General features: G+C 42.6%; 9 protein-coding genes and 1 pseudogene across 20 annotated transcripts; 7 read left to right on the top strand and 3 right to left on the bottom strand.

Moving 5' to 3' along the window:
• Positions 1-2,177: 2,177 nt before the first annotated feature.
• LOC106567698 (protein yippee-like 1) lies at positions 2,178-31,541 on the bottom strand. Its single transcript, XM_014137290.3, has 5 exons — positions 30,716-31,541; positions 16,399-16,678; positions 4,996-5,039; positions 4,753-4,861; positions 2,178-4,122 (listed from the first exon to the last, which is right to left on the bottom strand). The coding sequence occupies exons 2-5, from the start codon at positions 16,504-16,506 to the stop codon at positions 4,033-4,035; spliced, it is 351 nt and encodes a 116-aa protein (XP_013992765.1). The 5' UTR covers positions 16,507-16,678; positions 30,716-31,541; the 3' UTR covers positions 2,178-4,032.
• Positions 31,542-31,682: 141 nt separating this feature from the next.
• LOC106567695 (protein SMG8-like) lies at positions 31,683-36,021 on the bottom strand. The gene is made up of 4 exons (XM_014137285.3): positions 34,441-36,021; positions 33,623-33,768; positions 32,569-33,498; positions 31,683-32,298 (listed from the first exon to the last, which is right to left on the bottom strand). The coding sequence occupies exons 1-4, from the start codon at positions 35,957-35,959 to the stop codon at positions 32,083-32,085; spliced, it is 2,811 nt and encodes a 936-aa protein (XP_013992760.1). The 5' UTR covers positions 35,960-36,021; the 3' UTR covers positions 31,683-32,082.
• A 71-nt stretch (positions 36,022-36,092) lies between these two features.
• LOC106567696 (proline-rich protein 11-like) lies at positions 36,093-43,526 on the bottom strand. Of its 4 annotated transcripts, none has more exons than XM_014137288.3 (10): positions 43,374-43,526; positions 41,425-41,543; positions 38,825-38,981; positions 38,536-38,674; positions 38,229-38,356; positions 37,887-37,976; positions 37,598-37,716; positions 37,270-37,329; positions 37,050-37,146; positions 36,093-36,953 (listed from the first exon to the last, which is right to left on the bottom strand). In XM_014137288.3, exons 1-10 carry the CDS (start codon positions 43,386-43,388, stop codon positions 36,888-36,890), a joined length of 990 nt encoding a protein of 329 aa, XP_013992763.1. In that variant the 5' UTR covers positions 43,389-43,526; the 3' UTR covers positions 36,093-36,887. The 4 variants fall into 4 exon arrangements, with proteins under 4 accessions (XP_013992763.1, XP_013992761.1, XP_013992762.1 ...); XM_014137286.3 differs by having other exon boundaries at positions 38,229-38,444; positions 38,552-38,674; XM_014137287.3 differs by having other exon boundaries at positions 38,229-38,441; positions 38,552-38,674.
• Positions 43,527-43,909: 383 nt separating this feature from the next.
• On the top strand, positions 43,910-47,775 carry LOC106567742 (serine/threonine/tyrosine interacting-like 1). Of its 2 annotated transcripts, XM_014137405.3 has the most exons (9): positions 43,910-44,067; positions 45,149-45,269; positions 45,430-45,491; positions 45,645-45,744; positions 46,479-46,612; positions 46,759-46,904; positions 47,009-47,106; positions 47,221-47,333; positions 47,551-47,775. In XM_014137405.3, the coding sequence occupies exons 2-9, from the start codon at positions 45,167-45,169 to the stop codon at positions 47,680-47,682; spliced, it is 888 nt and encodes a 295-aa protein (XP_013992880.1). In that variant the 5' UTR covers positions 43,910-44,067; positions 45,149-45,166; the 3' UTR covers positions 47,683-47,775. The 2 variants fall into 2 exon arrangements, with proteins under 2 accessions (XP_013992880.1, XP_013992881.1); XM_014137406.3 differs by lacking the exons at positions 45,430-45,491; positions 45,645-45,744.
• Positions 47,776-50,430: 2,655 nt separating this feature from the next.
• LOC145860007 (transmembrane protein 120A-A-like) lies at positions 50,431-55,279 on the top strand (annotated as a pseudogene).
• Positions 55,280-56,913: 1,634 nt separating this feature from the next.
• On the top strand, positions 56,914-74,648 carry LOC106567699 (NADPH--cytochrome P450 reductase). Of its 3 annotated transcripts, XM_014137291.3 has the most exons (16): positions 56,914-57,015; positions 59,737-59,981; positions 63,056-63,104; positions 63,295-63,423; positions 63,658-63,807; positions 65,482-65,606; positions 65,736-65,825; positions 66,505-66,603; positions 67,094-67,210; positions 67,482-67,600; positions 67,910-68,091; positions 68,257-68,406; positions 68,617-68,887; positions 69,145-69,290; positions 72,058-72,143; positions 72,261-74,648. In XM_014137291.3, the coding sequence occupies exons 2-16, from the start codon at positions 59,794-59,796 to the stop codon at positions 72,403-72,405; spliced, it is 2,046 nt and encodes a 681-aa protein (XP_013992766.2). In that variant the 5' UTR covers positions 56,914-57,015; positions 59,737-59,793; the 3' UTR covers positions 72,406-74,648. The 3 variants fall into 3 exon arrangements, with proteins under 3 accessions (XP_013992766.2, XP_082816458.1, XP_082816457.1); XM_082960332.1 differs by lacking the exons at positions 56,914-57,015; positions 59,737-59,981 and adding an exon at positions 61,073-61,504; XM_082960331.1 differs by lacking the exons at positions 56,914-57,015; positions 59,737-59,981 and adding an exon at positions 62,065-62,285.
• Positions 74,649-78,121: 3,473 nt separating this feature from the next.
• LOC106596780 (uncharacterized) lies at positions 78,122-81,432 on the top strand. The gene is made up of 9 exons (XM_082959706.1): positions 78,122-78,413; positions 78,583-78,644; positions 78,722-78,796; positions 78,929-78,967; positions 79,079-79,563; positions 79,654-79,788; positions 80,005-80,292; positions 80,449-80,591; positions 81,307-81,432. The coding sequence occupies exons 5-9, from the start codon at positions 79,408-79,410 to the stop codon at positions 81,350-81,352; spliced, it is 768 nt and encodes a 255-aa protein (XP_082815832.1). The 5' UTR covers positions 78,122-78,413; positions 78,583-78,644; positions 78,722-78,796; positions 78,929-78,967; positions 79,079-79,407; the 3' UTR covers positions 81,353-81,432.
• Positions 81,433-82,270: 838 nt separating this feature from the next.
• Positions 82,271-84,915, top strand: LOC106584501 (tectonic-like complex member MKS1). Its single transcript, XM_082959737.1, has 8 exons — positions 82,271-82,572; positions 82,782-82,903; positions 83,037-83,092; positions 83,255-83,404; positions 83,821-83,918; positions 84,078-84,206; positions 84,335-84,506; positions 84,865-84,915. Exons 5-8 carry the CDS (start codon positions 83,833-83,835, stop codon positions 84,913-84,915), a joined length of 438 nt encoding a protein of 145 aa, XP_082815863.1. The 5' UTR covers positions 82,271-82,572; positions 82,782-82,903; positions 83,037-83,092; positions 83,255-83,404; positions 83,821-83,832.
• LOC106596533 (uncharacterized) lies at positions 84,540-95,969 on the top strand. 2 transcript variants are annotated; one of them, XM_082960329.1, is made up of 10 exons: positions 84,540-84,629; positions 84,865-84,919; positions 92,490-92,551; positions 92,629-92,703; positions 92,836-92,874; positions 92,983-93,467; positions 93,558-93,692; positions 93,905-94,192; positions 94,349-94,491; positions 95,207-95,969. In XM_082960329.1, exons 6-10 carry the CDS (start codon positions 93,312-93,314, stop codon positions 95,250-95,252), a joined length of 768 nt encoding a protein of 255 aa, XP_082816455.1. In that variant the 5' UTR covers positions 84,540-84,629; positions 84,865-84,919; positions 92,490-92,551; positions 92,629-92,703; positions 92,836-92,874; positions 92,983-93,311; the 3' UTR covers positions 95,253-95,969. The 2 variants fall into 2 exon arrangements, with proteins under 2 accessions (XP_082816455.1, XP_082816456.1); XM_082960330.1 differs by lacking the exons at positions 84,540-84,629; positions 84,865-84,919 and adding an exon at positions 91,819-92,346.
• A 223-nt stretch (positions 95,970-96,192) lies between these two features.
• LOC106599790 (tectonic-like complex member MKS1) lies at positions 96,193-98,241 on the top strand. Of its 5 annotated transcripts, none has more exons than XM_082960327.1 (7): positions 96,195-96,418; positions 96,628-96,749; positions 96,883-96,938; positions 97,119-97,254; positions 97,660-97,757; positions 97,917-98,045; positions 98,174-98,241. In XM_082960327.1, the coding sequence occupies exons 5-7, from the start codon at positions 97,672-97,674 to the stop codon at positions 98,223-98,225; spliced, it is 267 nt and encodes an 88-aa protein (XP_082816453.1). In that variant the 5' UTR covers positions 96,195-96,418; positions 96,628-96,749; positions 96,883-96,938; positions 97,119-97,254; positions 97,660-97,671; the 3' UTR covers positions 98,226-98,241. The 5 variants fall into 5 exon arrangements, 3 of the variants coding, with proteins under 3 accessions (XP_082816454.1, XP_082816453.1, XP_082816452.1); XM_082960326.1 differs by having other exon boundaries at positions 96,198-96,418; positions 97,105-97,254; XR_014380154.1 differs by having other exon boundaries at positions 96,201-96,418; positions 97,105-97,254; positions 97,660-97,761.
• The last annotated feature ends 12,213 nt before the right edge of the window (positions 98,242-110,454 follow it).

The raw sequence follows: 110,454 nt of genomic DNA, 5'->3' as shown, positions 1-110,454 counted from the left end.
AATTGTGATACAGTGAAATATAGGTGAAATAATCTGTGTGTAAACAATTGTTGGAAAAATGTATTGTGTCATGCACAAAAGTAGATGTCCTAACCGACTTGCCAAAACTATAGTTTGTTAACAAGAAATGTGTGGAGTGGTTGAAAAGCGAGCTTTAATGACTCCAACCTAAGTGTATGTAAACTTCCAACTTCAACTGTATATATAATAATGGTGTGTATAGACAGTATGAACCATATATGAATAGAAAAGGCGTGTACAGTAGTAGTTGTATAGAATGAGCCATTACTAGAATATATATAAAGTGGGTAAAACAGAATGTAAACATTATTAAAGCGACTAGTGTTCAATTACTCTATAGTGCACAGCAGTCTCTAAGGTGCTGGGTACAGTATCGGGTGGTAGGCGGCTAGTTACAGTGACTAAGGTTCAGGGCAGGGTACTGAGAGGAGACCGGCTAGTGGTGACTCTTTAACAGTCTGATGACCAGGAGATAGAAGCTGTTTATCAACCTCTTGGTCCCAGCTTTGATGTACCTGTATTGTCTCCTCTTTCTAGATGGTAGGGGTGAACAGGCCGTGGCTAGGTTGGATGAGGTCCTTGGTGATCTTCTTGGTCTTCCTGTGAAACCAGGTGCTTTAGATGTTCCCCCCATAATGCGTTGGGCTGACCGCACCACCCTCTGGACAGCCCTGCTACCAGGCGGTGATACAGCCCGACAGGATGCTCTCAATGATGCATTTGAAGAAGTTTGTGAGGGTCTTAGGGGCTAATATTAATTTATTCAGCCTCCTGAGGTTAAAGAGGCGCTGTTGCACCTTCTTCACCACACTGTCTGTGTGAAGAGACGATTTCATGTCGTCAGTGACGTGCACACACAGACACAATGTCAAGACCACTCACCATTGCTAATTCAAGATCACACACACCTCTAAACCTCTACTGGGCTGTACTACTGAATTAAAAATATATCCCACTTAACCCCCATCCCCCAAGCAAATCCCTTTCATACATACGTTCACTCTTTCCAACAAAAAAAAACACTCCACACCAATTGGCCCCGCAGACTGGAAAGAGCATGTGGTTTCTGAGGACCAAAAAATAGAGCAGCAGCAGCAAGAGAGAGGTAACTCCGCTCTCAATGTTCATGAAGGGCTCTCATAGAGGAGTACAGTATGTGACAAAGTCAGCACTGTGCATTCATAGGGCCATTGTACATGACTATCTATAGCACATAATGTTATGGCTTTGGGAGTAAGAGACTGAAAATGGATCTCAAACTAAATTAAATGTTTGTTGAGGTAGTGGTTAGCAGGTGGGGTCCGACGTTTTAGTAACCCAGTTCCACTGCTGCATAGCTTAACGTTAAATACTGTATCAGATAAGTTATATTTTAAGTTGTTCAAGGGATTGTGTATGATTCTAACATTACGGCAACATAATTCATTCCCTCTAATGGGGTATTCACATGCAACTCAAACTTTCATGCTTACCTTCCACTGCTTTCAATGCTCTAATCTTGGCTCAAGAACAAGCCATGCATACATATCCCAACTAAGCATTTCTGTCCCTAATAAAACCACTCAAATGAATATTTTTGGGAGACAACAACCCACAATTTTTCTGTGACATTGTGGCATGATGCTGAGTACCAGTCAGGGATGACAGGTAACACTAATGCCAACCATTCAACCATTCACACTATTTCCCCTGGAACCCAGTTGCTAGGAGACCCTGTCCCACCATCTGCTGCTATGGAGATAGAGTGGGAGGCCCGGGAACAATGGAGAGCCCGGTGATGAGAACCAGCTGAGGCTAATATCCTCTTCAGACATCCAATGTTCAAAATGTCTATCCGTATCTACTTTTACACATTATGTACCAGCCTTTAGAGTCAGGCAGATGTGGGAACAAATGCTTTTGCCTCATGGGATAATACATATATGCATGAACAGTTATCGGTTATGCAAGTTTCTCTGAAATCCATAGTGGTATTATCCTAACAGCTGGAAAGTCAAAACATATGTACGATACAATTAGCCTGGTTGCCAGATCTGTTTCTGTTTAAGCCAGCTCATTTCTGGTTGTTGTTCATCTCAAAAGCCAAATTTGGCTCAAGTACAAAACAAGACTGGCAACCAGGTGAGTATAAAACGTACTTTGGCCTTTGCTTCAGATCAGTCAAATAAGAATCTTTATTGAGTCCCATATATTGCCATCAACTTTCCTTCCTTTACAAAAGACACACAAAAAATACATTTTCAAATAGTAAAAAAGTAGGAAATCTAACTGTCCCACAAGGTGCCCCAAGACAGACAGCAGAGCATACATAATCATCAATTGAATAAATGAATAAATAAATAAAACATTGAATATGGCTATTTATATGGTGTAATACAGTTTATCATTATATAATAATAATGCTTATGTTCATAGTGAATATACAGGCATTAACATAGTAATTGTCTCAACCAAACAATGCATTATCTCACAGAGAAAGCCCAGGGTTCGACAGTGGCTCTGGGCCAATCACAATCTTTCATTCTGCAACTTCCTGATACAAGCAATCTAGGCAGGTCCATTGTTTGGTCAATTTATTGTTGATGGGAGAGTCTTTGGTTGTTGTGCTGGGATGTGTGACACCCTCTGATTGGGTATTTCCACTGTCAGTCACATTCTGTTGATTTCAATTGGTTCTCCTGTTCCAGACTGTAGAAAGTTAATTTTAACTGTTGGTATTTTCTCTAATCTCGTAAAATCAGCAAAACAAATAAGCGAGGAGGCAGTGGAGGAGGCCGAACCAGGTAAACAGAGAACTACCAGTTCACAAACATCAATCTGTGAAGCTCCAGAATTAGCTGTAGAAATAGATCTAGAATCAGGTAACCCTCTCCATATCCTCACCTCAACCACTAGGGGGGAAACACAACACTAACTTTAGATCAGTGTCTAGGCACAAGGCACTCCACTTGCCTCATTTCATCATCAGTTTGCATCACCATTATAATGTCAGCTTTGAGCATTATTTTGAAACCGAAAAGAGCTAAGGGTGCTACCTAACTTTTTTTGTTCTGTCTCTTTACCAAGGTGACATGAAAACCTCTTGCACTCTGCCACTGTTCATTGTACACACCACCATTACTGAAACATTTACAGAGGGTGGTAACAGCACACTCAGAAAGGCAAAAGGACGACAACTTGAGTGACACCTTATTTTTAAGATTGCTACCATTGATTGGAATTGAGGTGTGAGGAAGGAACTAAAAAGCTGCTACCTTTGAACAAAGGGAGTAGAAGGGGAGATTGTCCCCAAACAAGACCAAATAAATTCATAAATAAATCAATACCTTAAACTCATGCTCGAATAAATAAAAAAATAAAGAACAGCAAAATATATGTCTTTTTCCAGATGAACAGTCAAGCAGTTTTCTGACAATCAGTTTCAATCCCTCAAAGGGAGTTTTGGACGATTTCAGGCTACAAGAAGTCTGGTGATTCTGGTTGATTGGTTGGGTGGTTTGTGTCTTCCATGTGTGTGTGAAGAGGGAAGGATCCACATAGGGTAGTGAGGGTGATCGTAGGTAAAAAAATAAAAATAGAACATTTTCACCTCATTGTAGTGTTGGTGGGTCTTGGGGGTACATCCTTGTCTGTCCAGTACTATGTTCATTGTCCATCTCATTCACCCCCCAGATAGACCATTACCTATGACCTATAACCCTTAACCTGTGGTCTCCTGTCCACCCTGAAGCCTGGGACAAGCATCAACATGCAGTGTGAATACAAACATGTCTCTGAGCCACTGTGTGTGTGCATTTCTGTATATTCTGTAGACTGGAAATGATTTATCATTCTTGTAAACACACAAGCACACACACACGCTTACACCTATGTATTGTGGGGGTACATGAACTGCATGTCAGGTGGATAGGGTCACGTGGATGAGCTAGCGGTAAACCTTATTGGTGAGTCCAACACTGAGCTGTGCCCTACAGCTAAGCCACGCCTCTCCAACACTCTAGGTCTGCCCACTCAGTCCCAGCCATTGTCCTTGATCATGTGGGCCAGCTCGATAATGAATTTCCCCTCCTTGTACTTCTGACTGCTCTCAAAGGCATGCTCCTGCGGAGATTGGGGGGTGGGGGGGATAGAAAGAGAGAAAGAGAAAGACAGGGACCGAGAACGGGAAAGAGGGGAGAGAGAGAGACAGTCACAAACATTAGTGAACGGATGAAACAAGCATTTTCATGAATGTAAACAGTGCCTTGCTGTTTTCTATCTGGGGTCATCTCTCTTGTTGTTCTATATGTAATCTCAGTGTGAGTGATTGTGTATGTGTGCGTGCGTGAGTTAGTAAGTGAAAGTGAATTGTGTGTGTGTGTGAGTGATTGTGTGTGGGAGAGAGTAATAGTGTGTTTGTGTGCTTATTATCCCCCCATTGATAAGTGTACTAGGTCAGCAGCAGCACCTTTGGCAGTGTGACAGTGCAGGAACATCAGGCCTCGTGGAGGATATTAATAATAATATCACACAGATGGCAGCGCCATAAAACACCACAAGGCCGCGTACCGTCCGGGTCTCTCTCGCTGACCTCCACGCACGCACGCACGCACACACCTTAACCAACATAGTTAGCCACAAAGCGGAGCCAGGGACCCCAGCAATGTGGAGCATTTATGTCTATAGATGTGTTATACACCTGTATGTCTACAGAACTGTTTGTCGGGGATTCCTATGTAATTAGCTACTCACGTATTTCCAGCCCAGTGTGGTTTTACAGTTTTCACAGTAGATATCAGCAACCGCATGAAGCCCTGTCAACAGAACCCTCTCTTCTGCTAGTCCACACCCCACGTTCACCCTGAGAGGGGGGGAGAGAGAGGAATAATGTTATAAAGGGAGAGAAAGGCGAATAAAAGAAAGAGTGAGAAAGAGAGAGAGGGGGTGTCAGAGGAGAGAGGGATGAAGTGATAAAATGGGGGCTCAGGTACTTACACTGAGTTGAACAGGTACGCTCGGCCTTGACTTCCTTGGAAAGACTGAATGAGAAAGAGAGAGAACGGGATGAGAAAAGCCATACATTAATATCACAGGAGTAGACATTTAGAATGGTCGGTTGTTTTTTTCATTTGTCTTACACAGCTTCAAAGCAGACAGATGGCATAGCTGTTCCTAAAGCAAAGGTATTCCATTCTCTATCCCATTCAGAAAAGATGATTTATATGTTCATTATTGTTAGCTCAGAGACAGATAAGTGACTATTTTCAAATTTGGCACACAGAAACATGAGGCCATGAGTAACTTGGTCAAAAAGAATGGCGCCGATTGGCGCTGTCATAAGTAGTCTCACTTAAACCCTAATCAAATTAAATCAAATTGGTCGCATACACATATTTAGCAGATGTTATTGTGGGTGTAGCGAAATGCTTGTGTTCCTAGTTCCAACAGTGCAGTAATATCTAACAATAGACAACAATACACGCACATCTAAAAGTAAAAGAATGGATTAAAGAAATAAATAAATATTACGATGAGCAATGTCGGAGTCCGGAGTATATAGTGCATTCACTTTTTCCACATTTTGTTACGTTACAGCCTTATTCTAAAATGGATTAAATCATTTTTTTCTTTATCAATCTACACACAATAACCCATAATGATGAGGCGAAGAAAGGTTTTCAGATTTTTTTGCAAATGTATAAAAAAAAAAAATGAAATATCTTATTTACATAAGCATTCAGACCCTTTGCTATGAGACTCGATTTTGAGCTCAGGTGCGTCCTGTTTCCATTGATCATGCTTGAGATGTTTCTACAACTTGATTGGAGTCCACCTGTGGTAAATGTAATTGATTGGACATGATATGGAAAGGCACACACCTGTCTATATAAGGTCCCACAGTTGACAGTGCTCGTTAGAGCAAAAACCAAGCCATGAGGTCGAAGGAATTGTCCGTAGAGCTCCGAAACAGGATTGCATCGAGGCACAGATCTGGGAAGGGCACCAAAACATTTCTGCAGCCTTGAAGGTCCCCAAGAACACAGTGTCCTCCATCATTCTTAAATGGAAGAAGTTTGGAACCACCAAGACTCTTCCTAGAGCTGGCCGCCCTGCCAAACTGAGCAATCGGGGAGAACCGCCTTTGTCCGGGAGGTGACCAAGAAGTAGTGGCCAGACTGAAGCCACTCCTCAGTAAAAGGCACGACAGCCCGCTTGGAGTTTGCCAAAAGGCATTTAAAGGACTCTCCGACCATGAGAAACAAGATTCGCTGGTCTGATGAAGCCAAGATTGATCTCTTTGGCCTGAATGCCAAGTGTCAGGCCTGGAGGAAACCAGGCACCGTTCATCACCTGGCCAATACCATCCCTACGGTGAAGCATGCTGGTGGAAGCATCATGCTGTGGGGATGTTTTTCAGCAGCAGGGACTGGGAGACTAGTCAGGATCGAGGGAAAGATGACTGGAGAAAAGTACAGAGAGATCCTTGATGAAAACCCGCTCCACAGATCTCAGGACCTGAGGCTGGGGAGAAGGTTCACCTTCCAACAGGACAACGACCCTAAGCACACAGCCAAAACAACACAGGAGTCGCTTAGGGACAAGTCTCAGAATGTCCTTGAGTGGCCTAGCCAGAGCCCGGACTTGAACCCGATCGAACATCTCTGGAGAGACCTGAAAATAGCTGTGCAGCGATGCTCCACATCCAACCTGACAGAGCTTGAGAGGATCTGCAGAGAATAATGGGAGAAACTCCCCAAATACAAATGTGCCAAGCTTGTAGCGTCATACCCAAGCAGCTACGTCTGGTAAGACGTGTGTCTATTTGTCAATAACTACTGGCGCGCGATGTCTAATATTAAAGAAGTCTCGAGGAATTGCTCGCCTGAGGTAGAATACCTCATGATAAGCTGTAGACCACACTTCTACAAAGAGAGTTCTCATCTATATTATTCTATATTATTCGTAGCAAACTTAAATCCGTTATACATCATATCTACCAGAGGAAAAACAACTCTAGATCACCTTTACTCAACACACAGAGACGCATACAAAGCTCTCCCTCGCCCTCCATTTGTCAAATCTGAGCATAATTCTATCCTCCTGATTCCGGCTTACAAGCTAAAAATAAAGCAGGAACAACAGTGACTCGCTCAAAACGTAAGTGGTCAGATGACGCAGATGCTACGCTACAGGACTGTTATCACAGACTGGAATATGTTCAGGGATTCGTCCAATTGCATTGATGTGTATACCACCTCAGTCATCAATAAGTGCATCGACGACATCACCCCCACAGTGACTGTATGTACATTTTCCGAACAGAAGCCATGGATTACAGGCAACATCCGCACCGAATACTTGAGCTGTCTCTTTTCACCTTTCCGGACGCTTATAAGAAATCCCACTATGCCCTCAGATGAACCATCAAACAGGCAAAGCGTCAAAACAGGACTAAGATGGAATCTTACTACCCCGGCTCTGATGCTCGTCGGATGTGGCAGGGCTTGAAAAATATTACGGACTACAAAGGGAAACCCAGCCGCGAGCTGCCCAGTGACGCGAGCCTACCAGAAGAGCTAAATGCCTTTTATGCTCACTTCGAGTCAAACACTGAAGCATGCATGAGAGCACCAGCTGTTCAGGACGACTGTGTGATCACGCTCTCTGTAGCCGATGTGAGCAAGACCTTTAAACAGCTCAACATTCACGAAGCCGCGGGGCCAGACGGATTACCAGGACGGATACTCAAAGCATGCGCGGTCCAACTTGCAAGTGTCGTCACTGACATTTTCAACCTCTCCCTGACCGAGTCTGTAATACCTACGTTTCAAACAGACCACCATAGTCCCTGTGCCCAAGAAAGTGAAGGTAACCTGCCTAAATTATTACCACCCCATAGCACTCACGTCAGTAGCCATGAAGTGCAATGAAAGGCTGGTCATGGCTCACATCAACACCATCATGCCAGAAACCCTAGACCCACTCCAATTTGCATACCACTCCAACAGATCCACAGATGACACAATCTCAATCACACTCCACACTGCGCTTTCCCACCTGGACAAAAGGAACACCTATGTGAGAATGCCATTCATTGACTACAGCTCAGCGTTCAACACCATAGTTCCCACAAAGCTCATCACTAAGCTAAGGACCCTGGGACTAAACACCTCCCTCTGCAACTGGATCCTGACGGGCTGCCCCCAGGTGGTAAGGGTAGGCAGCAACACATCTGCCATGCTGATCCTCAACACTGGGGCCCCTCAGGGGTGCATGCTTAGTCCACTCCTGTACTGTCTGTTCAACCACGAGTGTGTGGCCAAGCACGACTCCAACACCATCATTAAGTTTGCTGTCAACACAACAGTGGTAGGCCTGATCACCGACCATGATGAGATCGCCAATAGGGAGGAGGTCAGAGACCTGGCAGTGTGGTGCCAGGACAACAACCTCTCCCTCAGTGTGAGCAAGACAAAAGAGCTGATCATGGACTACAGGAAAAGGAGGGCCGAACAGGCCCCAATTAATATTGATGAACTGAAGTGGAGAGGGTTGAGAATTTTAAGTTCCTTAGAGTTTTAAGTTCCCACATCACCAACGAACTATCATGATCCAAACACACCAAGACAGTTGTGAAGAGGGCACGACAACACATTTTCCCCCTCATGAGACTGAAAAGATTTGTCATGGGTCCCCAGATCCTCAAAAAGTTATACAGCTGCACCATCGACAGCATCCTGACAAGTTCTATCACCGCCTGGTATGGCAACTGCTCGGGTCTGACCGTAAGGAACTACAGAGGGTAGTGCATATGGCCCAGTACATCACTGTGGCCAAGCTTCCTGACATCCAGGACCTATATACTAGGCGGTTTTAGATGAAGGCCCAAAGAATTGTCAAAGACTCCAGTCACCCAAGTCATAGACTGTTCTCTCTGCTACTGCACAGCAAGCGGAGCGCCACGTCTAGGACCAAAATGCTCCTCAAAAGCTTCTACCCTCAAGCCATAAGACTGCTGAACAATTAATCAAATGGCCACCCAGACTATTTACATTGATGACCCCCCCCCCTTTGTTTTTACGCTTCTGCTACTCGGTGTTTATTATCTATGCACAGTCACTTTACAAATTATCTCGACTAACCTGTACCCCCGCACATTGACTCGATACCAGTACCACCTTTATATAGCCTCGTTATTGTTATGTCATTTTCTTGTGTTACATTTTTTCTTAATATTTTTTTCAATTTAGTTTATTTAGTAAATATTTCCGTAACCTCTTAAGGATCCGCCCCTTTATTCCAATTTTCGCCTAAAATGACATACCCAAATCTAGCTCAGGCAGTTAGTACCATTGGTACCATTTGAAAGGAAACACTTTGAAGTTTGTGGAAATGTGAAAGGAATGTAAGAGAATATAACACAATAGATCTGGTAAAAGATAATACAAAGAAAAAAAACAACCGTTCTTTTGTACCATCATCTTTGAAAGTCAAGATAAAGGCCATAATGTATTTTTCCAGCACAGGTGCAATTTAGATTTTGGCCACTGGACGGCAGCAATGTATGTGCAAAGTTTAAGACTGATCCAATAAACCATTTGCATTTCTGTTCAAAATTTTGTATCAAGACTGCCCAAATGCGCAAACATGTGCCTACTTTGTTTATTAATAACTTTTCATGTTCAAAATTGTGCACACTCCTCAAACAATAGCATGGTATACTTTCACTGTAATGGCTACTGTAAATTGGACAGTGCAGTTAGATTAACAAGAATTTAAGCTTTCTGCCAATATCAGATATGTCTATGTCCTGGGAAATGTTCTTGTTACTTACTCCCTCATGCTCACCTTAGCCTAAGTTAGCTCAACCGTCGCGTGGACGGGATACCGATGAACTGCATTGTTGGTTAAGGGCTTATAAGTAAGCGTTTCACGGTAAGTTCTACACCTGTTGTATTCGGCGCTTCAACAAAGTACTGAGTAAAGGGTCTATATATATTTTTTTTTAATAAATTTGCAAGCATTTCTAAAAAACAGTTTTTGCTTTGTCATTATGGGGTATTGTGTGTAGATTGATGAAGGGAAAAAATAATTTAATCCATTTTAGAATAAGGCTAAAACGTCATTTTTTGGGGGGGAAAGTCAAGGGGTCTGAATACTTTCTGAATGCACTGTATATATTATATTTTATATTATGTGATGGGATGTATAGACATTATGGACAGTATGTGGATAGAAGAATACGTGGACAGAATAGTATATGTACAGAAATTGTTGAATAGGATGGCCTTGACTAGAATACAGTATATACATAAGAAATGGGAAAAACACAATGTAAACATTATTAAAATGACCAGTGTTCCATGTCTACAGTATGTACATAGAGCAGCAGCCTCTAAGATGCAGGGATGAGTAACCGGATGGTAGCCGGCTAGTGACAGTGACTAAGTTCAGGGCAGGGTACTGGGTGGAGGCCTGCTAGTGATGGCTATTTAATAGCCTGATGGCCTTGCAATCGAAGCAGTTTTTCGGTCCCAGCTTTGATGCACTTGTAATGACCTGGTAATGACCACTTGTAATGCACAATTGAGAGCATCCTGCGGGCTGTATCACCGCCTGGTACGCCAACTGCACCGCCCTCAACCGCAAGGCTCTCCAGAGGGTGGTGAGGTCTGCACAACGCATCACCGGATGCAAACTACCTACTCTCCAGGACACCTACAGTACCCGATGTCACAGGAAGGCCAACAAGATCATCAAGGACAACAACCACCCGAGCCACTGCCTGTTCACCCCGCTACCATCCAGAAGGAGAGGTCAGTACAGGCGCATCAAAGCTGGGAACGAGAGACTGAGCAACAGCTTCTCTCTCAAGGCTATCAGACTGTTAAACAGCCATCACTAACACAGAGAGGCTGCTGCCTACATACAGACTCGAATCATTGGCCACTTTAATAAATGGATCACTAGTCACTTTAAATAATGCCACTTTAATAATGTTTACATATCTTACATTACTCTCATATGTATATACTGTATTTTATACCATCTATTGCATCTTGCCTATGCCGCTCGGTCAGCGCTCATCCATATATTTCTATGCATATATTCTTATTCCATCCCTTTAGATTCGTGTGGATTAGGTAGTTGCTGTGGAATTGTTAGATTTACATTTACATTTTTTACATTTTAGCCATTTAGCAGACGCTCTTATCCAGAGCGACTTACAAATTGGTGCATTCACCTATAATATCCAGTGGAACAACCACTTTACAATAGTGATTTACTTGTTAGATATTACTGCACTCTCAGAACTAGAAGCACAAGCATTTCGCTACACTCGCATTAACATCTGCTAACCATGTGTATGTGACCATTACAATTTGATTTGAGCTATTCTTCCACAAATTAACTTTTAACAAGGCACACCTGTTAATTGAAATGCATTCCAGGTAACTACCTCATGAAGCTGGTTGAGAGAATGCCAAGAGTGTGCAAAGCTTTCATCAAGACAAAGGGTGGCTACTTTGAAGAATCTGAAATCTGAAATATATTTTGATTTGTTTAACACTTTTTTGGTTACTACATGATTCCATACGTGTTATTTCATAGTTTGATGTCTTCACTATGTAGAAAATAGTCAAAATAAAGAAAAACCCTGGAATGAGTTGGTGTGTCCAAACTTTTGAGTGGTACTGTACCTTTAACCTATATCAACTCAAGCTTTTGTGTGTATTTTCTACAACTACAAGGGAACTCCCAGGAGGCACATAAAATACAAGCCTCTTTTTGACTGGATGAGCCAGAGCTCTGCCCTACAATATAGCCATAGTGAAAACAGCCTTGAGGGAGGAGGCTTTATGACTGGCTGTTTTTCCCGGGGGTAGTGTGCTCGCACCGTGACATGTGGGTAGCTTCGTAGCCACCAGGCACCATTCATGCGGGTGATATACACAGAACAGGTCTGCACTGGGCAACTGCCACATCATAGTCATAGTCAAAGGGACGGACGGCTGTGCTCCACACCAGAAACTGAACACTAGCCAATCAGGACAGGGCTAGAGGTTAGAGCCCAGACAAAGGAAGTGGGTTGACCTCTGAATGAGACCTAGTGGTGTCTTTAATACCTGCTGGGACAGAGGTTATGATGAGAAACTGGAGTTGAGAAGTGGCTATGTTCCATGCAATCTAATATACTGCAGACAAACATAAAGCCTCTATGGTTTAAAAAGCGGCTGCCTTTAAAAAGTAACAAATCCATGTGAAAACAGCCTATGTGGCATCGATATGAGTCAGAAACAGTTATTCTGGTGTCAAACTTGACTACCAAGTCTAAATAGGATAATGTTGGTCATAAAGTCAGTCTCGTCTAAAACGGAGTTTGGAACAACTTTGCATCACAACAGGTAAATAATGAAAGTTGGGTTTTGATTTGACTATGTCCATTTGCCCAGTAACATGGGATGAACCGCTGTGGCGATTGCCCTTGATCCAATGAAATCAAATTGTATTTGTCACATGCGCCAAATACAACAGGTGTAGACCTTAACATGAAATGCTTACAAGCCCTTAACCAAAAATGCAGTTCAAGAAATAGAGTTAAAAAAATATTTACCAAAGTAGAAAATTAAATAAAAAGTAACAATAAAATAACGAGGCCATAATAATACAGGGGGTACTGGTACCGAGTCAATGTGCGGTGGTACAGTGGAGGTAATTTGCACATGTAGGTAGGGATAAAGTGACTGTGCATAGATAACAAACAGCGAGTAGCAGCAGTGTAAAATTAAAGGGGGAGTTCAATGTAAATAGTCCGGGTGGCCATTTGATTAATTGTTCAGCAGTCTTATGGCTTGGGGGTAGAAGCTGTTGAGAAGCCTTTCGGACCTAGACTTGGCGCTCCGGTACCGCTTTCCGTGTGGTAGCAGAGAGAACAGTCTATGACTTGGGTGACTGGAGTCTTTGACAATTTTTTGGCCTTCCACTGACACAGCCTAGTATATAGGTCCTGGATGGCAGGAAGCCTGGCCCCAGTGATGTACTGGGCCGTACACACTACCCTCTGTGGCGCCTTACTTTTTGAGAATCTGGTGACCCATGACAAATCTTTTCAGTCTCATGAGGGGGGAAAGGTGTTGTCGTGCCCTCTTCACGACTGTCTTGGTGTGTTTGGACCATGATAGTTTGTTGGTGATGTGGACACCAAGGAACTTGAAACTCTCGACCCGCTCCACTACAGCCCAGTTGATGTGAATAGGGGCGTGTTCAGCCCTGCTTTTCCTGTAGTCCACAATCAGCTCCTTTGTCTTGCTCACATTGAGGGAGAGGTTGTTGTCCTGGCACCACACTGCCGGGTCTCTGAGCTCCTCCCTATAGGCTGTCTCATCGTTGTCGGTGATCAGGCACTGTTGTGTCGTCAGCAAACTTAATGATGGTTGGAGTCGTGCTTGGCCACGCAGTCGTGGGTGAATAGGGAGTACATGAGTGGACTAAGCACGCACCCCTGAGGGGCCCCCAATAGCATAGACAGTGAGACAGACCTGCCCAGCAGCTCCAACTTTCTTTACATAAGACAACACGTCGCACCAAACACCTTAGTTAGATGTAAAATTGCGCAACAAAAACATCCTTGGGAAAAACGTCTAAATTAATTACAGATTTCTTGAGTTATATTAGATTCATTCTGGGGATTTTGAGGAAGTGAAATAGGCTTCCGCATCTACAGTGTCTCATGGGGGACAAACATCATTAACCAAACGTGGAATCGGTCAGGAAACACACTTCCAAGACTAAAATTATTTTTTTCTAATGAGCAACAGAATAACACGTGTGCCAATTGGCTTGTTCAGTGGCTCTTTAACACACACAAACACACACACACGCAAATCCACTTTTTCTCCTACATACACTAACTCTCATTGTTTCCTTCTTTCTTTCCCTCACTCTCTTCCTCTTTCTCTCTGATTCTCACACACACACACATACACAAAATCATCCATCCACACATACAGCTGAAGTCGGAAGTTTACATAGACTTAGGTTGGAGTCATTAAAACCAGTCCAAAAATTTCTTGTTAACAAGCTATAATTTTGACAAGTCGGTTAGGACATCTACTTTGTGCATGACACAAGTAATTTTTCCAACATTTGTTCACATATTATTTCACTTATAACTCACTGTATCACAATTCCAGTGGGTCAGAAGTTTACATACACTAAGTTGACTGTGCCTTTAAACAGCTTGGAAAATTCCAGAAAATTATGTCATGGATTTAGAAGCTTCTGATAGGCTAATTGACATAATTTGAGTCAATTGGAGGTGTACCTGTGGATGTATTTCAAGGCCTACCTTCAAACTCAGTACCTCTTTGCTTGACATCATGGGAAAATCAAAAGAGATCAGCCAAGATCTCAGAAAAAAAACATTGTAGTCCTCCACAAGTCTGGTTCATCCTTGGGAGCAATTTCCAAACGCCTGAAGGTACCACGTTCGTCTGTACAAGCAATAGTATGCAAGTATAAACATCATGGGACCACGCAGCCATCATACCGCTCAGGAAGGAGACGCGTTCTGTCTCCTAGAGATGAACGTACTTTGGTGTGAAAAGTGCAAATCAATCCCAGAACAACAGCAAAGGACCTTGTGAAGACGCCGGAGGAAACGGGTACAAAAATATCTATATCCACAGTAAAACGAGTCCTGTATCAATATAACCTGAAAGACCGCAACCACTGCTGCAAAACCACCATAAAAACGCCAGACTACGGTTTGCAACTGCACATGGGGACAAAGATTGTACTTTTTGAGAAATTTCCTCTGGTTTGATGAAACAAAAATAGAACTGTTTGGCCATAATGACCATCGTTATGTTTGGAGGAAAAAGGGGGAAGCTTGCAAGCTGAAGAACACCATCTCAACCGTGAATCACGGGGGTGGCAGCATCATATTGTGGGGGTGCTTTGCTGCAGGAGGGACTGGTGCACTTCACAAAATAGTTTGCATTATGAGGAAGGAAAAGTGTGAATATATTGAATCAACATCTCAAGACATCAGTCAGGAAGTTAAAGCTTGGTCGCAAATGGGTCTTCCAAATGGACAGTGACCCCAAGCATACTTCCAAAGTTGTGGCAAAATGGCATAAGGACAACAAAATCAAGGTATTGGAGTGGCCATCACAAAGCCCTGACCTCAATCCTATAGAAAATTTGGGGGCAGAACTGAAAAAGTGTGTGCGAGCAAGGAGGCCTACAAACATGACTCAGTTACACCAGCTCTGTCAGGAGGAATGGGCCAAAATTCACCCAACTTATTGTGGGAAGCTTGTGGAAGGCTACACAAACGTTTGACCCAAGTTAAACAATTTAAAGGCAATGCTACCAAATACTAATTGAGTGTATGTAAACTTCTGACCCACTGGGAATGTGATGAAAGATATAAAAGCTGAAATAAGTCATTCTCTCTACTATCATTCTGACATTTCACATTCTTAAAATAAAGTGGTGATCCTAACTGACCTAGGACAGGGAATTTTTGCTAGGATTAAATGTCAGCAATTGTGAAAAACTGAGTTTAAATGTATTTGGCTAAGGTGTATGTAAACTTCCGACTTCAACTGTATGCTATCATTGCCCTCTTTATTTTAGTCTGACACAAACATGCTGCTTCCATGGAAACTGTGTGTTTGCAGAGTGAATCCAGTCAATCTGATTTGATGTGCTGCTGGCTTACACTAAAAGCCTACTAGTGTCTATGAAAAGCCGGGAGAGGCCGTGTGTGTGTGTGTGCGTGTGTGTGTGCGTGTGTGTGTGTGTGTATTAGGGAGCTTTGTAGCTGGGGATATTACCCGGGATGCTCTAGTCTAGAGAGTTCCAGGAGGGGACAGTGCTGATCTCTCTCGCCCCTCTCTTTCATGGTTTCTTTTTCCTTCTTAATTTCTCTCATAGTTGCACACAAAGCTAAATGGACTAAGGGCTATCCCTTGATCCCGCCATGTGGGTTAATTAAGTCAGGGCTATATACTGTGTTTATGACCCACAGTTTCTGTGCCCTCATACTCACAATTGGACATAACAACTGGTGGAATAAAGTGAACCCTGATCAACCTGGTGCAACATGAATAACATCTGATGTTATCGCAAGCAAAGGAGCAAATGGAAGCAATCACGTTGCGGCAGAATCTACTCTCGATTGCAACCGCACACACACAAACGCACTGAGGATCTGCAGTAGATGCTAGGCAGCGTGCCATCAGTAGGATTTACAGCCGTGAAAATATGGAGTATAACTACCACTGGCCTGCAGCTTCATACACATGACATAAAGCTTCATACACATGACATAGTTTCCATATTCATAGTTGTATTTCAACTTTTTTTGTCCTTGCAGAAAAAGCCTACCTTGGAGATGAGCTCGTCATGGTTGGCCAGGTGTGCTCGACAGTGGATGCAGCTGTAGGTGCGGTGGCAGTTGGGCAGGTAAGCCTGGAAGGTCTTGGAGCGCGTCATGATGATAGTTGCCTGGGAGACGGTGACGGTTGCAGGGGCAACGGCGTTGCTGTTGCTGGGTGGGGTGGGGGGGCGGTGCAAGAAAGGGCTTCCAGCCCAGGACGGTTCGCAGGGGAAGCACCGCAACACACAGGTGAGGGCCGTGGTGGGGCGTGGGGCGGGAGGCACACACCTGGGACACACACACACACACACTTTAATATGGATCCATGATGACGGATCATGTTTGTCATGAAGGTGCAAAAATAGTTTGTGTATGTTGAGTCTACCAAATATTAATATTTAATGTTGAACTTACCATTTTTGTTATTTAGCATACGCTCTTATCCAGAGCGACTTACCGGAGCAATTAGGGTTAAGTGCCTTGCTCAAGAGCACAGACAGATTTTTCACCTAGTCGGGATTGAAACCACGGACATTTCGGTTACAAACATAACGCTCTTAACCACTAGCCTACCTGCCTCACACGCATTAACGTATGTACCCGTCTGCGCACACAGACACGACACAGACATACACACGCGTTAGAAACCCCTACTACTTTAAGATATGGTCTCAAAGGAATTTGAGTGAAACTCCCATGGAGCAGGAAAATCCCCTCAGGCAAAATTGCTGTGAAAATTGCTGGTTCATTAGCTCAATCTTTCCACAAGTCTTAAATGAGGTTCTCTCTCTCTCTCTCATATACATCAAAGCATGGTGGAAGGCGTTTATGTGAATCATGACACAATTCAATACAATGCTCTCTATCGTATCATGGTACAACTATGATAGACTCTATGGCAGCAACACACACAACACAGACAATAAAACGCACACACACACACACACACACACACACACACACACACACACACACACACAAGGTCAGTGGGCCAGAATTGGACTATCAGAAGTCTGGAACCCTGCCAACCGCGTGGGCTCCACTAGAAAGACACTACTGACTGACTCAATGTAGCCACACACATCTGTGTTTTCGTGAAATGTCAGGAATCTTTGAAGTGTCAAATGTTTTCACCATTAAAAATCATGTTTTCCATAACCCCTAACCCTAAAACCTAACCCTTAAGCATAAAATAGCATTTTAACAAATTCAGGACCTGCAAAAAGTCCACTTTTCAAAAAATGTTTTGTTTTCCTAACTTTTCAGGACATTAAGGTGAAATGTTAGGACATTGGGGTCCTGATCATGAAGGAAAACAAGTGTACACACACACAAAGAGTATGAGGGAAGGAAAGGTGTGTAGGACAGGATGTGTACGGCAGTAGAGAGTGAGCTAGTAAATGCTACTGGCCTCAGTGGCCTGCTACTGAGCCAGCACCAAAATGGTAAACATTGACGTACATTATCATGGTTTTTACGATACCAGTACTGCAATTTTTCATGGCAAAATGCTACTGGCCTCACGAAGCAGACCCAACTCTTTGGTCCTTTAAAAACATATGTGTAAAATATTGTGAGCTATAGCTTGGAAAATAAATAAAATGTGACTCTGGATGCAACATTAGGGCTGTTTTCCTACAGAAATTCAATCCGCTATGTGTTTTGTTTCCTTGCCACGATACTAACGAGTATCGCGATACTGGTATCGTCCTGTCTCTAGTTTTTATGTTCACAGTCTCATAACCTAGTTTTTCTTAAATTCTTTTAAATCTTTCGTAGGTGTTGCACTTTTTCATAGCTCTGGAATGATATCCAGCTGTATAATGTTGGCAGTGTAAGTGCCTTTAAATTCTTCAACAGGCCTAATTAAAACATAACAGGCTGCACAAAAGACTATGCTAACATTTGCCAAAACAGGATATGGCAAGCTATGAAGGCCCAATTACATTGTCCAATTACATTCACTATTCTGTCATGTGACACTGAATGCTCTGAAATTAGGCTACGCTCGCTGTCAGCTGTCATGAACTGCCAAACAGTTATGAAAAGTGTTCATGTCGATCCATCCTTATATGGAGTGTACAGTGGGCAATATACCAAGCATACAAAACTGTCGGTGAAGTGAAAAGAACATAATAATGAAGCAGAAACAAACTCATGTATGGTTCCAGATTTGTAACATTTTGGGGATGACTTTGGATGATTCCATCTTGTGAAGAAGGGCTACCTCATTTGCACCTCTGGCCACATAAACAATGGCCGTGCCCATATATTGTCCTATGAGTTCCCTCTACAGGGGCCTATACTGTTAACACACTAGCCATACACAAGGCTGCCAGAATGTGCACTCCTGTATCCCCACTCAGCAGTTCACGCTAGGTAAGCGGCTCATGCCATGTAAGCTTGCTGTAAAGCCTGCTGACTAAGGACCCAGGGGCCTGGCACAATATGGAGGGGCAACCCACCACCCTCTGAGAGAAGAATGGAAGTGCTGAGCGCTCTCTCTCCCTCTCTCTCTGGGCAAGGCGTGTGGGCAAGGTGTGTGTGTGCACGCGTGCACATGTACCATTCCAAATGGCCAATCAAACAGACCAGCACAATCTCAAATTATTAGAGGCGCTAGCTGGATCAGTCAAGCCTTTTCAAATAAACAGACATCCCCTCTTGATGCAATAAAGCTTGGGATGACAAATTATAATTTACTTTGAGGTTAGCTGGGCTGTATAAGCCATTCATTGTCAGATTTGTCTGTGGGCAACAGCTGCAGCACCTCACATAGCCGGCAGGTGTGTGTATGTGTGTGTGCCCACCAGTGACACAATGGGCAGGCATCACTAGCTATTCTCTACCCTACCACATGCAAAACCAATGAAAACAAAAAGCAAGCCTCTACACTATTCATTAAACAGAGCCTTAATAACAACTGCCTTCACCCCAGCACAAAGGTTAAAAAGAAAGGCAAATATCAATATACAAAAGATTAAACACAGAAACAACAGCCAGCTCATAAATATAAGAGGTGACAAGCTATCATGGTGGGGTCATTTCAAATAGGCCTAAAAGCCAACTATTTAAATAGATCTTAAAGCCATGAAATGACTGCCTGGCTACCAATGAGCCACAGTAAATCAACCATGCCATGTAGAGAAAGATAGTTAGCTTCCTTTGAACTTCATGTGGCTCAAATAAGTGTCTCAGCCCATCAAAGGAAATTGGAGAGTTCTATCGAAGTATCTGGATTAATCTACTATAGGCATAGGAGTCACATTTCAATTAGCTTCCATAGCAACTGCGCATAACTCCAGTGGGAAAAGTGTCACCCTCGAAACATGCATCTGCATCTCAATTAACCTGGTATGAACTAGTGTTATGTTAGATAAGACCCTCGGATAGTGTCCTTGTGTTGTCCTTTTCGATATTGGCAGAGAGGAGTCTGAAATTATTTTGAGGGAGTGAGACTGTTGAAACAGCATCATTTATTGGCGATATAGCGTTCACCACCGTGCTTGTGCAGGAGCTCACTGGAGCTGAGTACCGGCACCTCAAATGTTCTACTGCTTGAGCTCCTGTTCCTCTTATAGAATATTAGCTCAAAGTATTGTGGAGCTCCTGCACATAAATATAAACAGTAGCAGCACCCAAAATGAGTACCGGCACCTATTTCAGTCCAAGTCAAGACCTTTCACAGCTTTTTGGTCTATGTTGTCATTAGCTAGCTGACAACGAGTTCAGTTAAGAATAGATCTGTTAGTGTTTGTGATGTTTTGTTCAGCCAACTAGCTAGAACAACACAGGCATCTGTGCCATGGGGATGGAGATGAGGCTGGCATCAGTGATGGGCATGAGACAGAGAAAACACAGGGGTCAGAGATACTGGAAGAATGAAAGTGGAAGAGAGAGAGAGAGAGAGAGAGAGATCGAGAGAAAGAGAGAATCTAAAAAAGGGCAGGCAAAATGAGGACAGAGATGGAAAGAGAAATGGCAGCAAGTGCAGGAGGAAGAGAAAGAGAATAACAGAAGGAAAAGAGAGAGAATGAATTAAAGAGAATGAAAGATAGCAGTAATATGAGAGAGAGAGAGAGAGAGAGAGAGAGAGAGAGAGAGAGAGAGAGAGAGAGAGAGAGAGAGAGAGAGATTATAAAAAATGATAAATAAAGGACAGCGGGAGAACCAGGTCAGTGGTAGCAGCAGCAGCAGTACTGGTGTCAGGCGCATGTGAGTGTGACAGTATACGTCGATATGACCAGACTAGGATAGGCTGCTAGTACATTTGTATTTATTAGGATGCCCATTAGGGCATTAGGGCCAAGGCAGAAGCTAACTTCTTCAGGTCCAAACAGGATTAAAACAATTACATCACAACAAAATGTAACAGCCTGCATTGTACAATATATTATTATAATATTATTACAAATGTACAATATAAAATTGACAACACTACAATACAACAATATTACAATATGTAGGCCAGGGACGTCGCCAGATTTCACAAATAGCTCCACTAACTCAGCACCACTTTGCTAACTAGCTACAGTGACGTGTGGTGAGGTCAGTGGCTGGGTAAGCACTGGTTATTATCAAAGCCAGATTTACTCACAAATAAACCTTGATGAAGCCCAAGTTCACCATACAACAGATATCTCCAACACCCAGTGTGACATACGCTATTAACCTAAATTAACAAATCATTTTCACCAAATGTAAATACCAATGTAGCCAAGATACACATGCTATAGCCTCGGATGGCGGCATATTTCATATCATCCGACAAAATGACACACTGCTCAGCTCAGCCATAGAACGATGTAGCATCTACACTAAAATACCAAAATATGGACACATATTCGTGTTTCGGAGGGTCGTGTTTTGGAGGATGCATGGCTCTCGACCTTTGCCTCTCCTGAGTCCGTACGGGAGTTGCAGCGATGGGACAAGACTAACTAAATTGGGGAGAAAAGGGGGGAGAAAAAATGTAAATAAAAAAAGGATTTACAATTCTTCGGATTTGAGGCGCGCACAAAACACACAATTATATTACGTGAAATATTATTAAACAAGTGGCAAAAAAAGGAAACACCAACAAAGTGTCTTAATAGGGCGTTGGGCCAGAACAGCTTCAATGTGCTTTTGCATTGATTCTACAAGTGTCTGGAACTCTACTGGAGGGATGCGACACCGTTCATCCACAAGAAATTCCATAATTTGTTGATGGAAAACACTGTCTCAGGCACAGCTCCAGAATCTTCCATAAGTGTTCAATTGGGTTGAGATCTGGTGACAGACAGATATACACATCCTTTAAACCCCCATGCTCCTTTGAGACCCCTCTTTCAAAGGCACGGAGATCTTGTCTTCTAGCAAACGTAGCCCAAATAATGGGCAACTGGGCATTTTTATACATGACCCTAAGCATGATGGGATGTTGATTGCTTAACTCAGGAACCACACCTGTGTGGAAGCACCTGCTATCAACATACAGTGTAACCCTTGTTTAAAGTTTAAAGTTTTAAAATGTCACATGCACAAGTATGATCAACCAGACAAAAACACAGATAGTGCATTTTAGAAAGAGAAGTGGGTACAAAGAGAAGTGCTTTTCAGTTTTGTTAAAGAAATTCTTGAGTTTACTAGCATCTAAAAATATTTACCTTCTAAGTGGTAAATGGCACGTGTGTACATACAGTTGATGTCGGAAGTTTACATACACTTAGGTTGGAGTCATTAAAACTCGCTTTTCAACCACTCCACAAATTTCTTGTTAACAAACTAGAGTTTTGGCAAGTCGGTTAGGACATCCGCTTTTGTGCATGACACAAGTAATTTTTCCAACATTTGTTTACAGACAGATTATTTCACTTATAATTCACTGTATCACAATTCCAGTGGGTCAGAAGTTTACATACACTAAGTTGACTATGCCTTTAAACAACTTGGAAAATTCCAGAAAATTGTCATGGCTTTAGAAGCTTGTGATAGGCTAATTGACATCATTTGAGTCAATTGGAGGTGTACCTGTGGATGTATTTCAAGGCCTACCTTCAAACTCAGTGCCTCTTTGCTTGACATCATGGTAAAATCAAAAGAAAATCAGCCAAGACCTCAGAATAAAACATTGTAGTACTCCACAAGTCTGGTTCATCCTTGGGAGCAATTTCCAAATGCCTGGAGGTACCACATTAATCTGTACAAACAATAGTACGCAAGTATAAACACCATGGGACCACGCAGCCATCATACCGCTCAGGAAGGAGACGTGTTCTGTCTCCTAGAGATGAACGTACTTTAGTGCGAAAAGTGCAAATAAATCCCAGAACAACAGCAAAGGACCTTGTGAAGATGCTGGAGAAAACAGGTACAAAAGTATCTATATCCACAGTAAAACGAGTCCAATATCGACATAACCTGATAGGCCGCTCAGCAAGGAAGAAGCCACTGCTCCAAAACCGCCATAAAAAAGCCAGACTACGGTTTGCAACTGTACATGGGGACAAAGATCGTACTTTTTGGAGAAATGTCCTCTGGTCTGATGAAACAAAAATAGAACTGTTTGGCCATAATGACCATCGTTATGTTTGGAAGGCCATCGTTATGTTTGGAGGAAAAGGGGGGAGGATTGCAAGCCGAAGAACACCATCCCAACCGTGAAGCACAGGGTGGTAGCATCATGTTGTGGGGGTGCTTTGCTGCAGGAAGGACTGGTGCACTTCACAAAATAGATGGCATCATGAGAGAGGAAAATTATGTTGCTTCAATATATCCGCATTTCAAGACATCAGTCAGGAAGTTAAAGCTTGGTCGCAAATGGGTCTTCCAAATGGACAATGACCCCAAGCATACTTCCAAAGTTGTGGCAAAATGGCTTAAGGACAACAAACTCAAGGTATTGGAGTGGCCATCACAAAGCCCTGACCTCAATCCTATAGAAAATTTGTGGGGAGAACTGAAAAAGGGCGTGCGAGCAAGGAGGCCTACAAACCTGACTCAGTTACACTAGCTCTCTCAGGAGGAATGGGCCAAAATTCACCCAACTTATTGTGGGAGGCTTGTGGAAGGCTACACAAAACGTTTGACCCAAGTTAAACAATTTAAAGGCAATGCTACCAAATACTAATTGAGTGTATGTAAACGTCTGACCCACTGGGAATGTGATGAAAGAAATAAAAGCTGAAATAAATAATTCTCTCTACTATTATTCTGACATTTCACATTCTTAAAATAAAGTGGTGATCCTAACTGACCTAAGACAGGGAATTTTTGATAGGATTAAAAGTCAGGAATTGTGAAAAACTGAGTTTAAATCTATTTGGCTAAGGTGTATGTAAACTTCCGATTTCAACTGTATATGTATGTATGCGTACATATATGTATGTATATTTGTTTTACTGCTCTAGGGATATAGTTATTGATTGGATAACTTTATTTACGATTATGTATTGATTTACTCTGATGTTTTCACTCTTTATGCGATGCGCACTGCAGAGAACACCGGAAGAAGAATTATAACTGAATTATCACAGTGAATTATTGTAATGTTTGTTAATGTGTCAATTAATCCCATAGGGGATGGGTTGCCAACTGGTGATTTGACACGAAAATAAAATGCAATTCATTCATTCATTCATTCATTCAGTGAAATGCCGTTTTTGCAAACTCTATTCCCAACAACTAAGTAATCAATAACAATGTAATTAAAAAAATAACAAGGTAGAACAAACCAAAAAAACTAGAAATAAAAATAAGAACACGATAAAGTAAGAAAGCATACTATATACTATATACAGGGTCAGTTCCAGTACCATATTTACAATGTTCTTCGCCTGCCCAACAGCGAGCAGTGAGGGAGATGATGGTTGCCATGCCTTTCATGAATAAAGTCACATCTTGTATGTTGCCTTTGCCTTGTCTTAGCCTTCCCTGTAGCTCAGTTGGTAGAGCATGGTGTTTGCAATGCCAGGGTTGTGGGTTCGATTCCCACGGGGGGCCAGCACAGAAAAAAATGTATGAAATTGTATGAAATGTATGCATTCACTACTGTAAGTCGCTCTGGATAAGAGCATCTGCTAAATGACTAAAATGTTAAAAAAATGTGTAGGAATACTGGATTGATAGAGGTGCGTATGTACAGACTCCTGAGTGGCGCAGCGGTCTAAGGTACTGCATTTCATTGCTAGAGGCGTCACTACAGACACCCTGGTTTGATTCCAGGCTGTATCACAACCAGCCTTGATTGGCGGTGCACAATTGGCCCAGCGTTGTCCGGGTTTGGCCGGTGTAGGCCGTCATTGTAAAAGGAATTTGTTGTTAACTGACTTGCCTAGTTAAATAAAAGGTTAAATAAAAATGTGTAGGGGTAAGGTGACTAGGCATCAGGATTTATGATTAACAGAGTAGCAGCAGCGTATATGTTGATTGTATATGAGTGGGTGTGTGTGGAGTTAGTATAAATGTATGAGAAAGTGAGTGTTTGCATGTGTGTTGGAGTGTCAGTGTGTGTAGGGCCCTGTGAGTGTGCATAGAGAAGACTAAAATACAAGGGTCAACTCAGATAGCTAACAAAATGGCTACACATACTATTTAGCAGCCTTATGACATGAGGATAGAAGTTGTTCAGGAGCTGTTGGTGTCTGTTTTGAAGCACCGGTATCGCTTGCCATGTGGAAGCAGAGAGAACAGTATATGGCTTGGGTGGTTGGAGTCTTTAACGATTTTCCGAGCCTTCCTTTCATGCCATCTGATAAAGAGGTCCTGGATGGCAGGGAGCTCGGCCCCAGTGATATGTTGGGCGGCCTGCACCACCCTCTGTAGCGCCACACACTGTTTCCTTTATTTTGGCAGTTTCCTGTATATAATAAAAAAGGTTCTGGGCTTCCCGAGTGGCACAGTGGTCTAAGGCACTGCATCACAGTGCTAGAGACGTTACTACAGACCCGGGTTTGATCCCAGGCTGTGTTGCAGCCGGTCGTGACCGGGAGACCCATGAGGCGGCGCACAAATGGCCCAGCGTTGTCCAGGTTAGGGCAGGGTTTGGCCGGTGGGATGTCCTTGTCCCATCACGCTCTAGCGACTTCTTGTGGTGGGCCGGGTGCATGAATGCTGACTTTGGTCACCGTTGTACAGCGTTTCCTCTGACACATTGGTGCCGCTGGCTTCCGGATTAAGCGAGCAGTGTGTCAAGAAGCAGTACAGCTTGGCAGGGTCCTGTTTCGGAGGACGCATGGCTCTTGACCTTCTCCTCTCCTGAGTCTGTACAGGAGTTGCAGCGATGGGACAAGACTGTAACTACCAATTGGATATCATGAAAAAGGGGTAAACATTTTTTTATAATAATTTAAAAAAAAGATTCTAACAAAATGTCCATTTCAATAATCGAAATGACTGAAACATGCTGTTCAAAACATCAAAAAGAGTCTCATGAAATTGTAGCTTGATAAATCAAATGCATTCAAAGGGACGTTGTCTATTCTCATGATTAAACAGTGGCCTAACCTGCAAATTTCAAAGGAAAATGCATTAAGGCCTACCTTTACTTGTAAATTAAGTACATTCGTCTGGTGAACCTCTGCGTGACAGTGTTGTAGAAGTCTCAGCAGAACCCCATTTCCATCATTTTATTCTGCATGCACACAGCAGGACCCACAGTCATGAGGGACTGGAGACGCATCCCCAAGGCCTCATTCGTTTTTATTTTCACACTGACACAAAAAGTCACACACAAACAGTAGCTGGTAGCACAGTTCTTCTCCCACGCAGCACACAGGCCGCTCCATCCATTAGGGCATCCAGCCCATCAGAGAGCAGAATCCTCCCGTGCGTGTGAGTTTCCATGCATGTAGAATGGTTGAAGTGTAGTGAGTTGCATCCATCTTGTAGAAGCCAAGGCTCTGGCCCGCATTAAGTGGTGGGAGAAGCTCCATTCCCAATACGTCCACAAAGCAAAAGTAAATGTCCAAGAGGTGTAAAACCCAGCCAAAAGGTATTAATTGGTAATGACATTTCCAGGTGTTTGATGCCATTCTGTTTGCTCTGTTTCGGCCATTATTATGGCTGGAATGGCGCCGCCTGTGGTGGACAGTCCAGTTCTCTTCGCCTGCCCAACAGCGAGCAGTGAGGGAGATGGTGGTTGCCATGCCTTTCATGAATAAAGTCACATCTTGTATGCTGCCTTTGCCTTGTCTTAACTTTCATTATAGTTGACTTCCACTCTTCGAACCCTCCAAAATGGTGCGTTACATTATTCCAACTTCGAAAATAGTTTGTACAGTATAGTAACGTTAGTGTCCATTTGTCAGGTTGTTTTTGCTAGCTAGCCTTGTTAATTTTAAGAGATCTGAGAGCCAAAATATATAGACACGCACAAATGTGCCCAGCTTACTCCAGGCAATACCCACACAACATGTTTAGGCAATACGCATGCGCAAAATATGAAAATCGGTTCAATGCAACAAATAAAGCTACTTCAAGCTAGGCAAGGCAGCAATGCCAATATAGTGACCCTGTCCATTAACAGTGACTGGAGTCAGGAAATGCTGCACTCTAAGGATTTTAATGGCATTGAATGGATGGAAAGAAAGGCATGAATACCCTGGCGCCTTTTCTGAGGTTGTGATGCACTTTTAGCAAATGTACAGTTGTGGCCAAAAGTTTTGAGAATGACATATATTAATTTTCACAAAGTCTGCCGCCTCAGTTTGTATGATGGCAATTTGCATATACTCCAGAATGTTATGAAGAGTGATCAGATGAATTGCATTTAATTGCCAAGTCCCTCTTTGCCATGCAAATGAACTGAATCCCCCAAAAACATTTCCACTGCATTTCAGCCCTGCCACAAAAGGACCAGCTGACATCATGTCAGTGATTCTCTCGTTAACACAGGTGTAAGTGTTGACGAGGACAAGGCTGGAGACCACTCTGTCATGCTGATTGAGTTCGAAAAACAGACCGGAAGCTTCAAAAGTAGGGTGGTGCTTGGAATCATTGTTCTTCCTCTGTCAATCATGGTTACCTGCAAGGAAACACGTGCCTCATTGCTTTGCACAAAAAGGGCTTCACAGGCAAGGATATTGCTGCCAGTAAGATTGCACCTAAATCAACCATCTATCGGATCATAAAGAACTTCAAGGAGAGCGGTTCAATTGTTGTGAAGAAGGCTTCAGGGCGCCCAAGAAAGTCCAGCAAGTGCCAGGACTGTCTCCTAAAGTTGATTCAGCTGCGGGATCGGGGCACCACCAGTACAGAGCTTGTTCAGGAATGGCAGCAGGCAGGTGTGAGTGCATCTGCACGTACAGTGAGGCGAAGACTTTTGGAGGATGGCCTGGTGTCAAGAAGGGCAGCAAAGAAGCGACTTCTCTCCAGGAAAAACATCAGGGACAGACTGATATTCTGCAAAGGGTACAGGGATTGGACTGCTGAGGACTGGGGTAAAGTCATTTTCTCTGATGAATCCCCTTTCCGATTGTTTGGGGCATCAGGAAAAAAGCTTGACTGCCTTGCTCCTGTGTCATGCCAACTGCTTCTCAGCCAAGGGAGTGAGCTCACTCACAATTTTGCCTAAGAACACAACCATGAATAAAGAATGGTACCAAAACATCCTCCAAGAGCAACTTCTCCCAACCATCCAGGAACAGTTTGGTGACACACAATGCCTTTTCCAGCACAATGAAGCACCTTGCCATAAGGCAAAAGTGATAACTAAGTGGCTCGGGGAACAAAACATCAATATTTTGGGTCCATGGCCAGGAAACTCCCCAGACCTTAATCCCATTGAGAACTTGTGGTCAATCCTCAAGAGGCGGGTGGACAAACAAAAACCAAAATTCTGACGAACTCCAAGCACTGATTATGCAAGAATGGGCTGCGATCAGTCAGGATGTGGCCCAGAAGTTAATTGACAGCATGCCAGGGCAGATTGCAGAGGTCTTGAAAAAGAAGGGTCAACACTGCAAATATGTAATTTCAATGTAATTGTCAATAAAAGCCTTTGACACTTATGAAATGCTTGTACTTATACTTCAGTGTTCCATAGTAACATCTGACAAAAATATCTAAAGACACTGAAGCAGCAAACTTTGTGGAAATTAATATTTGTGTCATTCTCAAAACTTTTGGCCACGACTGTATATATTGAGCATAAAAGCCACCAGAATCATTGAGATTTTTTTCTATTATTTTGCTTTTCATTAACAGCTGTTTTTAGTAGATTATCACAGGGTAAGCATTGCCTCCCTCTCTTCCCTGATGGGACTATAATTAATTTTTATTCTACAATGTAGAAAATAGTAAAAATCAAGAAAAAACCCTGGGATGAGTAGGTGTTCAAATTTTTTGACTGGTACTGTATATATGCACACATACACATAGACGTATATTGACCTACACGCATTGACAAAAATACACTACATACACATGGAAACACTCACTTAAATGCATGCACTGTCTCCAGGCTTTTCATCTCAATCAGATCCTGCTTAAAACATAGACATAGAATGTGCCACATCCTTCACAACACAGGGCAGTCTCCTGGATGCGAGGAGGCCAGGGGGTGTAGAACTTCTGCTAATGTCCCAGCTGGTGTGAATGACTGGCAGGAAATAGGTGTGACCAGTTGGATAGAGGTGTAAACATCCCTGCCATGCTCCCTCCCTCTGTTTATTAGCATTGGATGAATGAAAGAGCCAACACAGAGAGCTGGTCTCTGAATTGATTTACTGTCAAATGAGCACCCAGCAATGACCTTTGAATAGCACTCTTTTTGCCCACACAAGATGATAGGAAGCAGTGAACACACGCTAATATTAGATCCATTTGGGGACTGTCTTGTAGTGTTGTGTTGCATTATCTGATGTGCATTAGGGAACGTATACCATAGTTACTTCACAAAGTGCCAAAACATTTTTTTGGAGTAAATACTGAATAAATAAAACCGTACACTCTTCAGGGGAAATGAAAGTTGAATTTTAAGACATTCCTGACTATGAGTATCACCAGGTTTACTATACATTGTATTGTACCTGTCCTGGCTATGCGTGTAGGGACATAATGCCCAGGTTTTTTCCTCCCAGCATCTATGATGGCAATTGATTCCAAAGTGTGCTACCATACTAACCTCAGTCTAGCAATACGTAGCCATTTGTATGCCGACTGACAGAGAAAGCCTCCTACTCAGGCCTTACAGGAGCAATTAGGGTTAAGTGCCTTGCTCAAAGGCACATCAGATATTTCACCTCGTCTGCCCGGGGATTCGAACCAGCGACCTTTCAGTTACTGGCCCACACAACACTCCCACACAGCTATATCTCTGTTGCACTGATTGACATATTGGCACTGATTTCATGCTTACGCTGGAATTTTGTGCTTACGCTTACAATGATTTAAAAGGCTGTGTTGGTCATGGTACTGAGTGGCTAAGAAAGGGGTGACAAACATTGAGCTCTTGACCATATCAAGTGATGCATCTGCTGTGATGTGTTCCATAGGTAGCTTCCTTTGGGTGGTTTTAAAACGACCTGTTAAGTGGTTGAATTATGTATATGCCAGTTAAGGTCATTATGACTAAATAGGAAACCAAGTTAGATATCAATGAAAATGTCAAAATGAACAGAGATGTTACTGTGGGTAAAAATAGCTCCCCTTTTGCTCTCTGCCAACTTTGTCGAGATTTACAGTAGACTAGTCAAGGGGAACCAGCTGTCATCCGTTTATGTGGCCCGACCTTAAAAACTGGATTCACTATTTTGGTATGGTCTTCTAGCAAAAACTATAGCAAGATAGTGAGGCGCCTCTATCAGGTCACTGAGAGTCATTTAGGAAAGATTGTTAAAGGTTCAAAATACTGATGACAATAACAGATGTTACATTTATTACAGCATATTGTTACAACCACTAAACGATGGTAACATTTTGAATGACTTAACAACCAATACAAGCATGTCAATTATATTAATATGGCATAAGTAATGAAAAATGATTGTCAACAAAAACATGTCAGAACCAAAACAATTTCATAACGGTTTCCTCTTTGCAACTTCTTCTTCCATTGTCCGCATGCACCAAAAGCAATGTTTGGATTCGGTGGTGCAGAATACGACACTGCCAACTTTGTGTAATCTAAAACCAGCGCATGTAGTGCCACCGCGTATATTTTACACCAATCCTACTCGCATCATAAACTATACCTGTAGGTTATACAGAATCGTATTATCGTTTAATTGTTATCAAATAGTTATAATCTAGTCTCAGGCCCCATTATGAACTTTCGGACAAGATGCAGTCCGTTCTAAACATGTACCGTTACAGTTGCGCAATAACAATAAGCACTGACTTTACCTTTGGATAGAGAAAATTCAATCGTCGCCTCTAGTCCTTTGCCGATCACAACTTTATGTGGCAAATCCTTCTCATTCCGTTTAGAGGGTTAAGGTTTTCTTCTACGCGTTGACTTCAACGCTCAAGAAGTAACGAAGGAGGTCCATCCGATACTGAGCGTACCGCTTGAGTTGATGTTATTGCGCATAGACAGTACCCAGTCTGAGGCAGACTGACAGTCAAGGAAACCAATCAATGTAACATTACAGCATAGCAACATTGTTCCCATTGGCTACAGATGGTAATGGCTGACCAATCGTTGCGCGGAGAAAAATAAGTGCCTACTGCCCGTTTCGCATACGTGTGGGGGACCGCAATAGCGGAGTTCATAAACAGAAACGCTTTGCACACTTTGTGTCTCAGTAAGCCTACCAATTACATTTACCAGACAACACAGACAAATTGCAAGATAGTTTTTTTTTTATGTCATGATGGACAAAAAGGCTACATACATCACGGGTAGACAGCTCAACAGCAAACGTTGTACCTGCAGAACAATATATTTATTTAAGCATTGTAATACACGTTGGAGGCATGCATGATCATGCAATCCATACATACCAGGCCTGAAGGACAAAAGGAAATGAAAAAAGATACACATGCCAAGCATTTTAAATGACAGGATTATTCATCCTTCTGCAAGGTAAATAACTACTTTTTGTTAGGGGCCCATGTAGAGAACTTTCTCATGACGCCACACTCAATAACTTGGTTAATAGCGACATCTAGTGCTGTGCATTGATCTAAGAATTCTGTGGCTAGGCTTCACAAACGTTGCATGCCATTTTATTTATTGATGACTAACTGTAATGATGTGTGATCTCACCTTTATTTGGTGGTCTGAACAATGATCCTAGCTCAAAATAAGCCTCTATACAGGCTGTATTGAGTGTGCACAATAACCGTGAATAAAGCCAACAAACAAGGATCGGAAAAATGTCATTTATTCTCTCCTTAAAGGCCCAGTGCAGTCAAAAACGTGATTTTCCAGTGTTTTATATAGATTGCCCTTTTAGTGTAAGAGCTGAAAATACCGCCTGACAATCCTGTTAGTAAGACACCATGAACAACTAAAGATCAAAGAACAAGATCTTCATTTTGAATATATCCAAGTGGAGACGCAGTTCTATGCAGATCAACACCTTTTTCCTTTTGAGATTGCCATTCATAATCAACTAACCCAGCACAATTCCATTTAACTCAAAATCCTATTTTAGGGGATGAAACAACACTAGGCAAGAGAACACGGTCCAACTGACAAAGTCATTTTTAAACTAACCTTGCAAATAAGTGCGAGAGTCACATTGCGGTGCTATGGTGAGTAGGGGTTACTGTGGTGGAAGAGGGCTCGCAGTGTTGGCACGCAGGATGCCTCTGAGGACCTTGTAGCTGGCCAGGGGCTGGTTCTCTTTAGGTGGGTAGCATGGGCCTCGGTCTGTGACATAGGAATAGGGGAAACGTAGGACCCACAGACCATCGGGGGGCAGCACCAGCTCTGTCTGCTCGGGATGGAATACTGGACATGGAGGGGGGCCGGGTTGGACCTAAGAACAAAAAGAAGAGGGGCAGCGTTTTATAGTCAACATTAATCAAGCATTACACCTCTCATTAATCAACAAAGGGACTATTTGCCAACACAAAACGCATCTCTACACAGCATATTGCTACACTAAGAACTGACAATGAGTTCAATTGTAATTGTAATGACAGTTTAGCATAATAGCTTGTCTATCAAGATAGGTAAGTCAATTCCTCTCATGGTTTCCTGGTGACAAACACCAGTTGATAGGGAAATGTATGCCAGGCAAGTGTACCTGTGGGTTGAGTGTTATCTCCAGGGGAGCGTCTGGGACCACAATGTAGAGGCGCGCCAGCTGGGCGTAGTGGGTCTTTAGGCCACGCCCCTGGGCTGGAGAGGGAATGTACAGGGGCATGTCTGTGTTCAGGGCCCTGGTGGCTGGCTCTTTGGCCCCTCCAGGCCCCAGCACTTTCACCACTTTATCAGGTCCTGAGCTGAGGAAACGCCGGCCCCTACTGTCCTCATACTCAAAGCCCACAAAGGCCCGGGCCACGTCATCCCGCCTGCGTCCCCGGCCAAGGCCCCCTGCACTCCCCCGCTTCCCCGCCACGGTTTTGTTGGGGGCCGGCCAGGAGGAGGGTCCCCCATCCAAGGGCTCAGTTAAGCCCACCTCCTCTTCGGAGCGGGAGCGAATCACCACGTCCCAGGGCAGGAGGAAGGAGGAGCCAGGCAGGAAGCCTGGCTGCTCCAGGCCAGTGTGGGGGTTGTAGGTCTTAGCAGGGCCAAGCTTGACCAGCGACCAGCTGGAGAACTTGGGCAGCAGACCTTTGGAGCAGCCTGAGTGGAGCATGCCTGGAAGGTACTCCACAGTGGAGGCCTGGCGATCCACCAGGCTGGGCCTCTTCTCCTGGCCCTCACCGCCACCTCCGTCTCCATAAGGCCCTAGGCTGTCAGTGGACTGACCCAGGCTGAGGGCCAGGCTGAGGCTGGTGCTCTCTCCGGGGGTGTGGGACACTGGGTGGGACACTGGGATGCTCTCCTTTAGCCTCTCCCCCTCTGATGGCCCTGACCCAGGCTCTGACCCTGACGGTGGGACTGGAACTGGGGCAGCCACCTCAGTGGGTGTGGGTGCTTCTTCACAGGCCGGGGCTGGGTCTGGGGTGCTTGGCTGGAAAACAGGAAAGTCGATCCTCTCCAGCTTCCCGCAACATTTCTCCTCAAACATCTACAAGGCAACAGAGTGAGACAAAGTGTAAACAAGACTAAAGTACAATTGAATAGATTTTTAAAAAGAGATCATGGGGTTATGCTGGTGTCCTCTGCAGAGATCTGTTAAAGTGGATACTAACTTGGTAGAAGTCGTAGTTGGCAGCTTGGATGTCAAAGGGGTCCTCACGAGGGGCTTGCTTCCGGCCACAGTTACACGAGCTAGTGGAACGCCCCCTGCTGTTGTGGTTGAGGATGGGCGGGTTGCGGTCCATCTCTGGCTTCTCATCTGCAGATGACAATGGCTTTTTATCAATTGATTTGCTCACCTCCTGCATACTCTCTCGCCTCTTTTTGAAAAAGGTCAAAGTTAATCGAGGAGTGAACGTGGATGGAAATGTGCTTGCTTGAAATGAGACGGTCCTTCTCCACTCGTGAGTCATTAGGCAAATGACGTTTACAAGGTGGAACCCAAAATAAATGTGTAACGTCATCAAAACAAATTAAGTTGTGCAAGACATTATATAGATAACAATAAGTAGCATATGCTTTTTTTTTTTATGTGTGCATGTTTTTCTCCTCTGACAAAACAAAAGCTGATTGAAAGGGGGTGTGCAGATTTCAAAACCCTTCCGCAGTAAGATACATGACTATCCCCGATGAAAGGTGGATAGAGGAGAGGACGACACTTCCGTTTGCCTACTAACAAATTCGACACACTCCTCGACCACCAATCAGTTTCCGTGACAGAGGACAGCCTTTTTTCCACAAACGAGAAAACCCCATAGAAGACAGTTTGCCATAATAAACACCACAATTCAACATTGATATTCTGAGGTACACTGACCACCAACTCTGTTGATACCTGTTATGATACCTTTCATTTGTGTTATAAATAAGACATTTTTTTAAAGAAATTATAGTAACAGTAGTATGTTCTGTACAGTGATTAAGGCTTTACCTGGCTGAGGCAGTAGGTGAAACTTGTGCACACAGTGTTGGTCCGTTAGACTGCGCTCTTCACACAACTGATGCCCATTACTCCAGAACTTGTAGCAGTCCTCGTGCAACTGCAAGGCGTAGCGCTGAAAAGCTACGCCGCGTGCATGCTGGCTGTAGACCCGAAGTGCTTGTGTCAGTTGGTTTTTGTGCACCGTGGTGGTATAGTTATGGGGAAGGTTAGACTGGTAGGCGCTATGTGCCAGTGGCAGGGCTTTCTGGCAGCGGTTCTCAGAGAACTTGGCATCTGCGTCCAGGAAACCTTCCAAAAACTTAAGCTGACTCTGCACTTTGACGGCCAGCTCTGCAGTTTCCTCCTCTGTGTTGGCTATCATGACCTGATGCAGCCTGTAGGCCACTTGGGCCCATTTGGAGTAGGTTGGCAGCTCAAAATGAGAAGGCTGCGGATTGCGACCAACGCTGTCGTCAAAGCCTTTCTTGGTCAACACCAGTTCTACATGCTGCCAAAGGAACTCCTTCAGACTACAGTCTACTAGTTGCCCCCCTGAGAGGCTGCTGCTTTCTACATTGAAGGATGGTTGTCTTGCAGAGTGACGCATTTGTTGATAGCGCCTGGGTCCAGGCACCGAGGTGCTGGTGTCATTTTCCCTCAGGGCACAGTTGGAGCGCAGCTGCCCTAGCACGGCTGCCACTGGGTCCTCCTCTGGCCCAGGCACCACGTAAACAAACGCTTGGTTGGCAGGGACAGTGAATAAGCAATTACTGCTCTGGTTGGTGAGGACCCGACTTTTCCGGAAAATGCGATATATCTGGTCTTCCAATGCATGCTGGAGGCGTCTCCTTGGCGAGTGTTTCTTGGGCTTATCAGCATTTCCCCCAGAAGGGTCTGAACCATTTCCACCATAGCTTCGCAGGGCTCCATTCATCTGGAATACGAATAGCAGGCGAGGGGGACAGGGGCGGCAGTTCACCTTCCATTCTTTTGATATGATGGAATCTTTGATTGCAGCACGTAGAAGTGGCAGAACTTTCTGGCGAAGTGCATCCAGAGCACGGAACAATCTGTCATAGGTGACATCAAAACAGCATGTTGGGTGGACCAGTAGCAGGACATGGCACAACGAGAATAGGTAAAGCAATGCTAAGCAATGCTGTTTATCCGCTCCTTTCCAGAATTCGTGCGCCTCCGAATGTCCGACGCCCGTACTCAAAGACTCACACGCCCACAAAAGCTGTCGGTTATCACAAACAGAAGTAAGCACCAGATACAATACGCGGTTTTCTTGGCTGTAGTACGCCTGAATCAAACTTCCACTGTTATGATTGTCTGTCTCATCCAGTCCAAATAGTGGATATATGTGCTTGTCCGCGAGCGTGTTGATTAGAAACTCTTTCGGTGATCCGGGTAGCATTGCAGTCTTACCGAATATACCAAGTACACAGAGACCTTCATCTTTGTATAATGGATCCTCTATTACTTCTGATTCTAGAAGCGCTCCCACACTCACGGGCAACGCCATTTCTTCCAACCATATCACAGGGAAGAAACGGCTGCGCACAAGTCCACTTTCCGTGAACACAAGTATAATGTTCCGTGTAGAAACAAGATACATTTTGTGTGTCACTTTTTACCGTTCCAGCAACCAAAACAGGTACATTTTGTTTTGTTTTTATTTATTTGGTGTTTCCTAAACATGTCTAGGAAATCACAAATGAAATTGTATTCTTATAAACACAAGAATGGTTAAAATACGTTTAAAAACAGTGTGTTCAAAATGTTAACATTTTTGGAAAATCAAAAGATAATACAATAAGCTTTTTGGAGAAAAGTAACAAATAACGTGAAATAGCTCAAACATAGGGTCCCCAGTCAATGTGCAATTTCCAAACATAGACCCTCAGATACATTTAGAACAGTTAAAATTGACTTCCTCGTAGAAAAGATTAAACTGAAACCACATTCAAACCAAGTGATGCTTCTCACTCATTCCAAGTAACATATCATCAATTGTTTCCACAACATGTTCAGAGTATCTCAACTACTGCCTTTTAAATCTCAGTATCGCTCACTTAACATCCTCCTTGGTGTCACTGTTCCAAGAAGCATGCAGTTTTGAGGCAGTGTTGGGATTGACCAATCCTATGTTTGATACAGTGGGGCGGTCAAGCTTTTACAGAAACTGCTTGCCTTTAGAACTTTTATGTCCGTTTTAAAATTGTGGTCCAAGACAAGTGTTTCCTCTTTTCATCCTCAATCTACCTAGCACTTAGTAACTCATTCAGCAATAGAAAGCAGAAAGTGCTAGAGAATGTGCATTGGGCCAATAGTTACATCTATAGCTTGCATACCGTCCTCATACAACACTGGAACTTTTTATCATGGCAGCTGCCTTTCCGTTACATTTGAACTAGTCTCGATCGACATCTGCGTATACATCAACAAATGTCTCAGTTTTGATCAAAGCTTTCGTTGAGATTCTTTGCCTTTGGAGACAGTCCTCGTGGTAAGGCACTCTGAGGGGATAAAGAACAATATAAGTGGTGACAAAGGGGACACACCTTTAAACCACACATGCATAAGCCACACAGGATCTGTAAAGAGTGACCTACCTGGAACTTGCGTCGCAGGGCCTGAGTTATGATGGGGGTGAGGCCAGTGCCTGTCTCCATATTCTCCTTATCAAACAGAGGAGTCCCACCTGGACTCCTAAAGAGTAGAGAGAAACACTTATAGTCAGACTCAGCTCTCACTTGATGATAGTCCTTTGACTTCCTGTTTTCAGGTAACACAAGAACCCCAGAATAAAGCACTTGTGTTGAAATGCATTACCTATTGATTTGAACCCTTTTCAGCTGTGTACGCAGATTCATAGGGCTTTTGGTAGGTGTTCTAGAGTGGGAAATAACATTTGATAATCTCCACAATAACACAACATAAATCCAATTGAGAAAACAAATGTTTGAAAAACTTTCCTTCAATCCTGGTGTGCAGGGTTTTGTTCCAGGCCTGATAAACATTATTAAATTATTATCATAACTGGCCCGGGAAAAAAGCCTGGACAACATGTGGTGGGTCCCCAGGACCATGATGGAGAACACTGTGATATCTCCTGGTCACAAAACAAATGGCAGCCGATTAAGAAATGGGATAGGTTTACCTGCCAAAGCTAAGGCGTTTGAGAAGTTTAGGGGGCAGTTGGCAGTGGGATCGTTTCAGATGGACATTCTGCAGGTCTGCCACAGTGACCAGAGGGGCGTGCATCTTCTCTGGAGTCCTCTAAAATAAAAGACAGACCCATTTTTCAGACAATGGCCTTGTTGTACATTCTTATGCTGGAAATGCAAGAAAGAGTCAGGCACATTACTGCATGCTATGTGGGAGTGTCCTGTGGAGCCTCCATTTTGGACAGGTGGAAGCAGAAATTCCTTTGAGTATGCATTGCTTACCTTTGACTTCACACTGCTGACAATAACCTTTCTCAGTTTAACAGCCTGTAAATCCCTGAGGGTCACGGCCACCAGTATGTCCTGCTTCTCCTTAGTGACAGAGAGGTCAGATCATAGGAGAGAATACATTTTACATTTGAGTAATTTAGGAGACACTCTTATACAGAACGACTTACGGTAGTGAGTGCATACAGTACATTTTCGTACTCGTCCACCGTGGGAATTGAACCCAGAACCCTGGCGATGCAAGCACCATGGTCTACCAACTGAACCACACGGGACAGAAATCGATCTATGACCACCAAATAAAAAATAATGAAAGATGAGTTATTACATTCTTACCTGTTGAGTATTGGAAGCCACTCTTTTTTTAGGGATGTAGGGTTGCAGGAAAGTGGTGGATGGAGGAGGAAGAGGAGGTGGTGGTGGTGGTGTGAGAGCAGGGAGAGGGTCCACACTGGAGCCACAGCCTAATGGAAGAAGGGTAGGAGGAAACATTGGACAGACTGAACTACCAGCCACAGTCCCATGGCAGTGGCATCCAGTCTTACCACCCTGCTGAAACAAGATAGGCTTTGGTGACGTAGTACTGCATGTGGCTTTTTGTCACATGATCATACCATGAGGTATGTTCAGATGAGTGTCTCACCTGAAGAGTGTCTCACCTGAAGAGCAGAATGCAAGGCACCCATCTCACTCTGCATCTCAGCCATTTGATTCTTGAGGGTCTCTATTTGTTTGGCATACCCCCGCCAGACGGAAAATGTTTTCAAAAATCCTGCAAATGACTGCAATAGACAGATGGAAGTAGAAATTGGGTCAATGTAACTGACATAGAGCAAATCATATAGGCAAATGTTTGGGAATTAAATCTAACATAACATTTCCCTCAACCAAAACAGCCCTGTTAGAAACATAGCCTTGCTGTAGAAACTTACCTGGCTCAGGCTGTTCCTCCAGATTTGGCATATCTTGCCAAATGCCAGCAGCAACACTCTGACACCCAGTAAAGGAAGCCATTTCTTCACATTCTTTACAGTGGGGTCTTCTAGTTGCGCTGGACTGGTTTGGGTGATTGGGTCACCATTTCCAAGTCTAAAGAAAATACACACAAAATGATAAGGGTTGATAGGGTTGTCCACCCTCTTGTGCATGATCATTCAGCCAGCCATAGATTCATGTTGACATTGTAGATAACCAGTGTTTCCCCTAGGATTTTTTTCCAGCAGTGGTGGGGTAGCGGGGGTGCTTTGCTACTAGTGTAAGCACAATGACATGCTAGCTGTTCCCACAGACTTCCAGTCATTGAGTTAACAACTATCTATTTAAAAGCATGTGTCTGCAGGAATACATTATATATACAGTACCAGTCAAACGTTTGGACACCTACTCATTCAAGGGTTTTTCTTTTTTTTACTGTTTTCTACATTGTACAATAATAGTTTAGACATCAAAACTATGAAATAATACATATGGTATCATGTAGTAACCACCAAAAAAAGCATGTTACACATTCTTCGGAGTAGTCACCCTTTGCCTTGACAGCTTTGCACACTCTTAGCATTCTCTCAACCAGCGTCATGAGGTAGTTACCTGGAATGCATTTCAATTAACATGTGTGCCTTGTTAAAAGTTAAACACGAGCAATAGACATTAGACAGGTGGAAATCTGTCTTTTTGTCTGATGAGTCCAAATTTAAGATTTTTGGTTCCAACCGCTGTGTCTTTGTGAGACACAGCGGTAACTACATGATTTGGTAACTACATGATTCCATGTGTGTTATTTCATAGTTTTGATGTCTTCACTATTATTGTGCAATGTAGAAAATAGTAAAAATAAAGAAACTCTGGAATGAGTAGGTACAGTTCAAGTCAGAAGTTTACATACACCTTGGCCAACTACATTTAAACTCAGTTTTTCACAATTCCTGACATTTAATCCTAGTAAAAATTCCCTGTCTTAGGTCAGTCAGGATCACCACTTTATTTTAAGAATGTGAAATGTCAGAATAATAGTAGAGAGAATGATTTATTTCAGCTTTTATTTCATCACATTCCCAGTGGGTCAGAAGTGTACATACACTCAATAAGTATTTGGTAGCATTGCCTTTAAATTGTTTAACTTGGGCCAAACGTTTTGGGTAGCCTTCCACAAGCTTCCCACAATAAGTTGGGTGAATTTTGGCCCTTCCTCCTGACAGAGCTGGTGTAACTGAGTCAGGTTTGTAGGCCTCCTTGCTCGCACACACTTTTTCAGTTCTGCCCACAAATTCTGTATAGGAATGAGATCAGGGCTTTGTGATGGCTACTCCAATACCTTGACTTTGTTGTCCTTAGGCCATTTTGCCACAACTTTGGAAGTATGCTTGGGGTCACTGTCCATTTGGAAGACCCATTTGCGACCAAGCTTTAACTTCCTGACTGATGTCTTGAGATGTTGATTCAATATATCCACATAATTTTCCTTCCTCATAATGCCAACTATTTCCTGAAGTGCACCAGTCCCTCCTGCAGCAAAGCACCCCACACAACATGATGCTGCCACCCCCGTGATTCACGGTTGGGATGGTGTTCTTCGGCTTGCAAGCATCCCCTTTTTCCTCCAAACATAACGATGGTCATTATGGCCAAACAGTTCCATTTTTGTTTCATCAGACAAGACATTTCTCCAAAAAGTACGATCTTTGTCCCCATGTGCAGTTGCAAACCGTAGTCTGGATTTTTATGGCGGTTTTGGAGCAGTGGCTTCTTCCTTGCCGAGCGGCCTTTCAGGTTACGTCGATATAGGACTTGTTTTACTGTGTCGATATAGGACTCGTTTTACTGCACCAAAGTACGTTCATCTCTAGGAGACAGAACGCGTCTCCTTCCTGAGCGGTATGATGACTGCGTGGTCCCATGGTGTTTATACTTGCGTACTATTGTTTGTACAGATGAACGTTGTACTTTCAGGCGTTTGGAAATTGCTCCCAAGGATGAACCAGACTTGTGGAGGTCTTGGCTGATTTCTTTTGATTTTCCCATTATGTCAAGCAAAGAGGCACTGAGTTTGAAGGTAAGCCTTGAAATACAGCCACAGGTACACCTCCAATTGACTCAAATTATGTCAATTAGCCTATCAGAATCTTCTAAAGCCATGACAATTTTCTGGAATTTTCCAAGCTGTTTAAAGGCACAGTCAACTTAGTGTATGTAAACTTCTGACCCACTGGAATTGTGATACAGTGAATTATAAGTGAAATAATCTGTCTGTTAACAATTGTTGGAAAAATAACTTGTGTCATGCACAAAGTAGATGTTCTAACCGACTTGCCAAAACTATAGTTTGTTAACAAGAAATGTATTGAGTGGTTGAAAAACAAGTTTTAAATTACTCCAACCTAAGTGTATGTAAACTTCAACTGTATGTATGTATGTATGTATGTATGTATGTATGTATGTATGTATGTATGTATGTATGTATGTATGTATGTATGTATAAACATAATTTATGTATGAACTAAAATGTTGCAGTGATGACAGTCATAGATTGACTCACTGTGTCGTTACAGGTGTGATGATGGGCTCTTGTGTTTCCTGAAGCCTTTTACTCATAACAGCCCAGCGTCTGCTGCTAGCCCTCTTCTTTCTTCGTCGTAGGAAGGCTTTGCTTGGTCCCTAAAGGCACAGTGAAGAGAGTTGGATTCAGTTACATTTCAAAATATATATGGGTTAGTGCACAAGTTACTTATTTATACTGAACATAAATATAAATGCAACATGTAAGTGTTGGTCCCATGTTTCATGAGCTGAAAAAACATGATCATTATGTAACAGTTTTACTTCCGTCCCTCTCCTCGCCCCTACCTGAGCTTGAACCAGGGACCCTCTGCACACACCCTCGAAGCATCTTTACTCATCGCTCCATAAAAGTCGTGGCCCTTGCAGAACAAGGGAAACAACTACTTCAAGGTCTTAGAGCAAGTGACATCACCGACTTGAAACGCTATTACTGCGCACCCCGCTAACTGGCTAACCATTTCACACCGGTTACACTTACACATGTGCACTTTGTGCTGGGGACAATAGAAGGCCACTCAAAATGTGCAGTTTTGTCACAACACAATGCCACAGATGTCTGAAGTTTTGAAAGAGCGGGCAAATGGCATGCTGACTGCAGGAATATCCACCAGAGCTGTTGCCAGAGAATTTAATGTTAATTTCTCTACCATAAGCCACCAACATCGTTTTAGAGAACTTGACAGTACGTCCAACCGGCCTCACAACTGCAGACCACGTGTGACCACCCAGCCCAGGACCTCCACATTCTTCAGGACCAACGGTATCATCTGAAACCAGCCACCCGGACATCTGATGAAACTGAGGAGTATTTATGTTTGTAATAAAGCCCTTTTGTGGGGGGAAAAACGAATTCTGATTGGCTGGGCCTGGCTCTCAAGTGGGTGGGCCTATGCCCTCCCAGGCCTACCCATGGCTGTGCCCCTGCCCAGTCATGTGAAATCCATAGATTAGGGCCTAATGAATTAACTTAAATTGACAGATTTCCTTATATGAACTGTAACTCGGTAAAATCGTTAATTGTTGCATTTATATTTTGTTCAGTATATTTTACACACCAAAGTTAAATTCATTCACACTTGTAATGTGAGTGCAACACACACACTTTTAATGTTTTGGCTGCCATGATATTTGGGCAAGATCCAATTTTACAAACTAACGTTAGCCAGCCATGTTTTCTTTAGGCAGCCTATGATCTAGGTCCAATAATTGAGTATCTTAATTGTAACCATAACTCGCTAACCTAACTACAAACTGACTTGCCTAGTTAAATGAAAGGGTTAAACACATACATACACTACATACATACATACATACTATATATATACACACATACACACACACACACACACACACACACACACACACACACACACACACACACACACACACACACAATATATATATATACTATTACCTATACAGGCTAGCCGGTTAAACTCAACTCCACGATTTGCGATGAAGTTGATTGGCGACTAGTGTGGACAGATTATAGCTCCGACGTCACATACAATTCCGTTTTTATTAAAAACGACATGGTTCAGCACCCAAAGAATAGCCCGCAATTACACACAACATTGTTGATTTTATGTGACGTCGGCGGTCCAGTGCGCCCACACTAGTCACAGCTCAACTCCATCGTAAATCGTGGAGTTTAGTCGGTTACAAGCAGGCTGGACTTACTGCTTTTTTATACCTACATCTACAAACTGTTTTAAATAATCAATATAAGCTGTCAACACATTCTGCTTCATCAGCCAAACGAATGCATAGCTATAGAAATTAATTGTTGCTGCCAGCAACGCTTTTGCAACACATCATGCTAGCTAGCTAACGTTATTCGTGGCGGTAGTTTAATCCAGATGTCTCTTATTTTTTGCCTATTCACGCAAGTTAACGTTAGTGAAATGTATAACTGACGTTACATACCCATGATCCAGCCATAAAGCCGTATTCAAACTAGAGAATACAAAATATATTTGTACAATTTTTGCTCATAAACAACAAGCAAAGATTTTCAAAATGTAGTAATAAATTCGCTTCAACAAATCAGGAAACGTTTTACAAACAGCTGGATGAAGACGTACGTGGATAGGCTACTGAATACGGTGCGTTCGTAAATTCGCTCTGGCAATCTGCTCCGATTACAGAGCACTCTCGTCTGAGTGTGCCAGAGTGCAGAATAGAATAACTGATGAATTTACGAACGCTCAACACCCGTTGAATACGGCCGGTCAGCAAATAGGGTAATTAAATTGTTGCCAACAGCATGGTTACAGCCACCAACGCTCTGGATAACATGAAAACACCCTAACCAGCTCTGCTATGGCGAGTAAAATGGTCATAGTGAGATTTTTCTGAAATAGTAAAGATAGCCAGAGGGAATTTACGAACGCACCCGAACACAACCGAATAAAGTAGATAGAATGTCCAATCACAGATTAGTATTGTACAGCCAACCGCAATGCCCGTTATTGTGTTACCGAGCAACAAAACCTAAACAAACCTTTCCTTCATATTAAGTGTGTTTTGCTCAGATATGTTTCAGAAATGTTGTAGCTAAGCGCCTTTGGTTAGTTACCTTGAGTGGAAAAAGTCATTTTGTCATTTTCATTTTAACCAGGTAAGATTTTGTCCTAACCCTAACCACCTGCAGGTTTTTACTAGCAACATCCGTGAATTAGTTAGCCAAGCTAACTGTGCTGTTAGCAGAAACCATACGATATCCTATGAAATTACTAGATGGGCTATGTCATAAACCCTCAAATTTCCAGAATGGGGTACAAATGGGAGTCATATTGCGATGGTCAGGAAAAATCCCAAAGTTGTCAGTTGGAATGCTTGGCCGTAGAGACATAATCCTGATTATACTTATACAGGAAAATAAAAGTAAGGTATGTGATACATCATAAATTGTCAACCTAAAATATTGTTATATAACTATAAATACAGTTTATAGGGCTTTATACCAATTTTATTTATAAATAGCATCTAAAATATATGTAAACATACCATAAATGTCTTCACTTTTGTTTTCTTGGAAATCTGTGAGTTCATTGTCATGGGTTGCATGTTTAGTCACAATATTGTTTCGAACGTTCGTTTTGAAAAAATATGTATTGGAAAGCTGTGAGTGCTATTTTTTGATACAATATCAGTACTTGTTGCATATACAACTTGTCTCAAAGTCCTATCATCAACTGATTTCAGCCAGTGAATGGCTGTGTGGCTGCATTATTTGATTGGAATGTTGGCATATTGGCAGTTCATTTGAAAAATGTATTGAATCATTAATCCCTCTAAAACTGTCTGGCTAGCTAGCTAACAAACATACAGTGCAGATCAATCATTCAAATTCATTATTTTACACAATATCTTATCACAGCACTAGTTGACCAACTCCCTGACCAAAATGGATGACCTTCATCCTGTCAAAGATGTTTCATGGCCATTCTAGTATTCTAATTCCTAATTAATATATGGCAGAGACAAACATTAGGCTCAGTATTTTTTGTGCTAACTAGGGTTCTCTACGATTTCTGATGTTAACTCGAGAAATATGTTGATATACGGCGAAAACAAATATTTGTATTCTTCACAAGTTAGTATTTGAAGCATGACGTGAACAAGCTAATGTTAGCTAACTAGCTAGTAACTATGTAGTCCAATGCAGGGTTTTCAAAACACTGACTTTTTATTTTCAGGTTCTCAGGTGTCTTACAATGGCTGGAACAACCTTTTGTGAGGCGTCTGCGCTTTACAACATTCTCAACCAATACACTCGCCTGTCCAGACTGGCAGAGTTCAACTTTCTCTGTTTGATTGGTAAGAGCCAGGTAGGGGCAGACAGTCATATCAGTTCAACACGATTAAAACAAATCCATTGTGTTGATAAACGTTACTTATTTCTAAGATTCAGTCCAATATAATACACTCAAAGTTGCCTATTATGAAAAGTGGACAAATGGTTATACTGTTTCCTCAGATGCCCGTGCTAAAGGACAGTACAATGCCAGCCATATCATTACTGCCAGAAATGCAAAATGGGTATGCGTGTCAAATCAGTTATTAACACATTACAACACTAGCTCATCCCACCTTAGGATGAAAATACTGTGCTTCAATTATTTTGCCATTTTGAAATACACTTTGCAATGTTCGGCAGTGTAATAAGTAAGATGTCATTGTTTTACTCTACAGGACTCTAAAGGCAAACTCATTATGCCTGTAGGGGTGGAGGTGGAGAGTATGAGGTATATTGTGGTTTATGACAGCAGCACCAGTTCTTTACAAGGTTCAGGTGAGCTGAACATCACCAGCCTGGTCACTGACAATTTTTTATTTAACCTTTATTTAACTAGGAAAGTCAGTTAAAAACACATTCTTATTTACAATGAAGGCCTAACCTGGCCAAACCCTAACCTGGATGACGCTGGACCAATTGTGCGCCACCCTATGGGACTCCGAATCAAGGCCAGTTGTGATACAGCCTGGAATCGAACCAGGGTCTTTAGTGACGCCTCTAGCACTGAGATGCAGTGCCACTCGGGAGTCACATTATGAGGGATCAATTTTAATAAAATAATTGTACGAAAAATATGACTTTTTTTAATGTGTTTGATTAGTTTTAATTAAGCTCTGTGAGGCTAAAGTAAATTAACCTAAACTATTTTTGATTGAATCAAACCACCTTGTCAATGATTGAATGAACCAGTCAATAATACTCGATTCACGATATCCCGTTACGGAGATTTAAAAAAACAAAAACATTTATTTAACTAGGCAAGTCAGTTAAGAACAAATTCTTATTTACAATGACGGCCTAACCTGGCCAAACCCTAACCACGCTGGGCCAATTGTGTGCTGCCCTATGGAACTCCCAATCAAGGCCAGTTGTGATACAGCCTGGAATCAAACCAGGGTCTGTAGTGACGCCTCTAGCACTGAGATGCAGTGCCTTAGACCGCTGCGCCACTCGGGAGCCTGAGATGGGTAAGAATGGTTTGTAGTTATTCTGTGTGTGTGTGTTTGTAGGTGAGGCTATTGAGTGCGCTGAGGCCCTGACAAAATCAAGCCGCTATCCTGTCCAGATTCTGAAAGGAGGCTATCAGAGGTTCTCAGCCTTTTATCCTTTCTTTAGGACACAGAAAATCCTTTACACCATAAAGGTAACGCCTCCATTGCATCAAACCTTTGATAAATATTGTTAGAGCCTGTTGAGAAAAATAATAACATACTCAGGTGATAAGAGTCTTTCAAAGTGCTGATTTACATAGATTGTGCTGCTGTCTGTTTCATTATTGTGACTTTGTAGGAATTGGAGAGCTTGAGGCCTTATCCAGTGGAGCTCTTGCCAGGTCAACTCTACTTGGGCAATTACAAGCAGGCCATCAATCCCTATGTCCTAAAAGATCTGAAACTGAGCGCCCTTGTCAATGTCTCTGAAGACAGTTGTCACATGTGCGTGAGGACTCATATTTACATGTCAAAGGAGCAGGTACAATGGATGATTGTTCATAAAAAATTATTATGTTTGAATACAACTTTTTTCTTTTTGAAATTAGGTTTGAAAAAGGAAACCACACCATCCTTCACATCAATGTGTCAGATTCAGTGGAGGCTGATCTGTACTCCAGTTTTGAGAGGATTTGTGTTTTTATTGGTGAGCTGAATGTTTTTTGTTCCACTTTTTTAGATCTTACTTGTTATTACTTGTTGTTACTATTTGTTTATTAATATTATGTTTATTATCGTGTTGCAAATGTTTCCTTTTTAGCCTCTCGTCTCAACACTGGATCTGCAGTTTTGATCTTTTCAAGTCATGGAATAAGCCGCTGTAGTGCTGCGGCCATGGCTTTTCTTTTGCACCACTTGAAATATACACTGGGGGCAAGTTATGTTTATGTACTTTACAGTCTCCTTTGGAATGTGTAATAGAAATAGAAGAAGTTCAGGCTGTTCCAGGTCCTGTTTTTGGAATCTGAATGAAAATGAAAATACTGTGTATTTACTGTATAAGATTTTGTTGCTGAATTTGGTGAGCTGCTAATTTTTCTGTTATTCCTCCCACTCCATTATGATATCGATGGCACTTTTTTCACTGCAGGAGGCCTGGGAGCATGTCCTGCAATGTAAAACCAACATGAGGCCAAACCGAGGGTTTGTACAACAGCTGTCCGACTGGGAGCTGCACACACTGGGTAGAAGAATGACTGATATTGCAGAGCCCCGCTATTGAGATGATGGATAATAGTTCATTTCAATGAGTCTAGAAGAGCCCTGTAATTCACTGAGACTATATTTACCCAATGCAAATAAAAAAATACATGGATATTTTTGTCATGAAGTTTTCTCCCTTCTTTATATGGGCCTTCTTGGGTGGTTGATAACATTTGCATGCACTGAGCACCAACTTCTTCTGACAAACATTTGAGTATGCTCATACACACACACACACCGCTTATGTGGTACTAAGAACCAGCATCCAAGCATCGCTTGTCAGGCATTAGCTGGTGAGGCTTACTGATCACAATTTCATTGTAAGATATTCACTTTCCGTATGTATTGTAATACCATGCTTTCTGACGACTCAGGGATCATCTAAAAACACATACACATTGATACGTTTGTCCTGATGATATTCTGGAATGATAGGTCCTGAGAATTTAAATAAATGGTGAATGACAGAGGGACACCGTTTCTTCTTGCAAGTGTCAATTATTCAGGATTATGCAATCAATGTAATAAAAGAACGGGACAGTGGCACACCATGATCTTGCTCTAAAAATACATACACTATATATATATATATATATATATACAAAAGTATGTGGACACCCCTTCAAGTTAGTGGATTCGGCTATTTCAGCCACACTTGTTGCTGACAGGTGTATAAAATTGAGCACACAGCCATGCAATCGCCATAAACAAACAATGGCAGGAGAATGGCCTTACTGAAGAGCTCAGTGACTTTCAAAGTTGCACCGTCCAAAAAAAATCAGCGGTCCCGTTTTGTGAGCTTGTGTGGCCTACCACTTTGCGGCTGAGCCGATGTTGCTCCTATAAGTTTTCACTTCACTATAACAGCACTTACAGTTGACTGGGGCTGCTCTAGCAGGGCAGAATTTTTTGAATATGTTTATTATTTTCCAATAGAAAAAGACAGAGAAACAAACATTGACATTCATTGTAGTGTTGAATGGGATGGCAAATGTAGGACAAAACAAAACTTAACTCACATATACAAAAATAAAAAATAAAAATCCTATTAGGTGGTACATATAAGAAGACAGCATAGTCATTACATGCAGTTGTAACGGCTGTCTATGGAAGAAGTGGACCAAAATGCGGCGGAGTTAGGGTTCGTCATATTTAATGTCACGAACACTATGCATTTACAAAAACAACAAAAACTGACAGCCAACACAGTCCTGTCAGGTGCAACCACATTGACAAGCACAATTACCCACGAAACACAAAGGAAACGTAGGCAACTTATGTGTGACTCCCAATCAACCACAACCCTCTACAGCTGTGCTTGATTGGAAGTCACACGGCCAAAATCAATGAAACAATAAAAAACACACACTCCCTTCTGCCACGTCCTGACCCAACTACACCCTCTACTGGTCAGGACGTGACAGCAGTGTAGTTAAACCAAAAATACATTTTGAGTGGAGCACAGCACAGAGTAGCAGCAGATCATCAACCCAGTTATGAAGGGGGAATAGACAATTTATCTAGTATCGGCTGCCATATTTTGTCCAATGTCATACTTGAGCAAAAGTAAAGACACCTTAATAGAAAATGTGAAAAGTGAAAGTCACCCAGTAAAATCCAACTTGAGAAAAAGTCTAAAAGTATTTGGTTTTAAATAGTGATGCACCGATATGACATTTTTGGCCGATACTGATATCCGATATTTTCCTTGCCAAAAAAACCCAATACTGATAACCGATATTTAAAATTTTTGCGGCCTTTTAAGCATTCTAGTACAGTTAAATAGTTAACACACACACATGGACGCAGTGGTCTAAGGCACTGCATCTCAGTGCAAGAGGTGTCACTACAGTCCTGAAGTTCAATTTCAATAGGCGAACAACAAGTGGCAACCTTGCTAATACTTACTGACAAGGATTCCGAAATCATTGCTAAGAATAATGAAAATGACAGCAGTTTCTACTAGTCATTGTTTTCAAGCTGGTGGTATTGGTGTATTGGTGCTAGCTAGGTACCAAGCTACCCCAGAAGTTACGGAATAACAAATTATGCTTTATTACCTTCGCGGTATTGTAAACACATCGTTTGTGGCCGGTGTTTGCTTGTTTGCAGACTGTTTTGTACAGCTTTGACAGTGCTACTGTATATTTTTTGACACGCAAAGACCCAAACGGCATTCCATAGGATGTATGTCGTGAAGCTAATAGCAGTGACACTATTACTGTGTAACTCCAGTAGGGCAACATCTGAAAAATAGCGCACTTGGTAGTGTGTACCAGACAACGGTTGATTGTCAGGGGCAATGAATTCCATTATCTTGGCTTTAATGGATTTTGCCTTTGAGTTGTCTTGCTGAAATGTTCTTACTCTTTCAAATGACTGCTCCACTTGTTGACAGCTTGACCCACACAGCAGACATTGTGGGCTAGGTTATGAATGCTGTGTTGCACATGTAGCGCAAAGTTTTACGTGGCGTCATTACGTCATGTAACTACAGTTGAAGTCGGAAGTTTACATACACCTTAGCCAAATACATTTAAACTCAGTTTTTCACAATTCCTGACATTTAATCCTAGTAAAAATTCCCTGTCATAGGTCAGTTAGGATCACCACTTTATTTTAAGAATATGAAATGTCAGAATAATAGTAGAGAGAATGATTTATTTCAGCTTTTATTTCTTTCATCACATTCCCAGTGGATCAGAAGTTTACATACTGTCATGGCTGTGGGTAACTGGTGAAAGGAGTCAGGCGCTGGAGAGCTGAGATGCATGGACAAGGTAATTAATACAAGAAAACACCAGTATAAACACAATACTATGGTGCTGGAAAAATACCGGTACCATGAAATAAACGGGCGTAATAACAAAACCCGGTAACAATATACCAGCCGTCAGATACAGTCTTACAATAAAACAAACGCACACAAACATGGGGGAAACCAGAGGGTTAAATAATGAACATGTAATGGGGGAATTGAAACCAGGTGTGTAAAAAACAAATGACAAAACAAATGGAAAATGAAAAGTGGATCGGTGATGGCTAGAAGGTCGGTGACGTCGACCGCCGAACGCCGCTCGAACAAGGAGAGGGACCGACTCCGGTGGAAGTCGTGACACATACACTTAATTAGTATTTGGTGGCATTGCCTTTAAATCGTTTAACTTGGGTCAAACGTTTCAGGTAGCCTTCCACAAGCTTCCCACAATAAGTTGGGTGAATTTTGGCCCTTCCTCCTGACAGAGCTGGTGTAACTGAGTCAGGTTTGTAGGCCTCCTTGCTCACACACACTTTCTCAGTTCTACCCACAAATTTTCTATAGGATTGAGGTCATGTCTTTTTGATGGCCACTCCAATATCTTGACTTTGTTGTCCTTAAGCCATTTTGCCACAACTTTGGAAGTATGCTTGGGGTCATTGTCCATTTGGAAGACCCATTTACGACCAAGTATTAACTTCCTGACTGATGTCTTGAGATGTTGCTTCAATATATCCACATAATTTTCCTTCCTCATGAAGCCATCTATTTTGTGAAGTGCACCGGTCCCTCCTGCAGCAAAGCACCCCCACAACATGATGCTGCCACCCCCGTGATTCACGATTGGGATGGTGTTCTTCGGCTTGCAAGCATCCCCTTTTTCCTCCAAACATAACGATGGTCGTTATGGCCAAACAGTGTATTTTTGTTTCATCAGACCAGAGGACATTCTCCAAAAAGTACGATCTTTGTCCCCATGTGCAGTTGCAAACCATAGTCTGGCTTTTTTTATGGCGGTTTTGGAGCAGTGGCTTCTTCCTTGCTGAGTGGCCTTTCAGGTTCTGTCGATATAGGACTCGTTTTACTGTGGATATAGATACTTTTGTACCTGTTTCCTCCAGCATCTTCACAAGGTCCTTTGCTGTTGTTCTGGGATTGATTTGCATATTTCGCACCAAAGTACGTTCATCTCTAGGAGACAGAACGTGTCTCCTTCCTGAGCGGTATGACGGCTGCGTGGTCCCATGGTGTTTATACTTGCGTACTATTGTTTGTACAGATGAACGTGGTACCTTCAGGCATTTGGAAATTGCTCCCAAGGATGAACCAGACTTGTGGAGGTCTACAATTTTGTTTCTGAGGTCTTGGCTAATTTCTTTTGATTTTCCCATAATGTCAAGCGAAGAGGCACTGAGTTTGTACACCTCCAATTGACTAAAAAAATGTCTATTAGCCTTTCAGAAGCTTCTAATGCCATGGCATCATTTTCTGGAATTTTCCAAGTTGTTTAAAGGCACAGTCAATTTAGTGTATGTAAACTTCTGACCCACTGGAATTGTGATACAGTGAATTATAAGTGAAATAATCTGTCTGTAAACAATTGTTGGAAAAATGACCTGTGTCATGCACAAAGTAGATGTCCTAACCGACTTTCCAAAACTATAGTTTATTAACAAGAAATTTGTGGAGTGGTTGAAAAACGAGTTTTAATGACTCCAACCTAAGTGTATGTAAACTTCCGACTTCAACTGTATGTTATATAGGTGTGCATGGTAGACATCGGCCCATATCAATGCTGACATTTTTAGCTAATATCGGCCGATCCCGATATGTTCACATATTACTGAAGTTGCCGCTCGTAAATCGTAAAGTTGAGTTTAATCGGCTACAATGCAAATTGACATGAAAACAATTGTGAAGTTATAACATTGGAGGACATACAGAAAGTTCAGTCTTCTTGTCTTCTTTTTTAAATAAATATTGTTGGTTGAGCCTCACAAGCAAGCTGTACAACTAGCTAGACCAACATTTTGAAATGAGTTTCCCTAATTGAGCCCTATACTGAGTCTGTTCTGTAACATTACAAATGTCAAAGTAGATTGTGAAACTTAGCCTAAACAAAATGAATAGGCTCAGCACAAGCAAGCTGATGATATAGCTTTATGGTCACACGGAAGTTACAAGCAATGAGAATAAGTGTCAGGTTACAGTGAAATATCCCATCATGTAGGCTATATCCAGGCCAACCACATTGCAGAGTGATTGAGATGGTACAAAGTGTGCTGCATATGCGCTATAGAGAAGCTAAATTGTTCTTACCATCTCTCTTTTCCTTTAGGAGACTCACACCGTCTGTATGAACAGAAGCTTGAGGAGGTCTCCACGCTACAAGACAGCTGCTCCAATGCCATAGCACGACAGAGGAAGACATTTAAAAAGCTCACAGTGTCTGGGAGAGTGTGTAGCAAACACAGTTGATGTATTCTGACATGGAACCTCACCTTTTTCAATGTTATTTAGTAATAACAGTGTAATAGACTTCACTGTTGTCATAATTCTGGTTATTCTGTTGGTCAGCTTTGTACTTATTGCTAAATCACAGTAATCTTTTCCTCTTTAGATGCAAAGAAACAATGAGTTCAGAAGAAAGTAATGTGCTAGATGGGATCCAGGAATCTATCAAGGACAGTTCAGCTTGGTACTGCTTGGCTCTCTACTAGACAAAAGAGAGTTTGTTTCTTTTTTAGAGAAGATTTGTAGATAACTATTTTCTTGATGAAATTCACGTTTGTTATTCACTAAAACAACTGCCCAATAACACGTTTAATTAAAAATGTTCTTCTCTCTCTCCTTTGCTTTTCAGGTTATACCTCAGTCTCGTGCTTGGGAATGTGAATGTAACAATGCTCAACAAACACTCCAAGTAAGCTCTTTTCAGTCTTTTAACAAATGTATTGCAATATAATAATAATAATATCATGACATGACAACGAGAACTCATACTCTGTGTGAGCTTCTTGGTGAACATAACAGATTCTTTCTCTCTTCTCTCGCCACCAGATTTACCTAAAGATGAATATGAGAAATTCTGATTGGTCCTCACTGTCCTACTCCTCTTCTTCTCATTCACATGTTGCTTTGTATTTAGTTACAAGTGAGTAACCTCACATATGTAGAGCCTGACCGATACTGTATATGTTTTTTGGGGTCCGATACAGATTTTATTTTTTTAGGGGACAACACTTACCAATACAAATATATCTCCCGATATACTGGTTTACAGCAGGGAAATGAAAAAGTGTAATTTTTCCACACTCAATTCTCAAAAATTGCCATCCAAAAGAGCAAATGTTGAAGAAATATGCTTCAAATGTTGACTTGTTACATTGTGACAATAATGACACCATGAGAATGACCACAAGTGTTCAGATAAGTATGAGATTCCCTTTTTTAATATTTTTTATTGAATATCGGTTATTGTGGATTTATCGTCCAATACCGATATAGCGTTAAAAGGCCAATATCGGCTGATAATATCATCTCCCGAGTGGTGCAGCGGTCTAAAGCACTGCATCTCAGTGCAAGAGGCATCACTGCAGTCCCTGGTTTGAATCCAGGCTGCATCACATCCGGCGGTGATTGGGAGTCCCATAGGGCGGCACACAATTGTCCCAGCGTTGTCCTGGTTTGGCCGCAGTAGGCCGTCATTGTAAATAAGAATTTGTTCTTAACTGACTTGCCTGGTAAAATATCGGTTGGGCTCTACTCATGCCATTTTACTCACTCACAATCCATATCAGGAGTATTGCATAAAATGTTAACGTATTAAAATCCCACTATTGTATTATTAGCTGTAATATATATTGTTATTATGCACTAATACCGATAAATTCAATTTTTTTCCTGTTTGTTTTTGACTTTGAACTGTTTGTGGTTGTGTCCGTCTTTGTTTGGTAGAGCCTTATATGCTCTCTTCAACTTCCTGCTGGTGTGGCACTGCTGCACACTGTTCGTCCAGGAGACTATCCTCATTAGCAACGGCTCCAGGTCAGTAATCAACCTCAGGGTCTGTAGCCAACCTTCAGGCCATTATCCACTTCATACTGTGTGTATTTGCATTCAGCTGAAGAGACTACACCACTGTGTGTGTGCCCTACACGTGGTCCAATGAAACAGCACACTAGTGTCTGTGTCAGCCTCATTACATGGAGGCATGTTGATGCTGCTTTAACTCCCGAGCATATGCCGTCTCTTGTGTGACACACAAGGATCCTTTGTCTCCACAATAAATTGACTTCTATACGATACTATTTTGCTTTGTCGTCTGCCGTATACCTGCACTGTGTGATGTAAAAATCTCTCACAGTGTAAAAATCCTCACAATTCAAATTTGTGAGTATTTTTACGCTTTAAGGATTTTTACCTCACACACTGCAGTCCTGAATTGATACTAACTTCTGTATTTGTGCAATCCTGCATTGATAATACACTTAGATGTATAACTCATACGTACTGTCCGTTATGGCTATTTATTCGCTTTGACTCGTTTGTTTGTTGTTTCAGGATCAAGGGTTGGTGGGTGTTTCATCACTATGTGTTCTGCTTCCTGTCTATGTGTTCTGCTTCCTGTCTGGAGTGATGCTGTCTGGAGTGATGCTGACTTGACCTCATCCCCTCAGTAGGGGATGCCTGATTGCTCTTCAAAAAGTCAAAAAGAGAGAAGTCACACATCGTTGTGTGTCATCATGACTACTCACTGATCATGTGTTTCAGAGGAACATGACCAAAATGACAAAAAACGCGTCCTCCTCCATCACTCCTCACTGACCTGATATCAGGGGCGTCATCAACACATAGATTGCAGCTGTATACATAGTACATATTTACTGGAATAGCATAGTACATGTTTATTATATATGTATTACATATATGTAGTGATGTAAACAAACATTCCTCCACCTCAGAGGGTTTCCTGTTGTGGATGTGGCGAGGCCTGACCTTCCTTCTGCCCTTCCTGTTCTTTGTTCATGTGAGTATCGGACACATCTTCCCACTGGTAGTGCTCAGTGAACACCTTTTGTCTACAGTAAATGTGTCTTCTCGCTGGGCACGGACGTCAGTTCAACATCTAGATTTGATTTACATTTGGTTGAGTTGTCAACTAACGTGAATTCAACATGAAATCAAGAAATCATTTCACAATGTAATTGGATTTATATTAAAAGTTGGGTGAAAAAAAAGTCTAAATTCCCTTACGTTGGTTACTTTTTTTGAAATCCAATCAGTTTTCCACATTGATTCAACGTCATCACATTGTTTTGAATTTTTTGGTTGAAATGACGTGGAAACAATGTTGGTTCAACCGGGGGGAGGGGGGGTCGTAAGTCCATCCTTTTCTCAGCAATTTAGGGTATTGAAAGTACCAAAGTTATTTCTGGATATTGATGTCACTGCACTTGTATGCCTTGCGCAAGAGGGAGGTCGACACCACTGTGTTCTATGTGTTTGTAGTTCTGGCAGCTCTACAATGGCCTAACACTGTTCAGGATGGCCCAGCTCCCAGAGTGTAGAGAGTGACAAGTCAGTGCATTTCACAGATGCTCTTTTCATTTTACAGATAAAATCAATGAAACTTGACAACTTCCTTTATTGACAATGCCAATATTAATGTGTCAAGCTCCTTATGTGTCTCATGTATTTTGTTGCCAGCCAAATTAAAAGTAAACATTTGTTACTTTATTCCTAACTTGTCCTCCCCACCCTCCAGGTTTTCTTGTGTGGCTGCTCCTACCGCGTGTTTTTCATGGGAACTTCTCCACCACACTTGGTGTGGTCTACCATAAGTACATCCACAACCAAGACACGTCCAAGAGCCTATAAGACTGGAAGAGAAAGATAACTGGACATTGTTTTACGAACCCAACTATTTATTAAAAAGAATATATGCCAAAGGTGTTTTATACTAATGTACTTTTTGTCTATTTTATACAGTTGTCTTGTAAACCATGTACATTTTTCTGTTGCACCTTTTTAATCAAACGTGTTTCGTTTCTTGTTTAATTTCTGAAACACATTGTTCTTTGTTCTTCTGAGAAATGCAGCTTGTCACTTTAAGCATCACCCAAGATTTAATGGTGTGTGAGATTACGAGAATGAGTCGGAGATATTACAGGCCATGCACTGACAATCACTAAACTGTGTGTACATATTCAGCTGTGTCAAGAGAGCTCTGCAATAAAAGCCACAAACTGAGTCTGTGCTTTGTTCATTTTGTCTAAATGTCTCATTATGAGACTGCAACGTGCATTACTACTGGTATGTTAGGGATATGTTGACAATATTACTTTCTACTTCTTGACTGATACTGTGGATGGATATTGTTCTTCATGATGATTTGATATGGTGGCTGATATCAAAATGAGCTCTAGGAGCTTTCAGGGACATGGTGGTATCACATTTAACTGATTCTATTATTTAAAGCATAGTGTACATAACCCACTGACACGTGAGAGGCGTGGCGCGTGGGCGCACAATAATGACGTAGAAGCAATTTGACTCCGATATTGTGCTGGATACAGTCAGGAACAGTTTGAAGTAAGTAATACTTTTGTCAAGACATAAATTAGTATTGTATTGTACTGCAGTGTTATGCTATGTTCAAATGTGGTTAAACGTTATAAATTTGACGTCTCCTTCCAAGCAGACAACACATAGCCAAGATATAACAAGATCCTTTAGGCTAAGTTTAGCTAACGTTAGCTGCTTTGAACAGATTACACAACTGTGCTCCACTCTTTTGTAAGATTTTTGGGTTACCTAAATGGGGGAAGACAACCATAATTAGTAAACTCAAACTTGTCAACTATCTTATTGATAAATTGAACATTATAGCAGCATGTCTCTTTTTTTGCTTAACAGATCAATTTTTGGCAATATAAATTGTATCTGCCACACTTAATGAAGTGCATGGAAGTATCCGCAATCTTGCCGACTTTCCATTGTGTTTCCAACCAACCATAGATATTTGTGGAAGTGTAGGAACCAATGTATTTAATCAGTACAGTAGTGAAGTGTGCACCTATTAGTTGTAACTATTATTGAAATAATAATTAACTTTTTGAATAGTTATGTCAGTTTCCATTTGTTTTCATTGAATTGACCCCAGACAACAACAGACTGTACGCTATAATACGGTAAATGTGATTCATGCAACAGAAGTAATCTATGAAAACTGACAGAACTTAATGGAAGTACCAGGTTTATGAGACGAGCTTTCAGTTGTTTTATTTATCCATGGCATGCTGCATGTATGGACTGTAGTTCAAAAGAACAATGTGTACATTTTGCTCACGTTTGTCTTTATGCTAGAATGCTCTCTTGTGGTAAAATTGAGAATTTAGCCTCAGGCTTTCAATGCTTTTTAGGTGTATGTGACAGGATAAGTAAAGACATTTGAAAGACAAAACTACATGAGTCTGGAGCACAACATTCTGCCATTCATTTTGTCATACCCATGGAGTGAAATGCTGGCAAAATCCCAGTCTTCACTCATCTCTGCATGACAGAGTCTCAGCTATGAATTGTTAATTTCACTAACTATGCTCCTGCTGATTAAATGTGCCCTACATAGCCCAGGTCAAGTCACCTGTTAAAGGCCCAGTACAGTCAAAAACATTTTTTTTTGTGTGTTTTATATACAGTACCAGTCAATCGTTTGGACACAGTTACTCATTCAAAGGTTTTTTTATATTTACTATTTTCTACATTGTAGAATAATAGTGAGACATCAAAACTATGAAATAACACATATGGAATCATGTAGTAACCAAAAAAGTGTTAAACAAATCAAAATATATTTCAGATTCTTCAATGTAGCCACCCTTTGCCTTGATGACAGCTTTGCACACTCTTGGTATTCTCTCAACCAGCTGCATGAGGAATGATGTTCCAACAGTCTTGAAGGAGTTCCCACATATACTGAGCACTTGTTTGTTACTTGTCCTTCAATCTGTGGTCCAACTCATCCCAAACCATCTCAATTGAGTTGAGGTCAGGTGATTGTGAAGGCCAAGTAATGATGCAGCACTCCATCACTCTCCTTGGTCAAAAAGCCCTTATACAGCCTGGAGGTGTGTTTTGGGTCATTGTCCCATTGAAGAACAAATGATTGTCCCATTAAGCGAAAACCAGATGGGATGGCGTATCACTGCAGAATGCTTTTGTAGCCATGCTGGTTAAGTGTGCCTTGAATTCTAAATAAATCACCAACAGTGTCACCAGCAAGCACCATCACACCTCCTCCATGCTTCACGGTGGGAACCACACATGCAGAGATCATCCGTCCACCTACTCTGTGTCTCAAAGACACGGCAGTTGGAACAAAAAAAATCACAAATTTGGACTCATCAGACCAAAGGACATATTTCCACTAGTCTAATGTCCATTGCTCGTGTTTCTTGGCCCAAGCAAGTCACTTCTTATTATTGGTGTCCTTTAGTAGTGGTTTCTTTGTAGCAATTCGACCATGAAGACCTGATTCATACAGTCTCTGAACAGTTGATGTTGAGATGTGTTTGTTACTGGAACTCTGTGAAGCATTTATTTGGGCTGCAATCTCTGAGGCTGGTAACTCTAATGAACTTATCCTCTGCAGCAGAGGTAACTCTGTGTCTTCCTTTCATGTGGCGGTCCTCATGAGAGCCAGTTTCATCATAGCGCGTGATGGTTTTTGCGACTGCACTTGAAGAAACGTTCAAAGTTCTTGAAATGTTCTGGATTGACTGACCTTCGTGTCATAAAGTAATGATGGACTGTCGTTTCTCTTTGCTTATTTGAGCTGTTCTTGCCATAATATGGGCTTGGTCTTTTACCAAATAGGGCTATCTTCTGTATACCACCCCTACCTTGTCACAACACAACTGATTGGCTCAAACACATTAAGAAGGAAAGAAATTCCACAAATTAACTTTTATGAAGGCACACCTGTTAATTGAAAAGCATTCCAGGTGGCTACTTCATGAAGCTGGTTGAGAGAATGCCAAGTGTGCAAAGCTGTCATCAAGGCAAAGATGAATCTCAAATATATTTGAATTTGATTAACTGTTTTTGGTTACTACATGATTCCATATGTGTTATTTCATAGTTTTGATGTCTTCACTGTTATTCTACAATGTAAAAATAAAGAAAAACCCTAGAATGAGCAGGTGTGAATTTTTCACTGGTACTGTGTATGTAATCTATGTATGTATTTTCGTGAAGAAAAAAATATATACTTTTCTATAAAAATAAAAAAATAAATAAATGTAATTTCTTCAGGTCCTCTCTCTGCCCTGGCTGCAGCCGGTGTTGACCTGTCAGACAGCGAGTGGCCCCATGGAGGACATGGAGGTAGAGCGTGTAGCCCCGGAAGGCCCTGACGTGGCCCCTGTGGAGGAGGAACCTCTCTTCACTAACTTGGACATATTCCTTTTTTCTCTCATTGTTGGCCTACTCGTCTACTGGTTCCTTTCTCGCAAGAAGTCTGAGGAGACCATCCCAGAGTTCAAGAGGCTCACCCCTGTGTAAGTGTTTTTCCACCAAAATTCTATCATTGGTATTTTGATACGGCCCTTGCCTAGGTAGGCTCATTACATTCCCATTTGTAAAATCCCAAAGGTTTATCCTATTGGGACAGTGGTAGTAAGTTTGCCTACGGGCTGGGAGACACCATATTTGGGACCAGCAGAGGGTACGTTGCATTGTCGGTATCCTCTATATTGGTGTCAGAAGTGGGATAATGCTGACAATCTTTAAAGATTGTTGTGTGCTTAGCTGTTCATTTATTTAATCAAGAATGATTCAACATTGGTGTGTATTTGCTCAGATTTCCCCCTTATTAGCCCAGGAAGGTTAAATCAGAACACTCCCGTTTTGTCATCCCCTGGTGACCAAAAGTCATTTGTATTTTCTTGCCCTGGAACTTGGAGCTGAGTGGGAAGCAGGGATTGGCAGTGTGCTTGTGCATGTGTTGCTTTAGACCACACTGTGGTTGGCCTGGGCAGGGGTTCAAGCATTTGAATGTGTTGACTTCATGTACGCCTAACTGGGGGAATGTGCATGGTCACATTAGTTTTCATCTGTTGTTTATTCAAAAGGATAATAATTTGAAGTGGTTTGGGTGACTGTGTAGCTTATTTTAACATACCCTAGAGACTAGGCTGCATCGCCCAGGCCACATGCAGAAAGGTACTGTTGCAATTGTAGTGGTTTTAATTGTTTTCTCACCTATTATTCCTTGTAACTTTCTGGATTAGGTCTATACATGTGGTCATCTGTTGAATAGATGCTTGAAACATCTCACACCAATGTTACTGAGAACCTTGTTTCATTGTATCCACTTGGCTGCTGGCAGGAACTTGGCATGGGGCTTAATCAGTAACAGTTGCCTATGTTCCTTTGTTGGCGTCACTTGGATCAATTCCCCCCACAGGGAAAATGCCAGCTATGCCCCCTCCCCCCTGAACAATGGAAGTGAAAGAGGTTTTAATTGCTGGAAATGTTAACCATAAACATGGCTCTCTCTTTCTGAATGGCAACAGTGTTAAGAGAAGGACCTCAAACATACTGGTAATTAATTACTGGACCCCTCTCTCCCTGCGAGATCCCCTGGCTCCCCTCCGCACCACCAAACCTCATTGAAAGAAATATGCAGGAGGAGGAAATGGCCCACAACTGAAGCTATGAAAATTCCAGGAAGAGGTTTGGGGTGTGCAGGAAAAGAGAGAACTACCTTGGAGTTTCCTTGTGTTTGGCTGGCTCGCATTTCACTGTGATCCTTTTTTGTTGGAGAAGACTCCCGTCTTTGTGCACTCTTTTTGTGTTTAGTCTTCTACACAGCCAATTTTGGACACTTCCCCAGCGCACCAGAAGACCCAGTGGATGCTTTTTCTCTTTGAATGCTCTCCGAGGTGGAAAGTTGAGGCCAAAGTCCTGCAGTATTCTCTGTTCAGCCTCTCTTCTGCGGAAGCCGTCCCTAATTTGCCTTTGAGGGAGCGTGAATGGAGCAGAGCTGTGTCACAAATGGCAACCTTTTATGATAGATTAGGTAACCATTGTGACACACTCCCTCGGCTCAGGGGTTTGAAATGTGCTTTATTCAGCTCTGCCTTGCCTCGTCTCTTTTTAAGAAGAAAAAAAAATACACATTTACGCTGTTAATAGTTGCCAGGGTGACTCGGGTAGTGTAGTCCCTACAGATTGTATAGGAAAAGAGGAGGGATGTAGTGAGTGGATGTGTATGTCAGTGTTGATGTGTGTGCGTGCGCAGGGGCATGTCCGTTTTTAGTAGTTTTTTTTTAACGTTTATGTGTTATGTCGCCGGCTGCTCTGCTTGAAAGGCTGTTAAGGGAAATGTCATGCTATATTGTTGTTGTCTTCCCAGCCTTGCTGCCAGATGTCTGTGTTGAGTGGTGGTGAGACCGGGTAACAGCAGCACATCCATCCGCGTCTCTGACTACTGCTCTGAGCAGAACACAAGCCCTGGAGTTGCCTGGCCAACCAGTGAGAGGCTGCTGCGGCTGAATAGCAGCCATGGCTGCCTGCGTGTTTTGATTCCACCACAGAGAGAGAGAGCGCGCTCGGGTGGGGTGTTCGTGGGGGGGGGGGGGGGGCTGTATGTTCAGTGAGAGACTGAGAATCTCTCCCGCATAATGCACTTTGAGTGGCCAGCGGATAGTCAGCCCTGATGGGCTTCTTCTTCACGTGCTTTTTCAGATTGTGTCCAATTGTGGATCAGGCAAGTGTGTTGTGGGGTGCTGGAGAACACTGCCTGTAACCATGGGATGTGTGTTCTCTCTGCCCAAAGAGAGACAGGCAGCAGCAGCCAGGTCAGTCTCTCTCTCTCTGTTTCTCTCCGTCTCTTTCTGTTTCTCTCTCTTAGTCTCACTGTGTGTGTGTGTGCGTGTGTGTGTGAGACAGCTTGTTCTACTGTGCTCCATCCACTGCCTATCATGTTGATGCTCTTCAGGGAAATGTTTGTTACCGTTGGGAAAGGCAAATTATTGGATTTGATTTGATTTGCTTTTCAGCTTCCCAGGCTGCTTACCCGTGTTTTTAACCAGCAATGTTTAAACAAAAGGAAAGGAAAATGTTTAAAAGATAAGAATCAATGTTGCAGATTGTTATGATAGCCTGTCATCAAAAAGGCTGCAGTCTGAATTATGGCTGGGTGCAGTACATGTAGCCTAACAATTGATTTAAGATACTGTCACCACATGTTTGTCACTTCTTGACTTCCTCTTGATACCTCCTATGTTCTTTGCTAAGGAGCACACGTTTCATTGACAATTGCCATGTTATTTTCATCGGTGAGTTTCGCATGCATTTACTGTGTTTGTTCAAGGTTTTTACTAATGATCAACTGAGCTATTTCTGTGCTGCGTTTCCATGACTTGTAAAGGGATTGGGTGTGACCCATACGCAAATCTCTCCCATGGGGGTCAGAAGGGGATGAGAATGCCAGAGTAAAGAACATTTTCTGCCTTCTCAAATGGTCTCTCCTTTTCGAGGCAGTGTAATAGCCATTTAGTGGACTAATTAAGTTACCATGGTATGCTAATGTTTACCTTTAACATCTGCTTTGTGTCTTTTTCTCCAGAGTCACTCCGCAGCGAGAAACCAGCTTTATTGAAAAAATGAAGAAAACGGTCAGTAGCTTCATGCTAAATTCTGTGTAATAAGTAGAAACAAATTATTTTATACAAAATGATCTCTATTTATTTAGTAAATGGATATGTAGGCTATATGCCACTTAACTTGTTTGGGTGACTAGCTAAGGAACTTAAAAAAGTCGTCTATAATTTAGGATGATTACTGATGATGCGTCTGCCTTTCCAGAACAGGAACATGGTGGTTTTCTACGGCTCTCAGACGGGCACGGCGGAGGAGTTCTGCGGCCGACTGGCCAAAGACGCCCAGCGCTACGGAATGAGAGGCATGTCAGCTGACCCCGAGGAATATGACATGGTACTGGTCTTAATCCGGCTGATTTGATGTACATTGTCTCAGTCTTCTACTTACCACATGTAACCTCCAGCAGCTTTGTGGTGATGAATATATATATTTGTTTGGATATTTATTAAATGTATAGCATTAAGAGAGCTAATGACTGCATTGTTGTGTCCTGAGAGCTGTTTGGTGAATGAATCCCGTTTGCAATTAGTGTATTTTCAATGTCTTTTTCTTCCTTCCTCTCCTCAGTCGGAGCTTCCTCGTCTTGCGGAGATCGACAACTCCCTGGCTGTGTTCTGCATGGCCACCTATGGGGAGGGGGATCCCACAGACAACGCTCAGGACTTTTACGACTGGATGCAGGAGAACGACGAGGACCTGAAAGGAGTCAACTTCGCGGTTGGTATTTTTCTCAGCGAGATAGGTCTGTTGTAGGTGCATCAAGGTGGTTGAGCGTCAACATTGGTGTGCAGCGCAGCACATTTAGCTTTGACAGGATCCACACAGAATTACTCATATTGCATCCCCATTCCCCATTGAAGGAGAGGTAGGGATTGAGATGTCCGTATGTGAGGCTTTCCCATGTGAAAGGCACTGGTGGAATGCACACTTTGCTACATTGCCCCACTTCCCTCCAAACTCACTCACCAAGTGGAAACATGTGGTCCTGCCAAACAAAGCTCCAGGCCTGGCCAACCTCAAGGCTGGAGCTGGAGAGCACTGGCAGTTTGTGGCTTGGAGACGTCGGGAGTCTCAATTTTGAAATGTTTTCTCATTGACATCACTACTGAACAATGTTAACCATGGCTTCCTCTGGGTCTCGCTGTGCGACTCTCCTGAGACAGCATTGTGATGTGGTTGTGGCTTTTTATCTGGGAAATCCATGTTTTCTTGTTCTCAACATTTGTAGTGCATTCAACCATATAAAGCCACTGAAATTACAGATCTGATCCAAATGGTGTAATTGAGTAAATGTACAGCTTAGACATATGTAAGGATATAGTGTATTACTGCATTTACAGTGTCTTCAGAAAGTATTCACACCCCTTTTCCACATTTTGTTGTTATTAACATGGATTTAATTGTCATTTTTTTGGTTAACAATCTACACCAAGTACTCTGTATTTGGGAAAATAATTCTAACATTTATAAAAAATTTATGAAAAATAAAACAGTCATATGTTGATTAGATAAGTATACAACCCCCTGAGTCAATACATGTTAGAATAACATTTGGCAGCGATTACAGCTGTGAGTGTTTCTGGGTAAGTCTCTAAAAGCTTTGCACACCTGGCTTGTGCAATATTTGCACATTATTCTTTAAAAATTGTTCAAGCTCTGTCAAGTTGGTTGTTGATCATTGCCAGACAGCCTTTTTCAAGTCTTGCCATAGATTTAGAGGACGATTTTAAGTTAAAACTGTAACTAGGCCACTCGGGAACATTCAATGTCGTCTTGGTGAGCAACTTCAGTGTATATTTGACCTTGTATTTTAGGTTATTGTCCTGCTGAAAGGTGAATTTGTCTCACAGTTTCTGTTGGAAAGCAGACAGAACTAGGTTTTCCTCTAGGATTTTGCCTGTGCTTAGCTCTATTGCATTTATTTTTATCATAAACTCCCTATTCCTTGCTGATGACAAGCATACCCATGACATGATGCAGCCACAACCATGCTTGAAAATATGAAGAGTGGTACTCAGGGATGTGTTGGATTTTCCCAAACATAACGCTTTGTACTCAGGACATTTCTTAAGTTAATTTCTTTGCCACACTCAAGACATTTCAACTTTTCATTAATTTGTATTAAAAAAAATCTAAAAACATAATTTCACTTTGACATAATGTGGAATTCTGTGTAGCCCAGTAACAAAACAATCTCTATTTAATCCATTTTAAATTCAGGCTGTAACACAACAAAATTATCAAGTCTAGGGGTGTAAATACTTTCTGAAGACACTCAGGTTTGCATCATGATATAGGCCCTAGAAGTAGAGGAATCTTTATGTTTTATATGCAGGTCATTCATTTTTATCTACAGTGATAGCTGATAGCATCTGCCTTTGAACTCTGCAGGTGTTTGGCTTGGGGAATAAAACATATGAGCACTTCAATGCAATGGGAAAGTACACCGACAAGAGACTAGAAGAGCTGGGTGGTAAGAGGATCTATGACCTGGGAATGGGAGACGACGATGGCAAGTGAGTACTGAACTCAATACAGTGCAAACATTGCCACAATGTCCATATTCATAAATATGTATTTATTTCTCTTATTAAAATATCATGCGATGACTGACTGTTCTATGTATGTCTTACCCTCTTCCCCAGCCTTGAGGAAGACTTTGTATCATGGAAGGAGCAGTTCTGGCCTGCTGTGTGCGAGCACTTTGGGGTGGAAGCCACAGGAGATGACACCAGGTAATAGCTAGTTGGCTACCCCCTCAGGGTCTCCTGGTCAGACTAGTTGTCAACTAGAGATATTAAGTATGGAGATTCAGGAGCAGATGTACTTCCTGTATAGGGAAGGTATTTTATTTAAAAAATATTTATTTTAAAGACACAGAGGGCTGGTTTCCCAGACACAGATTAAGCCTTGTCCAGGATTCAAAAACATTCTCAATTGAGATTCTCCATTGAATCCGCTTTTTAGTCCAGGACTAAGCTTAATCTGTGTCCGGGAAACCGACCCATAATGTTTTACTTTGTATTCCAATTCAATGCAGAACAAGGGTTATTTTCCATGGTAATATCAGCAGCTATGAATACTGGATGTATCAAATAATTGATACCCCCTGGCATTGTTTGCATGTTCTCAGAAAAAACACTAAAGCTTCATCTGCAAATAACAAACCTAAATGACCATCAACAAGTAAAATCATTGTTACATGTGCTTTAAGACCTTTCACTCACTATGGCATCTGACAATTTTTACCATGCATCATCACATTTGCATCACAGTGAGCAAACTCCACTAGAAGCGTGCATGGCTGTCCATGTCGGCCCTTAGCTGCACTGACAAGGGTTATTTTTAGACTTCATGAGTGGTCGGGATGCAGAGCAGGAAGTAACCACCTGTCCGTTTCTTCCTCTCCTTTAGCATCCGGCAGTACGAGTTGGTGGTTCCAACTGACATCAACATGAATAAGGTGTACACTGGGGAGATGGGTCGCCTCAAGAGCTTTGAGACCCAGAAACCGTGAGTTGACAGCTTCACACACACATAGGAAGTGGTGTAGGCAGCTCAGCTATCAGGCGTAATGACAGAGATGTGTTGTCATCGCTAATGGAATGAATAGATTATGGTTGTTTTTCAGGGCAACAAAGGGATGACTGTTGTCATGACGCTGACCTGATTCTCACCTACTCCCCAATGTCAGAAGTCCAACAGCAAAGTCTGGGTGCTGTTAGGGTGCATCTCAATAGTCCAAAGGAGCCTCCTCTCCTCATCTCTTTTCCTTGATAGAACTAGACAGGTGTAAACTAAATCTCTGTGTAGGCCTCGGCCTTAGCGCTTTCACCTGTCTTCTCAGATCAGTAAAAAGAAAAGTTCTTAATATTAGAAATCTTCTCTCAAATGTATTGGGATGTCAGTTATTTATTGGAACTTTCGACAAACCCATTTTACAACATTAGCACCAATTGTCTGAAATGGCTTTGTGATAACTCCAGTATATCTGTCATTGCAGGCCTTTTGATGCTAAGAACCCCTACTTGGCCACGGTAGCGGTTAACCGCCAGCTGAACCAAGCCGGTGACCGTCATCTGATGCATCTAGAGCTGGACATCTCAGGCTCCAAAATCAGGTAGCGGCTCTGCCTTAATATGTAATACTAAAGGTCCTGTGCCTTAGAATATCATACACTTCTGCCTTCCAATGTCTACTGCATTTCTTCTGTCTGCCAATAAGTGTCGAGTTGGATAATCATTTTTATTTTATTTTAAAAAAAATTTCCCATTTTCACACACTGGCAACAAGCATGTAAATATGTTCTATATGTAATGACATTTGCGTGTTAGATAAAGACATTGGGAAGTGTTGTTCATCCACCTCCCCCTGTCTCTCCCCCCCTGTAGATACGACTCTGGAGACCACGTTGCTGTTTACCCCGTTAATGACGTGTCAATAGTGAACAGAATAGGCCAGATCCTGGACGCCGACCTGGACACTGTTATCTCACTCAACAACCTCGACGGTCAGTTGTAAATCATGGCTCAGGGATATATGATTTCAGCTGCTTTGTGTCTGTGTATTTACATTGGAGCAGTTTTCCATTGTCATTTTCCGTAATATTTGGTTGCAGTGAACTGCACGTGATGTTATCCTCATGGCTATTCACTCACTGTACAGTAATCTAGAGGTTGAGAAGATATTGCTGCACACATAGTCAACTAAATCGTATAGTCTACCGTTAACATCGAAAATGTATACCGTGGCCTCTAAATAAATGGAACCTGAACATTAAATGATGATGCTGATAAGATTGTTCCTCTGTGTCTTTTAGAGGAGTCCAATAAGAAGCACCCGTTCCCGTGTCCGACCACATACCGCACAGCTCTGACCCACTACCTGGACATCACCAACCCCCCTCGCACCAACGTACTGTTTGAGCTGGCCCAGTACGCCACCGACCCCAAGGACCAGGACACCCTGCGCAAGATGGCCTCCGCCTCCCCCGAGGGCAAGGTTGGCACCCCTGACGGACCTCGAACCTCTGACCCTTCACCGCTAGCTGACTGACTGACAATCCACTGCCCGCCCAGGAATGCATGCTGTCAATGCGTTTGAATGGCTGTAAATGATCCGTATCAGTGGAGAGTAAGTCTTAGTCTGTCTGTGTCTCTTTGCCAGGGTCTGTACCAGAGCTGGGTGCTGGATGCTCAGAGGAACATCCTGGCTGTGTTGGAGGACATGCCGTCCCTCCACCCTACCATAGACCACCTGTGTGAGCTGCTGCCCCGCCTACAGGCTCGCTACTACTCCATCGCCTCCTCTGGCAAGGTGAGACCCACTATTAGAATAGTAAAAATACTTTGTCCATCTTGTGAGAAACAGCAGCACCCCTGGATGGAGGGTATTTTAAGGGTTAAGGACATGTACCTGGGATCAGAGACCAGCAGACCTCCGGTTGCCAGTTCAGTTCCCACTTTTTCAGATTATTTTATTTCGTTTTTTATTTGTTTACTTTATAACTGTGTATTGTCTTGTCAGGTGTATCCCACCATGGTGAGCATCTGTGCGGTGGTGGTGGAGTTTCAGACCAGCACAGGGCGGACCTTCAAGGGTGTGGCCACCAACTGGCTGAAGAACAAGGTGGTGGTGACGGACAACGGCCACAAGGCCACTGTGCCCATGTACGTCCGCAAGTCCCAGTTCCGACTTCCCTTCAAGGCCAGCAACCCGGTGGTGATGATTGGGCCCGGCACGGGCATCGCCCCCTTCATGGGCTTCCTCCAGGAGAGAGGCTGGATGAAGGAGCAGGGTACGGAGCAAGAAGGCCTGGTCCTCATCTGGCATCTAAGTCTGTGGTTTTTGCTGATTATTAAAACCGAACAGTGTTTGCCTAGTGCATAGATGGAGTTCACAGCAAGCAAGTCTGTATTACTCTACAATAAATTAGGTTCACCTGAGTTTGTTGCCACAAGTATGTTTGTATTTTTTAGCATAAGGGAGGGAAAGTAAAAAGAGGGCGAGTGTGACACAGCTTCACATCCAGTATGTGTTGTATTTCGCTATCAGGGAAGGATGTCGGCGAGACGATACTGTACTTCGGCTGTCGCCGCAGAAACGAGGACTTCCTGTACCAGCAGGAACTGGAGGAGTTTGAGAAGGCGGGCGTGCTTACTCAGCTCAACGTGGCCTTCTCCAGAGATCAGGAGGGGAAGGTAACACATCACACCAAACCTCTCTGTCAGCTCCTCACTATGTGAGAGTTCGTGTGTCTAGCTATACTACCAAGTTTGACATTTTATTAGTCGTATGTACAGGATACACATGGTATACAGCATCCAATGAAATGCTTACTTGTAGGTTCCTTCTCGACAATGCAACAACAATTTGAAATAATAAAACATGAGAATACGAACATAATGTCAATGGCTCAGTAGAGTAGAAAAAACATTTTAGCATTAGTATAATACAGGAAGGCACAATTTATAGTTCAATATGTATATGTGTTTTGGGGAAGGGGGGGATTGGGGGGCAAGTGTTTCAATTGTGCAGTATTTAGCAATCATAATACGAGTCTGTTAGCAGCAGTTGGGATGTGTGTGTGTGTGCTTGTGGCATGAATGTGTGTGTTTTATCTGTATGTTCATGAGTGAGTGCATGTTTGCTAAGGTGTGGAGAGTCGGTGCAGGTGGTCAGTCCAGTTCAAGTATTCTGCAGTCTGATGGCTTGTAGATAGAAACTGTCTCTGAGCCTATTGGTATCAGACCTCATGCTACGATACTGTCTGCCTGACGGTAAGGGAGTGAACAGCTCGTGCCTGAGGTATGTGGTGTCCTTGATGCTGCCGGTCTTCCTCAGGCATCGTTTAAAGTAGATGTCCTGGATGGATGGGAGCATGGTCCCAGTGACGTACTGGGCCGTCATTTTGAAATTTGTGATAAGATTCATTAAGCTTTAACACTCCCCTACGTATTTATTTGGACAATGAAGCTAAAACTTTTAATTTGTCTCTACACTCAAGCTTTTTTGGATTTGAGATCAAATGTTTGATGTGAGGTGACAGTACAGAATTTCACCTTTTATTTGAGGGTATTTTTATACATATCTGTTTTACCATTTAGAAATGAACGTCCCCCATTTCAAGGTGTCATAGGTATTTGGACAAATTCACTTGTGTATTAAAGTAGTCCAAAGTTTAGTATTCGGCCCCATATTCCTAGCATGCAATGACTACATCAAGCTTGTGACTCGACAAACTTGTTGGATGCATTTGGAGTTTGTTTTGGTTGTGTTTCAGATGATGTTGTGCCCAATAGAAATGAATGGTAAATAATGTATTGCCATTTTGGAGTCACTTTTATTGTAAATTTAAAGAAGATAATATGTTTCTGAACACTTCTACATTCATGTGGATGCTACCATGATTATGGATAATCATGAATGAATCGTGAATAATGATGAGTGAGAAAGTTAGAGGCATAAATATCATAGCCCCCCCCCAAAAAAATGCTAACCTCCCCTGTTATTGGTAATGGTGAGAGGTTTTGGGGGAATTACTTTTGTGCCTCTAACGTTCTCTCTCATCATTATTCGCAAATACTTCATGATTATCTGTAATCATGGTATCTACACTGAACAAAAATATAAACACAACATGTAAAGTGTTGGTCCCATGTTTCATGAGCTGAAATAAAAAAATCCCAGACATTTTCTGTACGCACAAAAAACGTATTTATCTCAAAGTTTGAACAAATTTGTTTACATCCCTGTTAGTGAGAATTCTTCCTTTGCCAAGATAATCCATACACCTGACAGGTGTGGCATATCAAGAAGCTGATTAAACAGCATGATCATTACATAGGTGCACCTTGTGTTGGAGACAATAAAAGGCTACTTTAAAATTTGCCGTTTTCACACGACGCAATGCCACAGATGTCTCATGTTTTTAGGGAGCGTGCAATAGGCATGCTGACTACACGAATGTCCACCAGAGCTGTTGCCGGAGAGTTAAATGTTAATTTCTCTACCATAAGCTGCCCTGTCATTTTAGAGAATATTGCAGTACGTCAAACCAGCCTCACAACCGCAGACCACGTGTAACCACGCCAGCCCAGGACCTCCACATCCGGCTTCTTCACCTGCAGGATCGTCTTCAGTGGGGTGGGGGGGAGTGCTGAGGATTATATCTGTCTGTATTAAAGCCCTTTGCGGGGAAAAACTCTAATTGGCTGGGCCTGGCTGCCAAGTGGGTGGGCCTATGCCCATGGCTGCACCCCTGCCCAGTCATGTGAAATCCATAGGTTAGGGCCTAATGAATTTATTTCAATTGACTGATTTCCTTATATGAACTGTAACTCAGTCAAATCTTTGAAATTGTTGCATTTTATATTTTTCAGTATACATTCATTTCGAAGTGTTCAGAAACATATTATATTCTTATTTACAATAAAAGTGACTCCAAAATGGCACAATACATTCATTTCTATTGGGCACATCATAATATGAAACACAACCAAAACAAACTCCAAATGCATCCAACAAGTTTGTAGTCACAATCTTGATGTAGTCATTGCATGCTAGGAATATGGGACCAAATACTACACTTTTAACTACTTTTAATACACAAGTGAATTTGTACAAATACTTATGACTCCTTGAAATGGGGGGACTAGATACATAAAGCGCTTTCATTTCTAACCGGTAAAACAGATATGCATGAAAAAGATGACATTCTCTACTGTCACATATGAAACTTTTGATCTCAAATCCAAAAAAGCTTGAGTATAGAGCCAAATTAAAAGTTTTAGCTTCACTGTTCAAATAAATACGTAGGGGAGTGTATCTATGACTTTGATAAGGTCCAATATTTGATACTGCCAGTGCCTATAATTCGCATTGACTTGAAGAGAATGTATTTTGTATCAGTTAAATTATTTAAATGAATTGTTCAGTCAGGCTAATTGTTAGATTTTTCATGCTCAGGTGTATGTGCAGCATCTCCTGAAGAAGAACAAGGAACATCTGTGGAAGCTGATCCATACTGACAATGCTCACATCTACATTTGCGGGTAAGAACCATTTCAGACCACCTGCATATGTACACGCTTTTAGAGGGTTTTCTGAAAGGGAACATCCGTCATCGTGTGCCCTCTGTAAATATGGCTGCCAATATTGTCCTTCCCTAGGGATGCTCGGAACATGGCGCGGGACGTGCAGAACACCTTCTATGACATCGCTGAAGAGGTCGGAGGCCTCACACACACACAGGCTGTGGCCTACATCAAGAAGCTGATGACCAAGGGCCGCTACTCTCTGGATGTGTGGAGCTAAAGAAGGTGCCGCTTACTTGCCAGGACACCCTCACAACCCCCTAGATGTTAACCTATTTCATTTGGGTGAGGGGTAACGGTAAACACCTTTTTAAACAGTTTTTGGAGGTAACACGTCAGCACCTAATCTTTAAATGGAAAGACGTATGTCTGAATGTTTGTTGTCCTTATTGGTTTTGTTTGTAATCTTACTGAAAGCCTTTTGTGGGGACTCGTACTGAGAAGTAGTGCTGTTAATTTAGGATTGTTTGGGAATTGGCTCATACTCTAACTTGACCCCTAGCCCCAGGCCTTTCATGTAGATTTGGTCTACATTCTCCTTTAAGGTTATTGGGAAAAAAACATCTCTATTTTGGAATAAATCAATAGATTTGTTTTATTAAGAGTGCAGGCAGACCTTTATTGTTTCCCATCAGATTAGAAAAGTTGGAGATAATATACAGTACCAGTCAAAAGTTAACACACCTACTCATTCAAGGGTTTTTATTTTAAATATTTTCTACATTGTGGAATAATAGTGAAGACATCAAAACTATGAAATAACACATATGGAATCATGTAGTAACCAAAACAGTGTTAAAGAAGATTCTAAACAATTTTTGTTTAACACTTTTTTGTTTACTACATGATTCTATATGTGTTATTTCATAGTTTTGATGTCTTCCCTATTATTCTACGATGTAAAAATAAAGAAAAACCCTGGAATGAGTAGGTGTGTTTAAACGTTTGACTGTTACTGTCCATTAAATGTTCCACATTGTTTTTGTAAGTGAAACTAGGTGGAAACAGAAACTAGGTGGAAACAGAGGTGATTATGAAATGAAATATTGCGTCAGGACGTGTGTCATGCTGTGAAGATCCCCACAAGTGTTTTTTTTCTTGTATATTAACTCATTTCAAATGTAAGGCATTGAAAGCATTCTATATTTTCCATCTGTAAATGTATTTACAAATTCAGATGCTCTAGGAAGGTTGTGTAAACTTGTAGCGTATTCATGTTGTACCATGTACTGTTAAATTTGTACATTTAAATTGCAGAAACTATTTAGTAATTGAGCCTTGTTTTTCATCGGTTCATTAAAGAATAGGTCTTAGATTAAGTGGCGGTAAACTGTAAAAGTGTCCAGGTGTTTTTTTTCTCATGCTCTCAGACTAAGGCTTAGTTCCAACTAGTTACGATTAGATGGACACTACCACAGCATATAGGCAATGCAATATGTGTTGGTTATATGTGCACTTTCAGTACAAAATGAATCCATCTATTAACTGTCATTTGTGTGTTCTGATATCACTAATTCTGGGATGTGTACAGTATACACTGATTGTACAAAACATTAGAAACACCTTCCTAATATTGAGTTCCCCCCGCCCCCTTTTGCCTTCAGAACAGCCTCAATTCGTCGAGGCATGGACTCAACAAGGTGTCAAAAGCATTCCACACAGGGATGCTGGCCCATGTTGACTCCAATGCTTCCCACAGTTGTCAAGTTGTCTGGATGTCTTTTGGGTGGTGGATCGTTCTTGATACAAATGGGGAAACTGTTGAGTGTGAGAAACCCAGCAACGTTGCAGTTCTTGACACAGTCAAACTGGTACACCTGGCACATACTACCATATCCCATGTAAAGGCACTTAAATCTTTTGTCTTCCCCATTTACCCTCTAAATGGCACACAAACAATCCGTGACTCAATTGTAGCAAGACTTTAAAAATAGTTCTTTAACGTGTCTCCTCCCCTTCATCTACACTGATTTTGAAGTGGATTTAACAAGTGACATCAATAAGGGATCCTTGCTTTCACCTGGATTCACCAGGTCTGTCTATGTCATGGAAAGAGCAGACGTTCCTAATGTTTTGTACACTCTAAGTATTTTATCTAGGTTTTATTTTTCTATGCTGATCGTTGGTCTAATACAAAATATTTACTTCAACTTGAGGTTCTGCTGAACATTAACTATATGAAATGGAATGAAGTGGATGATATAAGGGTGATGTTCAGCAGTTCTTTTGGTGTTTCTTTTAATAGAGAAACCCCTAAACTTTTGTAGTGATATGGCAGGGTTCATGTTCATTTGTGTGCCTTTGAACTTTTTCTCTTGCATTACTGATATCGAATGACGTATTCCATCATGACCTTTTACGTGACTCTTACCACTTGATCCAGTTGTTTATGCAAAATAGCTATTTGTATATAAACAGTGTAACTTGCATTTGTAAAGAAATAATAATCATTGATTTGCTATACTTAGTCTTGGTTGTCATTTATGGCTTCTTTTTACTGTGCACATCAACCAATTTTTTTATTTTTATACTTCAATATTTCTCTCCAATTTTCGTGATATTCAATTGGTAGTTAGTCTTGTCCTATCGCTGCAACTCCCCTATGGACTCTGGAGAGGCGAACGTCAAGAGCCATGCATCCTCCTAAGCTGCACTGCTTCTTGCTACACTGCTTGCTTAACTCGGAAGCCGCACCAATGTGTTGGAGGAAACACCGTCCAGCTGGTGACCGAGGTCAGTGGGGCCAATTGTGCGCCGCCTCATGGGACTCCCGGTCACGGCCGGCTGCAACACAGCCTGAGATCAAACCCGGGTCTGTAGTGACGCCTCAAGCACAGCGATGCAGTGCCTTAGACCGCTGCGCCACTCGGGAGGCCCAACTACCTAATTTTCTAAAGAGGACATAATCTGCCCTTGTAGCCCACACTCTTGATAACCTCAACCACTGCTCCCTGCTCCAGAATTTACAATAATGTTGAATGATGCATTACCAAACATACTGCATGTAATGGATGTAATTTACTGGTGAGTGGATGCTATTTCATTTCATTGCTGTAAGTAATTAAGGAAAGACAAACGGAATACATCAGTGTAATATAAATTCCCTGATTTATCAAGGTTGTATAAATCAAGAGTACCAAGAGATTTGTCTACCGTATGTGTAGAACAACACAACGTACAAGCCAAAAGGAGTGGTCTTATAATCAACTGACAATCAAAACCTTATTGCATTGATTTGACCTTGAACATTCAGAGACTGATTGACACTTCAAACCAAAATCATCAGTGAAGAAACCGTGTACCTTTTTAAGTACTGCCTCAAACCCCATGTCCAAGTATATTACATTTCATCGTATAACAAATGAGCTCTGTCATTCAATGAGTTTTCTATGACATCAATCTGTCAATGAAGACACAGGTGCCCCTGGGTGAACCATCATAGACCCTAGCAGTGACTCGGGCATGTTTGCTGTGAAACTCTGGGGGGCACTGACTGACACAGACTGGAGAGAATGTTGAGAATGTAGATGTTGAGCCACTGGGCCCCAGTGACTGCTGGTTTGAGAGGCAGATGTCTGCCAATGACTGTGTCCATCACTGTGTCCGTGACCTTGACTGTGGTTGCAGCTGTGTTCATGTTCGTGAATTTACCCAAATCTATGCTTGAGGGCATATCCATGGTTGTGAACATAATGACCTGAGAACTGAACAGGGCTCCCCTGTGTATAGTGGGAGTGGGCCCAGCCTTCAAATGTCTTTGGTGTGGTATCAGTAGCCTGTAGGTTGGAGGAAACGGGAGCGTAGGCTTGGACTGGGTAGGAATGATTCTGTAACCAATGAGAATGTGGAGAGGTTACAGAGAGCTTATCTAACTAAACAGTGATTCTCTATCTAATCATGGGGACCACTAGGTGCCTATTGTACAGTATTCAATTACAGCTGAGGATCATCTATTGAAACTGCTCCTCATTATACTGTAGTACATCATGTACTCTGGCTTGCACCCAGCAATCATGTTCATTTAATGACCTCTCGTCTTATAGGATAAATGATGCGTCTAGTGCTTTCTCAGTACTCAGGGTGGGTGGACTGTCTTCCTTCTCTATTGATGCAGGGTCATACAGGACATCAATGTTCAGGGGTGCAACTTTCACTGGTGATGGGGGGACATGTCCACCTTCTGAAATTGCATTTTTGTCCCCTCCAGTTTTATCATTGAATTGTGATACAAAACAAGGCAACGGTGTGCTTTAGGTCCATGAGGACACCCCTGACTGGTTTGGTAGGCTGTTTGGAGTGTTTATCCCACTGGAGAAACAAATATATACATGGCCCCCCCACTGCTAAAACCACTGCCAATGTTCCTCAGCAGTCTGAAAGGCATCTTCTTGTTCAGCACTGATGCCCCAGCATCGGCCCTTTCCGTCTGTTTCACCAGAGCAAGATAAGAATGTGTGACGCAGTGATGCAAGATTTTCCTAAACAAACATCCCATAATGTTTAGCTTGAGCACTCAACATACATTTCAAGCATATACAACACAAACATATTACAACTTAACTTACACTACTAAGCACACAAAGCTGTGACATACTGCAGTGTATCATGGTTATTGTCAACCACAAGGTTGGAGTAAGGATAGAGATCCCCCCTGCGATGATGGGGATGCAGAGGAAGACAGTGTGTGGGACCAAAAGTGTTGCGATGACCAGAAACAGCCAGGGCTAACATGGGTACACTGACCCCAAAAAGAAAGCCCTCAACCATAACCACTGTAGCCATACCCATAAGGGAGAGAGATACAGGAACTAACCCCTCCACTTGATTCTGGGCAGATGCACCAAACAGTACCAGCCCCAGGAGGGTGTACAACACCCCTGTGCTGATAGAGAGCAGCTGAAACATGAGGAGGAACCAAACAGTGTCCACACTCTTCTCAATCCCACCAGAGGAGCACCAGAACCCCAATGCTGAAGAGTAGCTGGGTCACTGTCTTGTGGTGGAAGGAGTATGTGATGAGCTTGTGTACCGTAAAGGAAGAGGAGAGGATTAAAACTGAAATTGACGGGTTGACAGACATCAGCGGCATTGATGTGTTGTGCTCTAGTTTGCTGCTGTAGCCTACTGGCACCATATGTTACGTCAAAAACGTTAACTACAAGTTGTAGCAAGCTAGATAACGTTACAACATTCCCATACAAAGTAGCTAGCTAGCTACCGAGCATATGATTCTTAAATCACTCAGTCCCTCCTTGCTAACGTACCATGCCCATTGGCAAAAACTGTAGTTCCAATACTTTAGACATCCTCTGATAAACCGAAATATGTAGACAGTAAACAAAACAAATGATACTATAATGACAGCAACAATGCCACTTTTTAGCCTGAACTCAGTAGTAAAACTCTTGAACCTCTGAACCACATCTTTCAAAACTATTCGGGTGATCATGTTGATGCTCAGTGCATACTTGTCAAACTACTAGAGGATATTCAAGAACAATACAACATGTCAGTTACGACACTTTTCTTCCAATAAAGCACAACACTTTAGCCAAGACTTGAGTAGCTAGCTTGCTAAACCAAAACAAATGTACTGAACTTCCGCATTTGGATTAATCACATTCACAACCACAAAGTTACTGTTGCGGAGATCATGAAGTGCGCTAAGGCAGTGCTGCATTTAAAGACACTTCCACCTGCTGGTTGTGCCTGAAATGTGATGACCAAAGAGTCCTCAACAGCTCATTTGAGTTAGATAGAAAGATAGATAGATAGATATATTTGATTTGACAGTTTAATAAAATAATAAAGCCGTTTAATTAAATAAAACGTGTCAGGCCAGGGACAACACAATAAAGTTAACGGCTTCCATACTGGTCCCTTAAATGTTACTCAAAGTAAAACAATAATAAAAATATATTTGGCAAGGAATGGTTTCTTCCTGTTGATATCATGTTGGCCTATCTATGTAAAACGTCCAACCAACCATCGATACAACCATTACTCAGTCATTAGGATATAATAAGCACATCACGTTCGTTATTGAGCTACAACCAGTGAGAAGATGCGACCACCAGTCCGGCTCCAAACAAGCTTTTTCTTGTGACGTATTATGCGCAGTCATAAAGCTGTGATATAAAATGACGTAGCCATGCATTAATTCACTACATAAACTGTGTTCAGATTTGATTTAATCTACAATCGTTTTCTTCACTCAGGTTGTTGCAGGTATTCTTTGACCTTTTGGGGCACCTCCTTCCCAACATACATATATATATATATATATATAGGGAATAGGGTGCCATTTGGAATGCCATCTTTGTGTGTGTGTGTGTCTGTGTGTGTGTGAGTCAGGATGTGTTTTGTGTCAATCAATTGATGGAAATGTTTCCCTCAGAAAGAAAGATGGACCGTAATGATGAGAGAATCAAAAGAGCTTTAAGACGCCGCCCTTATGTGGTAAATATCAAATATTTGTTTGTTTTGTCCTGTTTTTGTTATATTATCACATTCTAAATTGAGTGTTGTGTTGACAGTTGAAACCAGTGAGGGTGAACACCCCTGATTCCGTGTTGTGGCCAACCGGCAAGGTGCACAGAAGGCCAAAGCCTGTAAGTCATATCCGACCTGAAACAATAACACATACACATTAGTTATGCATTCTGTATGTACAAACTGCAGTTATCAGAATGAAAGCAAATGCAGAAATCCCTATCTAACCACATTGAATGCTGTCTTGACAGTCTACTTCAGTGCAGACCCCTCAGATCCACAAAAGGCCTGTAAGTCACATTCAAATTCAACCACATAACAGTACTTATATTATTTATTGATACACAATTCAAGGCCAAAATGAGCAAAGCCGTGTTGAATTCATTCTTTACTGTTAACAGCCAATCATTGTGAGCTATGGGCAGGACCAAACATCTGGGGATGGATGGAGCATCAATCCAGAGCCTCTCAGCCAGGTCATCTCTGCTGTTCCCATAGAGACACAACAGATAGATCAATCTGTTGATTCATATGGCCATTTTGGGTGGCTTGGTTGAATTGACAATCATCCATTCGAGATGCTAAAGAATCCTATACTATGGAAGGTCTTTAGACCCACCCCTAATGTTATGGGAGTTGCATTTATTGCATTTTCAGTTACCCATGTATTACTCACTACTTGTACAACCATGTTGGATTGCCTACATATTCTACATTTCCTTGAGGGTCAATGCCAGTGTATTCTATGGCTGCCATGAGTACATGCCTTTCTCTGTCTCCTCAGTCTGGAAGGGTGACTCGGCTGATAGAGAGAAAATATGATGTGATCTCATCCTCCAGTTCTGATGACTTTTCCATCTACTCCTTCACTGACTGTGAATCGGAGGTAAAAGAGTTGTACCCTACCGTCCATGTCTTTGTTGAGTGACATCACTGTGAGGAGGATGGTCTCTGACTAGTTGACTCTGATACACAGTGTGATGATGAGGATCATGAAAGGAGGACACCACCGCTGAAAGTTGAGGATGGAAAGGTGACCAAGCTTGACGTGAGGGTTATGGACGAGGATGATGATCTGTCTCTCCACTCCTTCGATGAGTCAGACTTCCTGGTAAGTTCTGCATATTAAAAAAATGTATATATATATATATATATATATATATATATATATACATACATACATGGGGGATTGGAAATGATGCAGACAATTACTTATTGCGTGTAGTCATGTATCTGCAATATGTATAGAGTAGTTATAAAGTATTTCTACAGATTGTGTTGAACATAGCACTTTCCTGATATGTTACTTTACTTTCTGGTCCTACAGAGCCCAGGGAAGGACTCAAGTCCTGTATCTGTCAAGAATGGTCTCTCTCCTCTTGTGACCTCAGCACACCGGAACCTGGCTGAAGCCCTACGGGCCCTGCCCTCTGCTGTAGGCTCTCCCTACCCAGTAAATGTCCCAAGGCCTCTGACTCCTCTCAGCCCTGTCATTATCGCTCCGCCCCGAACAGAGAACTTCCCATACCGCCACAGCCCTCGCCTGGCTCCCATCACCAACCTGAGCGAGTCCGGCAGGAAGCTGCTACAGGAAATGGCTGGAGTGGCCCCACAGGTGAGAGGAAATACAAGAAGGGAATATTGTCCGTAAGACCTTCTATAGTATAGCATAAGTCCTTCTATAGTATAGCATAGCTCTAGGTATCGTAGCTCAAGAGAAGAGAAAACCTATAAGCTTACATTACTTTATCTCCTTGTCCAAAATATTCAGGAAGGGAAGGTCAATAAGAAAAACAAGGGCAAGGCCAAAAAAGTAGTGAAGCAAGAGAAGGCCAGTAAGATGCAACAGATGGGAAATGTTGGAGAAAGTAAGGAGGAGGACAAGAAAGAGGAAAAGAAGAGTCTGGGGAAGAGGTGAGGAAATAGAGGAGGGAGAAGTGGAACATAACCAGGGAATACTAGACTAGAGAATTAGAGAAATAGAATGAGGTAGCAGAGAAAGAGCAGCTATCTGATGTGTAAGTGCAAACTTACGCAATAAGGCACGAGGAGGTGTGGTATATGGCCAATATATCATGGCTAAGGGCTGTTCTTATGCACAACGCAACACGGAGTACCTGGATACAGCCCTTAGCCGTGGTATATTGGCCATATACCACAAACCCCCGAGGTGCCTTATTGTTATTATTAGCTGGTTACCAAAATAATTAGAGCAGTAAAAATAAATGTTTTTGTCACACCCGTGGTATATGGTCTGTTATAAACTGGGTGGTTCGAGCCCTGAATGCTGATTGGCTGACAGCCGTGGTGTATCAGACCGTATACCACAGGTATGACAAAGCATTTATTTTTACTGCTCTAATTACGTTGGTAACCAGTTCATAATAGCAAAAAGAAACCTTGGGGGTTTGTGGTATATGGCCATTATACCACGGCTAAGGGCTGTATCCAGGCACTCCGTGTCGTGTTGTGCCTAAGAACAGCCCTTAGGTGTGGTATATTGACCATATACCACACCCCCTCGTGCCTTATTGCTTAAATATACCACGGCTGTCAGCCAATCAGCATTCAGGGATCGAACCACCCAGTTTATAATACTATTTATTCTCCTGTGGTTTTTGATTGACAGGTTTCTTCAGTGGCTGCTGCCCAAACTGAGATGTTCAAAGAAATAATGGCCAACTATTACTTCTACCACACACACACACACACACACACACACACACACACACACACACACACACACACACACACACACACACACCACACACACACACACACACACACACCCCCCCCCCCCCCTTTGAGTATTGGTTATTCCTACAACACACACAAACGTAATTTCAGAGACAGGAATTATGATTAGCAAAATACATATATTGGTCTCATTCTTATATTTTGAGACATGCAGCATTATAAAAAAAAAAACGATATTGGTCTCCATCCAGCCTATGATAATGAGTTGGATTTACATGCTTAGGCTTGGAAATATATCCAGGAGAAGCAGGGTCAACACCTCTACACATGTCATAAGTGCCATGACATCTTTAGTAACCACAGAGAGATAAGACCTCTGTCTCCACAGTCTCATCCAAAGGACAGCACCAACCTTAGGGCAGTGTCACTGGTATCCTTGGGCCAAAGTGAAGAGGTGAGGGCCCCTTACTGGTCTCCTTGCAATATCTGGTCTCCCACACAGAGATGGAAATCTACACCTGTTTAGACCCTGGAGGATATGGCTTCAGATGAAAGACAGCAGAGAGATGCAGAACGTAGAAGCTTCAAACACTGTGATATGCAAATTCAGGACCATTGTACACTGAAGTGGAGCATGCATCTGGTCTGAAGCATGTCAAAAGAGTGCAAATGAACTGGGACTGGAGGACTGCATCATATTTAAACTAAATTAGCATGTATCTGATTTAGCTACACTCATCTGTACTTGAATTGTGCTGTTTGAAATGTGTATTTCCAATAAAGCTTTTTAAATTGCAATTATTTGTGTCAGACAGATTTTTGTCTTAATTAATTACATCGGGGGTTCTTAAACATTTTACATCAAGGGAATATTATTGTACTGATATTACCTTACCTGTTATCAGTGGGGGGGTTTATTCTGCTGCTCTGGACTGGATCCCACGGTAGGTGGCGGTAGTGAACCAATAAATAGTTGGATTGCTCGCCAGAAACCCAACCAGGCAGGCAGACTGTTGTTACCATGCAACGAGCAGACGCTTGTGAAAAGTACTAGCTACAAAATTGTCTCAATTGCTTGCTGCTAGTTAGCAAGCCATCAATAAAGTTCCTAACGTTACAACTTGGTAGACGGCTGGAGCACCGACTCCGGAGAGGCTGCCTATCGTTCCCGAGATGCTGTCAAAAACCTTACAATTAAGTAAGTTGCAGTTGGCCTTTGTGGGGCTTTTATTCCTTGCATTGCCATAAAAGCAAGACACTGTCTTTAGCTAACGTTAGCTCTCAAAGCAGATGATGATAAACACCCAGTATATTGCTTGACCTGATCCCTGAGTTTGCCATGAAAACATGGCATTTAGCTAGCTAGAATCCTGTTTACCTTGTTTATATTTACAATGGTGTTTACAGGATCCATATTCAGAGATTCACCTCCACAGCAGCCCTCTCCCAACACCTTCAGCAGCAGGTTTTGACTCAACAGGAGAGGAGAGGCATTGAGCTGGACACCCTCAACTCACCGGCTCAATCAGGTATTAACACTGTTTTGAAACAGAAAGATGTTAGATGTTTTGAAACAGAAAGATGTTAGATGCTTCTTAGTTGAGTAGATGTTATTTTCGTGGTGGCTAGATATGGACCAGAACATCTTGGTTTTGTTTTCAGCCGGAGATGATGAGGAGGAGTTGGTGGTAGGCTGGCAGGAGAAGCTGTTCAGTCAGGTAGGTCCTCTACCAGTGTCCTTATAACAAATAAGACTTTACTGTTTAGGATAGTTTGATTTTGCATAGTAAGTTGTGTGTGTGTGTGTGTGTGTGTGTGTGTGTGTGTGTGTGTGTGTGTGTGTGTGTGTGTGTGTGTGTGTGTGTGTGTGTAATATGAAGTGGTTTTGTTCCAGAGTGAGTCAGTATACCAGACTCCACTGGAGAGACAGTACCACACAGAGATCATGGCTCTGGAGCGGACCAGGGGCAGACCGGAACCGCAGGACTTTCACCTACACCGATTCTGACTGCTACACCAATTGGGAAGGGGTGGGTTTCTACTGAATCTCCATTTCTGTAACGGTTCCATAACCACAGACGCTGGAAGACAGGAAGCAAGTACAGGGTGAGGATTTATTAATAAATAGACATGAAACTAAAGAAGAACAGAGTCTGGACAAGAGAAACAAAACAACATCAATGTAGACAAGGGAATGAAACTGAGGAAGTGACAGATATAGGGGAGGCAATCAATGACGTGATCCAGGTGAGTCTGATGAAGCGCTGGTGCGCGTAACGATGGTGACAGGTGTGCGTAATGATGAGCAGCCTGGCGACCTCGTGCTCCAGAGAGGGGGAGCGGGAGCAGACGTGACAATTTCATTATTCAAAACAAAGAATTTACCTCATTTCTGTCCCAAAGAAACGTTAGTGTTTTAAAGCAGTTTTTTTTATACTCACTACAGCTTTCCCAGAGTATGGTGAGGCAGGTCAAGTCCAACCCTACCTTCCTGGCACATAGGATGGCCAATGTCAGACACAGACGACAGGACAGACAGCCAGTGTAGGTCCCTGTTACTCACCAAAGTGAATTATTATTAAAGTGAATGTAATTGAAGCAACATTGATGTGTGATGTGCTGCTTTGAAGACAAACAGTGTACCGGTATGTTCATATTACCCTTGTATGCAAAATGTGTTTGTGGTATTCTGTTGGTCTGCAGTGACAGCACCTTCCCCAAGTCCAGGCTGATTACCTGGGAGCCCTCGGAGGACTTTGTGAAGACCAGCCACGTGGTCAACACACCTGTACAGACCATGCGCATCATGGATGACCTGGAACCACCGGGCAAGTGAGTAGCACAAGGGGAAAAACCACTATGTAGCCTATGCACTTATTACACTGCTTTGTATGTAATAACTTTGAAGTACATTCCAATTCAGGAATTGAAAAGTGGCATTGTATTCTTGTATTCCTCAGACTTGGCCAAAAGGAGAAGGAATGCTTGTTGTGCACGATAAGAGCAGATGGAAATGGAGTGGTTACCATCAAACCAGACTTCAACAAAGGCAAGGAGCCGCACCCGCTGAAGTCAAAATGTTTTACCCCTAGCTCAAATAAGGGTCACTTACTTGGTAGCAGAATTCATACAGTACAAGCCATTTACTGTGTTATGATGCTGTGTGTTTGCACTCAAGGTTGAGACGGAGGGGGAGAAGAGGGAGGTGTGGCGTCAGACTAGATGAGACGGAATAGCAACAGTGCATATATAGACGTGAGTGACTGAGTGTGTAGTGTTATTCACTGTTGGTGCACTGTAATAATACTTGTATTATAGTTCACCCCAAAATCAAAACTTGGCATAAGTTTTTGTAACCCAAAGTGGCCTAATGTCAGATTTGTCCTTATGCATGTACATACAGTACACTGATGAAATATTATTATAGCCTTTCAGGCAGGTTAGAGTCTTTTCTATGATGATGACCTCTCCTGTCTTTTTCTCCTTTCAGCGTTATGTACGTCATAAAGACTACCTCAACAGCTTGTTTGGCCAGGACTGAAATGGTATGTATGTAGTTTGTGACAGATCCTTAACACAAGTTGTTTAATCAGCAAAGGTCATCTCAAATACAATTTTATTTGTCACATGCGCCGACTACAACAGGTGTAGCAGACCTTACAGTGAAATGCTTATTTACAAGCCCTTAACCAACAATGCAGTTTAAGAAAAATAAGTGTTAAGTAAAAAATAGATAATTAAAATAAAAGTAACAAATAAATAGAGAGCAGCAGTAAAATAACAATTGCGAGGCTATATACAGGGGGTACCGGTACAGAGTCAATGTACGGGGGCACCGGTTCGTCGAGGTAAAAGAGGTAATATGTCCATGTAGGTAGAGGTAAAGTGACTATGCATTGATAATAAACAGAGAGTAGCAGCAACTTAAAACAGTGTGGGGGGGTGCAAAAAGTCTGGGTAGCCATTTGATTAGCTGTTAAGGAGTCTTATGGCTTCGGGGTAGAAGCTGTTAAGAAGTATTTTGGAGCTAGACTTGGCGCTCCAGTACCGCTTGCCGTGCGGTAGCAGAGAGGACATTCTATGACTAGTATGGCTGGAGTCTTTGATCGTTTTTAGGGCCTTCTTCTGACACCGCCTGGTATAGAGGTCCTGGATGGCAGGAAGCTTGGCTCCAGTGATGTACTGGGCCGTACGCACTACCCTCTGTAGTGCCTTGCGGTCAAAGTCCGAGCAGTTGCCATACCAGGCAGTGATTCAACCAGTCAGGATGCTCTCGATGGTGCAGCTGTAGAATTCTTTGAGGATCTGAGGACCCATGCCAAATCTTTTCAGTCTCTTGTGGGGGAATAGGCTTTGTTGTGCCCTCTTCACGACTCTTGGTGTGTTTGGACCATGATAGTTTGGTGATGTGGACACCAAGGAACTTGAAGCTCTCAACCTGCTCCACTACAGCCCTGTCGATGAGAATGGGGGCGTGCTTGGTCCTCCATTTCCTGTAGCCCACGATCATCTCCTTTGTCATGATCACGTTAAGGGAGAGGTTGTTGTCCTGGCACCACATGGCCAGGTCTCTGACCTCCTCCTAATAGGCTGTCTCATCGTTGTCGGTGATCAGGCCTACCCCTGTTGTGTCATTGGCAAACTTAATGATGGTGTTGGAGTCATGCCTGGCCATGCAGTCATGAGTGAAAAGGGAGTACAGGAGGGGTGGTATGCAAATTGGAGTGGGTCTTGGGTTTCTGGGATAGTGGTATTGATGTGAGCCATGACCAGCCTTTCAAAACAGTTCATGGCTACAGACGTAAGTGCTACGGGTCGGTTGTCATTTAGGCAGGTTGCCTTAGTGTTCTTGGGCACAGGAACTATGGTCTTCTGCTTGAAACACGTTGGTGTTACAAACTCAGTCAGGCACAGGTTGAAAATGTCAGTGCAGACACTTGCCAGTTGGTCAGCGCATGCTCAGACTACACGTCCTGGTAATCCGTCTGGCTCTGTGGCCTTGTTTAATGGTCTTACTCACATCGGCTACAGAGTGCGTGATCACACAGTCGTCCGGAACAGCTGATGCTGTCATGCATGTTTTAGTGTTGCTTGCCTCGACGCGAGCATAGAAGTAATTTAGCTCGTCTGGTAAGCTCGTGTCACTGGGCAGCTCGCGGCTGTGCATGTCTTTGTAGTCTGTAATAATTTGCAAGCCCTGCCGCATCCGACGAGTGTCGGCGCCAGTGTAGTACGATTCAATCTTAGTCCTGTATTGACGCTTTGCCTGTTTGATGGTTCATCATAGGGCATAGCAGGAGTTCTTATAAGCTTCCGGGTTATAGTCTCGCTCTTTGAAAGCGGCAGTTCTACCCTTTCAGCTCAGTGCGGATGTTGCCTGTAATCAATGGCATCTGGTTGGGGTATGTACGCACAGTCACTTTGGGGACGATGCACTTATTGATGAAGTCAGTGACTAATGTGGTGTGCTCCTCAATGCCATCGGAAGAATCCTGGAACATATTCCAGTCTGTGGAAGCAGAACAGTCCTGTAGCTTAGCATCAGCTTCATCTGACCACTTTTTTTACTGACCGATTTACTGGTGCTTCCTGATTTAGTTTTTGCTTGTAAGCAGGAACCAGGAGGATAGAATTATGGTCAAATTTGCCAAATGGAGGGAGAGCTTTGTATGCGTCTCTGTGTGTGGAGTAAAGGTGGTGTAGAGTTTTTTCCCCCTCTGGTTGCACATGTGACATGCTGGTAGAAATGAGGTAAAACGGATTTAAGTTTCCCTGCATTAAAGTCCCCCAGCCACTAGGAGCGCCGCCTCTGGATGAGCGTTTTCCTGTTTGGTTATGGCCGTGTTCAGCTCATTGAGTGCGGTCTTCGTGCCAGCATCGGTTTGTGGTGGTAAATAGACAGCTACGAAGAATATAGATGAAAACTCTCTTGGTAAATAGTGTGGTCTACAGCTTATCATGACATACTCTACTTCAGGTGAGAAAAACCTTGAGACTTCCTTAGATTTCGTGCACCAGCTGTTGTTTACAAATACACATAGACCGTCACCCCTTGTCTTACCAGAGGCGGCTGTTCTATCCTGCCGAAAAAGCGTAAAACCCGCCAGTTGTATGTTATTCATGTCGTTGTTCAATCACGTCTCGAAGAAACACAAGATTTTACAGTTTTTAATGTCCCGTTGGTAGGATATACGTGCTCGTAGTTTGTCTCTTATCCAATGATTGTACGTTGGCTAATAGGACCGATGGTAAAGGCAGATTACCCACTCGCCGTCAGATCCTTACAAGGCACCAAGACCTACATCCCTTATATATATCTCTGTCTCTTTCTCCTGCGAATGATGAGGATGAGGGCCTTGTCGGGTTTCTGGAGTAAATCCTTCGCGTCCAACTCGTTAGAGAAATAAAATTCTTCCAGTACGGGATGAGTAAACACTGTCCTGATATCTAGAAGCTCTTTTCGGTCATAAGAGACGGTGGCAGAAACATTATGTACAAAATAAGTTACAAATAACGTGACAAAACACACACAATAGCAGCCATCTCCTCCGGCGCCATTATTGTTGAGTTTGTGGTGGTTCTTTGGTTCTTTGACTTTTCTATAGGCGACTACTTGGACTAGATGCTGTCCTATCTGTTGGACTATGGTACTTATCTGGCCTATTAGCACTGCATCACCATTGGATTTAGCCTCTCTGGGCTAGGTGGGACGTTTGCGTCCCACCCTAGTCAACAGCCAGTGGAATCCCGTGGCGCGATATTCAAATACCTTAGAAATGCTATTACTTCAATTTCTCAAACATATGACTATTTTACACCATTTTAAAGACAAGACTCTCGTTAATCTAACCACACTGTCCGATTTCAAAAAGGCTTTACAACGAAAGCAAAACATTAGATTATGTCAGCAGAGTACCCAGCCAGAAATAATCAGACACCCATTTTTCAAGCTAGCATATAATGTCACAAAAACCAAAACCACAGGTAAATGCAGCACTAACCTTTGATGATCTTCATCAGATGACACTCCTAGGACATTATGTTATACAATACATGCATGTTTTGTTCAATCAAGTTCATATTTACATCAAAAACCAGCTTTTTACATTAGCATGTGACTAGCATGTGACTAGCATTCCCACCGAACACTTCCGGTGAATTTACTAAATTACTCACGATAAACGTTCACAAAAAACATAACAATTATTTTAAGAATTATAGATACAGAACTCCTTTATGCAATTGCGGTGTCCGATTTTAAAATAGCTTTTCGGTGAAAGCACATTTTGCAATATTCTGAGTAGATAGCCCGGCCATCACAGGCTAGCTATTTTGGTGAGTACGATTCAGCTTTTTGCCGCCTTCTGAGAGTCCATGGCAGCCTTAGAAAGTGTCACGTTACAGCAGAGATCCTCTGTTTTGGAAAGAGATGACAAAGAAGGCCAAGAAATGGTCAGAGAGGGCGCTTCCTGTTTGGAATCTTCTCAGGTTTTGGCCTGCCATATGAGTTCTGTTATACTCACAGACACCATTCAAACAGTTTTAGAAACTTTAGGGTGTTTTCTATCCAAATCAAACAATTATATGCATATTCTAGTTACTGGGCAGGAGTAGTAACTAGATTAAATCGGGTACGTTTTTTATCCGGCCGTGCAAATACTGCCCCCTATCCCCAACAGGTTAGGAGTGGAGGTGCTAACAACCTGGGGCCTAGGTGAGTTAACTGCATGATGACCATGAGAAGCTGCATTGTCCCCACTGACTAAAGGAACTTCCCATGCAATTTAACTACCATTGACATCACCACACATACTAGGACTACCAGGTGGGAAAGGAATAGGTAACCCCAACACACCCCTTCCCCTACCAACATTGACAGGTTTTAGCATATCTGAACAACCAATACGGTTGAAACTCATTGTAGTAGCTCAAAATGAAAGTAAAAAAAAAAAAATGTATAGTACGACAGAAATAACTGAGACAGAGGACAGTGTTGCATCAACGTTACAGCTTGTTGCGTTTCTTCTCGCCAACTAAGAAAATGTGGAACAAGGGAAGCGGTCTGAATACTTTCCGAATGCACTGTACACAATCCATGTCTTAAGGCTTAAAAATCCTTCTTTAACCTGTCTCCTCCCCTTCATCTACACTGATATGAAGTGGATTTAACAAGTGACATCAATAAGGGACCCTAGCTTTCAACTGGATTCACCTGGTCAGTCTGTCATGGAAAGAGCAGGTGTTCTTAATGTTTTGTACACTCAGACTAAACAAGAGATTTACTGCTCACTAAGTTCACTGCTACCTCCAGCAGCATTATTTATTTCCTGACCAGTCATGTGAAAAGTCTGGGTTTTGGAGAAATCTTTTGCAATAGCGCTCAGGTTTACTAAACCATTGGAACTATTAATTTCCATTATCTGATAGAATCAGCCCCATAATGAATTTATTTGACTAATTTCCTTATATGAACTGTAACTCAGTAAAATCTTTGAAATTGTTGTGTGTTGTGTTTATATTTTTGTTCATTATCCATTAATGTAGAAGTGTTCAGAAACATATTCTATTCACATTTACAATAAAAGTGACTCCAAAATGGCACAATACATTATTTACCATTCATTTCTATTGGGCACAACATCATCTGAAACAACCAAAACAAACTCCAAATGCATCCAACAAGTTTGTCGAGTCACAAGCTTGATGTAGTCATTGCATGCTAGGAATAGGGGTCCAAATACTAAACTTTTGACTACTTTAATACACATAAGTGAATTTGTCCAAATACTTATGACTCCTTGAAATAGGGGGACTAGATACATAAAGTGCTTTCATTTCTAAACGGCTAAACAGATATGCATGAAAAAGATGACATTTTGTACTTTCAACTCAGGCATCTTCTTGTCCAGCACTGATGCCCTAGCATCAGACATGTCTAGAAGTGGGTGCCAGCCCTTTCCATGTTTCCCCAGAGCAAGATAAGGAGAATGTGTGACACAGTGATGGTAGATTTTCCTAACCAAACATCCCATTATGTACAGCATGATGACTCAACACAAATTTCAAGTATATCATTTATTTTTATTTAACCTTTATTTAACTAGGCAAGTCAGTTAAGAACAAATTCTTATTTACAATGACGGCCTACCCTGGCCAAACCCGGACAGCGCCGGGCCGATTGTGCACCGTCCTATGGGATTCCCAATCACGTCCGGATGTGATACAGCCTGGATTCGAACCAGGGACTGTAGACAAAGATGCAGTGCCTTAGACCACAGCGCCACACATAAACATATTACAACTTAACTACACTACTAAGCACACTTAAAGGTGTGACATACTGCAGTGTATCATGGTTATTGTCAACCACAATAAGGTTGGAAAAGGATAGAGATCCCCCTGCGATGATGGGGATGCAGAGGAAGACAGTGTGTGGGACCAAAAGTGTTGCGATGACCAGAAACAGCCAGGGCTAACATGGGTACACTGACCCCAAAAAGAAAGCCCTCAACCATAACCACTGTAGCCATACCCATAAGGGAGAGAGATACAGGAACTAACCCCTCCACTTGATTCTGGGCAGATGCACCAAACAGTACCAGCCCCAGGAGGGTGTACAACACCCCTGTGCTGATAGAGAGCAGCTGAAACATGAGGAGGAACCAAACAGTGCCCACAATCTTCTCAGTCCCACCAGAGGAGCATCAGAACCCCAATGCTGAAGAGTAGCTGGGTCACTGTCTTGTGGTGGAAGGAGTATGTGATGAGCTTGTGTACCGTAAAGGAAGAGGAGAGGATTAAAACTGAAATTAACGGGTTGACAGACATCAGCGGCATTGATGTGTTGTGCTCTAGCTTGCTGCTGTAGCCTACTGGCACCATATGTTACGTCATTAATGATAGCTACAAGTTGTAGCAAGCTAGATAACGTTACAACATTCCCATACAAAGTAGCTAGCTAGCTACCGAGCATATGATTCTTAAATCACCCAGTCCCTCCTTGCTAACGTACCATGCCCATTGGCAAAAACTGTAGTTCCAAGACTTTAGACATCCTCTGATGAACCGGAATATGCAGTGACAGTAAACAAAACAAATGATACTATAATGACAGCAACAATGCCACTTTTTAGCCTGAACTCAGTAGTAAAACTCTTGAACCTCTGAACCACATCTTTCAAAACTATTCGGGTGATCATGTTGATGCTCAGTGCATACTTGTCAAACTACTAGAGGATATTCAAGCACAATACAACATGTCAGTTACGACACTTTTCCTCCAATATTGCACAACACTTTAGCCAAGACTTGAGTAGCTAGCTTGCTAAACCAAAACAAATGTACTGGACTTCCACATTTGGATTAATCACTTTCACAACCACAAAGTTACTGTTGCGGAGATCATGAAGTGCGCTAAGGCAGTGCTGCATTTAAAGACACTTCCACCTGCTGGCTTGTGCCTGAAATGTGATGACCAAAGAGTCCTCAACAGCTCATTTGAGTTAGATAGAAAGCTAGATAGATATATTTGATTTGACAGTTTAATAAAATAAAACCGTTTAATTAAATAAAACGTGTCAGGCCAGGGACAACACAATAAAGTAAACGGCTTCCGTTGTGTTCCCTTAATGTTACTCAAAGTAAAACAATAATACAAAAATATTTGGCAAGGAATGGTTTTTTCCTGTTGATATCATGTTGGCCTATCTATGTAAAACGTCCAACCAACCATCGATACAACCATTACTCAGTCATTAGGATATAATAAGCACATCACGTTCGTTATTGAGCTACAACCAGTGAGAAGATGCGACCACCAGTCCGGCTCCAAACAAGCCTTTTTCTTGTGACGTATTATGCGCGGTCATAAAGCTGTGATATAAAATGACGTAGCCATGCATTAATTCACTACATAAACTGTGTTCAGATTTGATTTAATCTACAATCGTTTTCTTCACTCAGGTTGTTGCAGGTATTCTTTGACCTTTTGGGGCACCTCCTTCCCAACATATATATATATATATATAGGGAATAGGGTGCCATTTGGAATGCCATCTTTGTGTGTGAGTCAGGATGTGTTTTGTGTCAATCAATTGATGGAAATGTTTCCCTCAGAAAGAAAGATGGACCGTAATGATGAGAGAATCAAAAGAGCTTTAAGACGCCGCCCTTATGTGGTAAATATCAAATATTTGTTTGTTTTGTCCTGTTTTTGTTATATTATCACATTCTAAATTGAGTGTTGTGTTGACAGTTGAAACCAGTGAGGGTGAACACCCCTGATTCCGTGTTGTGGCCAACCGGCAAGGTGCACAGAAGGCCAAAGCCTGTAAGTCATATCCGACCTGAAACAATAACACATACACATTAGTTATGCATTCTGTATGTACAAACTGCAGTTATCAGAATGAAAGCAAATGCAGAAATCCCTATCTAACCACATTGAATGCTGTCTTGACAGTCTACTTCAGTGCAGACCCCTCAGATCCACAAAAGGCCTGTAAGTCACATTCAAATTCAACCACATAACAGTACTTATATTTATTGATACACAATTCAAGGCCAAAATGAGCAAAGCCGTGTTGAATTCATTCTTTACTGTTAACAGCCAATCATTGTGAGCTATGGGCAGGACCAAACATCTGGGGATGGATGGAGCATCAATCCAGAGCCTCTCAGCCAGGTCATCTCTGCTGTTCCCATAGAGACACAACAGATAGATCAATCTGTTGATTCATATGGCCATTTTGGGTGGCTTGGTTGAATTGACAATCATCCATTCGAGATGCTAAAGAATCCTATACTATGGAAGGTCTTTAGACCCACCCCTAATGTTATGGGAGTTGCATTTATTGCATTTTCAGTTACCCATGTATTACTCACTACTTGTACAACCATGTTGGATTGCCTACATATTCTACATTTCCTTGAGGGTCAATGCCAGTGTATTCTATGGCTGCCATGAGTACATGCCTTTCTCTGTCTCCTCAGTCTGGAAGGGTGACTCGGCTGATAGAGAGAAAATATGATGTGATCTCATCCTCCAGTTCTGATGACTTTTCCATCTACTCCTTCACTGACTGTGAATCGGAGGTAAAAGAGTTGTACCCTACCGTCCATGTCTTTGTTGAGTGACATCACTGTGAGGAGGATGGTCTCTGACTAGTTGACTCTGATACACAGTGTGATGATGAGGATCATGAAAGGAGGACACCACCGCTGAAAGTTGAGGATGGAAAGGTGACCAAGCTTGACGTGAGGGTTATGGACGAGGATGATGATCTGTCTCTCCACTCCTTCGATGAGTCAGACTTCCTGGTAAATTCTGCATATAAAAAAAATGTGTGTATATATATATATATATATATATATATATATACACACATGGGGGATTGGAAATGATGCAGACAATTACTTATTGCGTGTAGTCATGTATCTGCAATATGTATAGAGTAGTTATAAAGTATTTCTACAGATTGTGTTGAACATAGCACTTTCCTGATATGTTACTTTACTTTCTGGTCCTACAGAGCCCAGGGAAGGACTCAAGTCCTGTATCTGTCAAGAATGGTCTCTCTCCTCTTGTGACCTCAGCACACCGGACCCTGGCTGAAGCCCTACGGGCCCTGCCCTCTGCTGTAGGCTCTCCCTACCCAGTAAATGTCCCAAGGCCTCTGACTCCTCTCAGCCCTGTCATTATCGCTCCGCCCCGAACAGAGAACTTCCCATACCGCCACAGCCCTCGCCTGGCTCCCATCACCAACCTGAGCGAGTCCGGCAGGAAGCTGCTACAGGAAATGGCTGGAGTGGCCCCACAGGTGAGAGGAAATACAAGAAGGGAATATTGTCCGTAAGTCCTTCTATAGTATAGCATAAGTCCTTCTATAGTATAGCATAGCTCTAGGTATCGTAGCTCAAGAGAAGAGAAAACCTATAAGCTTACATTACTTTATCTCCTTGTCCAAAATATTCAGGAAGGGAAGGTCAATAAGAAAAACAAGGGCAAGGCCAAAAAAGTAGTGAAGCAAGAGAAGGCCAGTAAGATGCAACAGATGGGAAATGTTGGAGAAAGTAAGGAGGAGGACAAGAAAGAGGAAAAGAAGAGTCTGGGGAAGAGGTGAGGAAATAGAGGAGGGAGAAGTGGAACATAACCAGGGAATACTAGACTAGAGAATTAGAGAAATAGAATGAGGTAGCAGAGAAAGAGCAGCTATCTGATGTGTAAGTGCAAACTTACGCAATAAGGCACGAGGAGGTGTGGTATATGGCCAATATATCATGGCTAAGGGCTGTTCTTATGCACAACGCAACACGGAGTACCTGGATACAGCCCTTAGCCGTGGTATATTGGCCATATACCACAAACCCCCGAGGTGCCTTATTGTTATTATTAGCTGGTTACCAAAATAATTAGAGCAGTAAAAATAAATGTTTTTGTCACACCCGTGGTATATGGTCTGTTATAAACTGGGTGGTTCGAGCCCTGAATGCTGATTGGCTGACAGCCGTGGTGTATCAGACCGTATACCACAGGTATGACAAAGCATTTATTTTTACTGCTCTAATTACGTTGGTAACCAGTTCATAATAGCAAAAAGAAACCTTGGGGGTTTGTGGTATATGGCCATTATACCACGGCTAAGGGCTGTATCCAGGCACTCCGTGTCGTGTTGTGCCTAAGAACAGCCCTTAGGTGTGGTATATTGACCATATACCACACCCCCTCGTGCCTTATTGCTTAAATATACCACGGCTGTCAGCCAATCAGCATTCAGGGATCGAACCACCCAGTTTATAATACTATTTATTCTCCTGTGGTTTTTGATTGACAGGTTTCTTCAGTGGCTGCTGCCCAAACTGAGATGTTCAAAGAAATAATGGCCAACTATTACTTCTACCACACACACACACACACACACACACACACACACACACACACACACACACACACTTTGAGTATTGGTTATTCCTACAACACACACAAACGTAATTTCAGAGACAGGAATTATGATTAGCAAAATACATATATTGGTCTCATTCTTATATTTTGAGACATGCAGCATTATAAAAAAAAAAACGATATTGGTCTCCATACAGCCTATGATAATGAGTTGGATTTACATGCTTAGGCTTGGAAATATATCCAGGAGAAGCAGGGTCAACACCTCTACACATGTCATAAGTGCCATGACATCTTTAGTAACCACAGAGAGATAAGACCTCTGTCTCCACAGTCTCATCCAAAGGACAGCACCAACCTTAGGGCAGTGTCACTGGTATCCTTGGGCCAAAGTGAAGAGGTGAGGGCCCCTTACTGGTCTCCTTGCAATATCTGGTCTCCCACACAGAGATGGAAATCTACACCTGTTTAGACCCTGGAGGATATGGCTTCAGATGAAAGACAGCAGAGAGATGCAGAACGTAGAAGCTTCAAACACTGTGATATGCAAATTCAGGACCATTGTACACTGAAGTGGAGCATGCATCTGGTCTGAAGCATGTCAAAAGAGTGCAAATGAACTGGGACTGGAGGACTGCATCATATTTAAACTAAATTAGCATGTATCTGATTTAGCTACACTGATCTGTACTTGAATTGTGCTGTTTGAAACGTGTATTTCCAATAAAGCTTTTTAAATTGCAATTATTTGTGTCAGACAGATTTTTGTCTTAATTAATTACATCGGGGGTTCTTAAACATTTTACATCAAGGGAATATTATTGTACTGATATTACCTTACCTGTTATCAGTGGGGGGGTTTATTCTGCTGCTCTGGACTGGATCCCACGGTAGGTGGCGGTAGTGAACCAATAAATAGTTGGATTGATCGCCAGAAACCCAACCAGGCAGGCAGACTGTTGTTACCATGCAACGAGCAGACGCTTGTGAAAAGTACTAGCTACAAAATTGTCTCAATTGCTTGCTGCTAGTTAGCAAGCCATCAATAAAGTTCCTAACGTTACAACTTGGTAGACGGCTGGAGCACCGACTTCGGAGAGGCTGCCTATCGTTCCCGAGATGCTGTCAAAAACCTTACAATTAAGTAAGTTGCAGTTGGCCTTTGTGGGGCTTTTATTCCTTGCATTGCCATAAAAGCAAGACACTGTCTTTAGCTAACGTTAGCTCTCAAAGCAGATGATGATAAACACCCAGTATATTGCTTGACCTGATCCCTGAGTTTGCCATGAAAACATGGCATTTAGCTAGCTAGAATCCTGTTTACCTTGTTTATATTTACAATGGTGTTTACAGGATCCATATTCAGAGATTCACCTCCACAGCAGCCCTCTCCCAACACCTTCAGCAGCAGGTTTTGACTCAACAGGAGAGGAGAGGCATTGAGCTGGACACCCTCAACTCACCGGCTCAATCAGGTATTAACACTGTTTTGAAACAGAAAGATGTTAGATGTTTTGAAACAGAAAGATGTTAGATGCTTCTTAGTTGAGTAGATGTTATTTTCGTGGTGGCTAGATATGGACCAGAACATCTTGGTTTTGTTTTCAGCCGGAGATGATGAGGAGGAGTTGGTGGTAGGCTGGCAGGAGAAGCTGTTCAGTCAGGTAGGTCCTCTACCAGTGTCCTTATAACAAATAAGACTTTACTGTTTAGGATAGTTTGATTTTGCATAGTGTGTGTGTGTGTGTGTGGTGTGGTGTGGTGTGGTGTGTGTGTGGTGTGTGTGTGTGTGTGTGTGTGTGTGTGTGTGTGTGTGTGTGTAATATGAAGTGGTTTTGTTCCAGAGTGAGTCAGTATACCAGACTCCACTGGAGAGACAGTACCACACAGAGATCATGGCTCTGGAGCGGACCAGGGGCAGACCGGAACCGCAGGATTTTCACCTACACCGATTCTGACTGCTACACCAATTGGGAAGGGGTGGGTTTCTACTGAATCTCCATTTCTGTAACGGTTCCATAACCACAGACGCTGGGAAGTACAGGGTGAGGATTTATTAATAAATAGACATGAAACTAAAGAAGAACAGAGTCTGGACAAGAGAAACAAAACAACATCAATGTAGACAAGGGAATGAAACTGAGGAAGTGACAGATATAGGGGAGGCAATCAATGACGTGATCCAGGTGAGTCTGATGAAGCGCTGGTGCGCGTAACGATGGTGACAGGTGTGCGTAATGATGAGCAGCCTGGCGACCTCGTGCTCCAGAGAGGGGGAGCGGGAGCAGACGTGACAATTTCATTATTCAAAACAAAGAATTTACCTAGTTTCTGTCCCAAAGAAACGTTAGTGTTTTAAAGCAGTTTTTTTTATACTCACTACAGCTTTCCCAGAGTATGGTGAGGCAGGTCAAGTCCAACCCTACCTTCCTGGCACATAGGATGGCCAATGTCAGACACAGACGACAGGACAGACAGCCAGTGTAGGTCCCTGTTACTCACCAAAGTGAATTATTATTAAAGTGAATGTAATTGAAGCAACATTGATGTGTGATGTGCTGCTTTGAAGACAAACAGTGTACCGGTATGTTCATATTACCCTTGTATGCAAAATGTGGTTGTGGTATTCTGTTGGTCTGCAGTGACAGCACCTTCCCCAAGTCCAGGCTGATTACCTGGGAGCCCTCGGAGGACTTTGTGAAGACCAGCCACGTGGTCAACACACCTGTACAGACCATGCACATCATGGATGACCTGGGACCACCGGGCAAGTGAGTAGCACAAGGGGAAAAACCACTATGTAGCCTATGCACTTATTACACTGCTTTGTATGTAATAACTTTGAAGTACATTCCAATTCAGGAATTGAAAAGTGGCATTGTATTCTTGTCTTCCTCAGACTTGGCCAAAAGGAGAAGGAATGCTTTGTCGTGTCTTTGGGGTACCATTAAACTGAAGACATGTTTATCAATCAACTCCCTGTAATTATTATCACGTGATCAAACTGATTCATCGTTTAATTGTAATTAACTAGGAGATCGGGGCACCAAGGAAAATATTCAGATTACAAAGTTATAATTTTCCTAATATAACTTTCCTATATTATAACATTATATATTATATTCTATTATAGTATAGGCCGATTATCTTCTGGTTTAAATGGTGTATTTTACCTCGCGTCCAGTCTCATTCCAAACGTCGTAAATTGTTGTATCTGCACGAACCCAGTCTTTACTAAGAGTCATCCATACATCAATTGTCTTAAAATCATTTATTTACTAAACTAAGTAATTCACAGAAAGTATACAAACAGTAATTATCATCACAAAGAATTGGTAGAGTAATGTGCCCTAGTGGCTAACAGGCATGGCTGGTGTCTTGTTGAACAATGGGTCATAAAGGGCAGCTGAGAAGACCCTACAGAGTTCATTAATATTAACAATTGATATGCTAATCCTTTGCACATGAACGCTCAGTCATTCGAGAACAATTGCAATCAATATATATTTACGCTCAGTGTGTCGTCGGGATCCTTGTTGGAGCGTCGTTCTGTTGGAGAGTTCTCTCTCTCTCTCTCTCTCTCTCTCTCTCTCTCTCTCTCTCTCTCTCTCTCTCTCTCTCTCTGGGTTAGAATGGATCTTTCAAAGCGACATTCATTAATGTCGTCATAGAATGGATGTTTCGTTGGTCTTCGCGTTCAATGATATAAGTTACTTAGCTGCAGACTAATAATTAATATCAAAGACTTGTTCTTATTCTGTCGGTATCAATAGTCTAAAAGTTAACCACGTGGTATAGTTAACTTTCTGTAGAGTACTTGGATGGTCAAACCTATTGGCCAACTCGCAATGGAGTGGAGGCCGGGTCTGTTAGAAATGTAAATCAGGGTGGGTTTTATAGTGAACATGTCACATGACGCCTGGTCCTGTCTGTGTCCCTGGGGGCGTGCCGATGACTGAGTTAAGCTTGGTACAGGAATACAATTCTATCACATTAACATCAGTACATAGCATCTCAATGTATTACAAAAGCTTTATCCTTATTAATACATTCTATACAACCATGTGGATGCAAGTCTCATCGCTGAGGCTATTATATAAACAATTTTATGGTAATATGGCTATATTGTCTCTTCTGAGTATCACAAAATTGTACCAAGCGGACCAGTTCGTAGCTGGATTCTTCACAAATCTTCCATACCTTCTCCAGAACACAAATGTCACTCGGTTCCCCAATTCTGTGAGTTGGAAGAATTTCCTGTGTCTCTCTATGGGCCATGTGGCCAGAGACTCTTCTCTGGAATTTTACCACTCCTTCACACAGGGACTGGGTGGGGGAAGGTAGGTTGGGGGATGGTGCAAGGGGGGAGGGGGTCAACTGTCCTCCCTGTACTCAAAGAGGCCAACGTCATGACAGCTTGTTGTGCACGATAAGAGCAGATGGATATGGAGTGATTACCATCAAACCAGACTTCAACAAAGTTGTTTCATCAGCAAAGGTAATGTTAAATCTGATTTTATTTGTCACAGAATACAACAATAAGGGCTCGGAAATGCTTATTTCCGAGCCCTTATCCAACAATGCAGTTTAAGAAAAAAAATTGGTATTTTGGACCTAGACTTGACGCTCCGGTACCACTTGCCGTGCTGTAGCAGAGAGAACATTCTATGACTAGGGTGGCTTGAGTCTTTGACAATTTTCGGGCCTTATTCTGACAACGCCTGGTATAGAGGTCCTGGATGGCAGGAAGCTTGGCCCCGGTGATGTACTGGGACATACTCACTACCCTCTGTAGTGCCTTGCAGTCAAAGTCTGAGCAGATGCCATACCAGGCAGTGATTTAACCAGTCAGGGTGCTCTCGATGGTGCAGCTGTAGAATTTTTTGAGGATCTGAGAACCCATGAGAAATCTTTTCAATCTCTTGTGGGGGAATAGGCTTTGTCTTGCCCCCTTCACGACTGTCTTGGTGTGTTTGGACCATGATACTTTGGTGATGTGGACACCAAGGAACTTGAAGCTCTGAACCTGCTCCACTACAGCCCCGTCGATAAGAATGGGGGCGTGCTCAGTCCTCCTTGTCCTGTAGTCCACAATCATCTCCTTTGTCTTGATCACATTGAGGAAGAGGTTGTTGTCCTTGCACCACATTGTCAGGACTCTGACCTCCTCCTTATAGGCTTTCTCGTTTTTGTCGGTGAATCAGGCCTACCACTGTTGTCATCGGCAAACTTAATGATGGTGTTGGAGTCGTGCCTGGCCGTGCAGTCATGAGTGAACAGGGAGTACAGGAGGGGACTGAGCATGCATCCTAGAAGTGCCCCCGTGTTGAGGATCAGTGTGGCGGATATGTTGTTTCCTACCCTTACCACCTGGGGGCGGCCCGTCAGGAAGTCCAGGATCCAGTTGCAGAGGGCGGTGTTTAGTCCCAGGGTCCTTAGCTTAGTGATGAGCTTTGAGGGCACTATGGTGTTAAATGCTGAGATGTAGTCAATGAATAGCATTCTCACATAGGTGCTCCTTTTGTCCATGTGTGAAAGGGCAGTGTGGAGTGCAATAGAGATTGCATCATCTGTTGGGGCGGTATGCAAATTGGAGTGGGTCTAGGGTTTCTGGGATAATGGTGGTGATGTGAGCCATGGCCAGCCTTTCAAAGCACTTCATGGCTACAGATGTGAGTGCTACGGGTCGGTTGTTATTTAGGCAGGTTACTTTAGTGTTCTTAGGCACAGGGACTATGGTGGTCTGCTTGAAACATGTTGGTATTACAGACTCTGACAAGGAGAGGTTGATAATGTCAGTGAAGACACTTGCCAGTTGGTCAGAGCATGCTCGGAGTACACGGCCTGGTAATCTATCTGGCCCTGCGGCCTTATGAATGTTGACCTGTTTAAAGGTCTTACATCGGCTGCGGAGAGCATGATCACACAGTCGTCCGGAACAGCTGATGCTCTCATGCATGTTTCAGTGTTACTTGCCTTGAAGCGAGCATAGAAGTTATTTAGCTCGTCTGGTAGGCTCGTGTCACTGGGCTGCTCTCGGCTGTGCTTCCCTTTGTAGTCTGTAATAGTTTGCAAGCCCTGACACATCCGATGAGCGTCGGAGCCGGTGTAGTACGATTCGATCTTAGTTCTGTATTGACACTTTGCCTGTTTGATGGTTCGTCGGAGGGCATAGCGGGATTTCTTATAAGCTTCCGGGTTAGTCCCGCTCCTTGAAAGCGGAAGCTCTACCCTTTAGCTCTGTGCGGATGTTGCCTGTAATCCATGGCTTCTGGTATGGGTATGTACGTATAGTCACTGTGGGGACGACGTCATCGATGCACATATTGATGAAGGCAGTGATTGATGTGGTGTACTCCTCAATGCCATCGGAAGAATCCCAGGAACATATTCCAGTCTGTGCAAGCAAAACAGTCGTGTAGTTTAGCATCTGCTTTATCTGACCAGTTTTTTATAGACTGAGTCACTGATGCTTCCTGCTTAAAAAAAAATGTGTAAGCAGGAATCAGGAGGACAGAATTATGGTCAGATTTGCCAAATGGAGGGAGAGCTTTGTACGCATCTCTGTGTGTGGAGTAAAGGTGGTCTAGAGTTAGTTTTTTTCCCCCCCCTCTGGTTGCACATTCAACATGCTGGTTGAAATTAGGTCAAACTGATTTAAGTTTCCCTCCATCAATTTCCCCGGCCACTAGGAGCGCCGCCTCTGGATGAGCGTTTTCCTGTTTGCTTCATGCGGAAAACAGCTCATTGAGTGCGGTCTTCGTGTCAGCATCAGTTTGTGGTGGTAAATAGACAGCTAAGAAGAATATAGATGAAATCTCTCAAGGTAAATAGTGTGGTCTACAGCTTATCATGAGATACTCCAGCTCAGGCGAGCAAAACCTTGAGACTTCCTTAGCTATCGTGCACCAGCTGTTGTTTACAAATATAGACTGCCACCCCTTGTCTTACCAGAGGCGGCTGTTCTATCCTGCCGATAGTGTATAACCCGCCAGCTGTATGTTATTAATGACGTCGTTCAGCCACGACTCTGTGAAACATAAGATATTACAGTTTTTAAGGTCCCGTTGGTAGGATATACGTGATTTTAGTTTGTCCCATTTATTTTCCAGCTATTGTATGTTGGCTAACAGTACGGATGGCAAAGGCAGATTAGCCACTCGTTGCCTGATCCTCACATGGCACCCCGATCTCCTTCTGCGAATCTACGTCTTTTTTTCCTACGAATGACAGGGATGAGGGCCTGTTCAGGTGTCTGGAGTAAATCCCTCTCGTCTGACTCATTAAAGACAAATTCTTCGTCCAATTCAAGGTGGGTAATCGCTGTTCTGATGTCCAGAAGCTCTTTTCGGTCATAAGAGACGGTAGCAGCAACATTATGTACAAAATAAGTATCAAACAATGTGAAAAAACAAACAAAATAGCACGGTTGGTTAAGAGCAAATAAAACGGCAGCCATCCTCTCCGGCGCCAGTACAATTTATTAGTCCAAATTACGGGGAACAAAGGGAATTTGTTTTTCTGAAGGGTTTGGTCACAGATCTGCCAGTTCAGATCAAATCCCACGTATTGTTGCCTGACTCAGGACTCAAACCAGTAAGTTACTGGACTAATTCTCTATCTTCCACCTTCTAACACTTTTTTTTATTTCACCTTTATTTAACCAAGTAGGCTAGTTGAGAACAAGTTCTCATTTACAACTGCGACCTGGCATGGGCTTCCTAGGCAAAGTTCCCTTTACACTATCCCATGTGCGTGTCTCATGATCTGGTAATGAGGTAGTCCTGCCTGCAAGTTTAAAATCAGTGTCACCCTCAGCTCAAGAGGGCATTACATCTTGGTCTAATGGTCAAGACACTGGTTTTTCCCATGGGAGGCCCGGGTACAGATCCTGCCCATGAAATGTGCACACCTCTCCCAAAGCACAATTCCACTGCTTCCACCAATGTAGTGTTTTTTTTGTTGCAAACAGCAATGGTCTAAAAACAGCAATGTCTAAAAACCAGGTCCCTGCCCGTAGGCTAACAAATATATTTTTGTGTAAATTCAGGCGGTCGCCCCAAACAGGTTTTGAACCTGGGTCCATCAACTGTCAAGTCAACAGCTATGCCAAGATGTCCAAACCTCAAGGTGAGGTTGCTCGGTGTTGGATTAAGGTTGCTACATTACCTCCTTCCTTTGGGAGAGCATGCCCCCACACTTCTTTATAGCAAGTCTCTCACGTGTACACACATCTTAGATGGCTTCACAGTCACTATCCCACTTCTGATACCAATGTAACAAATTTGGGGGTAGCTCCAACTGGGACTCAGACTCCGGTCCAGCGACTAGCAAGCCAACACCTTATCCATTACACCAGGAGATCAGAAGGTGGTAAGTGTTGGGTTAAGCTTGCTACAATATATACTTATATAGGGCAATGTGTGATCTGGGTGAAGCAGCATTGCCACTAGAGCTCCCGACACAGCCAAACACAATCTTTACCTTCTTAACCTTAACTAACCTAAAGTCAAATAGATTTAGACAAACCACCATGTGAGCAGCAAGTTTAGGGTTCATGGAGTGAAGTGGGTGATGGGTAGGACCACCAGTATGAACTATATGTCTATGAACGCATTACAAACACAGATGGATTCTCTTTATCAACACCATCTTTTCTGTGAAACTAGATTTCAGCAATCAATCAACAAGACTAATGAAATGGAGCAAATTAAGACATTAGAACTGCTAAAGGTAATATATTACATTCTGAAACCAATTTCTTACTGGTAGATTTTGTACATGACCTGTCATTCCTGAGAGCGACGCTCTCTCTCCTCCCCCCCTTCCCCCCATCTCTCTTTGCATGTGCTGGGGCGAAGTTTCCCCTAGATACAGATCTAGGATCAGCTTCCCCTCCCCAAACCTAACAAGGACCATTAGCGGGGGGAATTCCAACCTGATCCAAAGCCAGGGTCTATTTGAGGATCTTGTCCCATCCCCCAGAACTCTACATGTGGATGCGGCTTTCTCCAGCTCACCATGCTCACAAAGAAAACAGCAGTGTATTTCAGCTGTAAGTATTTTGAAGTTACTAGCGATATTATTTTAAATGAATTTACCTAGCTTTGTTATTATTCAACAATAACTAGGCCAATGTAGCTGTAGCGACCTACATTTCGTCGATGCATGGAAAAGTATTAGCTATGTTGAAGCATTATGTTACCTAGCTAGCAGCTAGCTAGCGAGCCATTTTTCCTGGCTATACTGATAGGTTAATTAGCCAGCTAGCTGCTAAAGGTTGCTGGAGTAGACATTAATACATTTCGGAATGGATTATTATTGCATTGCTTATCTTTGCTATGATGTCTTAATGTTCTCATATGAAATAATTTTGCGTTGTGCATAATGTTAAAAAACTCCATAGGAGTAATGTTAAACTAGCTACTGGTAGCTAGCTACATTCTAATGCAAATGTGGTCCTAGCTCGGTAGCTTTCCTGTGGCAGGCCGAGTTATTTGCGCAAGTCACAATGTGAGACATTTTGTTTAGCAGTTATTTTATTTTGAAATGGCAGCTAGGGATAGGCATTTGGAATATTTCACTATTGAAATATGGATATCCGGATGGTCCAAATATATATATTTTTTTGTGAAAACATACATTAGTAATGACATGTCTATTTTAAAATTGTTCTCGTCAGAACACGGATAAAAGCAGGAATCTCTCGTGCCAAGGTATGTAGCCAACCGTCAACCACCCCCTCATTTCCTGCATTTTAAAGTGGCAATCGGCAGTTGCAAAATCCATTTTTGGACCTGCAATTTAATGATATTGATTCTTGAAGAATATAACTTAGAAATGCCTCATGAGCTTAGTTCAACTGTTCTACCCCATCAGAACTCAACATATAAGCATGTTTTACTCCAATGTGGGTAAACAAAGTAAATGTAAACAAACACTATATAGCCTCAAAACATGGATCAATCCACTAATGGGAGGGAAATGTAGCCTCAAAACTAGCTATTATTGGCAGAGAGATTTCAAACTCTTTGTTATTGGTCTATTAACTTAGACCACCTGGTGATGTCACCAAGCAAGCTAAAACTCCACCAATGCAAAACCTGCTGATTTAGAATGTCTTATGTAGATTGTATTTTCAATCAGCAACTATCAGGAAGTTACACTGATAACATTTTTTCATAGTTTCATCAGCTGTTGTACAAATATGATACAAAACACCAGCTGAGTGACACCGGCTGCATCAGTGAGTATGATCCTGACAGCTAAAGCTCGAGTGACAGCTGTTCAGAACTGACTCAGCCTGGTAAATTTGTGACGGTAGACACCGGCTGCTTTCGTAAAGCAACGGAACAGCCACAGTTCACCGTCAAACTTACCAGGCTGAGTGAGTTCTGAAGAAAAATGTAATGACGTTGCTTGCTAATATGTGGATTTGTTGTTACTCTTATGTATGTTCCATCTTTTTGTGTTTTTCAGGCAAGCCTGGGAAAGAACTGAAAAAACACACTAAAGAGTCAAGACAGACACCAGAAAGAGGCCCAAGAAGACTTGGACGCAGGATCAGAGGACAGCGAGGGATGTTCAGAACTCACTCGGTAAGTTGGTGAGGGTACACTTTGAGACTGCTTACCTGACACGGAGGAAGTATTTTCTTTTTATCTCCTCTCCCTTACCTTCCCTATGCCCCTCTCCTCTATTGTGTTGGACCATCATGTGTTTTAATCTTTTCTTTGTTTGCGATTAGGTTTGGAGAATGACTTCTCAACCCAAGAGGCCCAAGAGCAGCTGTGAGAAAGCATCAGTTTGGAAGCATTTGGGAAAATGTAAAGTGGTGAAGAAGGTTCCCGGCAAAGAGGATTGCCTGTTTTGGGTCAGAGCCAGCTCTCAAAAACAGAACATGGAAAGACATAAAAACTAGGTGCACAACACAATGCAAACAGAAAAGGCCCTCCGCAGCCAGTAAAAGGCTAGCATGCCACAAAGCTGAACCCAGCTGCGACCCGGAGACCCATGGGTTGGCGCACAATTGTCCCAGCGTCGTCCAGGTTAGGGGAGTGTTTTTCCGGCAGGGATGTCCTTGTCCCATTGCGCTCTAGCAACTCCTGTGGTGGGCCGGGCGCATGCATGCTGACACGGTCGCCAGGTGTACGGTGTTTCCTCCGACACATTGGTGTGGCTGGCTTCCGGGTTAAGCGTGCATTGTGTCAGGAAGCAGTGCAGCTTGGCAGGGTCGTGTTTTAGATGACCCATGGCTCTCTACCTTCGCCTCTCCCGACTCCGTAGGGGAGTTGCAGAGATGAGACAAGACTGTAACTACCAATTGGATACCACGAAAATTGGGGAGATAAAGGGGTTAAGATATATAATATATAAAATGAAACCCTGTTATACTTTATTTGGCACTTAATAGGCACTTATTGTAGTCATTTTTTAAATTTAATCTCTTGAGATGGGAAACCGTTTTTTTTATTTTCGTTTTTATTCATTTGAATATGGTCTTTATAATAGAAGGTCAAATTAGGTGAACTTTTATTTATGAATATAAACTGGCAATATTCTAGTGGCCAATCTTCGTTGCAATAGGCCCATGAAATAATATCAGCTTTTATGATGCTGGTAAAGATAGTACCTTTACAGACGGCCCCTAACTGCACAGTATAGCCTATAGGTTATACACTGAGTGTACAAAATAATAAGGACACCTTCCTAATATTTAGTTATCGCCCCACCCCCTTTTGTCCTCAGAACAGCTTCAATTTATCGGGGCATGGATTCTACAAGGTGTTGAAAGCGTTCCACAGGGATGCAGGCCCAGGTTGAAGCCAATGCTTCCCACAGTTGTCAAGTTGGCTGGATGTCCTTTGGTTGGTGGAACATGAGCGTGGAAAAACCCATCAGTGTTGCAGTTCTTGACACAAACCGGTGTGCCTGGCACCTTCTACCATACTCCGTTCAAAGGTACTTAAATCTTTTGTCTTGCCTGTTCACCCTCTGAATGGCACACATACACTATCCATGTCTCAATTGTCTCCAGGCTTAAAAATCATTCTTTAACCTGTCCTGTCCCCTTCATCTACAAGTGACATCAATAAGGGATCATAGCTTTCACTTGGATTCACCTGGTCAGTCTGTCATGGAAATAGCAGGTGTCCTTAATGCTTTGTGAACTTTGTGTAAATTTCACAATAATTATACATTTATGGATTTTGTTATGTAGCCTATTGTCACTTTATTGAACCTGCCTGCAACCCACCCGCCTGGGGACTGCGGGTTATGAGACAATCCCGACATTACTAGCTTGCATGTTCTGCAGCCTTGTAAAGATAGGGAGAGGATGACTGGGATGCAGTTTGGCATTTATTGGCATGAATCTTGCCCTGGCGGCAGTTCTGCAAAATGGTAACAAGCTGGCACAGGCATAAAGTAATAATATCTGATTTTAAACCTAACCCTAACCACACTGCTAATCCTTACCTTAAATTAAGTCCATAAAACACAATTATTTTCCACAAATATTTACGATATAGCCAATTTTGGCTTTGCAGCTGCCATATCTAGAGGAAATTGCGCAGTTCTGCCTCCAGAGCAGTATTCATGACAAACGTCAAGCTGCGACTGGAAGAGGGAATGTAAAATCGATAATGAAATTGTTTTGACAATTAACATACTTTTTATTATGAAAAGTACAATATATCCATGTACACATCAGATAGTTGCTCTTTCTCTGCTACCTCATTCTATTTCTCTAGTCTAGTATTCCCTGGTTATGTTCCTCGTCTTCCTCCTCTATTTCCTCACCTCTTCCTCAGACTCTTCTTTTTCTTTTCCTCCTCCTTACTTTCTCCAACATTTTCCATCTGTTGCATCTTACTGGCCTTTTCTTGCTTCTCTACTTTTTTGGCTTTTTTGGACAAGGAGATAAAGTAATGTAAGCTTATGGGTTCTCTTCTCTTGAGCTACTATATCTAGAGCTATGCTATACTGTAGGAGGATATATGGCCAATATACCCTTCTTGTATTTCCTCCCACCTGTGGGGCCACTCCTGCCATTTCCTGGAGCCGCTTCCTGCCGGTCTGGCTCGGGTTGGTGATGGGGGCCAGGTGAGGCATGTGGCGGTATGGGAAGTTCTCTGTAGCGGACGGAGTGATAATGACAGGGCTGAGAGGAGTCCGAGGCCTTGGGACATTCTCTGGGGAGGGAGGGGCCACAGCAGAGGGCAGGGCCACAGCAGAGGGCAGGGCCCGTAGGGCTTCAGCCAGGGTCCGGGGTGCTGAGGTCACAAGAGGAGAGAGGCCAGTGTTGCCAGACACAGGACCAGAGACCTTCCCTGGGCTCTGTAGGACCAGAAAGTAAAGTAAAATATCAGGACAATGCTACGTTAAAAACAATCTGTAGATATACTTTATAACTAAACTATACACATTGCAGATACATGACTACACTCCATAAGTAGGAGTAACTTACAAAGCTCTGGACATTGTTATTTTGTTCATGACTTGAGGAGCCTGTTCTCGGCTATACTGGTTTGCATTTCTGCCATGCTGTCTATATTTTCGGCCATCTCTCCAGTGCATTTCTTGAATGCCACTTTCAACATCCAAGTCATTCAGCCAACTGTCCAGGTCTACTGCCTTAAGATCACCTTCGCTGCAGTTTCTCTTCATCTCTTGGATCAGTGCCCTCACCTCCTCGCCCATCCTCTTGAGCTCCCTAGCCACGTCTTCGTCCCTCAGTCTCTCCTTCCTCCTCCCCATCCACTTCGCAATCCATCCTCTACAGCATCCCTCATTCTTCTTCTGCCTCTCTTGGTTGATGTCCTGACCGTCATTGTGCGTCTCCAGGCCTTCCTCCAGGTTGAGTTCTATTGAGGTCAGGTTTTCTTTGATCCGCCTCAGGCTCTCCTCTTTGATGTTGGTCCACTCTGTCTGCTTGTCCAGCTGATGCCTGCAGGGCCGGACAGTGGGGACCACCTCCATCTGGCATGACACCTTCTTCAGGGCACTCACAGAGGCAGGGAGGAGGATGTTGAACTTGGCCACAATAATCTCTACAGACATAGGGTCAAACCGTTGAGATGTGACACACACACAAATTTAAAAGATGCCTACCAGTCGATGGTCCTTCAGTGGTCCTTGTGGTTCATTTGGAGGCTCTGGACTGTCCTCAGAAGAGGCATCATTGCCATCATCAAGCTGTGTGTCAGAGAGCTAGCTGGTCATAGTCCATTCTCCATATTCACTGAGAGTTACTCAAAAATGTGTGTGGGGGGAGGAGATAGACAGATCATCCTCATCCATATCCCTCACTTCAAGCTTTGTCACCTTTCCATCCTCAACTTTCAGTGGTGGTGTCCTCCTTTCATGATCCTCATCATCACACTGTGTATCAGAGTCAACTAGTCAGAGACCATCCTCCTCACAGTGATGTCACTCAACAAAGACATGGACGGTAGGGTACAACTCTTTTACCTCCGATTCACAGTCAGTGAAGGAGTAGATGGAAAAGTCATCAGAACTGGAGGATGAGATCACATCATATTTTCTCTCTATCAGCCGAGTCACCCTTCCAGACTGAGGAGACAGAGAAAGGCATGTACTCATGGCAGCCATAGAATACACTGGCATTGACCCTCAAGGAAATGTAGAATATGTAGGCAATCCAACATGGTTGTACAAGTAGTGAGTAATACATGGGTAACTGAAAATGCAATAAATGCAACTCCCATAACATTAGGGGTGGGTCTAAAGACCTTCCATAGTATAGGATTCTTTAGCATCTCGAATGGATGATTGTCAATTCAACCAAGCCACCCAAAATGGCCATATGAATCAACAGATTGATCTATCTGTTGTGTCTCTATGGGAACAGCAGAGATGACCTGGCTGAGAGGCTCTGGATTGATGTTCCATCCATCCCTTGATGTCTGGTCCTGCCCACAGCTCACAATGATTGGCTGTAAACAGTGAAGAAGGAATTAAACACTTCTTTCCTCATTGCAGAATGCATAACTAATGTGCATGTGTTATTGATTTCAGTTCGGATATGACTTAAAGGCTTTGTTCTTCTGTGCATCTTGCTGGTTGGCCACATCACAGAATCAGGGATGCTAACCCTCACTGGATTCAACCGTCAACACATCACTCAATTTAAAAGGTGATAATATAACAAAGACAGGA

This window comes from Salmo salar, chromosome 13, assembly GCF_965601325.2.
Source record: "Salmo salar chromosome 13, fSalSal1, whole genome shotgun sequence".
Taxonomy (NCBI): Eukaryota; Metazoa; Chordata; class Actinopteri; order Salmoniformes; family Salmonidae; genus Salmo; species Salmo salar.
Note: the sequence above shows the minus strand (reverse complement) of the source record. Positions and strands in the feature narration are given on the sequence as shown.

Excerpts from the sequence above, each read along its gene's own strand:
- LOC106567698 (XM_014137290.3), bottom strand. The coding sequence starts at position 16,506 with ATGACGCGCTCCAAGACCTTCCAGGCTTACCTGCCCAACTGCCACCGC. Across the intron at positions 4,862-4,995 it reads GCGTACCTGTTCAACTCAGT|GGTGAACGTGGGGTGTGGAC; the intron begins GTAAGTACCTGA and ends CCCCCCTCTCAG. Across the intron at positions 4,123-4,752 it reads CCACACTGGGCTGGAAATAC|GAGCATGCCTTTGAGAGCAG; the intron begins GTGAGTAGCTAA and ends CAATCTCCGCAG.
- LOC106567695 (XM_014137285.3), bottom strand. The coding sequence starts at position 35,959 with ATGGCGTTGCCCGTGAGTGTGGGAGCGCTTCTAGAATCAGAAGTAATA. Across the intron at positions 33,499-33,622 it reads CCAACTACGACTTCTACCAA|ATGTTTGAGGAGAAATGTTG; the intron begins GTTAGTATCCAC and ends GTTGCCTTGTAG. Across the intron at positions 32,299-32,568 it reads AGATAACACTCAACCCACAG|GTCCAACCCGGCCCCCCTCC; the intron begins GTACACTTGCCT and ends TTTTGTTCTTAG.
- LOC106567696 (XM_014137286.3), bottom strand. Across the intron at positions 38,982-41,424 it reads ATCACACCTGTAACGACACA|ACTTGGAAATGGTGACCCAA; the intron begins GTGAGTCAATCT and ends TATTTTCTTTAG. Across the intron at positions 36,954-37,049 it reads CCCTGCGACGCAAGTTCCAG|AGTGCCTTACCACGAGGACT; the intron begins GTAGGTCACTCT and ends TTATCCCCTCAG.
- LOC106567742 (XM_014137405.3), top strand. The coding sequence starts at position 45,167 with ATGGCTGGAACAACCTTTTGTGAGGCGTCTGCGCTTTACAACATTCTC. Across the intron at positions 45,270-45,429 it reads CAACTTTCTCTGTTTGATTG|ATGCCCGTGCTAAAGGACAG; the intron begins GTAAGAGCCAGG and ends CTGTTTCCTCAG. Across the intron at positions 45,745-46,478 it reads CAGTTCTTTACAAGGTTCAG|GTGAGGCTATTGAGTGCGCT; the intron begins GTGAGCTGAACA and ends GTGTGTTTGTAG.
- LOC106567699 (XM_014137291.3), top strand. The coding sequence starts at position 59,794 with ATGGAGGACATGGAGGTAGAGCGTGTAGCCCCGGAAGGCCCTGACGTG. Across the intron at positions 68,092-68,256 it reads CCGCCTCCCCCGAGGGCAAG|GGTCTGTACCAGAGCTGGGT; the intron begins GTTGGCACCCCT and ends TCTCTTTGCCAG. Across the intron at positions 72,144-72,260 it reads GCTCACATCTACATTTGCGG|GGATGCTCGGAACATGGCGC; the intron begins GTAAGAACCATT and ends GTCCTTCCCTAG.
- LOC106596780 (XM_082959706.1), top strand. The coding sequence starts at position 79,408 with ATGCCAGTGTATTCTATGGCTGCCATGAGTACATGCCTTTCTCTGTCT. Across the intron at positions 79,789-80,004 it reads TCGATGAGTCAGACTTCCTG|AGCCCAGGGAAGGACTCAAG; the intron begins GTAAGTTCTGCA and ends CTGGTCCTACAG. Across the intron at positions 80,293-80,448 it reads TGGCTGGAGTGGCCCCACAG|GAAGGGAAGGTCAATAAGAA; the intron begins GTGAGAGGAAAT and ends CAAAATATTCAG.
- LOC106584501 (XM_082959737.1), top strand. The coding sequence starts at position 83,833 with ATGGTGAGGCAGGTCAAGTCCAACCCTACCTTCCTGGCACATAGGATG. Across the intron at positions 84,207-84,334 it reads GACCTGGAACCACCGGGCAA|ACTTGGCCAAAAGGAGAAGG; the intron begins GTGAGTAGCACA and ends TGTATTCCTCAG. Across the intron at positions 84,507-84,864 it reads TTGGTAGCAGAATTCATACA|CGTTATGTACGTCATAAAGA; the intron begins GTACAAGCCATT and ends TTCTCCTTTCAG.
- LOC106596533 (XM_082960329.1), top strand. The coding sequence starts at position 93,312 with ATGCCAGTGTATTCTATGGCTGCCATGAGTACATGCCTTTCTCTGTCT. Across the intron at positions 93,693-93,904 it reads TCGATGAGTCAGACTTCCTG|AGCCCAGGGAAGGACTCAAG; the intron begins GTAAATTCTGCA and ends CTGGTCCTACAG. Across the intron at positions 94,492-95,206 it reads AAGAAGAGTCTGGGGAAGAG|GTTTCTTCAGTGGCTGCTGC; the intron begins GTGAGGAAATAG and ends TTTGATTGACAG.
- LOC106599790 (XM_082960328.1), top strand. The coding sequence starts at position 97,672 with ATGGTGAGGCAGGTCAAGTCCAACCCTACCTTCCTGGCACATAGGATG. Across the intron at positions 97,758-97,916 it reads CGACAGGACAGACAGCCAGT|TGACAGCACCTTCCCCAAGT; the intron begins GTAGGTCCCTGT and ends GTTGGTCTGCAG. Across the intron at positions 98,046-98,173 it reads GACCTGGGACCACCGGGCAA|ACTTGGCCAAAAGGAGAAGG; the intron begins GTGAGTAGCACA and ends TGTCTTCCTCAG.